The 112,978-nt window shown below is 41.7% G+C and overlaps 5 protein-coding genes across 5 annotated transcripts; 2 read left to right on the top strand and 3 right to left on the bottom strand.

Annotated features, from left to right (window-relative positions):
* The first annotated feature begins 49,284 nt into the window (after nt 1-49,284).
* On the top strand, nt 49,285-53,637 carry LOC148895274 (antihemorrhagic factor cHLP-B-like). The gene is made up of 7 exons (XM_089001843.1): nt 49,285-49,500; nt 49,624-49,734; nt 50,925-51,009; nt 51,088-51,257; nt 52,297-52,413; nt 52,498-52,578; nt 53,302-53,637. The coding sequence occupies exons 1-7, from the start codon at nt 49,300-49,302 to the stop codon at nt 53,461-53,463; spliced, it is 927 nt and encodes a 308-aa protein (XP_088857969.1). The 5' UTR covers nt 49,285-49,299; the 3' UTR covers nt 53,464-53,637.
* nfic (nuclear factor I/C) lies at nt 53,560-76,658 on the bottom strand. Its single transcript, XM_089001842.1, has 13 exons — nt 75,467-76,658; nt 71,071-71,241; nt 69,207-69,383; nt 68,946-69,129; nt 64,898-64,975; nt 64,745-64,819; nt 64,543-64,675; nt 64,326-64,447; nt 63,180-63,293; nt 61,615-61,763; nt 61,370-61,541; nt 61,196-61,293; nt 53,560-60,364 (listed from the first exon to the last, which is right to left on the bottom strand). The coding sequence occupies exons 1-13, from the start codon at nt 75,788-75,790 to the stop codon at nt 60,344-60,346; spliced, it is 1,818 nt and encodes a 605-aa protein (XP_088857968.1). The 5' UTR covers nt 75,791-76,658; the 3' UTR covers nt 53,560-60,343.
* A 3,854-nt stretch (nt 76,659-80,512) lies between these two features.
* Nucleotides 80,513-85,755, bottom strand: smim24 (small integral membrane protein 24). Its single transcript, XM_089000919.1, has 3 exons — nt 85,564-85,755; nt 83,202-83,322; nt 80,513-80,745 (listed from the first exon to the last, which is right to left on the bottom strand). Exons 1-3 carry the CDS (start codon nt 85,628-85,630, stop codon nt 80,655-80,657), a joined length of 279 nt encoding a protein of 92 aa, XP_088857045.1. The 5' UTR covers nt 85,631-85,755; the 3' UTR covers nt 80,513-80,654.
* A 478-nt stretch (nt 85,756-86,233) lies between these two features.
* On the top strand, nt 86,234-100,873 carry lrrc40 (leucine rich repeat containing 40). Its single transcript, XM_089000918.1, has 15 exons — nt 86,234-86,517; nt 87,837-88,018; nt 88,223-88,296; nt 88,363-88,492; nt 90,124-90,247; nt 91,395-91,534; nt 93,435-93,607; nt 93,672-93,762; nt 96,773-96,818; nt 96,888-96,990; nt 97,058-97,165; nt 97,246-97,353; nt 98,764-98,841; nt 98,903-99,088; nt 100,309-100,873. The coding sequence occupies exons 1-15, from the start codon at nt 86,373-86,375 to the stop codon at nt 100,412-100,414; spliced, it is 1,794 nt and encodes a 597-aa protein (XP_088857044.1). The 5' UTR covers nt 86,234-86,372; the 3' UTR covers nt 100,415-100,873.
* A 4,466-nt stretch (nt 100,874-105,339) lies between these two features.
* On the bottom strand, nt 105,340-111,287 carry LOC148895270 (uncharacterized). Its single transcript, XM_089000737.1, has 5 exons — nt 111,092-111,287; nt 108,789-108,854; nt 108,638-108,716; nt 107,602-107,693; nt 105,340-105,767 (listed from the first exon to the last, which is right to left on the bottom strand). The coding sequence occupies exons 1-5, from the start codon at nt 111,134-111,136 to the stop codon at nt 105,729-105,731; spliced, it is 321 nt and encodes a 106-aa protein (XP_088856863.1). The 5' UTR covers nt 111,137-111,287; the 3' UTR covers nt 105,340-105,728.
* Between the last annotated feature and the right edge of the window lie 1,691 nt (nt 111,288-112,978).

Genomic DNA, 112,978 nt, shown 5'->3' with positions numbered 1-112,978 from the left:
AAAGCAGAGTGTAGACTGCAAGCCATCTGTACACTTGATGCAAAAAGCTATCAACCCAGGAAAACAGAACACAATTGATGAGGAACAAGGTAAAATTATCGCAGAGAAAGCAGCGACAAGGGATCATTCCTCAAGATGGTGAAAGAAGAAGGCTACGTTCCTCATCAAGTGTTTAATGCTGATGAAAGCGGCCACTCCATTTCATCAAGCCATCAACGACCATCACAAAGGTCAATAAAACCACTTTATTATATAGTACAGTTTATTTCTTTAATTATAATACCATAGCACATTTAGTATACATAACATAAGGTATATTTTGTGTAGTTTTAAGGCTTAGAAAACTAGAAAGTAGAAAATGATGTTTTATGGGGACCAGGGAACGGATTATTATCATTTTAATGGTTTGCTATGGGAAATTATTTTTTTAGGATACACACTTTTCACCTTACACACTCTGTCTGGGAATGAATTAAGTTCGTAAGACAAGGTATCACTGTAATTAAATTCTGGGCCACATCAAATCATTGGAGCCTCAGTTTCAAACGACTTTATGATATAGTACAGTTTATTTCTTTAATTATAATACCATAGCACATTTATTATACATTAAATAAGGTATATTTTGTGTAGTTTTAATGCTTATTTCGTAGAAAAGGATTTTTTATGGGGACGTCTGTGTAAGCTCTCAGTCGTACAGGAGTAGTCCATGGATGAGAAGGTTTCTTCAGCCGTCATCTGTACAAAAGTGAAGGTTTCGGACGTTTCGCCTCCTATCCAAGAGGCTTCGTCAGCGAACTAAAGTCTGACTGGTCGTATCGGCCCTATATATATATCCCTAATGTCCAGCCATGGCGGCACCGGACACAGCTATAATAGGTCCCTACTCTCAGGTTGGGGGGAGCAGGGGACCACTCCCTGTGGCCCCACTGATTGTTCCTACATTCCTGACTAACGATTGGCCTGATTGCCCCACCCCCTCCGGTATCACCTCACCAGCAATGTTGCCTAACCTGTTTTGCCTAAGCAGGCTATTGTACGACCGATCCAAATTGAACCTCACCCCACCAGACCGGTTTAATGAAGGATTTTGTTGTTTTATAAGAATCGCTTCTTTTACCCCCCTTTCAAACCATCTATGTTCTTTCGCTAAGATTTTAACCTCATTGTCGTCGAATGAGTGGTTGCTAGCTTTTAGGTGCAAATGTACTGCCGAATGAGGTCCACTAGTATTATCCCTGCGATGTTGATAAAGACTTTTTTTGAGAATTTGTTGAGTCTCCCCAATGTACTGCTCTTGACAATTTTCATTCTTACAATGTATGGAATAAACTACATGACTTTGTTTTTCATTTGGTAGCCTATCTTTTGGATGCACTAATTTTTGCCTTAACGTGTTTATCGGTTTGAAATAAGTAGGAATTTTGTGTTGCCAAAGGACTCATTGTAATTTTTCAAAAACTCCTGCAATGTAAGGTACTGCTACTCCTCTCCTTTTTGTACCTTGAGAATTTTTGGTTGCATTCCCTATTCTTTCTTTCTGACATTTGTTGAATGACCACTGAGGGTACCCACAGTTAGTAAGTGCTCTCCTGATATTTTTTGACTCATTTTCTCTACCTTCAACGCTAGTTGGTATTAGTTTAGCCCTATGCTGGAGGGTTCTGATAACTCCTAGTTTGTGTTGTAAAGGGTGGTTAGAGTCAAAAAGTCAGTATTGGTCAGTGTGCGTAGCCTTCCGAAAGACTTCTGTTTTTAGCGCTCTGTCCTCTTTTATAATTACTTTACAATCAAAGAAGGCTAGTTGCTTCTCTTTAATGTCCTCACGAGTAAATTTAATGTTGATGTCTACAGAGTTTTTTTATGGGGACCTGGGAACAGATTATTCTCATTTTAATGGATTCCTATGGGAAATTATTTTTTGGGATGAACACTTTTCGCCTTACACGCTCCATCTGTGAACCAATTAAGTTCGTAAACCAAGGTATCACTGTAATTTGTTGCTACTTTGCGATTGGGTTGATTTGTATCTCCCAGATGACTCATCCAATCATAATTTCTACCATTTCCACCCTGCTGGTGCGCTCGCCGGGCTCTCCGTCCACCCCCTTCACACCGAATGGCGAGCGTTGGAACTCCCCTGGCGAAAACAGCGTGGCTGTAATCTATCACCGTGGCGATTGCGCTTGTTCCGTCATTGTTTTACAAGCTGCTGAGGACTCGGGAAGATAAACTTGAGCCCGCCCTCACTTTCTGCCTGAGCCCTTGAAATCCGCCCGGCAACAACTCGCTTGGTCTCATCATATATATATATATATATATATATATATATATATATATATATATATATATATATATATATATATATTGTTTTTTCTCAGTTATCATGTGGAATGTGGCCATTTCTCCGTCTGCGTACGAGCGGTACGAATATTGAACGATTGCCAAACATCGATGTACGCAAGACAGCTGGGGGGCATCAAGCTGGTCCTAGTCAACACATTTATCATCATTAGAGCGCTATCGGGGAGCCCGTCAGGCTGAGGGAAGCGTTCGGGTCAGGTTCTGGAAGGAAGGAAGGAAATCGGTGTCGCTGCCAACGTCAAGCTCCTATTGGCTGAGCGGACGATGATGTCATCACTTCCTGTGGAGGGGCGATATGAAGTAGCTGTCAGCTGATGGCGGGTGACGGCGGCTGGCCTTTGCTTGCTGAAAAGGCCACCGTGACGAGGCTCAGGAAATCAAAGCCGACTGTCAAAATAAAATCAAGCTAACGTCCAACGTTGAGGGAGGGTCAAAAGGGGGCGGCGACAACGCATGCGGGACGATGATGTCATGTTGCGAAAATTGCAATCATCACCCGTTTATAATAATAATAATAATAATAATAATAATAATAATAATTCATTTCATTTCTAAGCGCCTTTCAAAACTCTCAAGGTCAATTCACAGTCATAGGATAAGTTTTTTCTGTGGTTGAGCAGCGGCAGCCACACGCGCCAGCGTTCACTCAAACCGGAAGTAACTCAAATAGCTAGCTAGCGAATGGATAGCTAATAGCTAGTGAATAAATAGCTAATAGCCAGCGAACAGATAGCCATTAGCCAGCAAACAGATAGCCATTAGGCAGCGAATAGATAGCCAATAGCTAGCGAATAAATAGCTAATAGCCAGCGTTCACTCAACCCGGAAGTAACTCAAATAGCTAGCTAGCAAATGGATAGCTAATAGCCTGCAAATAGTTAGTCATTCGCCAGTGAACAGATAGCTAATAGCCAGGAAATAGATAGCCATTAGCCAGCGAATGGATAGCCAATACCTAGCAAATAGATAGCTAATAGCCACCGAATAGATAGCCATTAGCCAGCGAATAGATAGCCAATAGCTAGTGAATAGATAGCTAATAGCCACCGAATAGATAGCCATTAGCCAGCGAATAGATAGCCAATAGATAGTGAATAGATAGCTAATAGCCAGCGAATAGATAGCCATTAGCCAGCGAATAGATAGCTATTAGTACTTGAGACGTGAAACAAAATGGCGGACCAAACAATGAACATCCCTTTTCAGCAGGCGACTTCAAAATACAGTGATACCTCAGCTTGCGAACTTTTTAACGATCGAAATTGGTTCCCAGAAAGTGTGTGTAAGTTCATCTTCCAAACATTTATTTCCCATAAGAAACCATTAAAATGAGAATAATCCGTTCCCAAGTCCCCATAAAACATATTTTTTATTAAGTAAGCCTTAAAGGACAACCGAGGTCACTTTTTTGTTTCTTAACTGACATCAGAAAAACGTTTTGTAGCATCTAAAATAGCCAAAATACGCAGTATGATATTTTTTATTCAAATGCAAAACACCAATAAAAATGACTTAAAGTGTCCAAAATCTGCAAAAAATTGAGCTGCGAATTGGGCATTTTCAGAAAGTCCCGCCCCCATTTCGTGACGTCACGCCAAGACGTCTAGCATTGCTAGTGAATCAACGATGATTGAACCTTATCCAGGTCTGATACCAATTGCAATAGCGTGAAAAGTATGAGAGAATACTGCCTTAAAGCGCAGCTTCCGTTTCCTGAATCTCCGATTCTGAAAAAAGAATGAAAGCCCAGAGTCCGCTTCTTTTGCAGTTACTCGTCGGAGGAGAAGAAGGAACGGAGGAAGACCGGGTAGACTACACAAAAGTAGCTATATTTATAATTTAGCTCGGGGCAGTGAGAACCTGGACGAATTTCTCTCAGCGATCGGCTCGCGTAAAAAAGGGAATTCGGAAAGGAGGAACTTGCGGTCGGGGCGGCCGAGCGCTTGGGCAGAGTGGCGGAGGAGCGCCTAGCCCGTTACCGGGAGGGCCGATCTACGGGGACAAAATCAAGAGAGGGAGGTGGGAAGGAGCGAGCGTTCCTTCCCCCTTCTCCCGATTTGATTTTCCCGTCGCTGACAACGCCAAGACGTCTAGCATTGCTAGTGAATCAAAACAATGGCTTCAGATTCGGAGAATATGCTTTCTTGTTACACATCCAGTTATGAATATAATTCAAATACAGTAAAGTCTCGTTATATCGATATCGGTTATAACGATAGTACCGCTTATTACGATATTATTTTCATTTCCCTTGCACATTTCTAGTCTTTTTATGTATAATTAGTACCGTTTAGTACGATACCCGGTTGTTACGATAATCCGGTTATTACGGTGCTCCTTTTCATCCCCCGCCGGCCATTTTTGTTGTTTACATCGATATATCCGTCGCGCCATTGGTCAACTTGGTCACGTGTCTTGTTACGTGAGCAGCTCTCCCGAGCAGGCGCCATTTTCAGACGGCAGCTCGTGTGTATCAGACGGCTGCTCGTGTGTCTTCAACAATGGACTGTTTTGGATGCCATCAGAGCAATTTCCAAAGCGTGGAGCACGGTGTCCGAAAACACCATCAAGAACTGCTTCCGTCACTGCAAATTTGAAAATCCAGGGTTCAGTGAGGAAACATCTGCAGCTAACGAAGAGGATGACGAAAACATTCCTCTTGCAGTGTTGGCTGAAAAGCTAAAAGTCGCCGACATTGCATCGTATGTCGCAGTCGACAAAGACATTGCGACATTCCCAAGCTCATCAGATGCGGATATCGCAGCGGAGGTCCAAGCCAAGTATGCCACAGGAGATTCCCGTGATGATGATGATGCTGATGACGATGAAGAAGAAGCGACTGAATGCACACCTTTTGCAACTTCGACAAAAGCGTTGCAAGGGGTTGCGGACACGCGATCTTTCTTTGAATCCGTAGAAAATGCATCCGGTTTTTTAGAAACGTTAAACAAGATGGAAGTGTTCATATTAAAATATAAAAATGGGAAGCAGAAGAAGATTGATGACTTTTTTAAATAGCTTACATACATACTAATTGCAGTGTTATGTACATGTACTGTTACATGAATGCAAGCATTTTTTGCAACAATGTTTGTTGTTTTGTCTGCTGAAGCGTCATGATTTTGAAAATGACTGTACATTCCATACTGTGCATTAAAGGGCAACCAACATCACTTTTTGTGTTTCTTGAGTCAGTCAAAAAGCTGTTGTAACGTCACAGCTGCGCGCCGGCATTCTATTCAGCCACTCTCGAACGTCACGTAAGTTATGTAAACGTTGCAGTTTTGGTTTTTCATCCATGTACAGTATTTAATTGTGTTGCATCCAGATATCTTTATTGTTTGCAACAATCACTGTTTTTCATATGATTGTACCTGCTGGCGTTCGTGGCTTCGTGTGAATAGAACTTGACGATTTAGCATTGGTTGGTTGCATTTTTGAAAGGAAAGTCATTAAAAAGGGTAAAGACGTTTTTATTTTATGCACAACTTTATTTTTCACTTCACTACTGTACAAAAAACATGTTAGATACGCAATCCATGAACCCAATGATGAAATTACATGCCATAACAAAGATGCCGCATTTACGCACCCCCCCCCCCCCCCCCCCACAGGATCGGATATATCGATAGTCCCGGTTATATCGATATTTTTTCGGATTCCCTTGCGTATCGATATAACGAGACTTTACTGTAGTTCTGAAGAGGAAAGCATACATGTTTGCAATCGATTAAAGAATTTTTTCCATGCCATTCTGAGGCAACATTGGGGGAAAATCTCTCACCCAAAAAGACATCGAAAATGGCGACCTCTTGTAGACATGACAGTGTCATAATCTGGTTGGCGACCGCCTGCACCTGCACAGGTGCTGGCGGGTCCTTTAGTGACGTCACGTCCGGACTCGTCACCAACTCAAAAACAAGACTTCTGGAATGTTCAGCGCGAGTCTTAAAACGTAAAATATAGCTATATGCGGTGGAATCTTATTAAAATACGCTCAGTAGAAGTCATTTGAAGCCATTTTACAAATTATGGACACAACTTGTCCGGAGACGTCAGTTGTCCTTTAAAACTACATCAAATATACCTTATTTTGTGTATAATAATTTGTGCTATTGGATTGATGTTATGTTGCAAAAATTCCAATCATCACCAGTTTACAGTGGAGTTAAAAAAAAGATTTGCCCCCTTCGTGATCCAGGTTTCAGTTTTTCAGCAGGCAACTTCAAAAAACAGTGATACCACAGTTTCCAAACTTAATTACTTCCCAGAATGTGCGTGTATATTAATATTTATTCCCCATAAGAAACCATTAAAATGAGAATAATCAGTTTCCAAGTCCCCATAAAACATATTTTCTTTATTAAATAAACCTGAGAACTACACAAAATACAGTGATACCTCAGCTTATGAACTTAATTGGTTCCCAGAAAGTGTGTGTGTGTAAGGTGAAAAGTTCGTCTTCCAAACATTTATTTCCCATAAGAAACCATTAAAATAAGATTAATCCGTTCCCAGATCCCTATAAAACACAATTTTCTACCAAATAATCCTTAAAACTACACAAAATAGACCTTATTTTATGTATAATGAATTTGCTCTTGGATTGATGTCATGTGAAAATTCCAATCATCACTCGTTTCCAGTGGAGTTGAAAAAAAAAATTGCCCCCTTCGTTATCTCGGTTGCAGTTTTTCAGCAGGCAACTTCAAAATACATTGATACCTCAGCTTATGAACTTGATTGGTTCCCAGAAAGTGTGTGTAAGTCGAAATGTGTGTCTTCCAAACAATTATTTCCCATAAGAAACCATTAAAATGAGATTAATCCGTTCCCAGGTCCCCCATAAGACAGAGTTTTCTACTAAGTAAGCCTTACAACTACAGAACATATACCTGATTTTATGTATAATACATTTGCTATTGTATTGTAATGAAAGAAATAAACTGTACTGTATAATCATGTGGTTTTATTTACCTTTGTGATGGTCGTTGATGTAGTTGCCTCTTGATATCCGAGTGAAGTTGCCTTACTTTTTATTTCGGGCCAACCACTGAATGAAAGAGAGAATTGAACAGGCCATTTCTTCTCCGGTGTGTCAGCCATAATCCGCATTTTAGTTGGCTAGCCGCCCGCAACCCCCCCCCCCCCTCGTCCAATCGCACCTCACGATTGCCAAAAAATGATGAGAAGAGGCTAATGGCGCGTTGACAGCACCTGCCAAAACATTCTTTCATACGGCTGCTCTTCTTAATAGCGTCGATGTTGTGCTCGCCGTTCGCGCAACAGACGGCGAGCGGCAGAATTTATGTATTTATTTATTTCTTGTTGGTTGCTTTGCTGTGTTTTTTTTCAAGTCTTTATTTCAATTTCTTTAATTGCCTTCAAACAAAAATGGATGTGTTCATGTTCTAACTGATTGGCACAGTCAGCAGAATTTCCCTTTGTGAAAAGAACTCAATGACGTTAAAAAAAAACTAAGTCGACCATTGCCACGTGTGGCTAAGGGTGTTTCTATGTTGTCTAAGCAACGGTCTCAGGCAATAGAAGAGGTTGAAACACTTCCGTTGATTTGGATGAACCAAAAGCAGCTAGCAGGGGACAGTTTGACTGAGGGTATTATCGCCCAGAAAGGACGGCAACTTGACTCGGATATCATTAAGAGGCAACTCCATCAACAACCATCACAAAGGTCAATGAAACCACTTTATTACACAGTACAGTTCATTTCTTTCATTACAATACAATGGCACATTTATTAGTATAATAATAATAATAATAATAATATATGCGGTGGAATCTTATTAAAATGATGTTTTATGGGGACCTTGGAACGGATTATTCTCATATTAATGGTTTCTTTTGGGAAATAAATGTTTGGCAGACAAACTTTTCGCCTTACAGACACTTTCTGGGAATCAATTAAGTTCATCAGGTGGGGTATATAATTCCCTTCCAATGCGGCAACCCCCCCGCCCCTGAAGATAATCGACTTGATGCTGTTTTGCTCCACTGAGCCAACACTGTCAAGCAAAGGTGCAATTTTCACTCAGCTCCCGCGGCGCCTGCGACTTGAAGGTGCGCACACTCAGCAATTGTTTGATGGTGAGTGACGGATACAGCGGGCGCTTCGAGGTTTTAATGAAAACGGAGGTGTGGGGGAAGGAGGGGTCAGTCCTGGCTGTCTGAGCTTTTTAATAAGTTAATGTGGTCGTGGAGAGATCAGTCATTACACCCACCGACAGGCCAGATTAATCAAATTGGATTGAATGAAACAATATCAATTTACAAAGGCTGGGCAGTGGGGGGAATCGGAGGGGGGGGGTCTGTTTGGACTCTGTTTACTCGTGATGGGAATTCCGGCTCTTTTCAGGGAGCCGCTTTTTTTGGTTCGGCTCACTTAGAAGATCCGGCTCATTTGGCTCCCAAATGGCTCCTCAGTTTGTTTATTTTTTTTTGTTGCTTAAATTAATTAACTACTAAAAAGTATGTCAAATTGTGTGAAAATCGAATTACTCCTGTAAAAAATACACTATATCAAATATTTTTTATTTATACGGCTTGATTTATATGTGCACGGACTTAGCGTATGCTAACTTTCACTTTTCCTGTGGTTACTCTGGTCTGATGATCAGCTGTCACTAATTTGCTTTTCATATTAATGCTATCATACCAATTAGCAAAAAAAAAATATCATTATTGAATCATAATAACAGCATAATGTAATGTCTACCTTCACCCCCCCCCCCCCCCCCCCCCCCCCCGCCCTTCTCCTCACTGCCGCATGTGTCTGTAATTCTCCCCTTCCTCCTCTACCACGGATATCGACCAATCACTAACGGCTTTAACCGAAGACCCGGGGCGGGAATAGAGTACAAAAAAAGTCAGCTCCCATTTCCGGCTCGTTGTTCGGAACCGGCTCTCTTCGTTTCACTTAAGAGATCCGGCTCTAACAACCGGCTCGTTCGCGAACGACACATCACTACTGTGTACCGAGCAGAGTCAACAAGCTCGCGCGTGATGAGTAAGGGCCAGAATGACGGCTTAACGTGAAGGAAAGAGAAAGGAAATCGCTTCCTACCTTAGTGGGGGGGGGGGGGGGGGGCTGACGCTGACGAACTTTTGCAGCGTGTTGGGTGCACAAACCATCGTAGCTCAAAATGGTTAAAATGCTTCATCCTGGCTCTCCGCGTTGTCATTCTGGTGAGTTGCAGATGAAATAAAGTCAACCAAAACATGTTTTTTTTATAAAAAAAAAAGGTAAATCGGGACTAAATCCCATCAGCTCCACCGGTAAAATGCAATTGCAGACGACTGATCAAGAAACACTTCCGGGATTGGAAGTCACGTGACACCGGAGGTGAAAGGTATACATACATACATATATATATATATATATATATATATATATATATATATATATATATATATATATATATATATATATATATAGAAAAACTGATAAGATGCTTATGGTGCAGTGGACACGAACAAAAAAATATACAATATGATTCCCCCACTCAAGGAAACAACATGGCAGGACTGCCAATCAAACCAAAGCGACAGACGATCAATCCGTTCCCCTCCCCCAATAAATAAATAAGTAAATAAATACATACATAAATAAATAAACAAATAAATAAATTAATAAATAAATAAATGAATAAATAAATAAACTAATAAATAAATAAATATTCATTTATCAATCTAGGTAAGTGGCTAGCTATTTATTTATCAAGCTAAGTAACTGGCTAGATATTTATTCATCAAGCAAGGTAACTAGCTAGCTATTCATTTATCAGGCTAGGTAACTGGCTAGCTATTTATTTATCATGCTAGCGGGCTAGCTATTTATTTATCAAGGTATCTGGCGAGCTATTTATTTATCACGCTAGCTGGCTGTTTATTTATCACGCTAGCTAGCTATTTATCACACTAGCTGGCTAGCTATTTATTTATCAAGCTAAATGGTAAGCTATTTGTGTATCAAGCTAGCTGGCGCATTATTTATGTATCAAGTTAGCTGGCTAGCTATTTATTTATCAAGATAGGTAGGTTGGTAGTTAGGTAGGTGGTCAGTTAGGTAGGTGGTTAGGTGGATGGGTAGATGGGTGGGTCGATGGGTGCGTAGGTGGGTGGGTAGTCGGTTGGTTAGTCGATTGGTTAGTTGATTGGTTAGTCGGTTGGTTGGTTGGTTGGGTAGTTGGTTGGTTGGTTAGATGGTTGGGTAGTTGGTTGGTTAGTGGGTTGGTTGGTCGGTTAGTTGGTTGGTTAATTGGTTGGTTAGATGGTTGGGTAGTTGGTTGGTTAGTGGGTTGGTTGGTCGGTTAGTTGGTTGGTTAATTGGTTGGTTAGTTGGTCAGCCCGTTAGTTGGTTGGTTAGTTGGCTAGTCAGTTGGCTAGTTAGCTAGCTAACCTAGTAGGTAGGTAGGTAGGTGGATGGGCGGATAGATGGATCGACAGATATTTATTCATTCATTCATTCATTCATTTTTTTTATTGCCACATGGCTATGAATTGGTATTCTTTCATCATTTGTGTTCATCAGTTTCTGAGCAGTGGTCGATGGGGAAAGGGGGGGGTTAGTATTTTTTTCTGCTGAAATGTATCAGCACTGTCACCTGCATAAAGCATTTTGTGCTGCTGCACAACATATTTTTTCCTCTGAAAAAAAAAGACGACGCAGCATTTCCAATTCTTTCATTCATAAAATGCAGCTAACGATTTCACCGGCCAATTATCTAAACGCCAAAGTGAATTATTGCAAGCGTTTACCAGAACATGCTTGATATCAGTCTTTGCGTAAAAAAAAATAAAAAGAAAATAAAAAGCCAGCGCAAATTGTTTTTTTTTCTTTCTTCCAAGTTTGGAAATTGCTGAAGCTGCCAGCGTCATTTATCTCTTACGCCCGCTGAGCTCCTGTTGTGAGAGAGGAGGGGAAATCGTTTACTATGCAGAAGACACAATTATGACATGTGTGTGTGTGTGTGTCTATGTGTGTGTGTTTGTGTGCCAGGAAGCTTGAGGGTTCTGCACAGTATCCGTGCTGTTCCCAGCACTGTGCATTTCTTGACCGAGATATCCAATGTTGTTCCCGGGATCAGACATACAAGAACGAGTCTCAGGTATGAAAAACTGGACGACACCAGGCCCGGCTATGGTCCACACCTACTGGCTAAAGAAACTCACAGCAGTCCACGAGCGCCTAGCAGCACAAATGAACCAGTTGCTGATGGACGGGACTCACCCAGGTTGGCTAACCGAAGGGCGAACAATCCTGATCATGAAGGATTCCTCAAAGGGTGCAGTTCCTTCCAACTATCGGCCAATAACCTGTCTCTCCACAACATGGAAGCTCATGTCAGGCATCATTGCGGCTAAGATAAGTGGACACATGGATCAATACATGAGCAAAGCAAAGCGAAAGGGACATAGACTCCCTGATCCACACAACCAGGATCTACAGCAGTGACATCGGGATGTCATTCGGGTTGGAGAAATGTAGTCGGATGGTGACTAAGAGGGGCAAGGTAGTCCACACTGAAGGGGTCTCACTCCCTGAAGGAACAATAGCAGACATTGAAAACAGCTACAAGTACCTCGGTATACCACAGGCCAATGGCAACCTCGAACTAGCAACAAGGAAAGCGGCTACGACCAAATACCTCCAGCGAGTGAGGCAAGTCCTCAGAAGCCAGCTCAATGGCAAGAACAAGACCCGGGCAATAAACAGCTATGCCCTGCCAGTGATCAGATACCATGCAGGAATAATAAGGTGGCCAAAGGAAGAGATTCAGACCACGGATGTTAAGACCCGAAAACTCCTCACCATGCACGGAGGGTTCCATCCCAAGTCCAGCACCCTGAGACTGTCCACAAGCCGTAAGGAAGGAGGCCGGGGACTAGTGAGCGTGAGAGCCACTGTCCAGGATGAAACATCCAAAGAGAAGAATACATCAAAGAGAAGGCTACAACGGATGATGTACTCAGAGAATGTCTCAGACAATGGGGAACAGAGGATGAGGTGCTGGAAGAGGGACAATCATGGGAGGAAAAGCCCCTACACGGGAGGTACCCCCGAACCATAACTGAAGTGGCTGATCTCAACAAGTCCTATCAGTGGCTAGAGAAGGCTGGCCTAAAGGACAGCACAGAGGCACTCATCCTGGCTGCCCAAGAGCAGGCCCTGAACACCAGAGCCATAGAGGCAGGGATATACCACACCAGACAAGACCCACGGTGTAGGTTGTGCAAAGAGGCACCTGAGACAATCCAACACAAAACTGCAGGGTGTAAGATGCTGGCAGGGAAAGCCTACATGGAGCGCCATAACCAGGTGGCTGGCATAGTCTACCGAAACATCTGTGCGGAGTATGGACTCTACTACAACTAAGTAGAGAATCACTGAGCAAAGATCCTGTGGGACTTCCAGATACAGACTGACAAGATGGTAATGGTCAACCAACCAGATATCATGGTCATAGATAAAAGGGCAAAGGAAAGTAGACTGTATTATGTATGCAATTTAAAAAAGTCATCAATCTTCTTCTGCTTCCCATTTTTTCCCTTTAACACAAACACTTCAATCTGGTCTGCTACACACGAGCTAGCATCTGAAAATGGAAACGGCTCTGCTCCACGGGAGCAAATAAGCAAACACACACGAATACACACAAATACACACAAATAAGCAAACAAGCAAATAGCCAGCAAAACAAACACACACACACACACACACACACACACACACACACACACACACACACACACACACACACACACACACACACACACACACACACACACAAAAATGAATAGATGAGTAGATAAACAAATAAATACATCATTACATGAATCAATGAATAATAAATAAATCTATAAATGAACAACAAATGAATGCCAAAAATAAATAAATAAATAGAAAAATAAATGATAGATGAATAGATGAATACTTAAATAAATCATTAAACCTATTCATAAATAAACCTAACCTATTCAAACCTATTCATAAATAATAATCAACGGACAAATCAACGGACAGTTAGGACGGCGGAAAAAATCATTGGCACCGCCCTACCCACTCTCGAGGACTTGCACACTGCAAGAATCCAAACTAGGGCGCGGAAAATCCTACTGGACCCTCCGCACCCTGCCCACCACCTTTTCCAGCTACTCCCCTCAGGCAGGCGCTACCGATCCATGCGCACCAAATCCAGCAGACATTTAAACAGCTTCTTCCCCCAAACCATTAACTCTTTGAACTCTTTCAACAGTAGCCAAAATGGAACAGTATAGTGCCACTTTTTTTGACACAGTTTTTTTGACAACGATACTAGTGCAGCGTGTTCTACCGGAAACAAATTCCTTGTGTGTTCTACATACTTGGCAATAAAGATGATTGTGATTCTGATTCTGATAAATAAAGATATACATATAGAAAACACATGCCCAAATAAATAACAAAAATAAATAAATAGATAAATAAAGAAATAAATAAATTGATAGACGAATAAATAAATAAAATGGATGCCCAAATTAACAAATATTTTTCATTAAAAAAAGGATGCCCAAGTAAATAAATAAACAAATGAATAAATAAATACATACATACATAAATAAATACATAAATTGTCACGGTTTGCGAGGTGGTGATGGCGGGTTCGGATCCCAAAAAGCAGGCAGGAGGGAGCAGGAGGTTGTTTGACAAATTGTATTAAAATAAAGTCAGCAGGAACAAAATGTAAAACATCAAAATCATCTGAATGGAAAAAATACAAAGTAGCAAAAGAAGACCAAAAGTAAAAGTCCGCCAAGGTTAAACAAACACATACACAATGCTTGCAGCAAACAAGCAGCAAACAATGAACCAGCACCGGATGATCGTGCCCGGTGTCCTTTTAAGTGTCATTGATTAAACGACCAGCACCTACGAGGCTGCAGGCAGGGCTGACGTCGCTACCCGCTGGTCGCCAATCTGATCGGGACGACCAGCACCTGTGCAGGTGTAGGCGGGGCCGACAGCGCCCCCCGTTGGTCGCCAACCAGATCATGACATAAATAAACAAAAGAATAAATAGACGAATTAATAAATGAATGAATAAATAAATACCTAAATACCTAAATAAATAAATAAATAAATAAATAAATAAATAAACAAACAAAAGAATAAATAGACGAATGAATAAAGGAATAAATAAATAAATAAATAAATGGATGACCAAATAAATACATACATTGATTAATTAACAAAGCAAATAATAGACAAATGAATGAATATATAAATAAAGGAAATGAATGAAATGAAATGAATGAATGAATGATTTCCTCAACCAAGAGTGTCAAATGTTCCTCATTTGATTTGTTGGCGTGCTGGCTGGCCAAGCTGCACTCACAAACGCAACGGCAACATTTCATGGCGACCTTTCCGGAAGAGATTGACAAGTCGATAGGTCAACTGCACGCTGACAATACGTACGAGGGGGTGCGGGGCGGGTTATTGATATTGAACCGCCAAGTCCTTCAATGTAACGACGAGAATGAGGTCACTCGGGTTCATCCATTCAACCGCATTTGACAATTGGAATTCAACTTTTCGAATCTATTACAGTGATACCTCATTTTACGAACGCTTTAGTTTCCAAACGTTTCCAAACATTAAATTCGCCACCATATAATCTGGCTGACGAACTAGTTTTCGTCACCGCCTTTCTTTGAGCGCAGATGTTGTTTGTTATCGAGTGGAGTAGTTTTGCTATTATGGGAGAGAAAAAGACCCCACGGCAGGCTATTGTTAAGGGTATTATTGCCGAGAAAGCACGAAGTTCGTCATCCATTGACAACTACCATCACACAGGTCAATAAAACGACGTCATCATATAGTACAGTTTATTTATTTCATTACAATACAATAGCACATTTATTATACATAAAATATGGTATATTTTGTGTAGGTTTAACGCTTATTTCGTAGAAAATTATGTTTTATGGGGACATGGAAATGGATTATTCTCATTTTAATGGTTTCTTATGGGGAATAAATGTTTGGAAGACGATCTATTGTTTATTTCTTAAATTACAATTCAATAGAACATTTATGATACATAAAATAAGGTCTATTTTGTTTAGTTTTAAGGGTTATTTCATCAAAAATTGCGTTTTATGGTGACCTAGCAACAGATTATTGTCATTTGAATTGTTTCTTATGGGAAATAAATGTTTGAAAGATGAACTTTTCGCCTTACACACACTTTCTGGGAACCAATTAAGTTCGTAAGCTAAGGTATCACTGTACAACTGAACTCCTTCACTGCCAGACGATTTGCAGAAATGTGTCTACTCCAGTTTCAGGGTTTTTTATTATACAGCACAGTTTTTTTCTTGCATTATAATACAATAGCAAATTTAATATGCATAAAACAAGGTCTATTTTGTGTAGTTTTAAGGCTTATTTAGTAGAAAATGAAGTTTTATGGGGACCTGGGAACGGATTATTCTCATTTTAATGGTTTCTTATTGGAAATAAATGTTTGGAAGACGATCTATTGTTTATTTCTTTAATTACAATCCAATAGAACATTTATGATACAAAAATAAGGTGTATTTTGTGTCATTTTAAGGCTTATTTCGTAGAAAATGATGTTTTATGGGGACCTGGGAACGGATTATTCTCATTTGAATTGTTTCTTATGGGAAATAAATGTTTGAAAGATGAACTTTTCGCCTTACACACACTTTCTGGGAACCAATTAAATTTGTAAGCTGAGGTATCACTGCACTGTGAAATGGAAGGCATGCGTGACGTCACATCGCCGTTTAATCCCGTCGCCGATGTCATCTGTCAAATGACACACTTTTGACTTCTGTTGATGATGCGCAAGGGATTTAAAAATAATAATCATAATAAATCCCTCCAAAAGTAGATTGGAGTCGGCCTTTTTGGTGTTGTGCCGGTTCAGCAGCAGCTGCCGCGCCCTCCACCGCGTGCCAGATGCTCTGAGCTCAGCACACCAGGGCTCAACGTAACACCCAGATTTGTTTGGAGCCTATCTGGCAACCGCCATGATGCAGTCACACCCGCATTTGGGATGAATGTGGAAAGGTACAAAAAGGGCACTTGAAGATTTGGACCCTATTTTTGAAAGCCGTTATTCATGACTTGTTTCCCGGTGGAAAAAGGGATGCCCAAATAAATGTCAAATAAATGAATGAATTAATGGATAAATGGACAGATAGATAAATAAATAAATGGATAAATAAACAGATAAATTAATAAAAAAATAAATACCTACCTACCTACATACATACCTACATACCTACCTACATACCTACACACATACATACACACACATACACATACACATACACATACACACACATTCCCGTTTCAATGGTTTTATGAGGTCCGGATAACTCCAAATAAGGAGTGAGGACCACCGTTGCTGATAAGTTGAGAGAAGAACTAGTGTTCCATTTGAAGACTAAATGTCACCCCATTTCCCACTCCAACAACTTTAAAAACAAAGAAATAAAAAGTGGACTTTAAACTAAAATAACAGTGAGGTCTCTGAATGGGTATATTCAAAGTCCTCACCTATGTAATGAATTTGGTTAAAGTATTGTTTTACTTTTTGTGGTATGAACTTTTTCCTCTCGTTAAGCACGCACACACACACACACACACACACACACACACACACACACACACACAGTAAGTAAAAAGTGTGTGTATCCGAATGAAATGAAAATACACACCCCAAAAAAATATTTTTGGGTGATTTTCTGAGGACCTCTCTGAAACTAACAGATGCATATATAGACCCTCTAGAAGCCTTTAGAATGAAAAACTCGTGAGGACCGGCCAAAAGGTCCTCACTTGTCAAAAAATGTCCTCACTACGTGTGGTATAACATGTTAGTGGTCCTCACAACACTAGTCATACAAACACACACACACACCTCTACCGACCTACCTACCTACCTACCCACCCAAAACGCACGCAGGCACACACACACACACACACACACACACACACACACACACACACACACACACACACACACACACACACACACACATACATACATACATAAAAATCCAGACAGACAGACAGACAGACAGACAGACATCTATCCATACATACATACATACATACATACATACATGCATGCATGCATACATACATACATACATACATACAGACAGACATCTATCCATACATACATACATACATACATACATACATACATACATACATACATACATACATACATACATACATACATACATACATACATGGATAGATGGATAGATAAATGAATAACAGATCCTATTTGGGCTGAAACCCGTCAAGCAAGCCAAAAACCTGTATGGATGGGTTGGACGTGAATTTTGTCACGGCGTCCCCGCAACGGAATTTGAAGCCGCCTTGGCGACGCCCTCATCAACATGTTATTAAGCTCCAGCGTCATGTCAAAAAGATGGCACCCTGCCAGCTTTGGTCTTTTGTTGGCGTTAGCATGATGCTTACATTTGCTTGGACGTGGCAAGAAAGGCAACTGGGGAGTTTCCCATGATGCATTGGGATCCTTCTCCATCTGTTCATTTTCATATCATGTTCATGCTTGTTTCCAACGCTGCACTTTAGTTTATTTCCTCATTGCAGCTGTTTTGCGACGCTGGAGTTGCAGCAAACAGCAACGCCGCCGCCGTTCCCACCCAGGTTGTTAGCATAAGCGTTCACTCCTTCACTGCCATTCACAAATCTATTCAACAATTGAAAATATGACAACAGCCAATAGATAGCCAGCCAACTAGCTAGCCATTCCAGAATGTAGTTTTGTCATGCTTGAGCGCCAATAAAGCACTGGACAGCGGCAATAAAGCACTGGCCAGACCTCTGGTCCAGTTTCCCTTCCATATTTATTTATTTATTTGTTTATTCATTTATTTATTTGCTTATTCATTTATTCATTCGTTCATTTATTCATTCATTTATCTATTTATTTATTTATTTATTTATTATTTATTCATTTATTCATTTGTTCATTTGTTCGTTCATTTATTCATTTATTTGTGTATTTATTCATTTACTCAGTTATTCAGTTATTCATTCGTTCATTCATGCATTCATTCATCCAGTTATTTATTTATTTGTTTATTTGTTTGTATTTATTCATTTATTTACAGCATTAATTCATTTACAGGTTTGTTAATTGGTTAGCTAGTAAGCTAGTTGGCTAGTTAGCTAGTTAATCAGTTGGTGAGTTATCTCGCTAATGCACTCACAGACTAGCTAGCTACCTAGATAGCCATTTAGTTAGGTAGTTAGTTAGCTAGCTAATGCACTCACAGACTAGCTAGCTACCTAGATAGCCATTTAGTTAGTTAATTAGATAGCTAATGCACTCTCAGACTAGCTAGCTAGCCATTGAGTGAGTGAGTTAGCTAGCTAACTAGTTAGCGAGTTAGTTGTTTTGCTAGCCAGTTGGTTGGTTAGTGAGAGTGAGTGAGTTAGTTAGTTAGTTAGCTGATGCACTCTCAGACAAGCTAGCTATCTAGATAGCCATTTAGTCAGTTAGTTAGCTAGCTAATGCACTTTCAGACTACCTAGCTACCCAATTAGTGAGTGCATGAGTGAGTTAGCTAGATAACTAGTTAGCTAGTTAGTTAATTGGCTAACTAACTAGTTAGATATGCAGTTAGTTAGCTAGCCAATGAGTTGGTCAGTAGTAGGTAGGTCTTTAGTTAGTTAGTCAGTCACTTTGTTAGCTAATGCACTCTCAGACTAGCTAGCTGGCTGGTTGGTTAGTTGGTTGTTTAATTAGTTAGTTAGTTAGTTAGTTAGTTAGTTAGTTAGTTAGTTAGTTAGTTAGTTAGTTAGTTAGCTAATGCATTCTCAGGCTAGCTAGTTAGCCATTTAGTGAGTGAATGACTTATCTAGCTAGCTATCTAGTTAGAAAGTAAGTTAGTTAGCTATCTAATGCAATCTCAGACAAGCTAGCTAGCCATTTAGTGAGTGAGTGAGTGAGTGAGTGAGCTAGCTATCATGACATGTTGGTCTCCACGGTGAGTGGAAATTTTGACACCACATATCTCCTGCAAGGTCTTTGATGCTCTTACATCAGATCAATGCGGCAAAATCTCACCGCAAAAAAAAAAAAAAGAAAAAAAAACTTCCCACCAGCAGAAACGTCAAAAGTCATTTGGTTTGTTGATCCGACTGCAGCCTCCATCTTGTTTCAGGCTACACTCAACTATCTCCAAAAAAGGGAATGCTTGAAACGGAGTCAACTTGAGCGCATCACTCGTGCAATCAGGTCACGCAACTCAGCCTGCTCCTCTTATCTTTGATCAAAAACATGGACGCACTTGGCGTGCGTGTTGAAATATGCACACACCGATACTTCAAACTCCTTTCATGCTCCAAAGTTCCACCCTTGCATCTATCGTCAATACACTTTCTGCTCACTGATCTCGCTAGTTCGTTGGGGTTATCCAAGATCACCTGACTGCTGTCGCTATTTTGCGATGGGAAGGCAAAAGCTCGAAAACAAACACAGGGAAATAGAGGGTGTCGCCTCCTTAGAAATTATCTAGCTACCTATTTATCTAGCTAGCTAGCTATATAGCGATGTAGTTATATCGACATAGTACAGTACAGTACAGCACAGTAAAGTATAGTAAAGTATAGCTAAGCATAGCATAGCATAGCATAGCATGGCATGGCATGGCAAGGCAAAGCAAGGCAAAGCATAGCATAGCATAGTATCGATCAGCGGCCGCATTGTTGTTGGCTAACATTATTTGAGATGATTAAAAAAAAACGTATAAATTATGGAGAAAACACAAATTGACAGATATGAACTTAATTAAATTTATTAGATTGAAATATTTTGTTTCTGCAGATTCAGCTTACATTAGCTGGTTAACTATCTATTGGCTATCTATCCAGCAGGCTAATAGCTGATTATTTATTGGTTATCTAACCAGCTAGCAAGCTATCTATGACATATCTATTGGCTAGTTAGTTGGCTGGCTATTTATTGGCTGTTAGCTATCTACCTGGCCATCTGTTAGCTATCTCTCCAGCTGGTTATCTATTAGCTAGCTGGTTGGTTAGCTGGCTATCTATTGGCTATCTAGTAGCTAGCCAGCTTGCTTTTTATTTATTTGAGTTATTCCGGGTTGAGTGAACGCTGGCGCATGTGGCTGCCACTGCTCACCCAGGGAAAAACTGATCCAGTGATTTTAAAGTGACCTTGAGAGTTTTGAAATGCGCTTATAAATCAAATGTATGATTATGTATTTTGTTTTTCTACTTTCATTCCTTTCATCACTTTGCTGCTGTGAAATGTAAATTTCTCCACTGTGAGACTAATAAAGGCAAATCCAATCCAATCCAATCCAATTATTATTGCTAGCTAGCTACATCGCTAGCTGCATAGCTAGTGATGTAGCTAGCGATGTCCTAGCTAGCAATAATAATAATAATAATAATACATTTGACTTATGACATTAGCTACATAGCTAGTGATGTAGCTATTGTTGTCGCTAGCTAGTGATGAAGCTAGCAGGCGATCTAGTTACATTGCTATATCATCGATAGATCACCTTATCTAGCTACATTGCGAGATAGAGGGAGATAGATAGATAGATAGATAGATAGATAGATAGATAGATAGATAGATAGATAGATAGATAGATAGATAGATAGATAGATAGATAGATAGATAGATAGATAGATAGATAGATAGCAATGAAGCTAGATAGCAATGAAGCTAGATAGCATTGTAGCCAGCTAGCGATTTAGCTAGATAGATTGATCAATCTATTGATACATCGCTAGCTAGCTACATCGCTAACTAGCTACATCGCTAGTTAGCTACATCACTAGCTAGCTACATCGCTAGCTAGCTACATCGCTAACTAGCTACATCGCTAGTTAGCTACATCACTAGTTAGCAACATCGCTAGCACTCTTGTGTTCTACAGATCCTTCCATCCGTCGACAAGACTCATGCGGTAGGTTTCCTTCTCCCCGATTCTTCGGCGGTGTCGTCATTCTGTTTTTCTTTGGATTACATGCGCTGGGCGGAGTCCATATTTGATACAAAACCGTCCAAGCAAGCAAAAAGGTTTTTTTTTTTGTTCGTACCCCCCTTTACACCCTCTTTGGACCCCCTTCGCCTCAAAATGAATAACACAGGTGGAAATCTTACGGAGATGCGATCATCCGAGCCGAACACAAATGGCTCGGCTCTCCCGCCGTGTAATAACGGCAGCGAGATGGCGGCCATGATGACCTTTCGGCCAAAACGGCGTGAAATCAAATTACCGCCGCGCAAGAGCTTCAAGTCTTCTCGCCGCCGCTTTCCGGGCTTCCTTTTCCGCGACTTCATAAGTCAGGCCGTTTGTCGCCGCGGCGACGCTGATGCATGAGGACGACGGCGCCGAGCGCCGATTCTTTGTCGGATAAGCAAAACGGCAAATCTTGGGGGCGCCCTAATGCCTTTTTAATGCGGCCGCCTGACTTATGTTGCTGTCGTCGCGCCGGACTCATCGGATGCTAGCAAGATTAATCGCCGCCGTGGTCCGAAGCGGCGCACCTTCCATCAGAGCTCACCGCGGACCACCAGAAGTCCGAAAAATGAACAATGAACCCCATGAGCATTGCTATCCACACGGCATTTATTCTTGTAGTTCACATGAGCTAAATCACAGGTGTCAAAGTCGAGGCCGGGGTGCCAAATGTGGCCCGCCACATCATTTTATTCGGTCCGCGGAAACAAATCAAACTCCTGAAATTACATGCTCATCTACTCAGCTAGTTAGCGAGCCAGGTAGCTAGCGAGTCAGCTATCTAGTGAATCAGATAGCTAGTGAGTCAGCTAGCTAGCAAGCCAGCAAGCCAGCTAGCTAGCAAGCCAGCAAGCCAGCTAGCTAGCGAGGCAGCGAGCCAAATAGCCAGCGAACTGACTCGCTAGCTGGCTAGTGAGTTAGCTCACGACTTAATGTGCCAGCTAGCGAGCCAGCTTGCGAGCTAGTGAGCCAGCTAGACGGCTAATGAGCCATCTAGCTAACAATACTGCTTGCTCTATTAAGCTATCTTGCTAATCCTTTACATCCCAGGCGTCAAAGGCAGGGGGCTCGCTTGCTAGCTAGTGAGTCAGCTAGTGAGACAGCTTGCTAGCAAACCAGCTAGCTAGCAAACCAGCTAGCTAGTGAGCCATCTAGCTCTATTAAGCTATTTTGCCAATCCTTTACATCACAGGTGTCAAAGGCCCGGGGGCTCGCTTGCTAGCTAGTGAGAAATCTAGCTAGCTGGCTCGCCAGCTAGCGAGCAAGCTAGCTATATCAAGATATTTTGCTAATCCTTTACATTACAGGTGTCAAAGGTTTGCGGGCTTGCTTGCTAGCTGGCGAACCAGCTAGCTAGCTAACGAGCCAGTTAGCTCTATTAAGCTATTTAGCTAATCCTTTACATTACAGGTGTCAAAGGTTTGCGGGCTTGCTTGCTAGCTGGCGAACCAGCTAGCTAGCTAACGAGCCAGTTAGCTCTATTAAGCTATCTTGCTAATCCTTTACACCACAGGTGTCAAAGGCCCAGGTGCTCGCTCGCTTGCTAGGTAGCTCAACAGATGAGCACGAAATTTGATTTGCTTTGGCGGGCCGAATAAAACGATGTGGTGGGCCAGATTTGGCCCTCGGGCCTTGACTTTCACACCTGTATTTTACTTCTATCAGAAACGGTGGACTTTGTCTGTCTTTTGAAGGACGCAGTATGGATCCGTCCAAATGCGACAGGACACGTCAGAAAGGCAGAAAGGAGCCCCGACGTGGTAAACAACTTGTCAGTGTGACTTTGCTGGAGGCACAACCAAAGCGGTCACCAAAATAGACGCCGCTTATTTCTGGTTTGGGCCACAAATCACGTCAACGGCGCCCGCGGGCGGCACGACGGAACGATTGTCATGCAATCGGCGGATGAAAATCGTCGGGTGGGCGGTGGCGACGGGAAATCTGAGTACAAATAATAATACCTAAAATAATAATAATACTCAAAATAATTATAATAATAATAACAATGGTAATAACACTAAGAATAACACCACCACTACTTCTACTAATAAGAATACTACAAATACTAAAAATTATTATGAATAATAATAGTAATAATAATATTAATAAGGGTAATCATAATACTAAAAATGTATAATAATAATAAAAAAATAAAAATAATAAATAATAATAATAAATAATAACAATGGTAATAACACCAATAATAACGCCACCACTACTTCTACTAATAATAATACTACAAATGATAATAATACTAATAATAAGGGTAATCATAACACGAAAAATACTAAAAATACTACAAATGTATAACAAATAATAATAACAATGGTAGTAACACTAATAATATCACCACCACTACTAATAATATTAATAATAATAAGGGTAATTATAATACTAAAAATACTAAAAATGTATAATAAATAATAAATAATAATAAACACCACCACTACTTCTAATTTAAAACAGATTCTTTTCTTCGAGACAGTGTATTGTCGGTGTTCAAATACAGTGAGACCTCAACTTACAAACTTTTCATCTTAAGAACGTCACATTTATGAAAATTAAACCTTATAGTAAGCACTATTTTCATAATACACACCCACCACGGCTGGGGGAGTGATCTTCGGCGGAAGCACACGACCGAACAGCGCTCCAGGCGGCGCTACTTTCCACACCCACTCTCATTGAATGCACACGTCGATCGCCTACTTGGAGCTTTTTGCGGATAATTTTACGACGATGGGACCAAAAAAAAAAACCACCACAGGCTCGTGTTCAGCCCAAAAAGACACAAAATAAAATCACCGTCGCTGAGAAGAAGGAGATAATTGAAAAACACAAACGAGGTGTGCGTTTGTGTGATTTAGCGCTTATTTTAAAGCCAGTTGAGGTCTCACTGTACCTGACACGTTTGGGCGTCTACTTGCGCCTTGGTCAGAGTGTCACGGATGTTGTTGTGACGCGCCATTTTCAGCTGGTGTTGCTCTGAGGGCGTGACCTACCGGTCAAATCTGACAGGCAAGTCACGACCCCCGCCCCCCGCTGGTCCCTCCAGGATGCTGCTCCAGGTTGTAGAGAGCATGTAAGCTCCCTCATCCCTGTTGATGGTCCTTGGTCCTCGCTTCCGGACTTCAATGGCCTCCCTGATCCAGCGCCGATGTTTGTTTGTTTGATAATAATAATTATTATGATAACAATAATAATAATAATAATAACACCACCACTACTACTTCTACTACTACTTCTACTACTACTAATAATGATATTGATGATAATAATAATAATTATAACAATAATAACACCACCACTACTACTTCTACTAGTACTGCTACTATTACTACTAATGATAATGATGATGATAATAATAATAATTAAAACAATAATAATTATAACAATAATAATAACACCACCACTACTGCTACTACTACTACTACTACTACTAATAATAATAATAATAATAATAATAATAACAACACCACCACTACTACTGCTACTATTACTACTAATGACAATGATAATAATAATAATTATAACAATAATAATAACACCACCACTACTACTTCTACTGCTACTACTACTGGTAATGATAATGATGATAATAGTAATAATAATTATAACAATAATAATACCACCACTATTACTTCTACTACTACTGCTACTATTACTACTAATGATAATGATAATAATAATAATTCTAACAATAATAGTAACACCACCACTTCTACTTCTACTACTATTGCTTCTAATACCACTAATGATAATGATAATAATAATAATAATAATAATAATAATAATAATAATAATAATAATAATAATAATAATTAAAATAATAATAATAATAATAACACCATCACTACTACTTCTACTACGATTGCTACTATTGCTACTAATGATGATAATAATAATAATTATTATCACAAATATAATAATAATAACACCACCACTACTACTTCTACTAATACTACTGCTAATATTACTACTACTACTAATAATAATAATAATAATAATAATAATAACAATAATAATAATAATAATAATTATTATTATTATTATTATTACAACAATAATAATAACAACACCACCACTACTACTTCAACTACTACTGCTACTATTACTACTAATGATAATGATAATAATAATAATTCTAACAATAATAATAACACCACCACTTCTACTTCTACTACTACTGCTTCTAATACCACTAATGATAATGATAATAATAATAATAATTAAAACAATAGTAATAATAATAACACCATCACTACTACTTCTACTACGATTGCTACTATTGCTACTAATGATGATAATAATAATTATTATTATCACAAATATAATAATAATAACACCACCACTACTACTTCTACTAATACTACTGCTAATATTACTACTACTACTACTACTACTACTACTACTACTACTACTACTACTAATAATAATAATAATAATAATAATAATAATAATAATTATTATTATTATTATTATTATTAAACCGATTAAAAAAATTATAAAAAAATAAAAAATTATAAATTATATAATTAATTAATTAAAAAATTATAAATTATATAATTAATTAATAATTAATTATATATTATAAAATTATATATAAATTATAAAAGAATAAAAAAAATTATTATTAAACCGATTAAAAAAAAGCGATCTGAAAGGAACGCATTCAATATTGATGCTGCTAATTAGCTTCACTTCAAAAGCCAATGAGAGCACGCTATGAAATATTCATGAGCGACGGGATGTAATTAGCACTCGAGTGGATTTCGCTAACGCTTGAAAACAACCGGCACTGTACATAAAGCACAGCTAAAAGAATTAATAGCGCAATAAATAAATCATAATTGTACAGTACAGTACAGTACAGTATAGTAATGTAATGTAATGTAATGTAATGTAATGTATAGTATAGTATAGTATAGTAATGAAAGAAATAAACTGTACGGTATAATAAAGTCCTTCTATTGACCTTTGTGATGGTCGTCAATGGATGTTAGCAATGGTCGACTTAGCATACCGGTACTTGGACGCTAAGTCACACAAACGCGCACACTTTGTTGGTGTTTTTTGATGATCTTCTGCTTCTCAGAATAATAATAGTACATTTCATTTCTAAGCACCTTTCAAAACTCTCAAGGTCACTTTACGGTCACCGGATCAGTTTTTCTGAGGGTGAGAAGCGGCAGCCACACGGGCCAGCGTTCACTCAACCCGGAAGTAACTCAAGTAGATAGAAAGCTAGCCAGCTAGCTGACAGAGAGCTAATAGATAGCCAGCTGGACAGTTAGCTAACTAGCTAGATAGCCATATAGCTAATAAATAGCCAGCTACATAACTAGCTAGCTAGACAGATAGCCAATAGATAAAAAATAGCAAGCTAGCTAGACAGATAGCCAATAGATAGCAAATAGATAGCACGGTAGACAGTTAGCTAACTAGTTAGATAGCCATATAGCGAATAAATAGCCAGCTACATAGCTACATGTGCTAATAGATAGCAAATGGATAGCAAATAGATACCCAGCTAGGTAGTTAGCTAATAGATAGCCAGTTAGGTAGCTAGCTAATAGATAGATCTATGTCATATTTTCAATTCCCGAATAAATTTGTGAATGGCAGTGAAGGAGTTCACGAAGGGACTGAAATAGGCAACGATGAAGCTAACAATTGGATCTTTGTTTCACTGAGGATTGAAAAAAAAAGGCTTCAAAATAAAAGGGAAATTTCGCCTGGACACAAGGCGGACGATGACGTCCTGCCGTGGACAATCGGGTCCTTGACGATGACGGCGCTGAGCGGCACGTGACAAAAGCAAAAAAAAAATTGTCCACTTTTGTCCTAATGGCCATCATGGAAAAAATGGGGACGACGCTAACGACATTTGGAAGAAAGAGCGCCTTTGAAACTTGGGAGGCGCTCCAGCGTTCACCATCAATGCCGTCATTGTCCACGATGATCGTTAACGACGACCACCCGAGCCCCATTTTGGGACCCTCGGGACGTCCGTTGCCTCCATTCAAGGAAGACAAGATTAGAGCCACCATTGTTAGCAATTTACAGCCCGTCAAAGCAAATCAGACTTGGGAAATTCCATGCTCAGCTATGGAGCGAGCTAGCGAGCTAGCTAGCGCTCTTTCTATTCAGCTAGCTGGCCAATTCCTTCCATCACAGGTGTCAAAGTCAAGGCCTAGTGGGCCAAATCTGGCCCAATAAAAACTTGGGAAAAGTTCATGCTCATCTATCGAGCTAGCTAGCAAGCTAGGTAGCGATTGCGTTTGCTAGTTAGTGAGCTAGCGTGCAAGCTAGGTAGCGATTGAGCTTGCTAGTTAGTGAGCTAGCTATAAAATATAGGCAGTGATTGAGCTTGGTAGTTAGTGAGCTATCTAGCGAGCTAGGTAGCGATCAAGCTCGCTAGTTAGTGAGTGAGCGAGCTATCTCACTCTGTTTCTATTCAGCTAGCTGGCTAATCCCTTCCACCACAGGTGTCAAAGTCAAGGCCCAGTGGCCAAATGTGGCCCGTCGGATTATTTTATTTGGCCCGCCAAAGCAAATCAAATTTGGGAAAATTCCATGCTCATCTATAGAGCTAGCTAGCGGTCAAGCTAGCTAACTCGCAAGCTAACTATGTTTCGATTCAGCTAGCTGGCTGCTCCCTTACTCGTGACTTCAACTTTGAAAACGGAGAGGAAACTACAATGTAATGTGAAAAGTTTGACTTCCAAACATTTATTTCCCATAATAAACCATTAAAATGAGAATAATCCGTTCCCAGGTCGCCATAAAACCTCATTTTCGACTAAATCTTCCCAGGAGATGACTTCCACCTGAAATCTTGTCCAATGGGACGTGATGCTGAATTTTCCTCTGTGTTTGGAAACTGGGATCGGTGAAACACGGGATGGGGGGGGCAGAATTTGATGCTTTTGAGGCTTCCCGAGTCAGAACGCAAGCGAGCGCCGCTCTCCATCTGCGGAAAAGCCACCCAAGCCCGAGCGCTCAAAGTCATCTTTTCTCGCCTGTTGCGCTCCTATCGGGTTGGGGTGGCGGGGTTTGTGGGGGGGGGGGTCTGCCGATAGGACTCCATAATGAAGTTGGGGTCGGAGACGGCTGTCTTGGTGACTGAGTGATGGCTCCGGGCCCTATGCCAACACTCTCATTCATCATTGCGTATAAATCAAATGTATTATTATTATTATTATTATTATTATTATTATTATTATTATTATTATTATTATTATTATTATTATTATTATTATTATTATTATTATTAACACATGTTTAACTTTAGCCAAGATGGCACCCAACCGTGGTGGGCAATCGTCAGCATATAAAATTTTCATACCTGCCTGTTATTATACTTTCCAGTTCAATAAATGTAGTTTTCTAGCTATCTATTAGTTATCTAGCTCGTGAATGCTGGCACGCGTGGCTGCCGTTGCTCACTCACAGAAAACTGTGACCATAAAGTGACCTTGAGAGTTTTGAAAATTGATTATAAATGAAATGTATTATTATTATTATTATTAATGGCTAGCTATCTGTTTTGGCTATCTATTAGCTATCTACTAGCTGGTTAGCTAGCTTTCTACCTGTGTATTTAAAAGTGACATTCAGTGTTTTGGCTAACTAGCTAGCTAGCTAGCTATTAGCTATAGAGCTATCTAGGCGTCTAACTATCTATCTAGCTATCTGTTGTAGCCATCTATTAGCTATCTACTAGTTGGCTAGCTAGCTTTCTATCTGTGTATTTGATAGTGACATTCAGTGTATTAGCTAACTAACTATCTAGCTAGCTATCTATTAGCTATAGAGCTATCTAGGTGGCTAGCTATCTATCTAGCTATCTGTTTTAGCTATCTACCTGCTGGCTCGCTAGCTTTCTATCTGTGTATTTGATAGTGACATTCAGTGTTTTGGCTAACTAGCTAGCTAGCTATTAGCTATAGAGCTATCTAGGTGTCTAACTATCTATCGAGCTATCCGTTGTACCCATCTATTAGCCATCTACTAGCTGGCTAGCTAGCTTTCTATCTGTGTATTTGATAGTGACATTCAGTGTATTAGCTAACTATCTAGCTAGCTAGCTATTAGCTATAGAGCGATCTAGGTGGCTAGCTATCTAGCTAGCTATCTGTTTTAGCTATCAGCTAGCTACTCGCTGGCTCGCTAGCTTTCTATCTGTGTATTTGATAGTGACATTCAGTGTTTTGGCTAACTAGCAAGCTATCTAGCTATTAGCTATAGAGCTATCTAGGTGTCTAACTACCTATCTAGCTATGTGTTTTATCTATCTATTAGCTATCTACTAGCTGGCTAGCTAGCTTTCTATCTGTGTATTTGATAGTGACATTCAGTGTATTAGCTAACTAACTATCTAGCTAGCTATATATTAGCTATAGAGCTATCTAGGTGGCTAGCTATCTAGCTAGCTATCTGTTTTAGCTATCTATTAGCTACCTACTCGCTGGCTCGCTAGCTTTCTATCTGTGTAATTGATAGTGACATTCAGTGTATTAACTAACTAACTATCGAGCTAGCTAGCTATTAGCTATAGAGCTATATAGGTGGCTAACTATCTAGCTAACCATCTGTTTTAGCTATCTATTAGCTATCTACTAGCTGGCTAGGTATCTTTCTATCTCTTAACTTCCGGATTGAGTGAACGCTGGCGCGTGTGGCTGCCAGACACTGCCAATGAAATATGTTATTATTCTGATTAAAAGTGAAGACACAAAGTCGGGTGAGAAACCGCAAGAGGGTTCGCCATCCCATTTTTGGACAATCCCACTTTGGAAAAAAAATAAAAATAAAAGAAACGCTGGAGGAACATTTAAATCGATTTTAAGGGGTGGAAGGGAAAGGGGGCGGGGTGACTGAGTGAATGCACTGTGTTTATTTATCTTAATGGAATCATTAAACAATTAGCTTCGTTATGCAAGGATGGATTGGATGCCTTTGGGAATGGATGTTTTCTTTGTATTTCTTCTCCTTGTGTCCAAAACCCACAATTTGTCCATCATTTAGAGTGAGCAGCTGCGCTTTTTTTTTAGACGCCCCCTCCCCTGAATCCCCCCCGCTGCTGCCCAGAGTTGGCCTGTATTCTTGGCCATGTCGGAGGTCCTCCATTGTGCGTCATTTCCCTTGAGAGGTCCTCTTTCTCAGAGATCAAGTCGTATACAGTGATACCTCGGTTTACGAACCCCTCGGCTTACGAACTTTTCGGTTTACGAACGTTACATTTATGGAAATTTTGCCTTGGCATACAAACTATTTTTCGGGATACACACGGAGCTGCCACAATGAGTGATGTGTCGTTGGCGAACGAGCCCGTTCTTCTAACAACAAAATGGCAGCCGATTGCATTTATTTCTCTATTCCCCGCCCCCAGTCTTCGGTTAAAGCCACGTGATAGGTCAAGAGCGCAGCAGTGGGGGTGGGGGGGGGGGTAAACATTAAAGAGACAGGCAGAGTGTGAGAAAACACACACACGAAAGGTAGATGATAGAGCTTGAAAAAAAAGTAAGAACAAAAGTGAAATAGTGAGAAAATGGATAGAAAACAGTGAAATTTAGACTCGTTTCAACTTTGAAAATTCAAAAGCAGAGTGTAGACTGCAAGGTTAAAATATCCCATCAATCAGGCTCCACAAATAACCCGCACAAGCCATCTGTACACTTGACACATCTGTACACTAAACAGATCACAATTGATGAAGAACTAGATGCAATTATGGCAGAGAAAGTACCTACAAGGGATCATTCCTCAAGATGGTGAAAGAAGAAGGCTACGTAAGTGTTTAATGCTGATGAAACCGGCCACTCTATTCCATCAAGCCATCAACGACCATCACAAAGGTAAATAAAATGACTTTATTGTATAGTACTGTTTATTTCTTTAATCATAATACTATAGCACACTTATTCTACATAAAATAAGGTATAGTTTGTGTAGTTTTAAGGCTTAAAACATTAGAAAGTAGAAAATTATGTTTTATGTGGACCTGGATTATTCTCATTTTAATGGTTTCCTATGGGAAATTAATATTTGGGATACACACTTTTCACCTTACACACTCTGTCTGGTAACCAATTAAGTTTGTAAGACAAGGTCCCACTGTCTTGACTCTACGGACGTTTGTGGCGCTGCACAAGATCACACTTTTAATTACTCCCTTTTTTTTATTGGGTCGGAATAGCAAAACAAGTCCAAATTTGGTGATTGCGAAAATGTCTCAAATGATCCATTTATTCATTTATTTATGTATTTATTTGTTTGTTTGTTTGTTTATTTATCCATTCATTTATTCATTCACTCATTCATTTTGTATTTTTATGTATTTTTATGTATTTATATATTGTGCTTTTAGTCATTTATTTATTTATTTACTGTGCCTTTATTTATTTATTTACATATTTATGCATTTATTTATTTATTTATTGTGCCTTCATTTATTTATTTATGTGTTTATTTATTTATTTATTTATGCCTTTATTACTTCATGCCTTTATTAATTCATGCCTTTATTTATGCCTGTATTTATTTATTTATGATTGTATTTATCTATTTATTTATTTATTTCCCTGTATTTATTTATGTATTTATGTATGTATGTATGTATTTATTTATTTATGCCTTTATTTATGCCATTATTTATGCCTGTATTTATTTGTGCCTTTATTTATTTATGCCTGTATTTATTTGTGCCTTTATTTATTTATGCCTTTATTTGTGCCTTTATTTATTTATTTATTTATTTATTTATTCATTTATTTATTTATGTATTTATTTATTTATGCCTGTATTTATTTATTTATGACTGTATTTATCTATTTATTTATGTTTTTCTCTTTATTTATTTATGTATTTATTTATTTATTTATGCATTTATTTATGCCTGTATTTATTTGTGCCTTTATTTATTTATTTATTTATTCATGCCTGTATTTATTTGTGCCTTTATTTATTTATTTATTTATGCCGTACTGTATTTATCTATTTATTTATTTTTTCCCTGTATGTATTTATGTATTTATTTATGCCTTTGTTTATGACTTTATTTATGCCTTTATTTATTCATGCCTTTATCTATCTATCTATTTATTTATTTATTTATTTATGCCTTTATGTATGTATGTATTTATTTATGTATTTGTGTATTTTTTTATTTATCACTTTTGTGGAGCAGTTGGCAGCTGATGACAAATTGTCATCAATGGATTTTCAATTTGGAGGATTCATCTTCATTAGTGAAATTGTCACCGTCAAAATGAAACAACATCAAAGGCTTTCCGTTGACGTTTTATTTTTGTTTGTCTTTTGCCGCATCCACCACATTTGCTTGATTATTTTCAGCCGTCGAGCACATCGATGAGAATAAATGTGGTTGCGCTCCAGACTCGTCGGCGCCAATGGCCCATATTAAAAGGGCCATTTGTTTTATCCAATCAGGACGCAGGATGCCGATCAATTCAAGACACTCGAGCTGAGGTGAGCGCAGCCACTTGGCGTTGCGAACAAATGAGGCTCGATTGCAAAATGGATCTTATTCCCGAGTGCCTTTTTTCGCAACCTCGCTTACGAGTGCTTTGATAAAAGATCTCCACTCGTCGTGGAGACGCCATCTTTATGGCTGATTAGCCAACCGACGGATGTTCAGAGACTCGTCTGCTTTCTAGCGATGCTAAACTGAAGCGTCATGAAGCCTACCATGGTTCACTTCTGGGCCAAAGCTTCACGAAAAAGACCCCACCACAAGCTAGCATTAAGCCGAGGACACAAAAGGACACAAAACAACCAACTAAATAAGCCTTAAAACTAAACATACCTTATTCTATGTATAATAAATGTGCTATTGTATTGTAATGAAAGAAATACACCGCATTGTATCATAAAGTCACTTTATTTACATTTGTGATGGTCATTTATGGCTTGATGGAATGGTGTTGGAGGTCGAAGGTCAAAGGGAATTGCATGAGGACTGTAATTAAAGAAATAAACTGTGCTGTAAAATAAAGTTTTATTGACCTTTTTGATGGTCGTTGATGGCTTATGGAAGGAGAGTCACCTTCCATAAGGACTGTTGGTGCTGTTCGGTCGTGTGCTTCCGCCGAAGATCACTCCGCCAGCCGTGGTGGGTGTGTATTATGAAAATAGTGCTTATTATAAGGTTAAAAAGCGATCTGAAAGGAACGCATTCAATATTGATGCTGCTAATTAGCTTCACTTCAAAAGCCAATGAGAGCACGCTATGAAATATTCATGAGCGACGGGATGTAATTAGCACTCGAGTGGATTTCGCTAACGCTTGAAAACAACCGGCACTGTACATAAAGCACAGCTAAAAGAATTAATAGCGCAATAAATAAATCATAATTGTACAGTACAGTACAGTACAGTATAGTAATGTAATGTAATGTAATGTAATGTAATGTATAGTATAGTATAGTATAGTAATGAAAGAAATAAACTGTACGGTATAATAAAGTCCTTCTATTGACCTTTGTGATGGTCGTCAATGGATGTTAGCAATGGTCGACTTAGCATACCGGTACTTGGACGCTAAGTCACACAAACGCGCACACTTTGTTGGTGTTTTTTGATGATCTTCTGCTTCTCAGAATAATAATAGTACATTTCATTTCTAAGCACCTTTCAAAACTCTCAAGGTCACTTTACGGTCACCGGATCAGTTTTTCTGAGGGTGAGAAGCGGCAGCCACACGGGCCAGCGTTCACTCAACCCGGAAGTAACTCAAGTAGATAGAAAGCTAGCCAGCTAGCTGACAGAGAGCTAATAGATAGCCAGCTGGACAGTTAGCTAACTAGCTAGATAGCCATATAGCTAATAAATAGCCAGCTACATAACTAGCTAGCTAGACAGATAGCCAATAGATAAAAAATAGCAAGCTAGCTAGACAGATAGCCAATAGATAGCAAATAGATAGCACGGTAGACAGTTAGCTAACTAGTTAGATAGCCATATAGCGAATAAATAGCCAGCTACATAGCTACATGTGCTAATAGATAGCAAATGGATAGCAAATAGATACCCAGCTAGGTAGTTAGCTAATAGATAGCCAGTTAGGTAGCTAGCTAATAGATAGATCTATGTCATATTTTCAATTCCCGAATAAATTTGTGAATGGCAGTGAAGGAGTTCACGAAGGGACTGAAATAGGCAACGATGAAGCTAACAATTGGATCTTTGTTTCACTGAGGATTGAAAAAAAAAGGCTTCAAAATAAAAGGGAAATTTCGCCTGGACACAAGGCGGACGATGACGTCCTGCCGTGGACAATCGGGTCCTTGACGATGACGGCGCTGAGCGGCACGTGACAAAAGCAAAAAAAAAATTGTCCACTTTTGTCCTAATGGCCATCATGGAAAAAATGGGGACGACGCTAACGACATTTGGAAGAAAGAGCGCCTTTGAAACTTGGGAGGCGCTCCAGCGTTCACCATCAATGCCGTCATTGTCCACGATGATCGTTAACGACGACCACCCGAGCCCCATTTTGGGACCCTCGGGACGTCCGTTGCCTCCATTCAAGGAAGACAAGATTAGAGCCACCATTGTTAGCAATTTACAGCCCGTCAAAGCAAATCAGACTTGGGAAATTCCATGCTCAGCTATGGAGCGAGCTAGCGAGCTAGCTAGCGCTCTTTCTATTCAGCTAGCTGGCCAATTCCTTCCATCACAGGTGTCAAAGTCAAGGCCTAGTGGGCCAAATCTGGCCCAATAAAAACTTGGGAAAAGTTCATGCTCATCTATCGAGCTAGCTAGCAAGCTAGGTAGCGATTGCGTTTGCTAGTTAGTGAGCTAGCGTGCAAGCTAGGTAGCGATTGAGCTTGCTAGTTAGTGAGCTAGCTATAAAATATAGGCAGTGATTGAGCTTGGTAGTTAGTGAGCTATCTAGCGAGCTAGGTAGCGATCAAGCTCGCTAGTTAGTGAGTGAGCGAGCTATCTCACTCTGTTTCTATTCAGCTAGCTGGCTAATCCCTTCCACCACAGGTGTCAAAGTCAAGGCCCAGTGGCCAAATGTGGCCCGTCGGATTATTTTATTTGGCCCGCCAAAGCAAATCAAATTTGGGAAAATTCCATGCTCATCTATAGAGCTAGCTAGCGGTCAAGCTAGCTAACTCGCAAGCTAACTATGTTTCGATTCAGCTAGCTGGCTGCTCCCTTACTCGTGACTTCAACTTTGAAAACGGAGAGGAAACTACAATGTAATGTGAAAAGTTTGACTTCCAAACATTTATTTCCCATAATAAACCATTAAAATGAGAATAATCCGTTCCCAGGTCGCCATAAAACCTCATTTTCGACTAAATCTTCCCAGGAGATGACTTCCACCTGAAATCTTGTCCAATGGGACGTGATGCTGAATTTTCCTCTGTGTTTGGAAACTGGGATCGGTGAAACACGGGATGGGGGGGGCAGAATTTGATGCTTTTGAGGCTTCCCGAGTCAGAACGCAAGCGAGCGCCGCTCTCCATCTGCGGAAAAGCCACCCAAGCCCGAGCGCTCAAAGTCATCTTTTCTCGCCTGTTGCGCTCCTATCGGGTTGGGGTGGCGGGGTTTGTGGGGGGGGGGGTCTGCCGATAGGACTCCATAATGAAGTTGGGGTCGGAGACGGCTGTCTTGGTGACTGAGTGATGGCTCCGGGCCCTATGCCAACACTCTCATTCATCATTGCGATGATGGCTTGCCTCAACCCGTCTCACTTTCACCCCCCCACACCCCCCTTACTTCCCCATCCCCGATTGCTCCACACTCTTTTGCAGTTTGACGCTTTGGGCTGTTCATTAACACTTGATGAATGTCGCTGCGCACCAAAAAAAGCTTCCCTTCAAGTCGTTTCCGTTGTGAGTCATTAGACGTCCCCACAATGCACACCTACAAACACATACACACACCTACACACACATACACACACCTACACACACCTGCACACACACCTTCACACACACACACCTACATACACACAACTACACGCACACCTACACACGCACATGCACACACACGCACACACAAACACACACCTACACACACAAACACACCTAGAGACACACACCTACACACACCTACGCACGCACACCTACACACACCTACACACACACACATACACATCTACACACACCTACACACACCTACACACACACACATACACACACCAACACACACATCCAATCACACCTACACACATGTACACGCACACACACACCTACACAATCATCTACACACATACACACATCTACACACACATACACACACCTACACACACCTGCACACACACCTTCACACACACACACCTACCTACACACAACTACACGCACACCTACACACACACACATGCACACACACCTACACACACACCTACACACGCACACAAACCTACACACACAAACACACCTAGAGACACACACCTACACACACAAACACACCTAGAGACACACACCTACACACACCTACGCACGCACACATACACACACCTACACACACACATCCAATCACACACCTACACACACACACATTTGCCGGGTGATAGAGAATAGACAGAAGAATAGACATAATAGTTGTCATATTTCAATATGGATTCCTGTCACCCCCGTGGGACCATTGGTCAGGAATTTTTGTAAAAAAAAAATAATAATAAATCCCCTGTCACATGACTTCGTCAAGTCACCCAATGAACAAGCGGCGTGTCGTCAAATTTGCACATGTTCCCGTCCATCTGTCATCATCATCATCATCATCATCATCATCATCATCTGTCGGCCATTTTTTATTTCTTTCTTTATTTGGTGGGGGGGGGGCGGGGCTTTTGTGTATTTACATCTGGTTGTTTGGGAATAAAAATGAAAGCTCCCGAGTGCTTCCTCATTATCCATATTTGGACTACAAAGGGGGTGAAAAAGAAGAAGCAAGGCTGAACTCTGAAACATCCCCTCCCCTCTCTCGCCCTTCCTCCCCCTTCCTCCTCCCCCATTTCATCCTTCTGAATCATTCATGAGAAGAAAGAAGCAGTGGGAAGCAAAACCCCGCATGGAAACGCAGTCCCGTTTGCAATAGAAAGCTGGATAGCTAGTAGATAGCTAACAGCTAGCTAGCTAGGCCTTCACTCAACCTGGAAGTAACTCAGATAGAAAGCTAGCTAGCTAATAGATAGCTAAGTAACTCGGATAGAAAGCTAGCTAGCAAATAGATAGCTAACAGCTAGCTAGCTAGGCCTTCACTCAACCCGGAAGTAACTCAAATAGAAAGCTAGCTAGCTAATAGATAGCTAAGTAACTCGGATAGAAAGCTAGCTAGCAAATAGATAGCTAACAGCTAGCTAGCTAGGCCTTCACTCAACCCGGAAGTAACTCAAATAGAAAGCTAACTAGCTAATAGAGAGTTAATAGATAGCTAAGTAACTCGGATAGAAAGCTAGCTAGCTAGCAAATAGCCTAAAGATAGCTTGCTAGGCTTTCACTCAACCCGGAAGTAACTCAAATAGAAAGCAAGCTCGCTAATAGACAGCTAATAGATAGCTAAGTAACTCGGGTAAAAAGCTAGCTAGCTAATAGATAGATAACAGATAGCTAGCTAGGCCTTCACTCAACCCGGAAGTCACTCAGATAGAAAGCTAGCTAGCTAATAGATAGCTAACAGATAGCTAGCTAGGCCTTCACTCAACCCGGACGTAACTCAGATAGAAAGCTAGCTAGATAATAAACAGCTAATAGATAGCTAAGTAACTCAGATAGAAAACTCTCTAGCTAATAGATAGCTAAGTAACTCGGATAGAAAGCTAGCTTGCTAATAGATAGCTAACAGATAGTTCGCTAGACCTTCACTCTACCCGGAAGTCACCCAGATAGAAAGCTAGCTAGCTAATAGCCAGCTAATAAATAGCTAAGTAACTCGGATAGAATGCTAGCTAGCTAATAGATGGCGAATAGATAGCTAGCTAGGCCTTCACTCAATCCGGAGGTCACTCAGATAGAGAGCTAGCTAGCTAATAGACCGCTAATAGATAGCTAAGTAACTCGGATAGAAAGCTAGATAGCAAATAGATATCTACAGATAGCTAGCTAGGCCTTCACGCAACCCGGAAGTAACTCAGATAGAAAGCTAACTAGCTAATAGACAGTTAATACATAGCTAAGTAACTGGAATAAAAAGCTAGCTAGCTAATAGATAGCTAACAGATAGCTAGCAAGACTTTCACGCAGCTCGGAAGTAGCGCAGATAGAAAGCTAGCTAGCTAATAGACAGCTAATAGATAGCTAAGTAACTTGGATAAAAAGCTAGCTAGCTAATAGATAGCTAACAGGTAGATAGCTAGGCCTTCACTCAACTCAAATCTCCACTGTGAGACTAATAAAGGCATATCCAATCCAATCCAATCCAAATTTGTGAATGGTAGTGAATGAGTTAAATTGCAGATGCTCCGTCTAACTCCAGCATTTCAAAATAAAGCATGATAAACAGTCATAAAACAGGAAAGGCCAGACAAATCAATCGAAACAAACATCGCATTGGCACTTCCCCGCCCCAACACATCTGGTATTGATCGCTCTTCATTGATTACCCTCGCTATTCAATGCGAGTCCCGTCGCCAAGCAAAAAAGCTTCAAGTAATTTTCAAAAAGATGGACATGAAATACACCTTCCTGTCCAGCATACCCAATTCGGAAATTTTTCGATCTCTTTGGAATTATTGATTAGACTCTGATTGATGGCTGGGCCAATGAGGCAAGGAGCGCTACTGCCCTCTGGTGGAAGACGTTGGAAAACGCTGCCAAGAGTGGAAGGGATGCTATAATAATAATAATAATAATAATAATAATAATAATAATAATAATAATAATAATAATAATAATAGCAGTAATAGTAAGTAATAATAATAAAATAATGATAATGATAATGATGATGTTTATTATTATTATTATTATTATTATTATTATTATTATTATTATTATTATTATACATTTGATTTATAAGCGCCTTTCAAAACTCTCAAGGTCACTTTACAGTCACAGGATGAAGTTTTTCTGTGGGTGAGCAGAGGCAGCCACACGCGCCAGCATTCATTCAACCCGGAAGTCAATAGACAGAAAGTTAGCTAGCAGATAGCTAATAGATAGCCAACAACCGGGAATAACTGAAATAGAGAGAAAAGCCAGCTAGCTAATAGCCAGTTAATAGATAGATAGCTTTATAGCTAGCTAGATAGCAAACCACCTAGATAGCTATATAGCTAATAGATTATTAGCTAATACACTGAATGTCATTCATTAAATAAATACACAGAACTGTGTAGCATATTTCCATCTTTACACGCAAGAATAACATATTTAATTATAAAGTTTCGAAATACTCTATAAATACAGTTCAGTTGAGTTGTGCTTGTAGCGCGTCTAGCAATTGGCACTTGACAGTAAAAGCTTTTGTTTTGTTGTGATGGGAATTCCGGGTATTTTCAAAGAGCCGGTTGTTTTGACTCGGCTAACTAAAACTATTCAGCTCTTATGGCTCCTAAATGGCTCCTCGGTGTGTTTGTTTGTTTGTTTTTTTTTTTGCTTAAATTAATTAACTACCAAAAAATCATGTAAAATTGTGTGACAAACGAATTACTCATGTAAAAAAATACACTATATCAAATATTTTTTATTTATATGGCTTGATTTCTATACAAAAAAAGTCGGCTCCCATTTCTGGCTCTGTAGAAACCGTCACTTTAGCAGTCCGGCTCTAAGAACCGGCTCGTTCGCGAACGACACATAACTACATTTATTTATTGTTTTGTGTTTCAGATACAGAAGTTGGGGCGTTTTTTTTTTTATTCAAATAAAAATATAGAAATATTCAAATATAAATATGAACCTTGACAGTCACTTCCACTTTTGAGGTACACTGTAACCCCGAGTTTTAGATGCGCGTCGCCAATCCGTTTGAGTAAAATTGCAAGTGAAAATGGCTTCCGGCGTTTCCCTTCTTCTGTGTTGGCGTTTCAACTACAGTATTTGCGTCCAGTTGAACAAGTGATGTTTGACACGCAGGACACATCCACTTTGCCATCCGTCATTGACTTAACAACAGTTTACGGTTGAGTGGGGACGCTTGTGTGACGCGAGTGGATGTGTGTACATTGTACACACACAATGGTGTCGTACACTGTACGACAACAATGGTGTCGTACACTGTACAACACCATTAAATTCATTATGAAACGCGAGACACAAACGTGCCTTCGGGGATGACTCACCGTCTTTTTCCGCCTACGTCACGTAGCACCGCCCACCTGCTTGTGGGGAGCGACGCGGGAGCTCAATTTCTCGCCACCAAAGGGGCATAGACATATAATTATAGACAGCTATAGACAAAGAGAGAATATAGATATAGTGACAGAGATATAGACATAGACTTAGAGATATAGACATATGTATATAGATTTTGAGATTTGAGAAATATAGTTATATAGATATATATAGAAATATATATAGAGATATAGATTGAGAGAAATATATATAGATTTGTAGATATAGATATATAGAGATGTATAGAAATAGAGAGATATAGAGATAATATAGATATAGTATATATATAGACAGATATAGAGACATAGATATAGTGATATAGATGTATTGAGATATATAGAAATAGCTATAGATTTATAGAGAAATAGATAGAGATTTTTAGAAATAGATATAGTGATATAGATAGAGAAAAGTATAGATATAGACAGATATAGAAATATAAATATAGAGATATAGACAGAGAGAGAAATATATAGATATATAGACAGAGATACCTGTATAGAGATATAGATATAGCCAGAGAAAAAATATAAATATAGAGATATAGATATATAGACAGAGAGAGAAATGTAGGTATAGATATATATATATATATATATATATATATATATATATAAAGAAATGTAGGTATAGACATATATATATATATATATGAAATGTAAATTTCTCCACTGTGAGACTAATAAAGGCATATCCAATCCAATCCAATCCAATATATATATATAGACATATACAGTAAAGTCTCGTTATATCGATATTCTCGGGAGTGGGAAAAAATATCGTTATAACCGTTATAACTATCGACATATCCGATCCTGGAAGGGGGGGAATGCGTAAATGGAGAATCTTTGTTATGTCATGTAATTTCATCATTGGGTTCATGGATTGCGTATCTAACATGTTTTTTTTGTACAGTAGTGAAGTGAAAAATAAAGTTGTGCATAAAATAAAAACGTCTTTACACTTTCTAATGACTATTTCCTTTCAAAAATGCAACCAACCAATGCTAAATCGTCAAGTTCTATTCACACGAAGCCACGAACGCCAGCATGTACAATCATATGAAAAACAGTGATTGTTGCAAGCAATAAAGATATCTGGATGCAACACAATTAAATACTGTACATGGATGAAAAACCAAAACGTTTACATAAGTTACGTGACAGTTCGAGAGTGCCTGAATAGAATGCCGGCGCGCAGCTGTGACGTAACAACAGCTTTTTGTCTGAGAACCGTGTTGCATCCTGAAGCCGCCAGTAGAGGGCCCCCAGGCTCCATAGGATACAGTATACAGTAAATCTTTAATCGATTGCAAACATGTATGCTTTACTATTTCTCTTCTGTATTTGAATCACATTCATGAATGGATGTGTAACAAGAAAGCATATTCTCCGAATCTGAAGCCATTATTTGGATTCTCCAGCAATGCAAGACGTCGTGGCGTGACGTGAAGTCATGTTTTATTATACTGCGTGTTTTGGGTATTGTAGATGCTATAAAACCTTTTTCTGATGTCAGTCAAGAAACACAAAAAGTGATGTTGGTTAACCTTTATGCACAGTATGGAATGTACAGTCATTTTCAAAATCATCACGCTTCAGCAGACAAAACAACAAACATTGTTGCAAAAGACGCTTGCATTCATATAACAGTACGTGTATACGTAACACTGCAATTAGTACGTATGTATGCTATTTAAAAAAGTCATCAATCTTCTTCTGCTTCCCATTTTTATATTTTAATATAAACAACGCTTTTGTCGATGTTGCAAAAGGTGTGCATTCAGTCGGTTCTTCTTCATCGTCATCATCATCATCACGGGAATCTCCTGTGGCAAACTTGGCTTTGACCTCTGCTGCGATATCCGCATCTGATGAGCTTGGGAATGTCGCAATGTCTTTGTCGACTGCGACATACGATGCAATGTCGGCACCTTGGTTTTTTTTTTTTTTGATTTCCCGATAACAATATGTAAGTTGTAATTTAGCGGTACCCGTCATGTTAGCGCACGGCATGATTGTAAGTCTTTCTTTTAAACGTTTATCCCCGCGGCAATCCTCATCCTTGTAGACGTAGGATTTCTCTGGCTGCAGCTTGTAAAACAAACCAGTTTCGTCAGCGTTGCATATGTTGAAGACACACGAGCTGCCGTCTGATACACACGAGCTGCTGTCTGTAAATGGCGTCTGCTCGCGAGAGCTGGTCACCTAACCAAGACACGTGACCAAGTCGACCAATGGCGCGACCGATGGCGTGTCACGTGACAAAGTCACACGGCCAAGTCGACCAATAGCGCGACCGATGGCGGCTCACGTGACCAAGTTGACCAATGGCGGCTCACGTAACCAAGACACGTGACCAAGTCGACCAATGGCGCGACAGATATATCCATATAAACAACAAAAATGGCCGACGGGGGACAAAAAGGAACACCGTAATAACCGGATTATCGTAATAACCGAGTATCGTACTAAACGGAACTAATTATACATAAAAAGACTAGAAATGTGCAAGGGAAGTGAAAATAGTATCGTAATAAGCGGTACTATCGATATAACCGATATCGATATAACGAGACTTTACTGTATATAGACATATAGACATAGATATAGACAGTGAAATATAGATATGGAGATATAGACAGATATAGAAATATAAATATAGAGATATAGATATATAGAGAGAAATATAGATATAGATATATAGACAGAGATACCTGTATAGAGATATAGATATAGCCAGAGAAAAAATATAGATATGGAGATATAGTAGACATAGTAATGGATTTATTTTAATCGTTCGTCCCTGATTCATTGCTTCTACGGGCGTTGATGGCAGAGGATGGCTAAATCATCAGGAAGCCAGGTGTTGGACAGAAAGTTGGTTTAATCTTGAAGACAGCGGAGACATTGCGGTGTCGGCTAAGGAGGAAGCATGGAGAGAGAGCGATAGATGGAATGGGAGAGCAATTATAGGGCGCACAGTGTGTGACGCGATAGGATGTGACGTAACGTAGATGTAAGGGAAGGCAGGATATAACATATCAGGAAGTCCAAAACATAAACAAAGATTAGAAAGCGATGTTTAAACATGTTTGTATAGCCAATTACCCCAACATCTCCCCCCTGACGAACATATTTGACATTGGTGGAGGTGAACAGAAAGAAGAAAGAAAAAAGAGAAGAATATCACAAAATAGAACAATCACAATGGAAACTATCTCAAATTAAAGTCATGTCATTCGCTCGCTACAATGCATTCTCTCACAGAAATGGCAGTAAATCATTGTTAGATGTTAGTTGGTTAGTACATGTTAGTGGTTAGTGAGTCTGCATTTCTGGAGGGCACCACTTTCTTGGGGAATGACGTTGCAGCCAAAATCACTCATGACCAAAAGTGAAAATTTTGGTCATGATGATCTGAGCTATCGTCACTCCCCCCTGTTGAGACATGAAAAGTCTCAATTTGCCAAGTGGGAACGTGTTTGCGTGGAAAACACGATCCATTTTGACATTGCACAGATTATCAATTTGCGTAAAACCATTTGTCAATCATTGTTGCAAAATTTTGGAGGCCAAATCTTGGCATGTCTCTCAACACCCGAATGGGAACCAATTCATGTGGCCTGTACCGCGAACATTTTGTACGTTGAGCACAGCTTCTCCTGCTGTGACTCCTCTGCTGGCACCCAAATTTTTCATAGGGTAGACATTTGCATGCCGCCACATTGTTTGGGTGGAGAACAGCCGTCCACGATTCTTTAGCACAAGTTAACATGGTCAGCAACATTATGACAAATCAATTAAATTATTACAATTAAATGGTCATCATACTCGCCTTTTGTCATTTAGTTGGAGGGCATCAGTTGACAGTCAGTTTCGCTTCTGCATCGGACATCCATTCGCGCAACACAGCTTCATCTCCGGTCACCCTGGCACGGATGCACCAGGAGTTCTTCCCTTCTGAAGAATCTCCTTCTCCCAATTCTGAAAGAAGCTGGATAGCGTGGAAGCTCTATACAATATAATATCTGATTCCGCCTGAATCTGACTGACACCGGCACCCACTCAACTTATCTGTCAATTTTATTCTTAATGGCGAGAAATTCCCCAAATGTGCACTGCAGTCAGTTACTTCATTGTGCACTGCATTCAATTCATAATAATAATGGTAATTCGTGAAACAAATTAATCTCACCGGTTACCCTGCCTTTTTAGTCGTAACCATAAACTACTTTTAAACTGACAAATGTCATCACTGTACGCAAAGGCAGCCAGAAGATAAATTAGCATTTGCGGCTGTCTTAATAAACATTGGATTTTCGCCACTGCATCTCCAACGTTGGATATCTTTCGTTCGAGCAAGCCTAATTGTCACAATTTGTCGCTTGCTAGATGGTTGGATGAGAAATATTTTAACAGCATTCTGAATGTCGAGCATCAAAATAATGTGTCTGAAAAATTCAGCCCGAACAAATATGTGCAAAATAAAAATTGTCATGCATTTGAATAAATGGCAAATACTATAGTTTTGGAAATCAAAACTATTATCAATAGGGGCTTTGTCATCGATCCCAAATCATTAATTGGGCATGCCAAACCCGGCTTTCCTTTGTCGGATCTCCTATGACAATTGAAACAGGGATAAAATTTTGTTTCCAAACACATCAAAAATCAAAATGCAGAATCAAAATGCTACAACTGTGATTCAGTAGCGCCTGTGCCTAGAAAAATCACAGGATGGGTGGATACAAATGGCTTGTGCATCTCACAGTTCATCAATTCGTTCTGCAAATTGAACAATTTCTTAACCACCATCCCAGCTTTGTTTGTGAATTGTTGTGGTCAGCATCATCGGCATGAAAGCATAATCAAAAAAATGTTAGTCATCAAATGTTGCAATTCAATCTTGTCCTCTTCAAATTAATTTCTCCGCTTAGAAACTAATAAAGGTGAATCCAATCAAATTCAATATGTATATCGTATATATGAATCAAATCATCTGTTCAGTGACTTCAGGGCAATGACATTTGTCAGGTCAAAACAAGTGTAATGATCATGTCACAATCATTATTTCAAAAAATCTATAAACTCTTCGTTTACGAAAACTTCCATGATACCAACTGGTGAATCTCTTTTAAGTAATCAATCACCAGCGAATCAAGCAACATTTACCTTGCCAATTCCGTCCAATTCGAGACAAATGTTCCTGTCATTTAGCCTAATTTACTGATTATTTACTTTTTCCAATTGAATAGTCATTTACGAGAGGTCAACACAGTCAAAGCTGTGTGCTGACAAAACCCTTGATACGGGGCCTCGTAAATAACTCTGTCTTCTTTCAAATGGCTTAATCAAGCCATATACAGAACAAAGTTTAGCTCAATCCAACAAAAATACTTTACTTTTGCCTTCAAATTCACTCAAGTTCGGCTTCTGTTTATTCATTTGTTTGTTGGCTTATTTATTTGTTCACTTAGTCTAATTTGCCTGCCTATTTAATTAAGTTTTTTGTTTCAAGTGTTGGGTATTCATCAAAGAGCTATGGAAAAAAAACTGTTATGTCATTCATGAAGACGTCGAACTGGCGGCATGGTTGGGCAGGTTTCCCGATGAGACAGGATAGTCGTCTGCACGGAACCCCGTCGAGTCTCTCGTACTGTGAAGAGAGAACTGGGCGGCAGAATTACATGCGGCAGGAACAATGTTTTTTTGCACAATACGTTTGTGAATGTTAACACAAACCTTATTCGTTTTATTTACATTTATTTACCTATTCGGCGAACGAATCAATTTGCCGATCCTAGAATGTGGCTATGAACTTGCTCCCAAGCCTTTAGGGCAGAGAAGAAGGAGTAGTGGGGCTGCCCGCTCTCTCTGGGCAACCCCCCCCCCCCCTCCCTTTGTTACAGCGAATCTCACACCCAAGGCACCCAGCAACATATACGCTACAACGCGCACATACACACACAAATACAATGCACGCACATACACGAAAGCACACAATGAAACACACAAAAAAGACCCCCCCCCCCCCTCAACCGACCCCCCGCCCACGAACTGTCCTCAGACCATGAAACTCCCTGGGAAGCCCCGCAGCAATGGCTAGCAGTGCAGATAACGCGCTAGTGTTAATGTTACGTAAAAATCCACGATCCATTGCAGCTGGAATTAAACAAAAAAGAACACATAATCGTCCGGTTCCAAATTAATTAATACATCCATTTTTCGCCAGCCCTCGCGCGTGGGTCTCGGTCTTAAGCCCTATCGTCCGCCGAGCGCACGGAAACCGACCCCATAACCCATACAAGCCTTATAGAGTTTAGCGTAGTAAGTCTATACCCACAGAGCTCGGCTAGAATTGGTCTACCTTACCACATTCACTTGCCCTCAAGCTCACTGATGCGCAGATTAACCGTAGTTATAATTCTTTTGGCCGAAAGAATTCCACAATACATTCACTCAACATAGCTGCACGCTAGCTGTGCCACTCACCCGTGAAACAATCCTGAGTGACGGACACCAGAAGGGAGGGACGGCCCACTCTTTCCGAACACTCTCGAAAGAAAAAGAGAGCTTCATTCACTGGAGGGCCAACTCCTCCCCCCCTCTCGAAGCCATCAGCTAGGACCCGGAGTCTTCCGGCACCAATAATAATGGGTTTGTTTTGATCATTCGTCCCTGATTCATTGCTTCTACGGGCATTGATGGCAGAGGATGGTTAAATCATCAGGAAGCCAGGTGTTGAACAGAAAGTTGGTTTAATCTTGAAGACAGCGGAGACATCGCGGTATCGGCTAAGGAGGAAGCGTAGAGAGAGAGAGAGAACTGGGAGATCATTTATATGGCGCACAGGGTGTGACGCGATAGGATGTGACGTAATGTAGATGCGACATCATGTAAGGGAAGGCAGGATATGAGATATCAGGAAGTCCAAAACGTAAACAAAGATTAGAAAGCGATGTTTAAACATGTTTGTATCGCGAATTATCCCAACACATAGATAGAGAAATATAGAGATATAGAGGCATACAGATATAGATGTAGAGATATAGACAGAGAGAGAAATATATAGATATGGAGATATATAAATAGATATAGAGATATAGATATATGGATTTATAGATATAGCTATATAGAGATATAGTGATAAAAATAGAGATATATAGAGATATAGGTGTAGATATATAGAGATGCAGATATAGATGTAGATATATAGATATAGATTTATAGAGAAATAGCTATATCGAGCTATAGCTATAAAAATAAATCGATATAGATATCAGTGACGTGCGGTGAGGTTCATGGCTGGTGAGGCACTGACGTCATCAATGACGTCACCGCTCGTCTCTACTTAGTATTTGAACGGTAAATTCGGCGATTTTGAAAAAAATCCAAAAACGGTGAAGTTAAATGGACAAGAACTTTAAAGTACAAATCACTAAATACATCTAACTGTTTAATTTATTTTTTCATTTGATATTTCCACGACAGCTTTCCATGATGACAGGTGAGGCACTGCCTCACCTGCCTCCACTGACTGCACGTCACTGGTAGATATATAGATATAGATTGTGATGTCACAAGAGGCTGGGTCCTGGAGGGCAAATACATTCCCCTAAGATGGCTCCACCCAGAGAGAGTTTTGGCCCCATCTGGTGGAAGGCAGCAATTCAAACCCCACATCTGCGGCTGATCACGGCTTGATTGGCAAGCAAGGCTTTTAAGGCAGAGAGCCTCTGAGTCTGCAGGCTGGGGGAGACATGCTCCATTGCTGTGTGCTGTGGAGAAACTGATTGCTGCATGGAACTCATCACCAGTTGGGACCATATGACCGAACACTGGATTTGGACCCCTGCTAAAGGTGGCTAGGCTACCTGAGAAGGACATCAAGAGGGGTGAGGCCTAGAAACACACGGAAAAGACTCCGTCTTCAGTTTCACCTCAGAAGAGACTTTATGATTTAAGTATTGGAAGAGACGCTATTCTTGCCTTTGTTGATTGTGAATTCCCCCTGAACCCCTTTATTAAAACCTTTGTTTGTATTCAAACCTGTCGCCTATTGCGCTCCTTGTCCTGTCCCGCTGAGAGCTAGCCTCTCATGATACCACAAGATATATAGATGCAGATATAAATGGAGATATATAAATACAGTATAGAGCTATAGATCTAGATATATTATTGCGTTTAATTTCCAAGCGCCTTTCAAAGCTCTCAAGGACACTCCAATGACAAAACAACCGCCATCTGTTTGCTGTTAGTAAACATGAAATGTTGCCCCTTACCTCTTTTGCTCCCCCCCCCCCCGAAAGCGCTGATTGACCCAAAGCTGTCGTTTGTTGTTTTGTGTGCTTGAATTGATTTTGCCGCAAGTGGGGTTGAGGGTTCAAGGCCACCGAGGACATGGCTCATTTACTCTCCCGCGATTGGTCGTCCGAGTCCACCTGATGAAAGTCCATGTTTGTCCGTAGCCCCGTCCTCCCTTCCCCCGTCGCCGTCCCCCCCCATAAAAGGTCGTCGGCGAGCGTCCCGGATCGCTTTTTCCCGCGATGGCCGTCACGGTGACTCACCTCTTGGCCGTTCTGCTGCTCTGCCCGGCGACCGCTCCCGGCCTCCTGGAGGCGGCGGTCACGTGCAACGTGGACGGCGACACGGCGGCCGCCAACTTTGCCGTCCGGCACATCAACGAGCACCACCGGCACGGCTTCAAGTTTAAGTTGCAGGAGGTCCTCAATAGCGCGTACCAACAGGTTAGCCGGCGCCGGCAAATGCGGGACGCGAAATCCCGTCCGAGGTCCAAAAGTCCAACTGGTCCAAGTGGACCAAATTGTCCCCCTTTGGTCTCCTTTGGTTTTTGGCTGTTGCGGGCGTAGGTGGAGGGAGGTTGCCACGTGGACATGGACATGAAGCTGAAGCAGAGCAATTGCCACGTGACCAATCCCAAACCCGAAGACCAGTGCGACAACATGATGGAGTCTGAACGGGTAAATAATAATAAATCATAATAATAATAATAATACATTTCATTTCTAAGCGCCTTTCAAAACTCTGAAGGTCACTTTACAGTCACAAAATCAGTTTTTCGGCAGGTGAGCAGTGGCAGACACACGCGCCAGAGTTCACTCAACCTGGAATAACTCAGATAGAAAGTTAGCTAGCTAGTTAATAGATAATTAATAGCTAATAGATAATTAATAGCGAGCTAGACAGAGAATTGATAGCAAATAGATAGCTAGCTAGGTAGCCAGCTAGCTAGTTAGATAGCGAATAGATAGCAAATAGTTATCCAGCTAGCTATATAGCGAATAGATAGCAAATAGTTAGCCAGCTAGCTATATAGAGAATAGATAGCAAATAGTTATCCAGCTAGCTATATAGCGAATAGATAGCAAATAGTTAGCCAGCTAGCTATATAGAGAATAGATAGCAAATTGATAGCGAGGTAGGTAGCCAGCCTTTCAACACTCTCAAGGTCACTTTACAGTCACAGGATCTTCTGCGGGTGAGCAGCGGCAGCCACATACGCCAACCTGGAATAACTCAAATAGATAGAAAGTTAGCGAGCTAGCAAATAGATATCTAATAGGTAGCTAGCTAGCTAGTTAGATATATAGAGAATAGCTAGCAAATAGATAGCTACCTAGGGAGCCAGCTAGCTAGTTAGATAGCAAATAGATAGCTAGATAGAGAGCCAGCTAGCTAGTTAGATAGCGAATAGATAGCCAGCTAGGTAGCCAGCTAGCTAGTTATATAGCGAATAGATAGCAAATAGCTCGGTAGCCAGCCTTTCAAAACTCTCAAGGTCACTTTACAGTCACAGGATCAGTATTTCTGCAGGTGAGCAGAGGCAGCCACATGTGCCAGCGTTCACTCAACCCGGAATCACTCAAATAGTTAGAAAGTTAGCTAGCTAGCTAATAGATAACTAACAGATAGCTAGATGCGCCAGCGTTCACTCGACCCGGAATAACTCAAATAGATAGAAAGTTAGCTATCTAGCTAATAGATAACTAATATATAGCTATGTAGCTAGTTAGATAGAGAATAGATAGCAAATATATAGGTAGCCCTGTAGCCAGCTAGATAGCTCAAGTGAGAAACATGGTGTCCGCTCATGGGGTGTAGCATCACATGCTAACGACATGCGTGTGCGTGTCGTCTTTTTTTTTGTTAGCCTGCGGTCGCCACGTGTCACGTCAAGCTGGATGTGATGGGAGACGTGGCCCGGGTGCTCAATCACAATTGCGTCACCACACCAGGTCAACACTAATGATCGGTCGCCATTGAGGATGAGCGGCTTTTTCAAGATGGCGGTCGGACTTGTTTCCTGTGGGCAGAGCTGAGCAACGCGGAGATGGCGGCGCAGTGTCCCGACTGCCCGACTTTGCTGCCTCTGGACGACAAGGTGGGCGTGCAGGCGGTGGCGGCGGCCGTCACCAAGTTCAACCTGGAGAGCAACCACCTCCATTACTTTGCCCTCATGGAAATCTCGCAGCTGACCAGCGGGGTGAGCGAGTGAGCGTGCGAGTGAGCGAGCGCCGTCGCCTTCTGAGACGGCTCAACGCCACCCACCCACCCACAATTGCCTTCTTAACGCCTTTTTTTTTTGGGGGGGGGGGGGGGGCTCTCTGTGTGTGCGCTCTTCCTTCTTTACTGCCTTCCTTCCTTCCTGCATTCTTTCCTTCCTTCCTTCCATCCTTCTTCCTTCCTGTCTTCCTTCTTTCCTAAATTCTTCCTTCCTTCCTGTCTTCCTTAATTCCTTCTTTCTTTCCTCACTTCCTTCTCGCCTTCCTTGCTTTTTTTCCTTCCCTCCAACATTCTTCCTTCCTTCCTCCCTTCCTGCATTCTTTCCTTTCTGCTTTCCTGCATTCTTTCCTTCCTTACTTCCATCCCGCCTTCCTTGCTCTTTTCCTTCCTTCCATCCTTCATCCTTCCTGTCTTCCTTCTTTCCTCACTTCTTCCTTCCTCCCTTCTTTCATTCCTCACTTCCATCCCACCTTCCTTGCTCTTTTTCTTCCTTCCTTCCATCCTTCATCCTTCCTGTCTTCCTTCTTTCCTCACTTCTTCCTTCTTTCCCGTCTTCCTTACTTCTTTCCTTCCTCACTTCCTTCTCGCCTTCCTTGCTTTTTTCCTTCCCTCCAACATTCTTCCTTCCTTCCTCCCTTCTTTCCTTCCTTCCTGCATTCTTTCCTTTCTGCTTTCCTTCCTTACTTCCATCCCGCCTTCCTTGCTCTTTTCCTTCCTTCCATCCTTCTTCCTTCCTGTCTTCCTTCTTTCCTCACTTCTTCCTTCCTTCTTTCATTCCACACTTCCTTCTCGCCTTCCTTGCTTTTTCCTTCCCTCCATCATTCTTCCTTCCTTCCTTCCTTTCTTCCTGCCTTTCTCCGTTCCTTCCTTCCTCACTTCCTGCCTTCCTTCCATCCTTCTTCCTTCCTGTCTTCCACCTTCCTCACTTCCATCCTTCCTCCTTTCCTTCCTTCCTGCCTTCTTTCTGTCTTCCTCACCTCCATTCTCCCTCCCTCCCCCCCCTCCCTTCCCGGCGACAGTACATCATGAGCAGCGGCATGTCCACGTGGTCCAAATTTGCCCTGGTGGAAACGGTTTGCCCGAAGAATTCCCGGATAGTTCCGGAGGCCTGCAGCGCTCGCTGCCCGGACCGAGCCGTGAGTTCCCTTCCTGGACGCGCCGCAAAGTCGTTTTCTGACCGCTTGACCAACGTGCTTTTGTTGTGTTCTTTTTCTTCGTAGCATCACGCGTTTTGCCGAACCTCCTACAGCCACAACACGGGCCAAGTGGGCCGACTGGACTGCGAGTTGTATCTGCCCAAGGTCAGTCCAGCGTCAGCGCCAAAGGTCAACTTTTAATCATAATAATAATACATTTAATTTATAAGCACTTTTCAAGACTCTCAAGGTCACTTTACAGTCACAGGATCAGTTTTTCTGTGGGTGAGCAGTGGCAGTCACACGCGCCAGCGTTCACTCAACGAAAAAGTAACTCAAATACGTAGAAAGCTAGCTAGCTAGCCAGCCAATCGATAGCGAACAGATAGCTAGCTAGATAGCAGCCAGCCAGATACCTAATATATAGCTAGCTGGCTAGCCAGCCAGATAGCTAATCGGTAGCAATTAGTGAGCAAATGATAATCATAACAATAATAATAATACATTTAATTTATAAGTGCCTTTCAAGACTCTCAAGGTCACTTTACAGTCACAGGATAAGTTTTTCTGAGGGTGAATAGCGGCAGCCACTCGCACCAGCGTTCACTCAACCCAGAAGTAACTCAAATAGGTAGAAAGCTAGCTAGCTAGCCAATCGATAGCCAACAGATACCTAGCTAGATAGCCAGGCAGCCAGATACCTAATAGATAACTAGATACATAGCAAGCTAGCAAGCTAGATATCTAATAGATAGCAAATAGCGAGCAAATGATAATAATAATAATAATAATAATAATAATAATAATAATAATAATAATAAATTTCATTTATAAGCGCTATAAGCACCTCATTGTTTCCCCCCAACCCACCATCTTTGTTTTGGTCAGAATACGGAGCCGCTGCCGATGGACGGGCAGGAGCCCACGTGCGTTTCCTTCCACGATAGTCCAGAAGGTTCTGCCTGCAGGGCGCAGTTGGCCACCCGCGAGCCGGCCGTCCACCAGATTTGTCCTTTCCCGCTTGCCGTCCCCTTGCAGACGGCCATCTGATTGGTCGCTCGCTAAACTCAACGCGTCTGTCGCCATTTTAATGGTTGGCGTCAAATCATGTCAAATGTCCACAGCCTTCAATGAATCATCATCATCCACTTGTCATATAACTTTATTGATATTTTTTTTTGCATAGGCAATCATAGTTAAAGTAAAACAATCCATCAGCCTTGAGTGACTGCGAGCGATGATGTCATCACAACGCGCCAAGTCTCAAACACCTCATTTCTGTCTTACAATTGACACGTCATGCAAACTCATTCACTGCCATTGGCCAATTGATTCGGGAATTGTAAATATGACGTTGAGCGCCTTTCACCAATGTGTTGGGGTTTTGTTTTTTTTCATGCTTGGGTGCCGATAAAGCACTGGGTAGACCTGTGACTATGTTTTTTACTTTTCCACAAGGGCGCAGCATTTCCCTTTTTAAGATGTTAGTGCTTTTTTTCAGCTTCAGAGCTGTTCTTAAAGCGCCATCTCAATCAATATACAGATAACAACCGACTTACGACCGGCTCGACTTACGACGGGTTCGACTTACGACCGGCTCGACTTATGAGCGACTCGACTTACGACCACCAGTACTTACAACCATTACCTCCAGACCCTATTTTTACATTTTTAATTCTACGCCTGGCACCTCAACGCGCTAGCTAGCAGGCCGGCAACGCGTACGACAATTTTGGCCAGCCGGCATGTCACACTTTCGCACAGCAATCGACTGTGTGATGGCACGAGAGGGGGGAGTTTAGGAGTCATTTAGCCTCCGAGTCTCCATTCAAAAATTTCAATGTATTTCGACTTACAACCATTTCGACTTACGACCGTTTGATCGGACAGAACTCGGTCTCTATTCAACATTTTGAATGTATGTCGACTTAGGACCATTTGACTTCCGACCGTAAGTTAAGTTGGTCGTAAATCGGATGTTACCTCGGGTGACATCTGACTTACGACCACCCGTACTTACGACCATGACCCTATTTTTTAAATTTTAATTCTACACCTGACACCGCAACACGCTAGCAGGCCGGCAATGCGTACGAGAATTTTGGCCAGCCAGCATGTCACACTTTCGCACAGCAATCGACTGTGTGATGGCACCAGAGGGGAGAGTTAAGGAGTCATTTAGCCTCCGAGTCTCCATTCAAAAATTTCAATGTATTTCGACTTACACCCATTTCGACTTAAGATCGTTTGGTCGGAACAGAACTCAGTCTCTATTCAACATTTTTAATGTATTATACACGCTAGCAGGCCGGCAACGCGTACGACAATTTTGGCCAGCCAGCATGTCACACTGTCGCACAGCAATCGACTGTGTGATGGCACCAGAGGGGGGAGTTTCCGAGTCATTTAGCCTCCGAGTCTCTATTCAACATTTTGAATGGATTTCGACTTACGACCATTTTCACTTACGAACGTTTGGTCGGAATGGAACTCGGTCGTGAGTCGGATGTTACCTGCATATGTATTGTATTTTGTACATCTGCCACCATTTCAAGCTCCGATAACCCCAGACTCATATAATTTAGTAATTAACCCTTTTTTATGACAAAAGAAGAGAGTCAAAAGTTTGTAATGCTGTATTGAATCATTTATGTTGTCCTAAAAGTCAATATTCTGTGGGTCCTGCAATTGGAGTGAAAAACCCTGGCACTGGAGTGGACACCTATTTTGCACATCGTCTGGCAGTCAATGAGTTAATGTTGATATGAAAGTTTTTGCATTCTTTTTTTTGTTTGTTTGCTCGTTTGTTTTAAGAAAGCCAGAAAAAAACCTGAAAACAAGCCTCAAAACTGCAGCCCTTTTCTCCGTTAGCATATTGCTGCTACACCCCCAAAAAAACAAGTCAAACTATTTCAAAGGGGGATCGCCGGAGTCTATTCTGGTCAGTAGGCGAGAGGGGGGGTGCACACACAATCACACCCCCCCAGGGACAATTTTTTTAGGGTGTTCAATTCACCTATGGTGCAGGTTCTCGGAATGTGGGAGGAATACCCGAAGAAAAGCCACGTCGGAACATGCAGAGGTTGCAAACTCCACCCAGGAGAGGCCTGGGCCAGTCGGACGCCTACCGTGGCGCCTTCGCACAGAAGCAAATCGAGAGCATTGTGGGCCGTACGAAGAAAACGCCACGAAGTGGTTCGGGCAGCTTTCGACTCAAATTTTCAGTTGGTTTGGCTCCCTGGCCCTGTTTGCCCACCGTTATCCTCTCTTTGATTTCTTGGCGACGCCCTCATTTTGTTCCTTTTCTACTAACGCGAAACAAATTTAAAAAAAAGTGTCTCCTTCGGACACAGGTTAGCATTAGCATCGTTAGCATCACTATGGCGCAAAGTTGTGGCTCGGCCACCAGTCAAACACTTGGAGTACATTCAGAGTATTTAGACACACTTTTGTGTTTTCATTATAGGATAAAAGTACAAAAACGTACATGCAACGTAACATGGGGGGGCGGGGGGGCAAGGGGGCGGGGTCTCGTTCAAAATGATTACCGTCGGTTTGGAATTCAAACTGGATAACTCAAGCCGATCAAAGCTAAGCTAAACTAAGATAAGGTCCGCCCGTAATTTGTCGCAACTCTCGGTAATCTATCGTCACGCGATCGTCAAATTGGGAAAACGGGGCCACGTTTTAACGTCAAATGTTAGTCCCAAAAAAATAAATAAAAGCTTCGCCTCCTACAGTCCAAGCTGGGTTTTCGACCATAATCCGTTCCAGAAACATTTCCCATTAGAATCAATGTCATAAAATTCTGCTTTTGTTTCATTTTATATTTTTAGCGTGATTAAACAATATAAAGACGTCAATCGATGAAAAGGTTTCTTCAGCCGTCATCTGTACTTTTTTGAAGGTATCGGACGTTTCGCCTCCTATCCAAGAGGCTTCGTCAGCGAACTAAAGTCTTACTGGTAGTATCGGCCCTATATATATATATATATATATATATATATATCCCTAATGTCCAGACATGGCGGCGCCGGACACTGCTACGATAGGTCCCTACTCTCAGGTTGGTGGGAGCAGAGGACCACTCCCTGCGACCCCATCGATTGTTCCTACATTCCTGACTAACGATTGGCCTGATTGCCCCACTCCCTCCGGTATCACATCATCAGCATTACTAATATTGCCTAACTTTTGTTGCCTAAGCAGGCTATTGTATGAACAATCCAAATTGAACCTCACCCCACCAGACCGGTTTAATGAAGGATTTTGTTGTTTTATAAGAATCGCTTCTTTTACCCCCCTTTCAAACCATCTATGTTCTTTCGCTAAGATTTTAACCTCATTGTCGTCAAATGAGTGGTTGCTAGCTTTTAGGTGCAAATGTACTGCCGATTGAGGCCCACTAGTATTATCCCTGCGATGTTGATAAAGTCTTTTTTTGAGAATTTGTTGAGTCTCCCCAATGTACTGCTCTTTACAATTTTCATTCTTACAATGTATAGAATAAACTACATGACTTTGTTTTTTATTTGGTAGCCTATCTTTTGGATGCACTCATTTTTTGCCTTAACGTGTTTATCGGTTTAGGAATTTTGTAAATAAAGACGTTAACTCACGATGGAACGCTACACGAGGCTAACCTCCGATTTTGCGGAGATCTCAGCCTAACCCGACTGCTTTTTTAATAATAATAATAATAATAATAATAATAATAATAATAATAAATTTGATTTATAAGCTCCTTTCAAAACTCTCAAGGTCACTTTACAGTCACATGATAAGCTTTTCTGTGGGTGAGCAGCGGCAGCCATACGCGGCAGCCATACGCGCCAGCGTTCACTCAACCCGGAAGTAACTCAAATAGATAGAAAGCTAGATAGCCGATAGCTAATAATAATAATAATAATAATAATAATAATAAATGATTTCTAAGCGCCTTTCAAAACTGTCAAGGACACTTTACAGTCACAGGATAAGTCTTTCTGTGGGTGAGCAGCGGCAGCCATATGCGCCAGTGTTCGCTCAACGCGGAAGTAACTCAAATAGATAGAAAGCTAGCTAACTAATAGATAGCTAACAATAATAATAATAATAATAATAATAATAAATACAGTATTTATCAGCACCTTTCAAAACTCTCAAGAACATAGCTACTAGATAGTCAGCTGGGTAGCTAGCCAGTCAGCTAGCTATATCGATAATCGATAGGAGCGTCTCGATCGCGGCCGTTTAAAAAAAAAACAAATTCCCAAATTGATTCGGGAATTGAAAAGTGTGACGTGGAGCGTCATTCCCGAATTTGTTCGGGTTTTGGTTTTTCTTGCGAGGGAGGGGTGCCGATAAAGTGCTGGTCAGGCGTCTGGCAATGCTTTTCCCTTCCACGAGAGGGCAGCATTTGCCTTTTGTCCATGTTAGCGCTTTGATACAGCTTCAGCTGTTGTTCAAGCGCTATAGATAGCTAGCTATTTGCTAAGTATTTGATATCTAGCTGGCCGGCTGGCTATCTAGCTATCTATTGATGAGCTATATAGCTATCTAGCTGGCTGGCTAGTTATCTAGCTAGCTAGCTATTAGCTACCTGGTTAGCTTTCTATCTATTTGAGTTACTTCTGGGTTGAGGGAACGCTGGCGCGTGTGGCTGCCGCTGCTCACCCGATCCTGCGACTGTAAAGTGACCTTGAGCGTTTTGAAAGTCGCTTATAAATCAAATGTGTTAATATTATTATTATTAAGTCCGCTTGACAGGACCTGCAAGATCTCCATTTGCGGATCGTGTCAAGTTGACCTGAATGTCGGTCGTCAATGAAGGCATAAAAAAACAGATTTTTTTTCCCCCCAGGTTGGACTGTAGTTGGAGAAGCGCTCGTTTTTCTCAAACTTTTCCATTACAAGTGCGAGAAGGATGGAGTTCAAAGGTCAATTACTAGTGTGACCTTCTAAGCGTTTTACTGGTCTGATGGCGAAATGTTTTTTTTTTTTCAAATGAATTTGGTACGTACAATCTGCGCTTTGGCAGATTTTTACCTAGCGTTAGCTTAGCTCGGGTTTATGACATAACGACAGCCGATTATATTCGTTTTGGCGCGGTTGAATCATCCGTTGCCGAGTTAAAAGTGCGTAGCGACCAAGCGTCAAGCAATCTGGCATGCAACTTTTTTTGCAGGGGGGCCGCGGGGGGGGGGGGGGGGGGGGGGGGGGGGGCTTGAAGCGGTACCATGAAAATCTTTGTTGCGTTTTGCTCAAAAAAGGCGTCATGATTATTTGGAGTTAAAGTGAAAGGCAAGGCACGTACTGTGTTTTAGGACATTTCGTGCAAAAAAAGACCTTTTTTGGGGGGGAGGGGGGGTCCAGAGAAGCAGGGCTGGACGGGTGGGATAGAATTTTTAGGGGCATCTCAGATGTCGGCGTTAAACGGATGGGGGGGCGTCGCTCGTGTCCTTGGGAGGAAATTTTTCACGCCGACAGTGATTGTCAACTTCAGTCTTTTTTGTTTTTCCCCTTATTGGTTGTTTTTGCTCTCTTTGCAGGAAATTGGAAGGGAGGAGAGGCGTAAGGGGAGATGGGGAGGGAGGAGGGGGTAAGTGCAAAACGCATACAGTGATACCTCAGCTTACAAACTTAATCGGTTCCCAGAAAGTGTGTGTAAGGCGAAAAGTTTGTATGCCAAACATTTATTTCCCATAAGAAACTATTAAAATGAAAATAATCCGTTCCCAGGTCCCCATAAAACATCATTTTCGACTAAATAAGCCTTAAAGGACTACCGACACCTCCGGACAAGCGTCCGTAATTTGTAAAATGACTTCTACTGAACGCATTTGACAAAGATTCCATCGCATATAGCTATATTTTACGTTTTAAGACTCGCGCTGAATATTCCGGAAGTCTTGTTTCCGAGTTGGTGACGTGATGTCACGTCACAAACGCCCCTGACCGAGAAAGTGACACACAATGCATTTTGGGTACTTTGTGGCAGTTTTGGGACACTTTACGTCATTTTTATTGGTGTTTTGCATTTGATTCAACATATCAGTCTGCGTGTTTTGGCTATTTTAGATGCTATAAAACATTTTTCTGATGTCAGTTAGGAAACAAAAAAACGGTGTCGGTTGTCCTTTAATTGGTTCCCAGAAAGTGTCTGTAAGGTGAAAGGTTTGCCTGCCAAACATTTATTTCCCATAAGAAACCATTCAAATGAAAATAATCCATTCCCAGATCCCCATAAAAGATAATTTTCGACTAAATAAGCCTTAAAACTACACAAAATATACCTTATTTAACGTATAATAAATGTGCTACTGTATTGTAATTAAATAAATAAACTGTACTGTATTATTAAGTCATTTTATTTACCTTTGTGATGGTAATTGTCAATGGATGAGGAACTTTCAGGTTGCCTCTTGGTGAAATCCAAGTGAAGTTGCCGTGCTTTCTCGGCGATAATACCGTGTTGGCTTGGTGTTCATCCACTGAAAACTAGTCCGCCAGCCACTGTGGCGCCGTGTGGTTTGGTTCGTCCGCCGAAAACTAGATTATATTCTCGCAAATTTAATGTTCGTAAGGCGAAAAGTTTGTAAGCTAAAGCATTCGTAAGTTGAGGTATCACTGTATTTGAATGAAAAGATGGGGTGTCTCACTCTCTTTCTCTCTTGTGGACTCTTTGGGGGAATACAGAAAAAAAGAGCAAGGCTTATTTGCATATATGGTAAGCAGCACCTGCAGGGGAGGGGCGGCGTCAAGGGCGTGATTGGACGTCCTTTCCCGGGAAATCCTTGCGGCGCCAGCGAGCAGTTTTGAGAGTTCACGGCCCGCCATACGTCCACACCCGCTGAAATTCCATCCGGGATCTGGAAGGCTTCTCCTGATCGGGGGTCGCTGATGGCAATCGTTTGGGTGTGAGCGCACCCGCAACAGATGCGCTGGTCTTTCAGTTGCCCAGATACCAAGACTGGAACACACACACACAAACGGGACAAGAGATACGACTTGCTAGCGACTGGATGTAGCTCATTGTCATTAAAGTAGACCGTGAAGAGAGAAATACGGTATATTTGGGGAAATATGGTATATTAGGGAAAATATGGCATATTAGGAGAAATACGGCATATTTGGGGAAATATGCAATTACAGGGAAATACAGTATATTTGGAGAAATATGGCATATTCAGGGAAATACGGTATATTTGGGGAACCACGGCATATTGGGAAAAATGATATATTTGGGGAACGACGGCATATTTGGGGAAATACGGCATATTTGGGGAAATACGGCATATTTCGGGAAATACGGTATATTTGTGGAAATGCGGCATATTTGGGGAAATACGGAATATTTGGGGAAATATGGCATGTTTGGGGAAATACGGCATATTTGGGGAAATACGACATATTTGGAGAAATACGGTCTATTTGGAGAAATACGACATATTTGGGGAAATACGGTATATTTGGGGAAATACGGTATATTTGGGGAAATACGGTATATTCTTCTGAACATACTCAACATGGAGTACAACACGGAGTGCTACAAAAAAAATCTATATAAAATTCAAAAACAAAATCCCATCTAGAAACAAGGTCAACAAAAATTTCCAATCCATATGTGTGTGTGTCTCCTCTGTCTTCGTCCACTGATTTTGACCAATCACGTGTGGCTTTAACCGAAGGAAAGGAAAATAGTTGGCTCCCGTAAGTGACTCCCTATTAAGAGCCGACTCTAAGAGCCGGTTCGTTCACGAACGACACAGCATATCTGTGTGCAAATTGAGATGGGACCAACCTGGGCTTGGTAGAGTCCACCCGGGTCTCGAGGCGCAACGCCAACAAAGGAAGAGCGACTGGCAGGAGGGGTCCCCGGAGTCCCGGGGGCCGAGTACGCTGTCGTGGTGACCACATGGTCAGTCCACCGGATCGGACACGTAAATACCGCCGCCAGCGGCTGCCGAGCACTTACTGGGCGACGTGGGGGAGTTGGCCGGCCCGTCAGATGTGGAGGTACTGGGCGGCTTGACGTCCACGGCCAGGTCGGGCCGGGGTAGGGGCGACGGGGGTGGCCCCAGGGCGGGCCCCAGCATCTGAGAGGAGAGGTAATGGCCGCTCACTTTCAGCTGGTTGCTGCCGTTGAGCTGGAAAGAAAAATTAAACAAAGTTTCTTAGGACGCAGTGGACGGAGGACGACGACAACACGGCGTCGCTCACCGAGCTTTGGTTGGCGGGGTCGCAGGCCAAGGAGACCAGGTCCTTCAGGGGGTCCTGGCCCAGGTGGGGAGGGTAACGGATGGCTCCGTGAGGGAAGTACGACGAGGGCGCAAAGTGCAAAGACGCCGACGGATGCGGACGCGACAGACCTGAAAGCACACAGCAGAAGTAGGTTCACAACCGGGTATTTAGGGGAAAGGGGAGCCTCAGGGAATAGTCCTCGGCTCCCCCCAACCTTAGAGTAGGGCACCGCCATCTTTGGACATTAGGGATATATATATATACACAGGTAACATCCGAATAACGACCGGGTACGTTCCGACAAAACGGCCATAAGTCAAACGGTCGTAAGTCAAACGATCGTAAGTCAAAATCCATTCCAAATGGCCATAAGTCAAACGATTGTAAGTCAAACGGTCATAAATCGAAATCCCTTCCAAATGTACATAAGTCAAACGATCATAAGTCAAATGGTCATAAGTTGAAATCCACTCCAAATGTATGTAAGTCAAACGATCATAAGTCAAATGGTCATAAGTCGAAATCCATTCCAAATGTACGTAAGTCAAACGATCATAAGTCAAATGGTCATAAGTCGAAATCCACTCCAAATGTACGTAAGTCAAACGATTGTAAGTCAAATGGTCATAAGTCGAAATCCATTCCAAATGTACGTAAGTCAAACGATCATAAGTCAAATGGTCATAAGTCGAAATCCACTCCAAATGTACGTAAGTCAAACGATTGTAAGTCAAACGGCCATGAGTCGAAATCCATTCCAAATGGCCAGAAGTCAAACGGTCGTAAGTCAAAATCCATTCAAAATGGCCGACGCGAGTGCTGTTTACATGACAGGATAGTATACGATGTCACTGAACGCTGGGGCGTGTGGCTGCCGCTGCTCACCCAAGGCAAAAAAACGTATCCTGTGACTGTAAAGTGATCTTAAGAGTTTTGAAAGGCGCTTAGTAATGGATTATTATTATTATTATTATTATTATCTGTTGTTTTTAAGCAACGTTTTCTATTGAATACTATTATCTAACAAACTGTTTAGAGTTCATTAATATATTTGATAACTTTTACTATCATTTTTATCATTTTATATTTCGTATGATCGATTTGTATGACTGTACATGTAATGTCGAGACGGTATCTGCACTGTATAACTACTGTATTGAGTGTAGTCACGCAGTAGATTGCTGTGCGAGTGTGTGACATGCTGGCTGTCCAAAATTGTAGTACGCGTTGCCGGCTTCTTGCGCGTTGCGGTGTCAGGCGGTCGTGGTTGTAAGTACGGGTGGTCGTAAATCGCGCCTGTCGTAACTCGGATGTTACCTGTATATAGTGCCAGAGTTACCAGCAAAAATTTTCATTAGCTGACCAAGCCTCTCGGATTGAGAAGCGAAACAAATAAATCCAGATGACGGCTGAAGAAGCCTTTTCATCGATGGATTACTCCTGTCTGACTGAGCGCTTACACAGACTCATTTTTTTGGTTTGTTTTCATTGTCAGGTTGACGCGTGGTCGTCAAGCGCGAATCGGCTACTAATCAGCGACTGACCACTGTGCACGGCGATGACGGGCCGGTGGTGTTGAGTGAACGATCCCAGCCTGGGCGAGTTCTCCTGGGCTGAAGGACTGTCCAGCTCCACCTTTTTCACCGGAGGGGACACTCCTGACACACAAAACACACAAACACACCCTGAAAAAAAGCCACTAACGCACACCTGCTATTAGCTATCTATTCGCAAGCTATTAGCTATCTATTCGCAAGCTATTAGCTATCTATTCTGAGTAAACTTTGAAAACAATTCATGGTTGGGGCGCCTGTTCCACATATTTGCTATCTGTTAGTTGCTGGCGTGTGTGGCTGCCGCTGCTCACTCGCAAAAAAAATATCCTGTGACTATAAAGTGTCCTTGACTTTTGAATGGCGCTTATAAATGAAATGTAGTATTAATATTATTTTTATTATTAGCTAGCTATTAGCTAGCTATTAGCATTCTAACTGGCTGACTGGCTATCTAGCTATTTGCAATCTAGTTGGCTATCTGGCTACCTATCTGCTGTGTGAGCTATCTATTAGCTAGCTAGCTAACTTTCTATCAATTTCAGTTATAGCTATCTGGCTGGCTGGCTAGCTATCTAGCTGGCTAGCTATTAGCTATCTATTGGTTTGCTAGCCAGATTTCTCTCTATTTGTCTTACTATTCTATCCGAGTTACTTCCGGGTTGAGTGGATGCTGGCGCGTGTGGCTGCCGCTGCTCACCCACAGATAAAAACTTATCCTGTGACTGTAAAGTGACCTTGAGAGTTTTGAAAGGCACTTAGTTATTAGCTAGCTATTAGCGTTCTAGCTGGCTATCTGGATAGCTATCTACTGTGTGAGCTATCTATTAGCTAGCTAGCTAGCTAGCGTTCTATCAATTTCAGTTACTTTTTTAAAAGCCTATTTTGAAACCCTAAACGTAGTTAAAAACCACACTTTGAAACCTCAACCCCATTTTGAAACCTTATATTGGCCCTAACCCTCATTTGAAATCCTGAGAGACTTCCGGGGTTGAGTGAACGCTGGCGCGTGTGACTGCCGCTGCTCAGCCACAGAAAAAAACTTATCCTGTGACTGTAAAGTGATTAATGATGAAATATTATTATTCTTCTTCTTATTATTATTATTATAAAAGGTCAACTTTGTTCACGCCTTACCTCCTTCCATGTCATCCGTCCAGTTTCTGGAACTGCTACCCGGAGACGACGGCGAGTGGTAATATTCTCCGCCTGGGCTGCCCGCTTCCTCCTCCATGGAGATCGACTTTGGACGCTTAGTCCTGGGTTTGGGACGGATGGACAGATGGACGGATGTGAAACGCTGTGAGCGGCTTTCAAGGTGGCTAGTAGTTGTCGTTTGCGCAGGTGCGCTTACCCTCTGGACGAGGTGCTAGCTAGCGTCCGCCGCATGTTGACGGGCTGCGGAAGCGCTTGGTTGAGGTCATAGGCCAAGTGGCCTTGGAGCTCCCCGATGGAGAAACTTGGCCCCACCCCGGAGAAGACGGGCGCTAACAAAATAAGGCTTGCATTAGGCCTTCTTGTCCAAGCAGTTTTTTCTCATACGGAGGCCTACTTACTTCTCGACACTTGCACCAGCTCGGTGACGCTGAAAACTCCCGACGTCACGAAGGCGTCTTGGAACTCGGGACCATCTGCGACGTGGACGTGAGCGAGATGGTCAGTGAAGGCCTCGCACCTAACCCTAGTGGCGCTGACGTCGGCGCGCTTACCCATGGTGGCGGTGCGACTGTCCTCCTGATTGGACGCCGCCGCCACCGTCCGAGCGGGACTGCCGGCCTCCTCAGCCTCTAAAAGAGGGACAGGTGTGAAGGAAATAGCATCTAGCTAGCTAGCCAATCGATAGCCAACAGATACCTAGCTAGATAGCCAGCCAGCTAGATAGTGAATAGATAGCTAGCTAGCCAGCCAGCTAGCCAGCCAGCTAGCCAGCCAGATAGCTAATACATAAGTGTGTCTTTATTAGCTATCTATCTAGCTAGCTACGGTAGATAATCATGCTATATTGTGTTTATTCTTTGAGTTTATTAGCTAGCTAGCAAGCGACAGTATAGAATCATGCTTCCGGGTTTCTATCGATTTGAGTTACTTTTGGGTTGAGTGAACGCTGGCGCGTATGGCTGCCGCTGCTCACCCACAGAAAAAATATTCTGTGACTGTAAAGTGCCCTTGAGAGTTTTGAAAGGCGCTTATAAATCAAATGTATTATTAATTATTATTATTATTACGGTTGTAAGTCAAAATGGTCGTAAGTCGAAATCCATTCCAAATGTTGAATAGAGACTCGGAGGCTAAATGACTCGCAAACTCCCCCTCTTAAAATGTTAAAAATAGGGTCTGGAGGTCATGGTCGTAAGTACGGGTGGTCGTAAATCGAGCTGGTCGTAAATCGAGCTGGTCGTAAGTCGGATGTTACCTGTATGTGTACTCAGTATACATACTGATACTGCGTACAGATCTGGATACTACCAGAGAGAACAACTGATATCTGTGATATCAAACACCACGATACATCATAATATTAATAATGCTATTCAATGACAATAACAATCACCAATAGGGTCATGAACAAAATTAAATTGTGATATAAACAAAAAAAATCATTTAGACTGCATTAAAATAAAATAAAAATTGGGTCTGGTGTTTGTAGTCGTAAGTACAGGTTGAGTGGGTGGTAAGTCGGTTGTTACCTGTTTATGGAAAATGTTTGAAAATCCACCATCCATTGGGGGTGCACCTTATGCTCCAGAAAATACTGTAAATTCTTTGACGTATGAATCTTTCATTGATTTATTGTGCCATATTGCAATTGTAATATGTTTTTATTTTATTTGTTACATATTTTGACGTTTAGAAACCATTTACAGTGATACCTTGGCTTACGAACTTAATAGGTTCCCAGACAGAGTATGTAAGGTGAAAAGTGTGTCTCCCAAAAATAAATTTCCCATAGGATACCATTAAAATGAGAATAATCCGTTCCCAGGTCCCCATAAAACATCATTTTCTAATTTTCGAAGCCTTACAACTACACAAAATATACCTTATGTTATGTATAATAAATGTACTATGGTATTATAATGAAAGAAATAAACTGTACTGTATAATAAAGTGGTTTTATTGACCTTTGTGATGGTCGATGGCTTGATGGAATGGTGTGGCCGCTTTCATCAGCATGAAACACTTGATGAGGAACGTAACCGTCTTCTTTCACCATCTTCAGGAATCATCAAGTGTACAGATGGCCTGTGCGGGTTATTTGTGGAGTGTGATTGATGGGAATTTTAACCTTGCAGCAGTCTACACTCTGCCTTTGAACTATCAAAGTTGAAACGAGTCCAAATTTCACTGTTTTCTATCCATTTTGTCACTCTCTCTCTCTGTTGTCGCCTGTCTCTTTAATGTTTAAACCACCTCCCCTTACTAATGCGTTCTTGACCAATCACGTGGCTTTAACCGAAGACTGGGGGCGGGGAAGAGGACAAAAAAAATGTCAGCGGCCATTTCCTTGTTAGGAGAACGGGTTCGTTCGCGAACGACAAATCAATCATTGCGGCAGCTCCGTGTGTATCTCGAAAAATAGTTCGTATGCTAAGGTAAAATTTTCATAAATTTAATGTTCGTAAACTGAAAAGTTCGTAAGCCAAGGGGTTCGTGAACCGAGGTTTCACTATATATCCAAATTTTGGGGCGGCTTGGAACGGATTAGGGCATTTACATGGAAAACGTGTCTTGACTTACAACATTTTCTCAACTTCTTCCTAATAGCTTGCAAACGGCTGCACCGCCCAAGCCAGGCATGGGCAAACTACGGCCCGCGGGCCACATACGGCCCGTTAGGCTTTTCAATCCGGCCCGCCGATCTTGCCCAAATTATAGTACAAACAGTGACTAAAACTCATGACAAAAAGCTAGCGAACAACAGGGCAGATAACTGAAAAGTTGCCTGCCGCATTTTTCCCAGCTTGAAGCAAAATGAGACCAATCCCAATAAGAAACATTGTCACAAAGTATAAAGTTTTTTTTTTAATCAAGAATGCACCAACTTCAAATGCTACCTTGCTTAATTTACATCAAATGCGCATGGCTGTAAATTTTGCTACAGTAGTCGATTGTCATTGTGGTGCACAATGCAACGTTTGCATTGATTCCTACGAGCCATTAAGCCCCTTTCATAAGTCTCACGTACACTTTACAGTCACGGTTTAATGTAAATTTACGTTTTGTAGCGTCACATATGTTGTTAGCTTCTTTTGAATCTTTCTTCTAGTTTGAGGTTCTGTGCATCTATTTTGGAAAATGACATGCAATTGCACGACTTTGTAACGCTTGCGAAAGTCCGGAAGAAAGAAGCAGGCTTCTGATTGGCTGCCGAGCCGAGTATGCAAATTTCAACTGCAGGTAGTCTATGTTTGTGTGCTCGGCGACGGTACTTGTGTATTGTTTGCGCGTGACGGCGAGAGTGTCAGTGAGGAGTTTGTTGAGCGCGCGGTCAGGACAAACCATCTATGATTTTGCGGAATTTAACACAAGTAGGTATTATTGAGCTTGAATATTTCGTTGTGTAATAATATGTTTTGAATGTTGAAAGTGATTCCATTTTTCAATAAATGTTGATTTCTTTGCCCCTTCGATGGAAACTTAAAAACAGACGCAATCTTGATAAATCACAGTGCATATGTTATTTTAATCTATTTCCATTTCCTCCTCCAAGTATCTGCGAAATAGTCTGTAAATGCCATATCTTGCATATTCCTTGAGACAAATTTATTAACTGATCAGGGATATTTTTCACATTTGAAAGACAGTTAATAAATTGGGTTGTAGTGTTTTTACTGTGCTATGAGGTTTGTACATACTACATTTTAAGGACAACCGGCACCATTTTTTTTTTTTTTTGTTTCCCACTGACATCAGAAAAACGTTCATAGCATCTAAAATACCCAAATCAGGCAGGCTGATATTTTTACTTAAATGAAAAACACCAATAAAAATGACTTCAAAATGAATCCGGAAATGGTCAGTTTGAGAAGGTCCCACCCCTCTGTTCGTGACGTCACGCCAAGACGTCTTGCCTTGCTCGAGAATCAAAACAATGGCTTCAGATTCGGAGAAGATGTTTTCTTGTTCGTGTTCTTCTGAAGAGGAAAGCATAAATGTTTGCAATTGATTCAAGGAGTCCTCCCATATCAATTCGAGCCGTCAATGACAGCAATGTAGCACCCAGAAAAAGCAGAAGATGGCCCCCAAGCGCCGTTGGAAATGGGCTGATTTGTCAGCTGGGAATTTGTGTCAGCGAATATCAAATAGTTGTCTTGGTGCAACACACAACGATTCACCATGGCGTTATTTATGTGTTTTCCTTCTAATTTCGCCATCAACACGAAGTTTTCAGACCAAACAAAGTACCCAAAATGCATTGTGTGTCGCTTTCTCGGTCAGGGGCGGTCCAAACGTGACGTCACATGGGGATCGTCATCAACTCGAAAACAAGACTTCATATATTCAGCGCAAGTCTTAAAACGTAAACTATAGCTATATGCTGTGGAATCTTTGTAAAATATGCTCAGTCGAAGTCATTTGAAGTGATTTTATAAATTATGGACATAACTTGTTCGGAGTATTTCCGGCCCAAACACTCCCTCCAAATGCTCCTGGCCCGGCCCTTCTGTCAAATTTTAGAACCCAATGCGGCCCGCGAGTCAAAAAGTTTGCCCACCCCTGGCCCAAGCCCTGATCAGACGGGAGACCTGTACCAACCTCTGCGTTGGACGTAGTAGGCCAGATAGAGGTCCAACTCCTTGACAGAGACGGAGATGTGCCTGGGTTGCACGCAAAGCAGCGGATTGGCGCAGTGACCGCCCTTGACCAGACGCTCGCCGTCCGTGCTCTCCAGCGGGATCCCTTTGAACAGGATCACCATCACCAGGTCCAGACGCCACACCTGCAAAAACCACCCGGGTGTTAGCGCCGAGGGACGCCGCGTGGGGACGCCGTGGGGACGCCGTGGGGACGCTCCACCTTGTCGGCCTGTCTGAGGCAGTCGATGCGTCGCATTTTGCCTTTTTGGTCGGGATTGGACAGGACGCAGCAGGCCGCCTTCTTGCCCGTGACGGACAGGACAAAGTCCTCTCGACATTCCGGTCGGATGTCCTTTCGCAGTTTGGCCAGAAGCCGACTGGCCCACTTTTGCTTCACCTGCCGGCAAAACAACCAAATTGATGCGCTGAATAACAAGGTAACTTCATCCTGGATTTTATTCAGGCATGTGGCTTTCCACCAATTTCCCTGATCGTTACAAAGAAAATAATACACAGTGATAACTCAGTTTACGAACGCGTTAGCTAACGAACTTTTCGCCTTATCAACATTAAATTTGCGAGAATATAATCTTGGCTGGTGAACTAGTTTTCGGCAAACGAATCAAACCACACGGTCAAACAGCGCCACGGTGGCTGGCGGACTAGTTTTCCACACCTCCTTTCTTTGAGTGCAGATGTGGTTTATTATCAAGTGGATACTTTTGCTATTATGGGACCAAAAAAGACGTTGGGTGTTTTCCGGGGACAAGTAAAGAAAGTCGTGGTGGAAGAGAAAAGTGTCATACATTTTATTTGACTTTACAAAGTCCCATTTTTGTTCCTCCAGGTATGTTTTGAAACATATTATTATTATTATTATTATTATTATTATTATTATTATTATTATTATTATTATCATCCAATAGTTCAGTGATACCTCAGTTTACGAACGCTTTAGCTAACAAACGTTCAATTAGCGAGATAATCTTGGCATACGAACTGGTTTTCGGCAAACGAACCAAACCACACAGTGCCACTGTGGCTGGCGGACTAGTTTTACACACCCACTCCCTTTGAGTGCAGATGTGGTTTGTTATCGAGTGTAGTACTTTTGCTATTATGGGACGGAAAAAGAACCCACCACTGGCTGGTGTTAAGCTGAAGAAGACATTGAAGAAAATTATGATTGTGCAGAAGGAGATCAACGAAAAACACCAACGAGGTGTGCGTTTGTGTGACTTAGCGTCCCAGTAACAGAACGCTAAGTTGCTACGTGTGGCTAAGGTTGTTTCCGTGTTGTCGAAACGCAATAGAAGAGGTTGAAAAACTTCTGTTGGGACAGTGTGAGTGAGGGTGTTATCGCCCAGAATGCACGGCAGCTTCACTTGGATATCATCAAGAGGCAACTATATCAACGACCATCACAAAGGTCAATAAAACCACTTTATTATACAGTACAGTTACTACTTGATGATATATATCCAAGTGAAGTTACCATGCTTTCTGGGGGATAATGCCCTCACTCACACTGTCCCCTGCTAGCTGCTTTTTGTTAGTCCAAATCAACAGAGGTTTTTTCAACGTATAGCACAACCATGAGGTGGGGTGAGGTTCAATTTGGATCGTTCATACAATAGCCTGCTTAGGCAAAACAGGTTAGGCAACTTTCGTTATGCTGATGAGGTGATACCGGTGGGAGTGGGGGTAATAGGCCAGTCGTTAGTCAGGAATGTAGGAACAATCAGTGGGGCCACAGGGAGGGGTCCCCTGCCTGAGAGTAAGGACCTATCATAGCTGTGTCCGGCGCCACCATGTCTGGACATTAGGGATATATAAATGGGGCCGATACGACCAGTCAGACTTTAGTTCGCTGACGAAGCCTCTTGGATAGAAACGTCCGAAACCTTCAAATTTGTACAGATGACGGCTGAAGAAACCTTCTCATCGATAGTAGTAGTAGTAGTAGTAGTAGTAATAGTAGTATTATTATTAGTATTATTAGTATTATTATTATTATTATTATTATTCTAAAACGAATGGCGACAAAGGTGATGGCATATGTCCATTTGTGTACCATGGCGCACCTCCGCTTTCTCGCCGAGGAGCTCTTCCTTGACCACCCTTTCTTCTTCTTTGGTCATCCTCTTCTCGTGCTTCTTGAAGTACTTCCTCTTCCTGGCCTGCAGGTTGAACCACGTGTAGGCGAAGGCACGCACCTGCGGCAGAAGCGCTTCGATGAACGGATGGAACTCATCCTGAAAACAAAGACACGTACAAAAAAGTGAGGAAAAGAAAAGTATCAGACATTTTATTTGACTTTACAGTCCGATTTTTTGTTCTTCCAGGTATCCAATATTACAGTGATAGATGACCACACGGCGCCACGTTGGCTGGCGGACTAGTTTTCCACACCCCCTTTCTTTGAGTGCAGACGTGGTTTGTTACCGAGTGCTATTATGGGAGCGAAAAAGACCCCACCACAGGCTAGTGTTAAGCTGAAGAGGACACAAAAGAAAATGACGGTCGACCAGAAGGAGGAAATCATCAAAAAACACCAACGAGGTGTGCGTTTGTGTGCCTTCGCGTCCCAGTACGCTAAGTTGACCATTGCTACATGTGGCTAAGGGTGTTTATGTGTTGTCTAAGCAACGATATTAGGCAATAGAAGAGGATGAAAAACTTCTATTGATTTGGATTAACGAAAAGCAGCTAGCAGAGGACAGTGTGAGTGAGGGTATTTTCGCCCAGAATGCACGGCAACTTCACTCGGATATCATCAAGAGGCAACTACTACATCAAGCACCATCACAAAGGTCAATAAAACGACTGTATTATACAGTACCGTTTAGTTCTTTCATTATAATCCAATAGCACATTTATTAGACATAAAATAAGGTCTATTTTGTGTAGTTTTAAGGCTTATTTAGTAGAAAATTATGTTTTATGGGGACCTGGGAACAGATTATTCTCATTTTTAATGGTTTCCTATGGGAAATTAATGTTTGGAAGATGAACTTTTTGCCTTACACACACTTTCGGGGAACCAATTAAGTTCGTAAGCTGAGGTGTCACTGTACTTGTTTCTTGTACCTGAGCTCACGAATGCCTTGATTTACCAGGCGTATGATTATTTATAATAATAATAATAATACATTTAATTTCAAGAGCCTTTCAGAACATTCAAGGACACTTTCTATCTATTTTGAGTTACTTCTGGGTTGAGTGAAGACTGGCGCGTGTGGCTGCCGCTGCTCACCCACGGAAAAAACGTATCCTGAGATTGTAAAGTGACCTTGAGAGTTTTGAAAGGTGCATATACATCAAATGTATTATCATCATTATGTATTTGCTATGTGTTCGCTGTCTAGCTAGCTAGCTGGCTATCTAGCTCGCTTTCTATTACCTGTCTAGTTAACTAGCTAAATGGCTAGCTATAATATATATATATATATATATATATATATAAAATATAAGCTGTCTATTAGCTCGCTAGCTAGTTTTCTATCTATTTGAGTTTTTTCCGGGTTGAGTGAACGCGGGCACAAGTGGCTGCCGCTGCTCACCCACAGAAAAACGTATCCTGGGACTGTAAAGTGACCTTGAGAGTTTTGAAAGGTGCATGGAAATTTATTATTATTATTATTATTATTATTACTTCACAATAAAAAAAAACAAAGCACAAAACAATAAAACCATCAATAAAATGATAAATAATATAACATTTATTTTGTTTGTTTGCTTAGCTTTGACTTACAATCCGCAGGTACACTGAAATAAAAGCAAAACGGTGAAAAAAAGGTATGCTAATGCCCTGACATATTGGCATGGAATGCCACCTCGGTGGATTTGGCACCCAATATGAAATGACAGCACTCAGGAACCATATTAGCTATCTATCTAGCTCGCTATCTATTAGCAACCTAGCTATCTATAAGATATATAGCTAGCTAGCTATTTGAGTAAGTGAACATATTAGCTATCTAACCAGCTAGCTACCTCTCTATTACCTGTCTAGCTATCTATTAGCTAGCTAGCTTCCTATTTTTTTTTAGTTATTCCGGGTTGAGTGAACGCTGGCGCGTGTGGCTGCCGCTGCTCACCCACAGAAAAACTGATCCTGTGACTGTAAAGTGACCTTTGGGAGTTTTGAAAGGCGCTTAGAAATCAAATGTATTATTATTGATATTATAACCGAGGACAGATTCTGTCATGACGCATCAGGCCACGCCCCTTTCAAGACATATGTTGAATATGATGTTGTCATAAATAGGCTATCAAACGCACGTTAGGGCAGAAAAATTACACTTTATACTACTTTGCTTTTGATACAATTCAATTGGTGGTGGGGCGTCAGGGCCTGCAAGGCCTTCAGAATCAAAATGCATTTTACCGAGCGAGCACTTTATTTGCTATCGAGCTGGCTCGCTAGCTATCTCGCAAGCTATCTATTAGATATCTGGCTGGCTAGCAAGCTATCTATTAGCGATCTATTAGCTGGCTAGTTAGCTTTCTATGTGTGGGTTGAGTGAACGCTGGCACGTGTGGCTGCCGCTACTCACCCGCAGAAAAACTTATCCTGTGACTGTAAAATGACCTTGAGAGTTTTGAAAGGCGCTTAGACATTAAATGTATTATTATTGAAATAAAATTTATTATTATCATATTCAGATTATTATTATTATTATATTATGTGTGCGTTACTTCTGGGTCAAGTCAGGAAACCTTTAGCCATCTAGCTATCTTGCTATCTATTAGCTACCTATCTATTAGCTATTTGAGTACAGAAACATATTAGCTAGCTAAATATCTATTAGCGGTCTACCTATCTATTAGCTAGCTAGCTTTCTATCTTTTTGAGTTATTCCGGGTTGAGTGAACGCTGTCGGTATGGCTGCCGCTACTCACCCGCAGAAAATGGTATCCTGTGACTGTAAAGTGTCCTTGAGAGTTTTGAAAGGCGCTTATAAATGAAATTTATTATTATTATTAATAGTCCCGCAATTGGGAAATTTCTGGCTTAAAAATATCCAAATCACAGACGAATGTGAATATTTTTAAAAAATTGTCAGCCAATACTCGTTACAGTCCATAACACAGTAATCAGAATAAGGAGAGGTTACCTATCTATTTATATATGTATTTATTGATCTATGTATTTTATTTTTATTTATTTTTTATTATTATAATATAAGAATTATAATTAGCTACCTAGATACCTAGCCAGTTACCTAGCCAGCTGCTGCTGTGTTACTTCCGGATAGTGAAGGCTGGCGCAAATGGCTGCCACTGCTCACTCGCACAAGAAATTATGTGACTGAATTCATTTAAATTAATTAAAATTAATTATTTGTCCTTGAGAGTTTTGAAAGGCGCTTATAAATGAAATGTATTACTATTATTGTTGTTCTTCGTCTTATTATTATTATTATTATTATTATTATTATTATTATTATTATTATTATTATTATTATTATTAGGCTGTTTCAAATCAAAACCTGGACTCGGTCCAAGTCTTGAAATGTCACCTGGTTCCTTCTCGTCCATCAGAAACCACAATGACGACTGAGTCGGGTCTCCTTTGCGAGATCTTCCAGAGTTGGTGGACCGAGGGGAGAAGGACTGGCCGTGGCCGGCTGGGGGCTCTTGAATGTCGGCCAACTCGCCGAGCCCGGAGGCCCCCGGTTGGCCCAACTTTCGTCCCTCGGCCCGGCGTGTCCGACTGCGGCCATTTTCTGCTGAGTAACACCAAAGCGTTCCGCCACCGGCAGGAAGTTGAACTTGGCCTTGTCGGGCCGGCCACCGGCCCCCCGGGCAAAATGAAAAAGCCCCCCGAGAAGGACGAACCCTCGCCGAGCCCCGGTGCGACGGAGCCCGCCAGACGTCCGCTTCCGCACCGTAGAGCCCTCACGCCAAACTCCCCCGCGTGAAAAGCCACAAATCCAAGTCGAGACACGTTTATGGTGTCATTACGCGGCGATTTACACGAAGCACCTCACATTCTTATTTTAGGTGACATTTTGAACAATTCGGCTTCGTTGCGAGGTAATACGAATCCCCATTAAGGACGATAGAACAAGTTTTACCTCGGTTTCGGATGCTAACTTCCGCCCTGCGCAGGAAGCCGTTCGCTGACGACCAAACTGTAAAAGTCAATCTTTTACAATACAAAACGCGACGTGTCGCTTCCTTGCAACGCAACCGAATTGTAGTCGATCGCGGAGGTCGAGAAAGCTTCAATGGCCGTGTTCTAAAATTTAAAAATAACGCGACTAGCCACCGATGTCCACATGTTGTTTAATCCGCTTGCTCTTGGATGAAGTTCGGCAACGTCATACAGAGACTGCCCGAAGAACTAAACGTGGGACGTTTGGAACGGAGAAAATGGAAAATATATATTGACTTGGCTCCATGGCCTTTTTTGGGCACGCCGCGTTTCGGGACTCAACCCGTTCTTGATTCGGATTGTTGTTGTTGTCCTACCATGTCCGAACCGAGCCGCCAGCCGAGGAAGTTGGAGCGGATGTCAAGGCCGGCCCATCTCCAGCCGCCTTCCCTTCTCATTCCATATCCACGGGCGGCCGACGGAGCTCCGTGCCACCCACCGGCAGGGGGGGAAATCCGGGAGCGCAACCGTCCCGCGTCGAGCCCCGGCCGGCCTGTCCTCCCGCCCCGTCGCCGGCCCGCCGCCACCCCCAGCTCGCCCCCTCCCACTCCCGGCAGGCTGCGGCAGAACCCGATGGAGTCACGTTCACCCTTTGGGTTTACCTCCGCCAAGGAGGGTTTCTCTCCTCCTCTCTTCGTCATTTCGTTAGCATACAACAACAGTAACTTCGATATCCTAAAACCATCGGAACAAAGAGTATGGGGTATTAAATTATGTTTTAAATTAAAAGTGGAGGCAACTTTGAAAACAATTAATGGTTAGGGTTCCTGTTACATCATAAATTATGAAAGTGGAGCTAGCTATCAAGCTACCTACCTAGCTATCTGTTAGTTATCGATTAGCTAGCTTTTAGCGGTCTAGTTGGCTGGCTATCAATCTTATCAAAGATTATGGGGTATTAAATTGTGTTTAAAATTAAACGTGAGTCAACTTTGAAAACAATTGATGGTTATGGTTCCTGTTACATCATAAATTATGACAGTCGAGCTAGCTATCAAGCTACCTACCTAGCTATCTATTAGCTATCAGTTAGTTATCTATTAGCTATCTATTAGCCAACTATTAGCGGTCTAGCTCGCTGGCTAGCTCTCTATTAGGTATCTATTATCTATCTATTCTCTCTCAACCGACAAGTTGTGCCAAGTTAATATGCTCTGGAAGATATTTCGCAAGTAGATAAATCTGTAAGTCAAAACCTGTCGGGCATGGCCTTCAGTAGTGCTATGTGGCTATCTATTTGCTATCTGTCTAGCTGGCTATATATATTAGCTATCTATCTGGCTAGCTATCTCGCTGGCTAGCTATTATCTATATATTAGCTAGCTTTCTATCTATTTGAGTTACTTCCGGGTACAGTGAACGCTGCCGTGTGTGGCTGCCACTGCTCACCCACAGAAAAATGTATCCTGTTACTTTAAAGTCACCTTGAGAGTTTTGAAATGAAATGGATGAAAAAAATGGCTAGCAACCGAGTGACAACGTTTTTTTTTTTTCTTCTCCAGAAACACTTTGTTCCAGGCTGGCTCCCCGGGGCCTCAGGGCAAATGGGTTCCAACGTGTGTTTGGGGTTTGCCTTGTATCCATCCCAATGCCAGCTGTTTCTCATATGACCGCCACTGTAGTGATGTGTCGTTCGCGAACGAGCCGGATCTCTATAGTGAAAGAAGAGAGCTGGCTCCTAAGAAGGAGCCGGAAATGGGAGCCCACTTTTTTTGTCCTCTATTCCCCGCCCCCAGTCTTGGGTTAAAGCCGCACATGATTGGTTGATATCCGTGGTAGAGGAGGGAGGGGAGAATTACAGACACACAACAGTAAGGAGAAGGGGGTGGGGGGGGGGGGTAGACAGGTGAACAAATGTTATCACATTATGCTATTACTATTATTCAATGATGATATTTTTTTACTAGTTGGTATGATAGCATTATTAATATGAAAAGCAAATTAGTGACAGCTGATCAGCAGAGCCGATCCAAAAGAACCGGCTCTCTGAAAAGAGTCGGAATTCCCATCACTCATAACCACCAGTATGTAGTAACGTATGCATTAACGTGTCGTTCGCGAACGACCCGGTTCTTAGAGCCGGATCTCTGAAGTGAACGAAGAGCGTTCGTGGATGCTCTCTGTGCACATATAAATCAAGCCAAATAAATAAAAATATTTGATATAGTGTATTTTTTTACACGAGTAATTTGTTTTTCACATAATTTTACATGATTTTTGGTAGTTAACTAAGCAACAAAAAAAAAAACTGAGGAGCCATTTGGGAGCAAAAAAGCCGGAACTTTTTAGTAAGCCGAGCCAAAAGAACCGGCTCTCTGAAAAGAGTCGGAATTCCCATCAAAAATGACCACCGCTGTAGTAATGTGTCGTTCATGAACGAGCTGGCTCTTAAAGCCGGATCTCTGAAGTGAACGAAGAGTTAGTGGATGTTCACTTTGCATATATAAATTAAGCCATATAAATAAAAATATTTGATATAGTGTATTTTTTACGAGTAATTTGTTTTTCACGTAATTTTACATCATTTTTGGTAGTTAATTTAAGCGACCAAAAAAAACAAACTGAGGAGCCATATGGGAGCCAAAGAGCCGGATCGTTTTAGCGTGCTGAGCCAAAAGAACCGGCTCTCTGAAAAGAGCCAGAATTCCCATCACGACACCAACAGCGTTTGGCTTCACGAGAGACGGGGACACTTGAGTCACGTGACCCAACTTGAGTCAGGGTGAAGTTGGCAGTTTTGGGACTTGGGACGACTGGACTGGATTTGACTCGTCGGTAGTGGATGGACTGACCGGGAGGACAGATGTGGAGGAAGGAATTATTTTTTTTTTTTGCTAAAACACTTCTTGCTCCATACGGACTTGGGCCACTTGGATATTTGATGGAGAAAAACCTGGGGAACCAATTTGTGTAGGTGTGTGTGGGTGTGTGTAGTCTAAAAAGATGTGTGTGTAGTCTAAAAGATCCGGCTTTTTGGCTCCCAAATTGCTCCTGAGTGTTTTTTTTTGGGTTAAATTAATTAACTACCAAAAATCATCTGTGTAAGCTCTCAGTCGTACAGGAGTCGTCCATCGATGAGAAGGTTTCTTCAGCCGTCATCTGTACAAATTTGAAGGTTTCGGACGTTTCGCCTCCTATCCAAGAGGCTTCGTCAGCGAACTAAAGTCTGCCTGGTCGTATCGGCCCCATTTATATATCCCTAATGTCCAGACATGGTGGCGCCGGACACAGCTATGATAGGTCCCTACTCTCAGGTTGGGGGGGCAGAGGACCCCTCCCTGTGGCCCCACTGATTGTTCCTACATTCCTGACTAACGACTGGCCTATTACCCCCACTCCCACCGTTATCACCTCATCAGCATAACGACCCTCATCAGCATTACGAAAGTTGCCTAACCTGTTTTGCCTAAGCAGGCTATTGTATGAACGATCCAAATTGAACCTCACCCCACCAGACCGGTTTAATGAAGGATTTTGTTGTTTTATAAGAATCGCTTCTTTTACCCCCCTTTCAAAGCATCTACGTTCTTTCGCTAAGATTTTAACCTCATTGTCGTCAAATGAGTGGTTGCTAGCTTTTAGGTGCAAATGTACTGCCGATTGAGGTCCACTTATATTATCCCTGCGATGTTGATAAAGTCTTTTTTGTTGAGTCTCCCCAATGTACTGCTCTTTACAATTTTCATTCTTACAATGTATGGAATAAACTACATGACTTTGTTTTTCATTTGGTAGCCTATCTTTTGGATGCACTCATTTTTGCCTTAACGTGTTTATCGGTTTGAAATAAGTAGGAATTTTATGTTGCCAAAGGACTCTTTGTAATTTTTCAGAAACTCCTGCAATGTACGGTACTGCTACTCCTCTCCTTTTTGAATCTTGAGAATTATTGGTTTCATTCCCTATTCTTTCTTTCTGACATTTGTTGAATGACCACTGAGGGTACCCACAGTGAGTGCTCTCCTGATATGTTTTGACTCCTTTTCTCTACCTTCAGTGCTAGTTGGTATTAGTTTAGCCCTATGCTGGAGGGTTCTGATAACTCCTAGTTTGTGTTGTAAAGGGTGGTTAGAGTCAAAAAGTAAGTATTGGTCAGTGTGCGTAGCCTTCCTAAAGACTTCTGTTTTTAGCGCTCTGTCCTCTTTTATAATTACTTTACAATCCAAGAAGGCTAGTTGGTTCTCTTTAAAGTCCTCGCGAGTAAATTTAATGTTGAAGTCTACAGAGTTGAGGTGATCTGAGAAGGATTGAATTTCTTGTTTCTTAATTATGACAAAAGTATCGTCCACATATCTAAACCAGTGTCTAGGTTTTGTCCATGGGAAGGATGTGAGGGCCTGTTACCAAAAATCATGTAAAATTATGTGAAAAACAAATTACTCGTGTAAAAAAAATACACTATATTAAATATTTTTATTTATTGGATATTGGATATTGGATATGCCAATATCCAATATCCAATAAATAAAAATATTTAATATAGTGTATTAAATATTTTTATTTATATGGCTTGATTTATATGTGCACAGAGAACATCCACGAACTCTCTTCGTTCCCTTCAGAGATAGATAGCTCTTAGACCCGGCTCGTTCGCGAACGACACATTACTACAGTGGTGGTCATTAGTGATGGGAATTCCGACTCTTTTCAGAGAGACGTTTCTTTTGGCTCGGCTCACTAAAAAGATCCGGCTCTCAAATGGCTCCTCAGTTTTTTTTGCTTAGATTAATTAACTACTAAAAATCATGTAATATTATGTGAAAAACAAATTATTCGTGTAAAAAAATACACTATATCAAATAGTTTTATTTATATGGCTTGATTTATATGTGCACAGAGAGCATCCACTATGTGTGTGTAGGTGTGTGTGTAGGTATGTGATGGCGTGTGTGTGTATAGGTGTGTGTTGAGGTATGTGAAGGTGTGTGTGTGTGTGCAAGTGTGTGTGTGTGTGTGTGTAATTTGTATTTAAATGAGTTGTGTGTCTGAAATTTCCAGTCGGTATGAAATTAGACAACCAAGTCAATCTTTTGTCACGTGCTAATCGATAGCTAGAGAGCTAATAAATGTGTTGTCATGTTATTTGTTATTTAGTTTTTATGTTTTCTACTTCAAGATGGCGCCGCCGCGAGAGTGGCTGCCTTTCCAGCAGCTCCTATATTTTGTTTTTCTACTTCTTTCTTTCCTTCCTTTCACTGTGAAATGTCCATTTCTCCAACTGCGAGACGAATAAAGGGACATCCAATCCAAACGTCGCCAGAGGAACTTGGACGTCCCGATAAGACACTCCACCCCCCCAAAAAAATAAATCTGGAGTCCACCCAGGGGACGTCACTGAGAAGATTAGAACCTTCACCAGCAGATTGAAGAAGAGGCGGCGTTTTATTGAGCACATTTGGACACGCGAGGTGGACAGTGCCGACATATGAAAATATGTCTAACGAGATTGTTGATTGTCCCGTGGACATTTGAGGTCTCCCTGGAGACCAAAGTCTTCTTTTTGTCCTACAAGCTGGTTTGTTTCACTTGGTCTCGGTGCATTTCCACCACTTTGTTCTCGTCCCCAAACATGTCTCCCTCGTCCACTTCGTCTTCCCTGTGAGACAAGGCAATAACACGTGTATTTAAAGGACAACCGACACCATTTTTTTTGTTCCCTAACTGACATCAGAAAAACGTTTGATAGCATCTAAAATAGCCGAAACACGCAGTATGATATTTTTAGTCAAATGCAAAACACCAATAAAAATGACGTAAAGTGTCTAAAAACTACTTCAATTTGAAACCGGAAGTGGCCAGTTTCAGAAGGTCCCGCCCCCTTGTTCGTAACGTCACGCCAAGACGTCTTGCCTTGCTCGAGAATCAAAACAATGGCTTCATATTCGGAAAAAGATCCTTTCTTGTTACTCATCCAGTTATGAATATGATTCAAATAGTTCTGAAGAGGAAAGCATACATGTTTGCAATCGATTAAAGGAGTCCTCCCATATCAATTCGAGCCGTCAATGACACCAATGTAGCGTCCCAGAAAATGCACAAGATGGCACACAAGCTCCGTTGGAAATGGGCTGATTTGTCTGCTGGGAATTTGTGTCAACTAGTATCAAATAGTAGTCTTGGTGCAACACACAATGATTCACCATGGCGTTATTTATGTGTTTTCCTTCTAATTTCGCCATCAACATGACGTTTTCAGACGAAAAAAAGTACCCAAAATGCATTGTGTGTCACTTTCTCGGTCAGGGGCGTTCCCTCCGTGACGTCACGTCAGGCATCGTCATCAACTCGAAAACAAGACTTCCTGAAAATTCAGCGCGACACTTAAAAGGTCAAATATAGCTATATGTCGTGGAATCTTTGTCAGATGCGCTCAGTAGAAGTCATTTCACAAATTATGGACGCAAGTTGTCCGGTGGTGTCGGTTGTCCTTTAAGGCAGTGGTTCCCAACCTTTTTTTTGCGCCACGGACCGGTTTAATGTCAGATAATATTTTCACGGACCGCCGGATAAATACAACAAAATAAAATGATACGACAGACATGGAAACTACTCATTTTGCTAGCTTACGCTGGGCTAATTTTAGCGGTATGTGTCACGTGACCTAGACAAGCGTTTTGACATGCGTCAAGTGTAAGTCATAGACGGATGTAATCTGGTCATTTTTCAAAATAAAACATAGTTCGGACTCAGATAATAAATAAAACGGAAATTATGTCAATTATTTATTCTTTCTGCGCGGCCCGGTACCAAATGACCCAAGGACCGGTACCGGTCCGCGGCCCGGGGGTTGGGGACCTCTGCTTTAAGGCACCATCAAGCAATCCGCATGTTATTCTTACCGCTTTTGTACCATCAAGTTTTTTTATTATACAGGTAACATCCGAGTTACGACCGGCGCGAGTTACGACCACCCGTACTTACGACCATGACCGCCAGACCCTTTTTCAATTTTTAATGTTTTTTTAATTGTACGCCTGGCACCGCAACGCGCAAGCAGCCGGCAACGCGTACTACAATTTTGGCCAGCCAGCATGTCACACACTTGCACAGCAATCTACTGCGTGACTATACTCAATACAGTAGTAAGTAGTAGTAGTACAGTGCAGATACCGTCTCCTGTAGTACTGTCCGCTGTGTGTCAGGCGACGTCTTCTGGCCGTTAGTAGGGAGCGCAGGCTAAGTATAACATTTATAAATGAACTGTACAGTATAATAATAATAATAATAATAATTTTCATTTCTAAGCGCCTTTCAAAACTCTCAAGGTCACTTTACAGTTATAGGATAAAGTTTTTCTGTGGGTGAGCAGCGGCAGCCACACACGCCAGAGTTCACTCAACCCGGAAGTAAATAGATAGAAAGCTAGCTAGCCAGCTAGTACATAGCTAATAGATGGCCAACGGATAGCTACCTAGATAGCTATATAGCTAATAGATAGCTAGCTAGATAGGTAGATAGCTGGTTAGCTAATACACTCAATGTCACTAATTAAATAAATACACACAATTGAGTAGCTAGCTAGATAGCTAGTTAGCTAATATACTTTTGTATACATGACAGGTAAAGTAATACAAATTGATAATATGAAATATAAAATGATAAAAACGACACTAAAAGGTAAGTATAGCATTTATAAATGAACTGTACATTAAACAGTTTTGTACGCATTACAGGTACAGTTATACAGTACTAAAAATCGATAATACGAAATTTAAAGTGATAAAAATGACACTAAAAGTTATCAAATGTATAAATGAAGTGTAAACAGTTTGGTATCTAATAGTATTCAATAGAAAACGTTGCTTAAAAACAACAAGTTGACATCGTCCACTATCCTGTCGTGTAAACATCACGTCAGCCATTTTGAATGGATTTCGACTTATGACCGTTTGACTTACGACCGTTTTGTCGGAACGGAACTCGGTCGTAACTCGGATGTTACTTGCATATATATATTTTTTGGGGGTTGCACTGCCAAGTTTTGTTTTGTCAACGGCCTTTCACATGTAACGAGAGGCAGTCAAAGGTCAAAGGTCGTTGTTGGCAGAGGACCTGTCCTTCCCCAAGAGTCTCCTGAGGATGACGAAGACAAAGACCACGAAGAGGAAGACCACCACGGCCGTCAACCCCGTCAACCACGGCTGAAACGTCACCGAGCCGGAAGCCCGCGCACCTGACAAACAATGAAAAATGCAAATCAACTAGTTTGCATATTCATCCATTATCAATAGCAGATTTGGTGTAGCATTTATTCATGTGTATTTATTTGTTTTTTTTGTCTATTCATTTATTCACATACTCATTCATTTATTTATTTTTGTGCAATATTTATTTATTTGTTTGTGTATTTATGTATTTGTGTACTTATGTATTTGTTTCTTCATTTACTCACTTTTTCAGTCATTTATTGTTGCACAATATTTCTTTTTTTGTGTATTTATGTAATTATGTATTTGTTTATTCATTCATTCATTTATTCACATACTCAATATATTTATTTATTTTTGTGTATTTATTTGCTTTTTTGTTTATTCATTTATTCACATACTCATTTATTAATTTTTGTGCAACATTTATTTTGTGTATATATATATCTCTATTTTTGTGCATTTATTTATTTATGTTTTTTTGTCTATTCATTTATTCACTTATTCACATACTCATTCGTGTATTTATTTTTGTGCAATATTTATTTATTTATTTATTTATTTATGTATTGATGTACTTATGTATTTATTTGTTTATTCATTTATTCACTTTTTCATTCATTTATTTTTGCACAATATTTCTTTTTTTGTGTATTTATGTATTTATGTAATTATGTATTTGTGTATTCATTTATTCACATACTCAATATATTTATTTATTTTTGTGTATTTATTTGCTTTTTTGTTTATTCATTTATTCACTTATTCACATATTCATTCATGTATTTTTGCGCAATATTTCTTTTTTTGTGTATTTATGTATTTATGTAATTATGTATTTGTGTATTCATTTATTCACATACTCACTCTATGTATTTATTTTTGTGTAATTATTTGCCTTTTTGTTTATTCGTATACTCATTTATTAATTTTTGTGCAACATTTATTTTGTGTATATATGTACTTGTGGATTTTTTTGTTTATTCATTTATTCACTTATTCACATATTCATTCATTTAATTATTTTTGTGCAATATCTCTTTATTTTTGTGTATTTATTTGTTTTTTTGTCTATTCATTTATTCACTTATTCACATACTCATTCATGTATTTATTTTTGTGCAATATTTATTTATTTATTTTTGTGTATTTATGTATTGATGTACTTATGTATTTATTTGTTTATTCATTTATTTGCTTATTCACATACTCACTTATTCATGTATTTATTTTTGCACAATACTTATTTATTGATTTTTGTGTATTTATTTGTTTTTCTGTTTATTCATTTATTTTTGTGCAATATTTATTCATTTATTTTGTGTATTTATGTATTAATGTACTTATTTGTTTATTCATTTATTCACATATTCATTTATTTTTGTGCAATATTTATTTATTTATTTTTGTGTATTTATGTATTTATTTGTTTATTCATTTATTCACTTATTCACATACTTTTTCATTTATTTATTTTTGCACAATATTTATTTATTTTTGTATATTTATTTATACATTAATTCACATACTAATTCATTTATTCATTTTTGTGCAATATGTATTTATTTTCGTGTATTTATGCACTTATGTATTTAGGTATTTATTTGTTTATTCATTTATTCACTTATTCACATACTCAATCATTTATTTATTTTTGCACAATATTTATGTATTTATTTTTGTGTGTTTATTTATTTATTCATTTATTCACATACTCATTCATGTATTAATTTTTGTGCAATATTTATTTATTTTTGTGTATTTATGTGTTTATGTACTGATGTATTTATTTGTTTACTCATTTATTTATTTATTTATTTATTTATTCATTTATTCATTTTGTTATTTTTTCCGAAAAGTTGCTTGTTCTGTAGTCACAAAGGGACATAAGCCAGTGTCTTCTTGTGCCGGTCCCAAGCCGGGATAAATACAGAGGTTTGTCTCAGGAAGGGCATCCGACGTAAAAGCTTGGCCAAAACAAACATGCCAATCAAACCTCTGAAGAAGGAGGACACTGATTGGCTGTGGCGACGCCAAGAAGGGAAAAGCCCAAAGGAAAACTAGATTATTAATAGCAGATGAACCAAAATATGACTGTGCAATTGAATTATTCATTTTGATTCGTGTTAGCCTGGTGAGGAAAAGATTCTGATTGAATGCTCTTTCTAAGTTGTCATTAAATACAGAATCTAATCATTTGTTGTCAAAAAAAATGGAAAAAATAATGAATTTTACACAAGCGCTAACCAAACCAAAGCAGACTTTACCTGTTTTGTGAGCAGAGGCTTCGGCTGCATTCTGTAGTGCACAGAAGACGACCAAAGCCCAAAACATCCCGAAAGTATCTGAGTGGCTTGTTCACACACAAGGACACGTGACACTCCGCGAGTCTTTCCTTTTTACTGCAGTGAGCAAAGGTCGCCAAAATGCTGTGCTTTCCCCTCCAATCAGGGCGTGCTCTGTGAGTGTGATTACACAGCTAATCAGGTGCGGGTAATTTTCCGAGTTCACACTGTCCCTAAAGGCAACACTCACACTGTAAAGCAGCGATGTCCAAACTCGGCTGCTGTTTTGCCTGTTTTAGGTCTCACATCTGTAAAACACCAGAGTCACATAATTAGCTCATTATGCTTATGGGAGAGCTGGAAAACAGGCGGGGAAGCGAACTCCTATGCTAAAAAAAAAAATCAAGCTTTGACCTTTTATTGTGACGGAACTTAAGCGGAAGTGTAAAGCAGCGATGTCCAAACTCGGCACTTGGAGGCCCGCTGTTTTGCCTGTTTTAGCTCCCACCCCTGTAAAACACCAGGGTTAAATAATTAGCTCATTATGCTAATGGGAGCGCTGGAAAACATGCAGGGATACGAACTCATGTGCTAAAAATCAATCTGTGAGCTTTTATTGTGACGGAATTTAAGCGGAAGTGGTCCATGACGTAATTCGGCGCACTTGGCAGGCGGAAGTAAGCGACGTCCGGGCGTGGAAGAGGTAAACAAACGCCCGAGGAACTTTCAAGTTCCAGCATTTAAAGACGCGGGTCTTCGAGGCGACTTTTTGAATCCTCCTTTCGTGGCAAATGTCTCGCTTGAGAAGAGCGCAGCAGGTCGAGTCACTGCGGGGCTTCAAGGCGCCCGAAAGGGAGCCCAGCGTCCCGTACGGACTCCTCAAGGCGGCCAGGCAGAGCGGAACCCTCAACCTGACCAATCGGAGTCTTGCCGAAGGTGCTTTCAAACCGCCATTCGTGTCTTCGGCGGGAAAATGGCGTCCTTTTCCGCTAACTAAATCGAGATCAAAGTGACAAAGTTATCTACTTCAAACGAAAGCCGACCTAAAGGTTCGAAGTCCAATTGCGTCTTTAAAATACAGTTTTCAAACGTCTCACTGACCAAATCGCTTTTCGATCGAAAAAAATGGGGGTTTTATGCGTGGGTTTATAATAATAATTATAATTTCACCTCCGAGCGAAAATGGGTTCTCGACCAAATTAAGCGCACATGAATGCACCACTGGACTCACTTCCGCTTTCTTATACGTCACTTCCCATTGTGAGCAGGTGCTTTGTATTGTTCAATCACGATTTTTAAGTCATTCACTTTTGCCATCGTAACTCGAATTCCAGTCATAATAATAATACATTTAATTTCTCCAAAATATGGAGTTTTAGCACTACATCAACATTAAACGCAGCATAAAAAAACCTAACTCTTATTTCATGGGGAAAAAGAGTTAATTCCTAAATGGTATGGGTCTGGAGTTATATGAGCTTGAAGTGAGGGCAACTGTCCAAAACAAAATGCAATATGTGCATATAGGTTGATAAAACAATTTAAATGTATTATATTGAAATATTTTGTTTCTGCAGATTCGGCTTACATTAGCTGGCTGGCTATCTATTAGCTATTTTGCTAGTTATCTGAATATCTATTAGCTATCTATCCAGCTGGCTAGCAAGCTAATGGCTGGCTATCTGTTAGCTGTCTAGCCATCTGTTTGCTATCTATCCGGCTAGCTGGCTGACTATTAGATATCTATTAACTAGCTAGTTAGCTGCCTATCTATTGGCTGTCTATTAGCTATATTGCTGGCTGGCTATCTATTAGCTATCAACTAGCTATCTAGCTAGCTATCTGGTGACCTATTAGCGATCTATCCAGCTTGCTAGCAAGCTAATGGCTGGCTATCTGTTAGCTATCTATCCGGCTAGCTGGCTAACTCTTAGATATCTATTAGCTAGCTAGTTAGCTGGCTATCTATTGGCTGTCTATTAGCTATCGAGCTGGCTATCTGTTAGCTATCTATCTGGCTGGCTCGCTATATATTAACTGGCTAGCTGGTTGGCTGGCTATCTATTAGCTATCTAATGGCTAGCGAGCTAGCTTTTTATTATTTGAGTTATTCCGGATTGAGTGAACGCTGGCGCATGTGGCTGCCGCTGCTCTTGACCTTGAGTTTTGAAAGGCGCTTAGAAATGAAATGTATTATTAATTACTATTATTATTATTGTTGTTATTGTTATTAATCACTCTGGTCCCTCCGCCAGTCCCAGCGAGCGTGTACCGCCTGAACGTGGACACGCCCGAGGAAGCCCACCACAACGTGTCATTCGGCGCGTCCGAGCGCTGGTGGGAGCAGACGGACCTCACCAAGCTGCTGCTGGCCTCCAACCTGCTGACGCGCTTGTCCGACGACATCCGACTCCTGCCGGCGCTCACCACCCTCGACGTATGCTAGCCAAATTTTGGATTTTTGCTAAATCAAAACAAAAAGCAGAGAAAATGACATGACTGTGAAAACAAGTCATCCAAACTCTACATCACAGGTGTCAAAGTCGAGGCCCGGGGGCCAAATCTGGCCCACCGCATCATTTTATTGGGCCCAAACATAACGACAATCTTTGACACTCCTGACGGCCGCTTGTCATTTCAGCTACACGACAACCAGTTGGAGGCGCTGCCGCCCGCCTTGGGCGAACTGCGACAGCTTCAGCAGCTGCGACTCAGGTAAGGCGAGCGCCGGACGTCGGCGCCGTCCGCCTTCGCTCACTCAAAGTTGCGCCGTGGCCGCAGTCACAACCGCTTGAGGTCGCTGCCGGCGGAACTGTTCTCCCTGAAGAACCTGCGCAGCCTGACGCTGCAGCAGAACCTGCTGGACGCGCTACCCGAAGAACTGGGACGACTGGAGGCGCTCACCGAGCTGGTAGCTAGCCGTCCACTGCAACATACAGTGATACCTTGGCTTACGAACTTCATTGGTCCCCAAATATTTTGCAATCGTGATTTTTAACTCATTGAATGCCATTCCCGAATTGATTCGGGAATTGAAAATATGACGGCGCCATTCCCAAATTTGTTTTGGTTTTTCATGCTTGGGTGCCCATAAAGCGCTGGTCAGACCTCTGGCCATTTTTTTTCCCTTCCACAGGGGGTCAGCATTTCCCCTTTTTCCATGTTAGCACTTTGTTCCAGCTTTAGCTGTTGTTAAAGCGCTATAGAAATCAATATACAGGTAACATCCGACTTACGACCGAGTTCCGTTCCGAGGAAACTGTCGTAAGTCAAAATGGTCGTAAGTCGAAATCCATTCAAAATGTTGAATAGAGACTCAGAGGCTAAATCACACAGTCCATTGCTGTGCGAAAGTGAGATAATAATAATACATTTGATTTCTAAGCGCCTTTCAAAACTCTCAAGGTCACTTTAAAGTCACAGGATAAACTTTTTCTGTGGGTGAGCAGTGGCAGTCAAATGCGCTAGCGTTCACTCAACCCCGAAGTAACTCAAATAGATATAAAGCTAGCTAGCTCGCGGATAGAAAATAAATAGCTAATAAATGGCCAGATAGCCAACAGCTAGCCCGCTCGACATCTTAGCCAGCCAGCTAGCTAATGGATAGCTAATAAATAGCTAATAGATGGCCAGATACCCAACAGCCAGCTAGACGGCTAGCAGCTATCCAGCTAGCTAATAAATAGCTAATAGATAGCCAGATAGCCAACAGCTAGTCAGCTAATAACCATCCAGCTAGACAGCTAATAATTAGCCATCTAGCTAATGGATAGCTAATACTATTAGCTGGCTATCTATTAGTAATAGATAGACAGCCAATAGCCAGCCAATAGCTAGCCAGCTAGCTAATGGATGGCTAATAAATAGCTAATAGCACTTGTTCCAGCTTTAGCTGTAGTTAAAGCGCTATAGAAATCAATATACAGTTAATATCCGACTTACGACCGAGTTCCGTTCCGACCAAACGGTCGTAAGTCGAAATCCATTCAAAATGTTGAATCGAGTCTTGGAGGCTAAATGACTAGCAAACTCCCTCCCTCTGGTGCCATCACACAGTCGATTGCTGTGCGAGAGTGAGATGTTGGCTGGCTGGCCAAAATTAGCGCACTCGTTGCCGGCCTGCTAGCGCCAGGCGTAGAATACAAAAAATAGGGAATGGTGGTCGTAAGTCGAGCTGGTTGTAAGTCGGATGTTACCTTTATCTTCATTGTATTTTGTACATTCGCCCCCATTTCAAGCTCAGATAACTCCAGACTCATATAACTTAGGAATTAACTCTTTTTATCTGATGAAAGAAGAGAGTCTAAGGTTTCTGACACTGCATTGAATGTTTATGTAGTCCTAAAACCGAATATTCTGTGGGTCCGGGAATTCCAGTGACAATGACAAAAACCCCGGCACTGGAGTGGACACCTATTTGCACATCGTCTGGCATTCAATGAGTTAACATCCCCCGCTGCAAAATGCTCCCTTTTATTTTGAAATATTTGTGGGCAGAAAAATAGCTTTCCGTGACTTGAAACGCTAACTGACCTGCGGCAGGACGTGTCGGACAACGTGCTGACGGAGCTCCCGCCCGGCCTAGGCCAACTGAAGGCCCTGCAGAAGCTCCTCCTGTGCCGCAACCAACTGGCCCGTCTGCCCGACAGCCTGCTGCTTCTCACCAGTAAGACCCCGAATGGCGCCGTTAGCATCCCAGCGACTTTCCTGAGTGTGCCAACCAACAAACGATCGGAATGAAAGTCAACTTGCCGGGTCCATAGGCAAAGTTACTGCTAGCTAGCCTGCACACGGCTCATTAGCTTCCACACTTGCTTTCTGCTGTCTCTCGCAGAAGTATATTGATGCTAACGTTAGCATGGGGGCTTGTCAAAGTGCCACTGGCATTCGACTGTTTCATCGATGGGATTGTTTCATTGCAAATTAGAATCAGAACATTTTCTCTCCACACCTGAAATGGACGATACTCGTCATTTTTTTTACTCGTCGGGCTTATTTAAAAGGGGGCGTTTACTCGTATCATCCAATCAAAATAGCGCTTTCCGCCAACTGCAGCCCAAACAGGAAATGAACAGCAAAAAAGTTTGTTTTATCGGCGAGCCAGGTGCAATCATCAAAAGAGCCAGATATATGGCTCAAGAGCCACTGATATGGCGCAAGAGCCACATACGTGGCTAGCTATCTAGCTAGCTATCTATTTGCTGTCTATTACCTAACTATCTAGCTGGCTATCTAGCCAGCTACTTGATGTCCATTAGCTATCTAACCAATTAGCTGGCTAGCTATCTATTTGCTATCTAACTAACTAGCTGACTAGCTATCTATTTGCTAGCTATCCGACTACTTGGCTGGTTATCTAGGTAGCTAGCTATTCGCTATCTGTCTAGCTCGATATCTAGATAGCTAGCTAGACATTAACTAGCTATTAGCTAACTAGCTTCCGGGTTGAGTGAATGCTGGCGCGTGTGGCTGCCGCTGCTCACCCACAGAAAAAAAACTTGCCCTGTGACTGTAAAGTGACCTTGAGAGTTTTGAAAGGCGCTTAGAAATGAAATGTATTATTATTATTATTATTATATGGCTCAAGAGCCACAGTTTCCCCACCCCCATTCTAGAGAGATGTATGTATGCATGCTGGATTTTGTGCGCATGGATCCATAGCGCCTGCCTGAGATGAGTCTCTCGAAAAGGTAGTGGGCAGGGTGCGAAGGGTCCAGTCGGATTTTCCGCTTGATTCTTGCAATGTGCACTGATTTTTTTTTCCCCGCCGTCCTAACTGTCCGTTGAAGTGGTATATATTTTTTTTTGTTCAGATGTGAAGCTGCTGGATTGCAGCAACAACCTCCTGAGCGACGTTCCCGCCGGCCTGTCGCAGATGGACAACCTGGAGCAGCTCTACCTGCGCCACAACAAGCTGCGTCGAATCCCGCCGCTTCGCGCGCCTGCGCTCAAGGTCAAATAAAGATTTTTTTTTATTTTATTTATTTTTAATTTGTATGATTTGATTAAAAATACAAAATCAATACTGAATGTCATTTTTGAACCGCTTTTGTATTTTTGCTCAATCAAAACAACCCCCAGATAGCTCTTATTTTATATAGATACAGCCGAAGCTATGTTTTTGACCATAATCCGTTCCAGAAACATGTTTGAAAACCTATTTGGTTATAAACCAAAACAATATTTCCCATTGGATTGGATGTACCTTTATTCGTCTCGCAGTGGAGAAATTGACATTTCCCAGCAGAAAAGTTATGAAAGGAAGAGGAAAGGAAAGAAAGAAGTCGAAAAACAAAATACAGGAGCTGCTGGAAGGGCAGCCACTCTCGGGGCGCCATCTTGAAGTAAAAAAAAACAAAACGAGAAAAACTAAATAACAAATTGAATGTCCAGATGAAACTTTCAAATCATTTTTGATCCAAAATGGCCGATTTTGTATTTTTGTTAAATCAAAACAATTGGACAATCCCCACGAATAGGTCTTAGATTATATACAGTCCATTCTGGGTTTTCGACCATAATCCGTTCCAGAAACATGTTTGAAAACCGCTTTGGTTGAAAACCAAAACAACCTTTTCCATTATCATCAATGCCTTCTTTTTTTATCGTGATTGAATAATACAAACTCGTCGACTCGCAATGGAACGCTCCACGAGGATAATACGTCGATCACAATGAGACGCAACACCAGGAAGTAACATTTGAGGAAGCAGGTGGAGTGGTGCGTTCACGTGCACTCAGTTTAGTCCACAACCCATTTTTGCTTGTAAACCCAGGCAACGCGGTCGCTGGCGGTCTAGTTTTCCACACCCTCTTTGAGTGCAAACAGTTTGTTATCGAGTGGAGTACTTTTATTTTTGGGAGCGAAAAAGACCCCACCACAGGCTAGTGTTAAGCTGAAGAGGACACAAAAGAAAATGACGGTCGACCAGAAGGAGGAAATCATCAAAAAACACCAACGAGGTGTGCGTTTGTGTGACTTTGCGTCCCAGTACGCTAAGTTGACCATTGCTACATGTGGCTAAGGGTGTTTATGTGTCGTCTAAGCAACGATATTAGGCAATAGAAGAGGATGAAAAACTGTTGATTTGGATGAACAAAAAGCAGCTAGCAGGGGACAGTGTGAGTGAGAGTATTATCGCTCAGAAAGCACGACAACTTCACTCGGATATCATCAAGAGGCAACGACATCAACGACCATCACAAAGGTCATTAAATAAAACGACTTTATTATACAGTACTGTTTTTCTTTAGTTACAATACAATAGCACATTTATTATACATCAAATAAGGTCTATGTTGTGTAGTTTTAAGGCTTATTTAGTACAAAATGATGTTTTATGCGGGCTGGGAACGGATTATTCTCATTTTATTAGTTTCTTATGGGAAATAAATGTTTGGAAGACAAACTTTTCACCTTACACACACTTTCTGGGAACCAATTGAGTTCGTGATTTGAGATATCACTGTACAACTGAACTCCCTCACTGCCAGACGATATGCAAAAATCTGTCTACTCCAGTTTCCGGGTTTTTTATTATACGGTACAGTTTGTTTCTTTCATTACAATCCAACAGCACATTTATTATACATGAAATGAGGTATATTTTGTGTAGTTTTAAGGCTTATTTAGTAGAAACCTAAGTTTTATGGGGACCTGGGAACGGATTATTCTCATTTTAATGGTTTCTTATGGGAAATAAATGTTTGGAAGACAAACGTTTCGCCTTACAAATACTTTCTGGGAACCAATTAAGTTCGTTAGTTGAGGTATCGCTGTATCTTCCTTTTCATAATTTTTTTAAATCAAACATTTCGATGACATTTGCGTGGTTGCCACCGCCTTTGCGCAGGAGCTCTACGTGGGGAACAACCAGATCACCTGCGTGGCCGGCGAGGACGTGTCCAGCTTGACCGTCCTCTCCGTGCTGGAACTGCGAGACAATAAGATCGCATCGCTGCCCGAGCAGGTGGCCTCGCTCGGCGCGCTCACGCGCCTCGATCTCACCAACAACGACATCGGCATGTAAGTCCCGCCTCTGGCGTCCGTCAGGAAACCGCCATCGTGATTTAACGGCACTTCCTGCCAGACTTCCCGCCTGGCTGGGCCTGCTACCCGAGCTCCAGATTCTGCTGCTGGAAGGAAATCCCCTGCGCGGGATCCGGAGGGACCTGCTGACCGTTTGTACACTCGTCTTGTCTTTCTGCTCGTTTGGTGGCCCCAAAATTGACATGAACCATCGTCACATTTTTGTTGGGGGGGGGGGGGAATCTCGCAACCGTAACTTGCGCTTTTCAAACATTTCCATAGTTGGCCATTGTTGGCCTTAAAGGACAACAGACACATTTTTTTTTGTTTCCTGACATCAGAAAAATAGCATTTAAAGCACCTAGCATCTAAAATAGCCAAAACGTGCAGGCTGATATTTTTAGTCAAATGTAAAACGCCAATAAAAATGACTTCAAGTGTCCCAAAACTACTTCAAAAGTTTCAGAAAGTCCTGCCCCCTTATTCGTGACGTCACGCCAGGAAACTCCTTCACAAACTGCCTTGCTCCAGAATCAAAACAATGGCTTCTGATTGGGAGAAGATCCTTTCTTGTTACTCATCCAGTTACGAATATGATTCAAATACAGGTAACATCCGACTTACGACCGAGTTCCGTTCCGAACAAGCGGTCGTAAGTCAAAATGGTCGTAAGTCGAAATCAATTCAAAATGTTGAATAGAGACTCGGAGGCTAAATGACTCGCAAACTCCCCCTCTTAAAATGTTAATAATAGGGTCTGAATGTCGTAGTCGTAAGTATGGGTGGTCGTAAGTTGAGCCGGTCGTAAGTTGGATGTTACATGTGGTCCTGAAGAGGAAAGCATAAATGTTTGCAATCGAGTCAAGAAGTCCTTCCGTATCAATTGGAGCCGTCTGGACTCCAATGTAGCGCCCAGAAAATGCACAAGATGGCGCACAAGCTCCGTTGGAAATGGGCTGATTTGTCCGCTGGGAATTTCTCAACTTACACCTTCTTTATGCGTATTACCGCAATTGGCTGCCACACACAACGATTCACCATGGTGTTATTTAGGTAGTTTTCCTTCTAATTTCGCCATCAACACAGTGTTTTCAGGTGAAAGAAATTACCCAAAATGCATTGCGTCACTTTTTCGGTCACTGGGGTTCCTTCCGTGACGTCACTTAGGGCATCGTCATCAACTCGAAAACAAGACTTCCTGAGTATTCAGCTCGAGTATTAAAACGTAAAATATAGCTATATGCACTCAGTAGAAGTCATTTTACAAATTATGTGCGCAACATGTGGGGAGGTGTCGGTTGTCCTTTAAATATTTGTCGCAAATTGGCCCCAGCTGGAAATGCAGGAGTGAGCCGTGCATTTGACATCTTGGCCTTCAGTAGTGCTACTTCTGAATCATTCCAAGCCTTCACTGGAAATGCAGTGGTGAGCCGTGCATTTGACATCTAGGCCTTCAGTAGTGCTACTTCTGAATCAATCCAAGCCTTCACTGGAAATGCAGCGGTGAGCCGTGCATTTGACATCTTGGCCTTCAGTAGTGCTACTTCTGAATCATTCCAAGCCTTCACTGGAAATGCAGTGGTGAGCCGTGCATTTGACATCTAGGCCTTCAGTAGTGCTACTTCTGAATCAATCCAAGCCTTCACTGGAAATGCAGCGGTGAGCCGTGCATTTGACATCTCGGCCTTCAGTAGTGCTACTTCTGAATCAATCCAAGGCTTCACTGGAAATGCAGCGGTGAGCCGTGCATTTGACATCTAGGCCTTCAGTAGTGCTACTTCTGAATCAATCCAAGCCTTCACTGGAAATGCAGCGGTGAGCCGTGCATTTGACATCTACGCCTTCAGTAGTGCTACTTCTGAATCAATCCAAGCCTTCACTGGAAATGCAGCGGTGAGCCATGCATTTGACATCAGTCTATGATTCATATATTTTTAGGCCAGCAGAGGAGGCCTTGCAGGCCCTGACAACCGACAAGACAATTTGGTATGATTTCAGAAGAATTCATGGACAAAATATCATACGAGTCAGTCTATGATTCAGATATTTTTAGGTCAACAGAGAAGGCCTTGCAGGCCCTGACAAGCGATAAGACAATTTGGAATGATTTCAGAAGAATTCATGGACGAAATCGCAGTAGCATCAGCCTATAATTCAGATTTTTTTAGGCCAGCAGAGAAGGCCTTGCAGGCCCTGACAACCGACAAGGCAATTTGGAATTATTTCAGAAGAATTTGTGTACAAATTAGCATTCTCATCAGTCTGTGATTCAGATATTTTGGAGCCAGCAGAGAAGGCCTAGCAGGCCCTGACAACCAACAAGACAATTTGAATGATTTCAGAAGAATTCATGGACAAAATATCATTCGAGTCAGTCTATGATTCAGATATTTCTAGGCCACCAGAGAAGGCCTTGCAGGCCCTGACAACCGACAAGACAATTTGGAATGATTTCAGAGGAATTCATGGCCAAAGTCTCATTCGCCTCAGTCTATGATTCATATATTTTTAGGCATGCAGAGAAGGCCTTGCAGGCCCTGACAACAGACAAGGCAATTTGGAATGATTTCAGAAGAATTCCTGGACAAAATAGCATTAGCATCAGTCTGTGATTCAGATATTTTGAGGCCAGCAGAGAAGGCATTGCAGGCTCTGACAACCGACATGGCAATTTTGAATGATTTCAAAAGAATTCCTGGACAAATTAGCATTCGCATCAGTCTGTGATTCAGATATTTTAGGCCAGCAGAGAAGGGCTAGCAGGCCCTGACAACCGACAAGAAAATTTGGAGTTACTTAATAAAAGTTCATGGACAAAAATCGCATTAGCATCAGTCTACGATTCAGATAATTTTGGGCCAGCAGAAAAGGCCTTGCAGGCCCTGACAACCGACGAGACAATTTGGAATGATTTCAGAAGAATTCATGGAGACAATAGAATGAATATTAGTCTGTGATTCAGATATTTTAGGCCAGCAGAGAAGGCCTTGCAGGCCCTGACAACCGACAAGACAATTTGGAATGATTTCAGAAGAATTCATGGACAAAATTCCGATTCCAAATTCCGATATTTTGAGGCCAGGCCAGCAGAGAAGGCTTTGCAGGCCAGTGAAAACGTAAGCACGTGTGGCAAAAGTGACTTGACTCTTTCCTCGTCCACAGAAAGGAACCAACGAGCTTCTCAAGTACCTCCGAGGAAGAATTCAAGGTACGGACGGACGCCGCCATCGTCAGTGTTGATGTCAGCCCGCCCACGCCTCCATTTTGTCACTTTCAGAGGAGCCCGACGGCGGCGTCGACACGCCGACCGCCATGACGCTGCCCGGCCAGGCCGCCATCAACGTGCACAACATCAAAACGCTGAAGGCGCTGGCGTACAGGTGAGCGATGAACCAAAGCCAAAGGGGAAGTCGGCCATTTTGTCGCCAAGACGTTGCGTTGTCACAGCAACAAGAAAGCCGAGCGCATCCCGGACGAGCTGTTCCAGGTGGCCGCCGAGCACGCCGTCACCTCTGCCGACTTTAGCAAGAACCTGCTGAGCGACGTGCCGCCGAGGTGAGCCCATCCTGCCTCGTAGCGAGCCTTGACCGTCGCCGTGTTCGGGCCGTGACGCTTGTGCGCGTGCTTGGGTGCAGGTTGGCCGAAACGGGGGCCTCGCTGACGGAGCTCAACGTGGCCTTCAACAGGCTCAGCTGCTGCGACCTGCTCGGTTCGCTCATCAACCTGGTGCACCTTGACCTCCGGTGCGTGTCGGCCATTTTGGTTTGGGGCGGGCATTTTGGCTATCTAGCTAGCTAGCTATTTGCTTTGTATTAGCTATCTAACTAACTAGCTGACTATCTAGCTGTCTATTAGCTATCTAACTAACTATCTATTTGCTGTGTATTAGCTATCTAACTAGATAGCTAGATAGCGATTTGCTGTCTATTAGCTATCTAACTAACTAGCTGGCTATCTAGCTATCTATTTGCTGTCTATTAGCTATGTAACTATCTAGCTGTCTATCTAGCGAGCTATCTATTTGCTGTCTATTAGCCATCTAACCAGCTGGCTAGCTAGCTATCTATTTGCTGTCTATTAGCTAACTAACTAGCTGACTATATAGCTATTTGTTGTCTATTAGCTATCTGACTAACTAGCTGGCTATCCAGCTATCTATTTGCTGTCTATTAGCTAACTATCTATTTGCTGTTTATTACCTATCCAACTAACTAGCTGGCTAGCTAGCTATCTATTATCTAACTAACTAGCTGACTGTATAGCTATCTATTTGTTGTCTATTAGCTATCTAACTAACTAGCTGGCTATCCAGCTATCTATTTGCTGTCTTTTAGCTAACTAAATAGCTAACTATCTACTTGCTGTTTATTAGCTATCTAACTAACTAGCTGGCTATCTATTTGCTGTCTATTAGCTTTCTAACTAACTAGTTGGCTATCTAGCTATCTATTTGCTGTCTATTAGCCATCTAACTAACTAGCTAGCTAGCTAGCTATTTGCTGTCTATTAGCTAACTAACTAGCTGACTATATAGCTATCTATTTGCTATCTAACTAGCTATCTATCTATTTGCTGTTTATTAGCTATTTAACTATCTGGCTAGCTAGCTATCTATTAGCTATCTAACTAACTAGTTAGCTATCTAGCTATCTATTTGCTGTCTATTAGCTAACTAACTAGCTGGGTATCTAGCTAGCTATCTACTTGCTGTCTAATAGCTATCTAACTAACCAGCTGGCTAGCTAGCTAGCTATTTGCTGTCTATTAGCTATTTGACTAATAGTTGGTTATCTAGCTAGCTACCTAGATAGCTAGCTATTAGCTACTTTGCTTCCGGGTTGAGTGAATGCTGGCGCGTGTGGCTGCCACTGCTCGCCCACAGAAAAAAACATTTCCCTAGACTATAAAGTGACCTTGAGAGTTTTGAAAGGCGCTTAGAAATGAAATGTATTATTATTATTATTATTATTATTATTATTATTATTATTATTATTATTATTATTATTATTATTATAATGGACTTATTATTTTGTTTTGTTGCGGCCGTTTTGGTTTGCGGCGGCCATTTTGTTTTGGGCTGGCTATTTTGTATAGGGGCGGCCATTTTCTTAACAGTAAGAAGTATCTTTTTTCTTTGTTTACACGCCTCACAGGAACAACCAGCTGAGGGATTTGCCCGTCGGGCTGAAGAACTTGACCAAGCTTCACTCGGTCATCCTCAACTACAACAAGTAATGCTCCCGGAAGCTCAACGCGGCAACGCTCGGCGTTAGCTAAACGGTTGCGCCGCAGGTTCAAGTCCTTCCCGGAGGTTTTGTACGACATGGCGTCGCTGGAAACCATCTTGCTTGGAAACAACCAGGTGGGAGACGTGGACCCCGTTCGCCTGCTGGGACTTTGCCGTCTGTCCACGCTGGACCTTTCCAACAACGACCTGCTCAACGTGCCGCCACAGCTGGGCCTGTGCACCACGCTCAGGTGGGCCCCCGTCGGAATTTGTTTACCAATTTTTATTTTTTTTTTTTTATTTTTTTTTGGGGGGGGGGGGGGGTAGAAAAAAATGCAAATGGCCGCGTCCCGTATTAAAAATAATAATACATTTCACTTTAAAGTCACAGGAAAAGTTGTTGTTTTCTGTGGGTGAGCAGCGGCAGCCACACGCGCCAGCATTCACTCAACCCGGAAGCAAAGTAGCTAATAGCTAGTTAATAGCTAGCTGTCTAGATAGCTAGCTAGATAACCCGCTAATTAGTCAGATATCTAATAGACAGCAAATAGCTAGCTAGCTAGCCAGCTAGTTAGTTAGATGGCTAATAGACAGCAAATAGATAGCTCGCTAGATAGCCGGCTAGATAGTTAGATAGCTAATAGACAACAAAGAGATAGCTCTCTAGATAGCCATCTAGTTAGTTAGATAGCGAATAGATAGATAGCTAGATAGCCATCTAGTTAGTTAGATAGCTAATAGATAGCTAGTTTGATAGCCAAAATGCCCTCCCCAAACCAAAATGGCCGTCCCAAAACAGAAATGAAATGTATTATTATTATTATTTTAAGCGCCTTTCAAAACTCTCGAGGTCACTTTCCAGCCACAGATAAGTTTTTCTGTGGGTGAGCAGCGGCAGCCACACGTGCCAGCGTTCACTCAACCAGGAAAAACTCAAATAGATAGAAAGCTAGCTAGCTGGCTAAGAGATTACTAATAGCTAGCTAGCTAGCTATCTAGCTAGCTAACTATTTGCTATCTATTCGCTATCTCACTAGCTATCTATCTTTCTGTATATCTGGCTATCTAGCTGGCTAATAGATAACTAATAGCTAGCTATTTATCTAGCTGTATATCTGGCTATCTAGCTAGCTAGCTGGCTAAGAGATTACTAATAGCTAGCTATTTATCTAACTGTATATCTGGCTATCTAGCTAGCTAACTATTTGCTATCTATTCGCTATCTCACTAGCTAGCTATTTATCCATCTGGCTATCTAGCTGGCTAATAGATAACTAATAGCTAGCTATTTATCTAGCTATCTAGCTAGCTATCTAGCTTGCTACCTAGCTAGCTAACTATTTGCTATCTATTAGCTATCTCGCTAGCTATCTATCTATCTAGCTGACTACCTGGCTGGCTATCCATTTTCTGTCTTGCTTGCTAGTTAGCTCTCTAGCTAGCTCGCTAACTCCCTGTTTGTATTGTTTAGGTGTCTGAGCCTGGAGGGAAATCCTTTCCGGACGCCGCGAGCCGCCGTCGTGGCCAAGGGAACGGACGCCGTGCTGGAGTACCTGCGCGGCCGCATTCCCGCGTGAGCCTCCAATCCCAAAACGGCCCGCGCGAGACTGGCCAACCCCTAAAATGGCTCCTAAGATTTTTGTATTCATTAAACAAACCCATTTCGTGAGCAGACACTTTGACTTCACTTGCAAAGCTTTCACTCTTAATCCCGCCTTTGCTGCCAATCAGTGAACGGGGCATGATTGATTTTTCCTTATGACACGCCCCTTTTTTCCATTTGCAGCCACTGGGTGGCAGAAGAACCAAAATGAAGCTTACGAACTTAATTGGTTCCCATACAGAGTGTTTAAGGCGGAAAGTGTGTATCCCAAACATTCCTTTCCCATAGGAAACCATTCAAATGAGAATAATCCGTTCCCAGGTCCCCATAAAACATCATTTTCAACTAAATAAGCCTTCAACCTACACAAAATACACCTTATTTTGTGTATAATAAATATGCTATTGGATTGTAATTAAAGAAATGAACAGTTCTGTGTAATAAATGTTTTATTGACCTTCGTGATGGTCGATGTCGTTGCCTCTTGATGATATCCGAGTAAAGTGACCGTGCTTTCTTGGCGATAATACCGTCACTCACACTTTCCCCTGCTAGCTACTTGTCATTCATCCAAATCAACAGACGTTTTTCAACCACTTCTATTGCCTGAGACTGTTACTTAGACAACACAGAAACACCATTCGCTACACGTAGCAATGGTCGATTTAGCATACTGGTACAGGAATGCTAAGTCACACAAACGCACACCTCAGTGTTTTTCGATGATCTCATAATACTCTACCGTCATTTTCTTGAATGTCTTCTTAGGCTTAACACTAGCCTTTTTCGCTCCCATGATAACAAAAGTACTCCACTTGATACCAAACCATGTCTGCACTCAAAGACAACTAGCCCGCCAGCCACCTGTGTGGTTTGGTTCGTCCTCCAAGACGATATGCTCACGAATTTAATATTAGTAAAGCGAAAAGTTCGTAAGTCAAAGCGTTCGTAAACCGAGGTATCACTGTATCTCAAGACACCACTGGCGCACAACCGACGACTAGATTTCAATTAGATTGACATTTCAACAGAACAGTTAAAACCAGGAACAAAAGGTATTGTAACGCCTGTTCCAAGGCGTCTCAGACTAATAGTTCATTTTAGTAATTCATTATTGTATCTAAGCTTGTATGTGACTGTAAAGTGTCCTTGAGAGATTTGAAAGGTGCTTGAAATAAAATGTATTATTATTATCATTATTATTATTATTCATCTGCTGACACTCTACTCCCTGGGAAACAGTATTAGGGTAATTGCTACATCAATTTGATTGACCAGAAAATACTAATAATATCCTGGAGCGACGTCTGCCTGACAACCGTTTTAAGGCAATAGTTGGCTATCTGTTAGCTATTTATTCACTTTCCATTAGCTACCTGGCTAGCTGTTGGCTATCTTGCTATCTATTAGCTGGTAATCTTGCTATCTATTAGTTATTTATTAGCTTTGCATTAGCTAGCTGGCTGGCTATCTATTCGCTATTTATTTGCTATCCATTAGCGAGCTCACATTCTATCTATTTGAGATAGTTCCGGGTTGAGTGAACGCTGGCGCGCAGAAAAACTATCCTGTGACTATAAAGTGACCTTGAGAGTTTTGAAAGGTGCTTAGAAATGAAATGTACAGTGAGACCTCAACTTACGAACTTAATTGGTTGCCAGACAGTGTGTAAGGCGAAAAGTGTGTATCTCAAAAAAAAATTCCCATAGGAAACCATTAAAATGGGAATAATCCGTTCCCGGGTTTTCATAAAATATAGTTTTTTAACTAAATAAGCCTTAAAACTACACACAACATACCTTATTCTATGTATAATAAATGTGCTATTGTATTGTAATGAAAGAAATACACTGCATTGTGGGGGTTTTTCGGTCCCATCATAGTAAAATTACCAGCAAAAAGCTCCAAGTAGGCGATCGACGTGTGCATTCAATGAGAGGAGGTGTGCAAAGTAGCGCTGGCTGGAGCGCTGTTTGGTTGTGTGCTTCCGCCGAAGATCACTCCGCCAGCCGTGGTGGGTGTGTATTATGAAAATAGTGCTTATTATAAGGTTTAATTTTCATAAATTAGAGGTTCTTAAGACGAAAAGTTTGCAAGATAAGGTGTTTGTAAGTTGGGGTCTCACTGTATTATTATAGACTATAGACGTCTTCAACACGATAGCAGTCGTTAGGCAATAGCACCTCCCAGTGGATGCACGCCAGACTACACTATTTTCCCGTAGCGTCAACCTACAAGTACAAAATCACCACGTACACAATCAAACGAAAACATTATTCAGCGCTAAATATAGTTTTAATAAGAATATATTTTATTTCAAGCACCTTTCAAAGCTCTCAAGGACACTTTACAGTCACAGACAAGCATAGATATTGGGGTACCATTTTATCAAATCGACTATAGCCAATAGCCCGAACATGAAATTGCTTTACCGTGTCAAATTCCCTAATGCCGATACAAGTGTTGCTATACTAAAATCCGTTACTACATGTTTAATTTGAGTATTTATTTAGGACAACCCCCACAGAAAAAGTTATCCTCTGACTGTAAAGTGACCTTGAGAGTTTTGAAAGGTGCTTATAAGTGAAATGGATTATTATTATTATAAATCAAATACAATTATAACTAGAACAAGAGATAAAGCTACACAGAAAATTACCCCTCGAGATTGTGGTCAAAGCTGTGATGCCTTTATTTTGAAAGGACCTGACCGGTCAGGTCACATCTGGATGTGGGGAGAACAACTGCTAGAGCTAGGTGTACTACTACTACTACTACTACTACAACTACTACTACTACAACTACCACAATTACAAACAACAACAATAATAATTAATAATAATAATAGCCACATGCGCCAGCGTTCACTCAACCCAGAATAACTCAAAAAGATAAAGTTAGCTAACTAGCTAATAGATAACTAATAGATAGCTAGCTAGGTAGCCAGCTGGATAGCCAGCTAGATAGCCAGCTTTTCCCCTAGTGTCCTGCTTCCAGATGTGACTTTTCATATTGAAGAATTTAACAAATCACATTTCAGCCATGATTTGTTACCGGGGTCAGAAGTCGACTTTGACGCCTTCACAATCCGTTCTGCAGGCCCTGGAGCATCAAATAAGTGTCGATCTAACTGTTACTTGAACCAATTTTGCTGCTGTTGATTGGAAATGTCCCCATTTTGGGACTATTGAAGGCTTTCTGATTCTGAATCAGATTTGGAATGACCACACCAAGGCCTTCTTGTCGGCCCTCCTTATTTCCTGGCTAACGCTACCCTCTAGTGGAGTAGTAAAATCACACCATACTTTTTATATGCGTCGCAGTTATTGCTGCAGTAAAGGTTGTATAGTCATCAAATAGTTATGAAATAGTTGGATTGATTCAGATATAGCACTACTGAAGGCCTAAACTAATCAAAACAAGGCGTGAAGCGCTACTTTGAAATTCATACCGAAAACTCCTTGAAAGACTGCGTATGAATTTGTAAACTGTGATCAATAAACTGCTCGGAAACGACTGAATATAATAATAATAATAATAATAATAATAATAATAATAATAATAATAATAATAATATATTTCGTTTATAATATTTACCCACATCGCAACAGAGATCGAGGGGTTTAGGTCTCTGTTAATCAGGCAAACGTCCATAGCGCGCCGCCGCCAAGACAAAGCGTCTTTCCTCGCCACCTGGCGTGGAGTCGCTTACTCACCTCCGACGGTCCACAATCGCTCGTCCAAAAGTAGTCCTTTGGAAAGCCCAAAGGACTCCAAGATTCATGTCCCACGCTATCCTCCACGAGTATCTCCCACGACGTCCTCAATAACACGGGAGAGTCCCAATCCGTCTTCCGTTCGGTATTCCACCATTCGCTTGTACAAATCAATCGGCTACGAGTCCAGAAATAAAATCAGACGGCAGTTTCCCCTCGCGTAGTTTTGAAAGGCGCTTATAAATGAAATGTATTATTATTATTATTATTATTATTATTATTATTATTATTATTATTATTATTATTATTATTATTATTAACGAGGATGGTACAAATCCGCCGCTTTCTCGCGGTCCATTTCTCCAAACATTTGTTTTCTCTCTGCCAACACACCCACTCGCTCGCCATTTTACCAGGTGCTCCATCACCACCAATTACCACCACCCCCGCCCTTGACGGACAGGCTGAATGACCCAATCACAGCACCTGAAAATGGACCCAAAGGCTCCAGTATTGTTCGTAGTGATGGGAATTCCGTCTCTTTTCAGAGAGACGGTTCTTTTGGCTCGGCTCACTAAATATGACTTTTTTTGCTTCCAACAGTTTTTTTGCTTAAATTAACTACCAAAAATCACGTAAAATACTCATGTAAAAAATACACAATATCAGATATTTTTATTTATATGGCTTGTTTTATCTGTGCACAAAGAGCATCCACTAACTTTGACTTTCCCTGTGGTCACTCTGGTCTGATGATCAGCTGTCACTCATTTGCTTTTCATATTAATAATGCTATCATACCAACTAATAAAACAATATAATAATTGAGTAATAGTAACAGCATAATGTGATTACATTTGTCCACCTGTCTCTCCTAAACCCCTCCCCCCTTCTCATTACTGCGTGTGTCTGTAATTCTCCCCTCCCTCCTCTACCACGGATATCGACCAATCACGTGCGGCTTTAACCGAAGACTGGGGGCGGGGATTAGAGGGGGGAAAAAGTCAGCCCTCATTTCCGGCTCCTTGTTCGGCACCGGCTCTGTTCGTTCACTTCAAAGATCTGACTCTAAGAACCGGCTCGTTCGCGAACGACACATCACTAATTGTTAGTTAGCTTGCGATGCTAGCTTACTTAAACGGCTTCTTTTTCTTTTGAAGTATTGAGGATGCTTTCAAATGGACAAAATCCAATGACTTTATTTTCCAACGTAACACGGACATGGAAACATTCTGACTAGGACATCACGCTACATCCTGCTCATCTACGACACGAGCTACATAGCTAGCACGAAAAACAGAAAACGGCAAAGTGCCGCAACACCCGGTGTACCTAAACGCATCATTTGCCAATGTGTGTGTTTGTTTGTGTTTGTGTGACAGGACGCTAGTGTACGCTGACACTTTCCGGGTGTTAAAATGTCTTGGGAGCACCGCTTGATACTCGTCAAGATGGCCGACCTCCGTACAATATATACAAAAATATAAAATGTAAATAAAAATACAAACAAATTCTCTTTTGGACGTTGGGAAGGGGAGGACTGAGGTTTGGACGCCCCCTGGTGGTTGTTTTCTACTTGTCCGTCTTCTGCTTCTTCCGTTCCACTTCGTCCTGTTTAAGACAAAAACAATGACAACACGTGACTCAACGACCCTTTTGATGAACGTAGCATGAACTGACTGGGAAGCTAGCTTAATATCTAGCTAGCTCACTAACCTTTGACCAATCACTCACAAATAATAATCATAATAATAATAATACTCGGCAGGTCTTCATAAGTCAGAACATGGCAACTACTCTACGGAGGTTGTAAACTAGAAAGATCTTAGCTAGCTTGCTACGACCACAGTCAGAATTGGTTAGCTAGTGATAATCAACTACTTGTTGACGGGTAAACTAGCGTAGGCAAATGCCGTCCTTTTAATCTTGCTAGAACAAATTGTGGCTATCTAGCTAGCTCTCTAATAGCTATATAGCTGGCTAGCTATCTAGCTAGCTATCTCCTTGCTATGTATTGGCTATCTGGCTGGGTATCTCGCTAGCTATCTATTAGCTATATAGCTGGCTTATTATTACTTAGCACATTCAACTAGCTAGCTAATAGACAGCTACTAATAATAATACATTGTATTTATAAGCACCTTTCAAAACTCTCAAGGACATAGCTAATAGATGGGTAGCCAGCTAGATAGCTATATAGCTAATAGATAGCTAGCGAGATAGCCAGCCAGACGGACAGATAGCCAATACATAGCAAATAGATAGCAAGTAGATAGCTAGCTAGATAGTTAGATAGCTATATAGCTAATCGAGAGCTAGCGAGATAGCTAGCTAGCCAACCAGATAGCCACAATTTTCCCGGTCAGTGGGTTCTAGCAAGATTAAAAGGGCGCCATTTGCCCACGCCAGTTTACCCGTCAACAAGTAGTTGATTATCGCGAGCTAACGAATTCTGACTGTGCTCGTAGCAAGCTAGCTAACATCCCTCTAGTTTACAACCTCCGTAGGTTAGTTGCCATCTACTGACTCATGAAGACCCGGCGAGTAGCTAACTTGCTAACTTCTAGCTAGCTGATAACATCTATTTGTCAGTCGCTAGGACGCTAAGTTTCAACAAATGAAGACTTTGCTAGTAGCTAGCTCGTCTTATTGTTTGCCCTTTCCGCCTTGATACGATCATAAAGAAAGCCTTTAACTCATTCACTGCTATTCCCAGATTTATTCGGGAATCCTGAATGTATTTGGGTTTTGGTTTTTCTTGCTTGGGTGCCGATAAAGCGCTGGTTTGACCTACGGTCATGTTTTTCCCTTGCAAGGGGGGGGGGGGGATTTTGCCCATGTTAGCGCTTTGTTCCAGCTTCAGCTATTGTTAAAGCGCGATATAAACCAATATGTATGTATTGCATTGTATTTTGTACAGGTGCCCCCATTTCAAGCTCAAATAACTCCAGACTCATATCACTTAGGAATTAACTCTTTTTTTTCTGATGAAAGAAGAGAGTCTACGTTTTCCAGCAACGTTGCATTGAATGTTGATATAGTCCTGAAACTCAATACGGGTAACATCCAACTTACGACCGAGGTCCGTTGCGACCCAACGGTCGTAAGTCAAAATGGTCGTAAGTTGAAATCCATTCAAAATGTTGAAGAGACTCGGAGGCTAAATGACTTGCAAACTCCCCCCTCTGGTGTCATCACACAGTCGATTGCTGTGCGTGTGTGAGATGCTGGCTGGCTGGCCGAAATTGTTGTAGGCGTTGCCTGCTTGCTAGCTAGCGCGTTGCGGTGCCAGGCGTCAAATTAAAATTTTTAAAATAGGGTCTGTAGGTCATGGTCGTAAGTTGAGCCGGTCGTAAGTCGGATGTTAGCTGTATTCTGTGGGCCCTGGAATTGGAGTGAAAATGACAAAAACCCTGGCACTGGAGTGGACACATTTTTTGCTCACCTCATCATCTTCATCATCATCGTCATCATCCTCAGCTGTCCTCTTTCCTGTGGGAGTGACAAGGTCGTCGTCATCGTCGTCCTCGTCTTCACCTGGACACACACACACGTTTTTTCATAATAATAATAATAATAATAATAATAATAATAATAATAATAATAATAATAAGAAGAAGAAGAAGAAGAAGAAGAAGAAGAAGAAGAATAGTAATAATACGACTAATACAAATACTAATAATAATAACAATACAAATATTAATAATAACAATACGAATAATAATAATAAATAGAAGAAGAAGAAGAAGAAGAAGAAGAAGAAGAAGAAGAAGAAGAAGAAGAAGAAGAAGAAGAATACTCAGAATAATACTATTAATACTACCACTACTACTAATAATAATAATACTACTAATACTAATCTTCTTTTCCTTTCGGCTTTTCGCCACACTAATACTAATACTAAAACTAATAATACTCATACTACTACTACTAGTACTAATAATAATAATAATAATAATAATAATAATAATAAATCATTTCATTTGTAAGCGCCTTTCAAAACTCTCAAGGTCACTTTACAGTCACAGGAGAGGTTTTTTTTTCTGTAGGTGAGCAGCGGCGGCCACACGCGCCAGCGTTCACTCAATAACTCAAATAGATAGAAAGCTAGCTAGCTAGCTAATATCTAGTTAATAGATAGTCAGCTAGATAGCTAGATAGTTAGCTAGATAGCTAGCTAATAGATAGCTAGATAGATAGCTAATATATAGCCAGCTAAATAACCAGCTAGCTAGTTAGACAGGTAGCTAGATAGATAGCCAGCTAAATAACCAGCTAGCTAGTTAGACAGCTAGCTAATAGGAAGCAAATAGTTAAAGAAAGCTAGCTACATAGCTAATAGGATGCGAGATAGCTAATAGATAGCTAGGCAGCCAGCTAGATAGCCATATAGCTAAGAGATTTGTTGTTGTTGTGTCTGCATGTTTGTTCGTTTGTCTTTGTTTCAGTCCTTGTGTAATTGTGTCTTTGTATGCGCGCACCCTCGCCATCCTCTTCTTCCTCGTCTCCGACGTCGTCGTCATCCTCCGCCTCGTTGTCCTGCTCGCCGTTCTCCTCGTCCTGAAACACACACACACACACAAAAATGATGATGATGATGATGACGACGATGAAGAGGAGCCGCCGTCTCACCGTTTTTCCGTTGGCGGTGTTGTCGTCGCCGTTCTTCTCCTCCACCGTTTTCTTCTCTTTCAACTCCTGAAACGACACACAAAGAAAAAAAACATATTGAGACTGAAATGTCCGATTCTGTCATCGAGCCATGAACACATCAGGCTATCTACAATCTATTTTTTCACCCACACTTTAAATGTGCACTTGAACGCAACACTAAGTGTACGGAGCATCTGAACAGGCACTTAATAATAACAACAACAACAATAATAATAATAATAGTTAGTTATGGTTTTATTAGCTTCTACATTGTCCATTTGTGCACTGCTGTAAATTGGGAATTCCTCCATTGTGAGACAAATAATGATTGTATTAATTGTTCTTATTATCGATGTTTTAAGTCCATTCCTGTCAATTTATACGTTTTTTTTATCATTTCAAATAATGTAGGGCATATTACAACTTTTAGAAGGAATTGTATTTTATTTTTAATTGCGATCGTCCAAAGACTATTTTGGCTCAAATCCAGTTGGTCTCTGTAGCAAATTGTTACACTGCTCCAAAATATCGCGACAGGTCGTAAAGCAGCGGTGACGTCACGACCGCAGGTAGACGAACATGGCGGCATAATAAAGACGTGGAAAAAGCGAGTCTCCTCTAATTCCTCCAGACATAACAGTCTCAACTGCTGATCCATCGCTATTATTGTCACGACACATAAATAAAAGTCATCCTTAATCGTTTACTTACCAGCAAAAGTCATCCTTAATCGTCTATTTTTTTTAATCGCTGGTCGGATTAATAAAGGCGGCTATTAGCTAAATTAAGCCGTAAATCGCGTGTTGATGTCGGTATAACATGCGGAAGGTAAATATGTGCTTCCTGGATGAGGCGGCGGGCCGTGATTGGCCGGATGCTGTCAAGTCCCGCCTACCCCGCGATGGCTTTTGAAAGCTGATACCGGAGCAATAGACTGACTGGTGGAGGGGGGGGGGCATAACTCTCACACACTCTCTCTCACACGCGCACACACGCCGCGCGCGCGCGCACACACACACACACACACACACACACACACACACACACACACACACACACACACACACACACACAAAACATGACAGACACGCCCTGACTCCAACTCGCAGCAGCCCCACAATGTAAGAGTAAATGTCACGTGACACTCACCGTGAACGCCACACTTTTGACTTCAGGGTGAAAATTACATTGGTGACGTCATTTCACACCGCTTCATTCACACTAATTTCTCCTTTTTTTATTTCACGCCGGCTTTCTTTGATCCGGCGTGAAATGGCGCCCTCGTGTGGACTGAAAGGTAAATGAACGTTTGGGAGACCCCAATCAAGTAAGTCCCTCGCGACGAGTGATATGTCGTTCGCGAACGAATCGGCTCTTGAAGACGGCTCTACAAGGGAGCAGCTTTTAGGAGCCGATTCCGCAACCCCTTTGGTTAACGTCGCACGTGATTGGTCAAATCCATGGTAGAAGACACACACACACACACACGTGCGCACGCGCACACACACAGGGATATAAATAAAGTCACATAAGTTTTAAAAATGATAGTGCATTGTATATTTTTTGTCGTAAATTAATTTAAGCAACAACAAAAGAAAAACTGGGGATATTGTTTGTTACATTAGAAATTCATTTTACGAATCCTTTTACCTTATTTTTTGGGAATAAATTATGTTACAATCTGAGGAGCCATTTGGGAGCCAAAAGGTCGATTCTTTTTGGTGATCCGAGCCAAAAGAACCGGCTCTCTAAAAAGAGCTGCAATTCCCATCGCGACTCGCAACTCCCAAAACGCATCTTGATCCTCCAGACAGGATGCTGCTTCCTGTTGTGAGAGATCGCGCGCGCACGCACGCGCGCTACTTGGAGAAGCTCCGCGGTGGCGCCGACGCTCCGTGCGCCGATGCCGCCGCCGCCGTGACGCGGGGGGAGGGCGGAACCACCGGCAGCGCGACCCCCCCCCCCCCACCCCGGAAGCCACATTTGGATCCGCTTTGATTGTTCTTGTCAATCATGTTTTCTGATCGGAAAGAGGAGGCGAAGTCGTCCGCGTGCGCGTCTTCTCGTTCACTTTAAGTGGCGCCAAATCCGCTCAATTCCCACGTAACGCGCGCCACACACACACGCACGCGCCACTCGTCATCATCAGTGGGATTATTGACGACGACTGAAAACGCCGCACGCGTTCGCAACGGATGGTGCAAGCGGTCAATGACGCGCACGCGCCTGTCCTGCAGCACGTTCAATTCTTGGTGATGGAAGGGTGCGCGTGCGCGTCTCACCTTGGCGCTCAGCTCGGTGCCGCTTTCCACTTTGCTGTCCGCCATCTTGTTGCTTTTCTTGTTTTTTTTCCGGCGCGCGAACGAGACAGGAAGTGTCGGAAATGAGCGAGACGACGATGGCGACGAGGAAGGAGGACGATCAAGAGTCCGGTTGCTACTAGAACGGCCGCGGTAAGTCCTCCGGTAGCGCGTGCACTCTGGCGTCCGTCTGCCGCGCGCCGATTTATATGTCAGGTGGGCGGGGCGAGGGGAACGGTGAACGCGCTCCTATTGGTCGAGCGCGCTCGGGGTCAAACTCGAGCGCCGATTGGTCGCCGGCAAACAATGGACGCGCCTCCCTTGTTGCCCAAAAAGTGTGCCACCCACGCACGCGCGCACGCACGGGCACGCGCGCTGCCCCAGCGCGAATACTGTGACCGAAAAAAAACACCACATGCACGCGCCCGGCTGCGCTAATCCCATAATAATCGCCCAGACTGTAAACGTTTGTTGACACTCGGGTGACTTTTAAGACTTCGCCGTGGGCGCAATTTTTGCATGCACGCAAAATCAAATATGTGGTTTTTTTTGTTGCTCGATTTGCGAAATAACGACTTTTCGGGTCACGTGACCTTACTTTGACATGAAACAAGCACGCGTCTCCGACCGCCCCTGAAATCCCGCTGCTCCGCCATTGCAAACTTTACGACAACTACTGCACTTTTGACTGACGACTTCGTTACAGTTTTCGTTACCGTTACAATAACGGTAACGTGCCCCGTCACAACCGCACCAAAACGCGAACACGAACGCTCGAATCGAACTATTGACTTTCTACTCTGACCCGTAGATGCGCCATTTTGTCTATTTGCGTCTGGATTATTGAAGAAGGGATGCGCGTGTGCGCGGGCGGCTGCGCGCGCTCACGTCCGAGGCAAAGTCGGACAGATTTGAGGGCGGGGTGTGTCGCAGAAGCCGCCACTCTTACGCCTTGTTCGGCGTTAGTGTCTCGAGAAAGCAACAATATAGCGTCAAGTGTGTAAATGTCGCCCGGTTGGGGTTAAAGCAAAATAAATTCGTCGAGAAACGTCGAGAGTTGACGGCTTGTTGCTTCTTTCCCTCACCAAGATGGCGGCTGTAGCGTTTTTCATCGCGCCTCACCAAGATGGTCGCGCGACTCGGCCGTGTGGCGTTTGAGGCTTTTGTCAAGCGGCTCGTGATTGGTCCGTCTACTGGAGCGAACGTAAAGCTGACGCTTTGCGCGCGGTGAGTGGCCGACGCTTGGGTCAATCAATAGTACGTCTTGGGGGCGGTGACTGAGGCCGAAAGGAAAAACTGAAGCGGGCGTTCCGCGGATTCTTGACGACGTTCTGTTTTTCTTTGGTTTTGCGCGACAAACTCAAACATTGACAGCTCAAAGTAAATATTTCCACAAAGGTCAAGTAGAGACAATCCACATCACAACGTGTACTGGATATCCAAAACGAGACGGTCTGGATTGTCGCTAAAAGCGGCTTCCGGCAGCCATTTTGCGGTCAGACGGCAGATGGCGCCAAACTTACCTTACCGCGTCGACTATCACTGCATTTTTTTAAGTACTGCAGTTTAGAATACATCATGTTAATACATTTGATTTCGAAGCGTCACTTTACAGTCACATGATCAGTTTCTCTGTGGGTGAGCAGCGGCGGCCACATGCGTCAGCGTTCACTCAACCTGGAAATAACTCAAAGATAGAAAGCTAGCTAGCCAGCAAATACATAGCTATTAGATAGCTAACTCAATAGCCATCGAGCCAATAGTTAGATAGCTAGTCAGACAGCTAATAGATAGCAAAATAGCTAGCTAGCCAGCTAGTAAGATAGCTTGATAGCTAGTTAGATAACCAGCTAGGTAATGAACGAATGT

This window comes from Hippocampus bargibanti, linkage group LG07 (genome assembly GCF_051943395.1).
Source record: "Hippocampus bargibanti isolate YZ-2025 linkage group LG07, ASM5194339v1, whole genome shotgun sequence".
NCBI lineage: Eukaryota > Metazoa > Chordata > Actinopteri > Syngnathiformes > Syngnathidae > Hippocampus > Hippocampus bargibanti.
Note: the sequence above shows the minus strand (reverse complement) of the source record. Positions and strands in the feature narration are given on the sequence as shown.

What these genes read in the sequence shown, in the direction of transcription:
- LOC148895274 (XM_089001843.1), top strand. Translation starts at nt 49,300, where the DNA reads ATGGCCGTCACGGTGACTCACCTCTTGGCCGTTCTGCTGCTCTGCCCG. An exon ending in CAATTGCGTCACCACACCAG is followed by an intron (nt 51,010 to 51,087) that starts GTCAACACTAAT and finishes TCCTGTGGGCAG; the next exon opens with AGCTGAGCAACGCGGAGATG. An exon ending in TCTCGCAGCTGACCAGCGGG is followed by an intron (nt 51,258 to 52,296) that starts GTGAGCGAGTGA and finishes TCCCGGCGACAG; the next exon opens with TACATCATGAGCAGCGGCAT.
- nfic (XM_089001842.1), bottom strand. Translation starts at nt 75,790, where the DNA reads ATGACGAAGAGAGGAGGAGAGAAACCCTCCTTGGCGGAGGTAAACCCA. An exon ending in GACGGATGACATGGAAGGAG is followed by an intron (nt 63,294 to 64,325) that starts GTAAGGCGTGAA and finishes TTTGTGTGTCAG; the next exon opens with GAGTGTCCCCTCCGGTGAAA. An exon ending in CAACTCCCCCACGTCGCCCA is followed by an intron (nt 61,294 to 61,369) that starts GTAAGTGCTCGG and finishes TCACCACGACAG; the next exon opens with CGTACTCGGCCCCCGGGACT.
- smim24 (XM_089000919.1), bottom strand. Translation starts at nt 85,630, where the DNA reads ATGTTTTGGGCTTTGGTCGTCTTCTGTGCACTACAGAATGCAGCCGAA. An exon ending in AGCCTCTGCTCACAAAACAG is followed by an intron (nt 83,323 to 85,563) that starts GTAAAGTCTGCT and finishes ATTGTTTGTCAG; the next exon opens with GTGCGCGGGCTTCCGGCTCG. An exon ending in AGACTCTTGGGGAAGGACAG is followed by an intron (nt 80,746 to 83,201) that starts GTCCTCTGCCAA and finishes CTTGTCTCACAG; the next exon opens with GGAAGACGAAGTGGACGAGG.
- lrrc40 (XM_089000918.1), top strand. Translation starts at nt 86,373, where the DNA reads ATGTCTCGCTTGAGAAGAGCGCAGCAGGTCGAGTCACTGCGGGGCTTC. An exon ending in TTCGCGCGCCTGCGCTCAAG is followed by an intron (nt 91,535 to 93,434) that starts GTCAAATAAAGA and finishes GCCTTTGCGCAG; the next exon opens with GAGCTCTACGTGGGGAACAA. An exon ending in CTGAGCGACGTGCCGCCGAG is followed by an intron (nt 97,166 to 97,245) that starts GTGAGCCCATCC and finishes GCTTGGGTGCAG; the next exon opens with GTTGGCCGAAACGGGGGCCT.
- LOC148895270 (XM_089000737.1), bottom strand. Translation starts at nt 111,136, where the DNA reads ATGGCGGACAGCAAAGTGGAAAGCGGCACCGAGCTGAGCGCCAAG. An exon ending in ACACCGCCAACGGAAAAACG is followed by an intron (nt 108,717 to 108,788) that starts GTGAGACGGCGG and finishes TGTGTGTTTCAG; the next exon opens with GACGAGGAGAACGGCGAGCA. An exon ending in GGAAGAAGAGGATGGCGAGG is followed by an intron (nt 107,694 to 108,637) that starts GTGCGCGCATAC and finishes GTGTGTGTCCAG; the next exon opens with GTGAAGACGAGGACGACGAT.